Source organism: Ambystoma mexicanum, chromosome 2q (genome assembly GCF_040938575.1).
Source record: "Ambystoma mexicanum isolate Mex_15411 chromosome 2q, UKY_AmexF1_1, whole genome shotgun sequence".
Lineage (NCBI taxonomy): Eukaryota > Metazoa > Chordata > Amphibia > Caudata > Ambystomatidae > Ambystoma > Ambystoma mexicanum.
Genome location: NC_090924.1, coordinates 1160548242 through 1160692420, shown reverse-complemented (window position 1 = coordinate 1160692420; position 144179 = coordinate 1160548242). Strand labels below are relative to the sequence as shown.

General features: G+C 46.3%; 1 long non-coding RNA gene across 1 annotated transcript; it reads right to left on the bottom strand.

The window, feature by feature from the left end:
* Positions 1–39216: 39216 nt before the first annotated feature.
* On the bottom strand, positions 39217–104147 carry LOC138570017 (uncharacterized). Its single transcript, XR_011303381.1, has 3 exons — positions 103977–104147; positions 70645–70738; positions 39217–39813 (listed from the first exon to the last, which is right to left on the bottom strand). It is a non-coding gene; the product is annotated as an uncharacterized lncRNA (long non-coding RNA).
* Between the last annotated feature and the right edge of the window lie 40032 nt (positions 104148–144179).

Here is a 144179-nt window from a genome sequence, read left to right as displayed (position 1 = left end):
TTGGCAGAACAGACTCCTAGGTCAATATGTAGCTACAAGCCAATGCATATAGAGCTTTACTCCATCATCAGGGCTATGTTCAGTGAATAGCCACATTTAATACGAAGCATGAAATTACATTCAGTTTTCAATACGTACCATTGTGCGCCATGTATGTTGGTATTGTACAGAGAAAAGAAAAAATGTAATATTGCAATAAGCATGGTAAACTTCATTCAGCTCTCAGACAATATGGTTGTAAATATGGATCTCAAATAAACATATAGATAACGTAAAACATACCTTCAAATCTGAGTCTTTCCACTGTAATTTAAAAGTAATGTGTAAGTACAATTTGCGTGAATATTATGGTTACCTGTGTCACCACACATTCTCAATTACATCAAATACCTTTAGTTAACCGACTTCCCTCGTCGGAATCACTTCAAAATCTGCAGGTTTACCTGTAAAATATATTCCTGTTACTTCGCTAACTCTTCTAGTCACTCGATTATAAAAAAAAATATTGTGGTATCGTAACTCATCTAAGGTGGCTGAAAGAGGATCCACGCCTGCCATAGTGAACCATGAGAGCGTGTCTCTCAAAAACATTTTATTTGCAACCATGGCGACCTGGTTGGGCGTCGCAATGAAGCAGCGAAGTGCTGACCTGCCTACTCCTCGCGTCCCACCTTCCCATGCCAACGGGAGGACAGGACTTGGTCTCAACATTATTGTCAACGTTCCCATGGGAACCTTGCCGATCCTGAGCTTAAACTTTCCGCTGGTACAGACCAGCACCACGTAGTGAAAGCCACAACATTGGATGACAACTTTGATTCTATAAGGCTTGCGGTTACTTAAGAAGTAGTGCTTACAAAATCTAGATTGAAAGGAGCGCTAATCAGTCCCATAGTACAGGTTGAGAAATAGATCATATTGTTACACTGAATTGCTCACACTCTGAATAGACCATGTGTTTCAAATCAAATAGGAATATACTTGTATCGAAGACTGCGGATCGCGGTGTGTTACTTAATTAGGAGATAAGAATACTAAGTAGTGTGTTCATCGTAAAGACATCAGATTTCATGCATTTTTACATATACCCACATATTATAACTGTATGCTACACCTACAGCACTGTAGTTGCAAAAAGTTCATGAACCAGGTTGGTAAAAAAGTCAAAAATTGTCTCACTGTGAACTTGTAAATACTGTGTATCATAGGGAGTGTTGTAGTCATATATCTCCATCAATACATGTGCACAAAAGATCAATGGTATTGTGATGGTTAAGAAATGTATACCCTTTTGGAAATTGTCTGTCATAATCAAATAGTTACAGAGATAGTGTACAATAATACAATACATCAAAACAGTCCATCTTCATGGTAATGTAGTTACAAAAAACAGACAAAGTTTATTTCTTCTTTCAGCCCCCTTGGTGTCAATGTTCCAAGTCGGTCGATCCAAAGGGATTCCCTTTGGTCCAATCTAGGATTTGGAAGCCTATTTGTGACAGGTTGTGTTTCTTCTCTAGCCAATCCCTGGTCACCGCTGAATTTATTATTTGGTTCCTAATGCAGTAACTATGCTCGTTCAATCTTAACTTCACCATACTTCTTGAACGTCCGATATAGTAAAGACCACACAGGCACTTAATTGCGTAGATTATACTCTGTGTGTCAAATGTTGCATAATTCCGTAACTTAATGCATTCTGAGAGCATCAAGCACTACTGGGTGGTTCCACCTGGTTATTTGGTTCTTGTAGTATTAACGGATCCTTGTGTCATGGGATTGTCTATCGCCTGATAGCTCCTCTAAAAAAATGGTCAAATTCAGGACTTACGCATATAACGAAGAAGTAAAATTACTGAACGGATAGTGAGTGGTGACCGCTTCTGCCACTTTTTTCACATTTTTTAATGCATCATTTTAATCCATTATTCAAAAATATTTCTTGGGGTAGAACTCCCACAAACCCCCTTTGTTTGGCTTGGGCTGCCTTTCTATGCTCGGTCGCTCAGGCATATTTGTGGCAAATATTTACACCCTTACATTTAATAAATTCAACAGCCGCCATTGGTTCTTACTGTAGCCCTGCAGCAATGAACACAGCAGGGAGTTATTTCCCAAAGTCTGTCAAGATGTAGTCCACCTTCTAGCAGAATTGCCTTGTAGTTCTGTTTACCAATGAAGATTGCAACCCTCATGCTTGCTTTTGCTTTCTGCTCCTGAGGATAAAGAGGAGGAGAACCAGGATAACTCCAGCTGCTGATTTGTAAAACAAAAGGAGAAATGTGAGTGCAGGAAGTCTAGAATCCCTGATTTTGTATTGAAGATAGACTGTGGGTTTTCCAAGAACTGAAGTGACTGCAGACAAGGTAGGTTTTTGGGTGATTGTACTCCCGCCATCTGACCACTTTTGAGTGCCTTCTAGAAATGATTTGATCAAATGCTTTGTTCTCACAGCTGCTTATTGAATTCCCTCAGTTGTGATAGCAATTGATATTGTGAAGTTTTTGAGGTGCGCCAACTTCAGCGATAGCAGTGGAAACTGGAGTTGCCTGAATTTGGCTTCAGGTCTTTGCAGTTGCACTGGTACAGCCTGAACTGGTGTTTGGAGGATGATTTGACAGCAATTAACCACATGGATGACAGTGATCAGGCTGGCAAATCCCACAGTCGCACCACATCAAGTACCATTGAACTGGACAATGTAAGACCTATTGGGTAGCAGTTAAGACCTGCTCACAAAGTTCTCAACCCTTACTGCACTCATGGTGCAGACCGTAGAATTTGAAGACCGTTAATAGGGCTTTATTGTTGTGATGATTTTATTAGTCAGTTAGCAATGCAGTCTTTAAGGGAATACTGGCTGATGCTTGAATCCCCTTATGTCACACAGGCAAGTGTGGAGGGAACTTCATATGAAGTCTTTATCCAGTCTCTCGCTAGTTGATGTGCGGTACCCTAGGATTTAAGCGCTTGGCAAATCAGAGTGGGGTTTGTAGGTACTTCAATAAGTAAAACTCCATGGATTGTTCAAGATGTTACAACTGTAGCCCAGGCCGGTATACAAAAAGACTTTACTCATTACACTCAAAAGTGTGCATGTAGTGTCTGACAGGACATTACTCTTTGCGTGTCTAGACAAACTAAGCTTCCTTATTTGAATGGGGAAAATCAGTGCGTTCCAATACAGAGTATCCGTGAGAGTGTGACTAGCAAGGCAATCACTTTTAAAAGATGTGCAGAGGCCTGTTGGTCAATACTTATAATGGATAGATCATGTTGTTCTGTGCCAATTATATCCACAATTACATCTCTAAGGAAGATGTCTTGTTGTAGTACATTACTGTTGTAACCCATTATAGTATAGAAATCTATTACTATAAGATCTGATCTTATAGATGATTTACAGCCAAGACAGAATCCTGGCAGGATTATAAAGACTTTTTCTGTTCCCTGGAGTGCATATGTCTGGGCTTCCCTAATTGTTTTCTGGGTTACCTCCATATGTAAATGTCATGCATGGCAGGGATTAACTTTGCCTGCTTAGCCACTGACTGGCAAAGCTTGCAAATTCAGATTGCAAAGGTTTCCGAAGTGTTGTGTGAAGCCCGAACTCTGTAAAGTAACTTTTATTGTGCTCATTGGTGGATTGTATATACTCCATAATGCTAACATACCTGAAGCATATGTGATGTGACTTCTGCCATTAAGAATGGCTTCCTTTACTTTGCATTCATCCCAGGACTTGCCTTCATTGACTTCCCAATATGGGTTTAAAGGCATGTTGTTTTTGATACAAGTTGTTTGAAAATGAGTATACATTTTTAAAAAAAAACATACATGTGATGAGGAAACCTACATGCTCGGTCAAAGGTGTCATTTCCATGCACTTGCCAAGAGTCACCCCCATAATGTGTTCAAAGGGTCTGAGTCTCACCAGGAATCTTGTCATGTTAGTCTCACCATCTTGTCATGTTAGCATAAAACATTCTATCAAATACTACAGCATTTTCTATTGTATCTATGTGACATAGTTAACTATACACACCAATTAAAATAGAATCAGTTAAGAATATATCATAATCAATTCATATAATCTTAATGCAGACATATCTTTTTTAAGAGTATGGACAATTTATGCAAAGTCATTAGTGCAGTCAAAATATAATTCCATAATTATTCAATTGCACTTGCAAAATAACATGAATCTTCCATAGATACAGTATGCCATGCTCTCCAAAACCAGCGCAAATGAATAGAGCACAGAGAATATGCTCGTTTCATTCTTGCTGCTTTCAGAAATGCTCAGGTCACCTTATTCTCGAAGGTGACATGAGCATTTGAGGAGGTGCTGGGCAGTGGCCCAAAAATGCGAAATGTATGACAGGCTCTGATGTGGTTGTTGGGAGCCCATTTCCCAGTTAAAAGGTCCACTTCAGTTAAATACCAGTGAAAAAAGCATTTAATTCCTGTTTGGAGGACGAAAATACAAGGGTGACAGCTGCGGTTTGAGCGACTATTTTTTTACTGGAACAATGGTTGCAACCTTTTCCCCATGACATATTGATATATTCACCCACCATTCATTTGCAATTTATTTCTTAGCAAATGCAGAGTCTCAAGGTTTTCAGCACTATGAATTAACCAAATTGTATGCATTTGGCACATCCATGTTCTCAGTCATGCATGCACATTCGCAAGCCCTCATATGTAACTTACCATTTTCCTCAGAGTTCTTTCCGTTACCATGGCTACTCTGGATCTCCTCCGCTCACTAATGGTTTCTGTTTGGAAACATTACTAGAATAGCGTGGCTCTATTTTATACTTGAGGGGATGAAAAAAGCCACTGTAAAAACATGAAAGCCGCTCAGAATCAATTGACTACTAGCCATTATGTGGAGGTCATGTTGCCTGGAAAAGTTTAAACAATTACTGATGAGCACAAAAAAACACAATCTTCTTGGAAGTTCCCACAATGTCAACATGGACTGGATAATCCAGTTCATCTCCACGTTTGAACAGACGTAGATGCTTGTTAAGTGCAGTGCATCTCCATGTAGGCATTACAAATATCTAAGACAAAAGATACATGGTCTGACCTGTAAGGACTATTATTTCAAAAGGAATCCCGGTAGTTAGTGGTCCACAAAACCCGTGGAACTCAACTCAACTACTCTGTCTATACCCGGGAAGGCAAAACTTGTATATATATATACATATATATATAGGAGACAGAGCTCGAGAACAGGTTGTACACTGAAAACCAGAAGTAAAAAAACTAATAAATCTTTAATCTAGTACACATAGAAAATGTTAAATCACTGTACAAATAACAAGGACTAGTTCCCACATACAAAGGTTAAGAACAATCACTAAAAAACAAGGATTTTGTCAACAACCATCAAATGGTTAGGTGGTAAATAGTTCTAAAGTACATTCAACAAACAAATAACAATGTACTTCAGTTTCTGCTTAATCTGAGATAACAACAGTTATTCTAATCCTGTTCATATCCAGGACATTGTCTCGACATGTTTCAGTTCTAAGAAGGGTTACTCAGAGAACATTCATCAGGAGAGTTATTCGCAGTTACGAAAATACACTTTACGAAAATCATCAGCTGTTATCTGAATCTAACAGTGTAGTGTACACATGTAACCTGTAAAGATAGAAAGGAAAAAAGAAAGGACAGATCAGAGGCTGGATAATAGCTACAATGTATCTGTCTAGTGCCCCATTGAAGGGGGCAAAAGTGAGAACCAAAGGAGAGGTTATAATTACCTTCCGTGGTGCTTGTGGGGGCTCACACCGTAAATCAATAAGGTTGCAGTCAGCTAAACATTTGCTGAGGCACTGTAATAAATACATGTAAAACCTGGGTATGTGTTTTTCAAGGTAGCTTAAGAAAACCACAGTGTTCGAGAGATTCCCATGGGTCACGAGAAATGGAAAACAAATATTGGAGATACCTAACTCACCAGTATCGTGATTCATTGCATGTAGTCGTGGCAAAGAAATTAGGGGAGGCACTTCGGGTCACTCCTCAATAAGCGGGCTGGCTTGGGTCCCACTTCTAAATCATAAGAAATTTAAGGACTGGCTTCCACTCAGCGGTCTTTAGAAAAATTATCATATATTCTTAGCAGTGTCTAGATCAGTAGGTAACTCGTTGTGACAGTTTTTTAACATACAGATGGGTCACTGTATACAGGCTAAGCCCTCTAAAAAGTCTGAGTTATAATTATAATTCAACCACTCGGCACCCAAGACTACAAAGTCCTGATATCCTCGAAATATAGAGCGTGGGGTGATGGTATCCTTAAACCCTGTGGTGAAATGGCTTAATAAATAACACAAAAACCTGGGATTCGAAGCTTACTAAGTCCCTGGTACGTTCATTCACCCAAGGGGATCACCAGTGTGAGGCGTAATCTAGGTGCAAAGCAGCACTTATCGCTCAGCAATAAATCTGTGCCGTATCGGCTGGCGCACAGGTATATGTGCCTTGCGTTCAGTAAGCCCTCGGAAGATGGGCGGGGAGTAAACAAATCCGTCTACAGCCGGACAAGTAGGGGAAGAGACCAACGCTCACCATTACTAACCCTCAGAAATACCCTCAGAAATAACGAGTGCAGTTTAAATCATTATTGGGCATCGTGAGACTGGCACGTACCTTCAAAAAGCGGTAAATAGGTACGCGGATATCAGGCAAGCCTTTAGTACTGTGTCCGTGGCATCCAGCGATTCTAGCTAACGCACATCGACATTGGCAGGACTTAAATCCGTTGCTATAGAGACCATGTAAACCGGCGTATGATGACCCGGAAGTGAATCCGGCAGCCCAAACCCTGGAGAGACGAGCGGCCATATTGGAAGGGGCAAGTGCATGGGGGTACAGACTAACCAGAATAGTAACTAATTCTGTGGGACCGAAAGAAAATGATTCGGAAAGGCAAGGTAAATAGATTATTAAGATTATAAAGGCGACTCGCGTCTATTACATCGAAAACACACATGTACACGGCTCCATGGATATATATGACATTCAACAAAGATGATGTGTGCGGCACCTTATTCATAATGAACAGAGGTTACATATAAATGAGTAAGGACAATTGGTTGGAGTCAATCATACTCCACATTTCTCAGATTAAAGATTTATTATTTTTTTTACTTCTGGTTTTCAGTGCACAACCTGTTCTCGAGCTCTGTCTCCTATATATATATATATACCTGACCTGTAAGGAACCAAAGTTCAAGTCGTTCAGTTTCATTCATATTGGCACACAGAAACCCTTGTCCCCGTATGTAGCCCTTGCATTCAATTTCATACATGAACACATACTCACACTACACAATTACTTCACAAATTTTCTTTAAATATTAGGCATCACATCAAAAGTGATGCTGGCATATAGGCCTCTGCAAGCTTATGCATTTATTTCCTTCACAGTCGCTGGCCCATGCCACGTTCTGTGGTATAACCCTCAGCAGGCTCATGGCTTTCTCTGGGTCTGGGCATGGCCATGGTCTAGGATACAAACCTCTCAAAACTCTTAATCCTCTCACTCTGACCAGTGTCTGAAAAATCGTCACCATAAGGCTTTTGGTCTCTCTCTGTTGGGGTCTGGTTTCTGCCAGTATTTGAGATATAGCCATTTGCAGGGTCTTGATCTCCAGCTCCCATCTGGATCTAGTCTCAACCAGTGTCTGGTAGATTACCCTCAACAGATTATTTCTCAAGTGTTCTCCCTAGAATGGACCACTCACACTTACACTTCAGGTAGGACGTGAAGACCCTACTCTTCAAATGATGTCTCACCAACAATTGATAGCTCCACTTAACCCTTTCTCTACCACTTGAGTTCCCCCCCTCACCTGTATCCTCTACCCATACCAGCCCCTCTGCTACCCCAGAGTGCATCCCCTTTATATAGCAGTAGATTTTCACTTTATAAATACCATACATACACACTTTTCTGTTTTCTCCCATGGTCTCTTCCTGGCTCTCCTTCCTTCTTCCCACTCTCCACCCTCTACCTCCAAGGTGTTAGCCCTGTCTGAGACACACCCTAAAGGGACCTGTGCCTCTTAATAATGTAGATATTTACTTTCACTACTATTCTGACCTAGAAAGAGTTGTTCCTGCTTCCTTCTTGAAACATTGTCAGTGATTGGTTATTCCTAAACTCTCCCTTACCAGTGTTTCCAATAATTGTGGGGTGATTTCCATTTTAACTGAGTCCTATTCTCCTGCTCACAACTGTGCCTGTGAAAGCATAGGGTGACCAAAGACTTAGGTGGTTATGCTGCCATTTTGAAACCAGGCAGAAGCAATGGCATGTCTATGCATCAGACAGAGTGTGCCCTGAGTATGTCACTGATGTGGGGTATTTTCAGCCCAGGATACAGTAAAGTGCATCTGGCCAAAATAGGCTGAAAGGTGCAGGAATATGGAACGCAAACAGGTAGAATCAGATAAAAGGCCAGCATGTAACTTTCAACTACCAAACATGAAAATATTGCTTTCATAAAAATAAATATACTAACTAATTGTGACCTGTATTCAAGTGACAAGTCCGAAAGCCTGAGGCCTACTTCCCACTACATATGACCAATGTACTAAAGTGCAGATTTGCTAAAAACAGACAGCTGCCATGGAGAAAGCTGGCCATTTTGCAGCTGGGTGAACCATGGCCACATTACAGATGAAACTCCATTGACAGAGCAATTTGAATATATCTTTTAATATAAGGTTGAACATTGATGGCATGGTACAGCAGATGAATGTATATTATGTGATGTAAGATATGGGCACAGGCCCATGGAAAGAAAGAAATTGTGACATTTGAAAGCACTCATTTTTTATTTATGAGAAGCTGAAGTAAACCTGTGTTTAACCAAGGGAAAGCCTTTTTTCCATCAGATCACAAATATCAAACTGTCCTTCACCTCCCTATTTGAAAAACCCTTTGAAGCTCAGCAGAGCCAGGAGGGGGACGCAGCTTGGACTTGTGAAAGAGGTTTATTGGGGTGGGAGGATGACCACTGACTGAACAAATGGATTCTGAACTTTCCAAAATACTCAAAATTAAATCCAGTTTGTGGTAGGGTGCTGGGCTGACTGACCGTTTACAGGCACCAGAGAATGTCACATGAGTCAGGGGGCAGAGTTAAACCGCTCTGCTCAATGAGATAAGGAAGCACATGTTTAGGTGCTTAGCCTTGAAAGAATGTTAAATGGTTTTATTTCAGACTAGATCAACAAAAGCCAGATCGCCAGGCCTACATACAGGTTTTGGGAACAGAAAGGAAGTGAAAAGATATGCACGTAATTGAAAGGGTCTCAAAGGAATATATGTGGAATCATATTTTGCTCATAAACTGGCGCACTGTAATAGATCCCGCACGGTTCATGTCTTCGCAAAACACAGGCAAAACACCATTTGTTGGTAGGAATCCCCTCAAACATCGACCTTCTGTGCCATAGTTAAAAGCTAAAATGTGATGGTAGCTTCCCAGAAGAAGTTAAAGACTGGAGAGTCAGGCATATGGGAGCTTATTGAATCAAATACCTGTCTGTAAAATCTCATGATCGGAACATTCATTTTATCCAAAGAAAGCACAGAAATCTGCATTTGCACATGCAACCACGTGCCAAAACCAGACAACCAGAGGATCAGAGAGAAAGAAGAGTGAGACAAGATCAGACAGAAGGTAGACAGAAGGGGCAGACAAGGACAAAGGAAAAACTAACATTCCAGCAAGAAAGGTGCAACTAAAATCTAGAGGGAACCAGGAGAAGGCAGAGGCTGGGGGGGCATCCACAACCTTAGAGCAGGAGAAGGGCAGAGGCTGGAGGCCATCCATAATTGAGTCTGGTGAGGCAATCAGGTCCCTATGCTTCCTATGAGGTGACCCAGGATGCCGGATGACTTTTCCTGTGCACACACCTAGAGAGATTTAAAGTAAGTCAGTCCAACAGAACACACCATTGGTGGGGACCGGTTTGAATTAATATCTTCCCTCTATTAATGGAGTGGGCATCCAGAAGTAGATCCCTAGCATTTCCTTATTACTGAATAATGTAATTAATTCCCACATAGTCAACGGACGGTGGGGAGATCTTGGGGAAATTCGAAATCTTCAACATCTTTCCAAGTGTGAATAAGAATATAGTCATTTAAAATAATTTGGATCACTTATATCCCATGTTGCCAACCCAAAAAATACCTTAAAGGGGAGGAGGTATTATAAACATTCCCTGAACCCTTGATTCAAGCAGAGGGGTCCAAATGGTAAACTGAATCTCTGGGTCTGTGGTGTGCATAAAAGTGTCTGTAGGGTTAAGTAACTGGAGATAACCAATTTAAAAGCACACTCCCTCTACAGAGAGTGAGAAAGGACATCTAAATTGAAGGGGGAGATTTTCAGGTCAGGTTGTTGGGCATAACAGCCTCGGTTTTCTCAAGACCCCTTTTAAAAGACAGGCCAAATAAGACTTCTATGCAGTTGTACCTGATTTGGCAATAGCCCCGCCCCGTGAACAGTGTTATATATTCCAGCCATCAGACTTAATCTAAACATAAAATGATATGTGGCAAAGCTGGTGGTTTCATAATCTGTTGGTTAGAGTCTGGTATTAAAAGTTTGATGTGCTAGAACATTGCTAGAAATGAAAACTGAGCAGGAAGGTCAGAAAAAAAAGAGCCATGCGCATGGCTATTCTTTGCCCAAGAGTAAAGCGCTACATGTATTTAAGTTAAGCCACCTACAAATTACACGGGCAAATAAAATTCATTTTATAGTCTAGGGTGCTGCATAGATTATCCTTACATTAGTGGTATTCTTGTGAGGCACCCAATCATCTGTAGTATTCTTTAAACCTGTGTTTCTCTTAACGTGTGACCGGGGTGTGGGGAGGATAGAAATCAGAACTGGAAAACTGGATATGTGGCAGTGTCTTATATGTTTTGTGATATATGGTTAGAAAGACTAACTTGTAGTTTAAACCTGTTTGCAATAAGAATTAGTGTAACAAATGAAAGATTTTGTGCCACAGAGTGAAGTGGCGTGCTTAGTGATAATCTGTGTGTATATTTGGATTTTGTCCAGTTATTAAAGAACAATACATCTATCTTCCTTCTGCACATCAACCTGGTGGTTGCCTTCTATACTGTGGAGGGAATCCTTTTTATATGCGCACATTGCCTAGTCCAACAAAGAGAAAAATACTACCATATGAGATTAATAATGTATTCATTATTAAAATGATTCCATCCGATTTCTTGGAGCAGAAGTAACGTGGTACAATGTCAGCCTCTCGCCCTCTAAGATCTTTTATAACTAGATAAGTTGCAAAAAACAGTGTATTTTATCATTGATCTAGTAGCAATGCTTCTGGTGACATAACATTCATTAGTATGGTAAAAAGACCCATATTCTTATTTGATCCAATTTAACATCAAACAGACCCAAACATTCTAACCTCACTCATACAGATGACGAAATAATATTAATGCCAATACGAAAGTTACAATTGATATGCAGAAAGTTATACAACATAGCCTAGTCCATGCATATAGGAAGACATGCGGGCAACTGGGTAAAAGAATCATCGACTCTGGTGGTGGTTCAAGAGCCAACAGAGTGGGTACTAATGCAACTTGTTTTTGATCCGTTCTAAGGCATCCACTAATGCACGGCCCCACAACTGGCTGCTTTACATCAAAATCTGCAGTATCTTGCCTTTCAAAACTTTCAGACTATTCGGCAGGGTTTGGTCTCCAAATTTGTAATAGAATCAAAATCCCCCAGTAGCCGTGGAGGAAGAAGGCTTAAATGCTCTATTCAAATAAGGTTTTTAATTTCTGGGCTATCAAATGTAAAGGCCAGGTAATTGTACAGCTTTAAACTCTCCATTTTCTGCATGTTAATAGACAATGAGCACTTTTTCTCACGTGTTAAGATTATATTAATACGTTTAGAATACTCTGAGAACACTGGTAATCTTATCAGCAGACCTGGGGTGTTAAATTGAGGATCATCAGTGTGTAAAGTAGTACATAACCTACCACTCAAATATAGGTAGACAGCAGCTGTTGAGATTCGCTTTGAATCTTGACAAATAAATCAAGAAGGGCGTATGACCCAGGAAGCAAGTCTGTCAGTCTCCTTGCAAATCCTATTGGATTTCACCCCAACATCTTACTGTGGTAAGAGAACCCTTATAAATCAAATGGATCAATACCAAAAAGCTGACTATTTATTCCAATATGGACAAGATGGCCCCACCCAAACTCCCTATCCAAGAAAGCAAAAGCTTAGGATATTTGTAGTGTCTGGGGTCAGCAGGAGGCACAGGTGAGAGGCAGGAAGGACGCTCGAGTCAGTAAGTATAAAAGCAAAAGTACTTTATTTAGTTGCAGGGTATAAGGTTAGAAGGAAGACGGGACTTGCTGTGGCTCCCATCCTGAATGACCAACTGAAATTCAATGGACCCCGAGGGAACCCAGGGATCCACTACTACTCGGCATTCTATATCATTGCATTGTTATGGGTAATGCAAGCACAATGATACACAAGCCCACTGTGTATTCCTGACTCCTGTATATTTCCTGATAATGATTTTTAATTGTACACAAAGGTTCATGGTGAACTATCCTTAGCTTATTGCAGTACGCCCATACTGCAATTCTGTATAGACATTTTACATACAATTAATTTGTAATATCCGTCAGGTTATTGGGCAGAGCAGTCTGGGTTTTCTCAAGACCCCTTTTAAAAGGCAGGCAAAACAAGACTACGATGAAGTTGCACCTGATTTGGCAATAGCCCTGCCCTGCGTGAACAGTGTTATACCTTCCTGCCACTAGTATTAATCTACACATAACATGCCAAATGGAAGGCAATTTGGCTAGCTATATCATCCCTTTTAATAATCGTTAGGCATGCAATAATGTCAGCCTTTCTGGAATCTACTAAAGCCGAGGGAGATGCATTTTGTTTGGTCGATTAATTGTATATTAGCATTGGGGGCGGGGGAGGCAACCAATGAACAGGTGCAGAAAACAGGCATTATTTGCCGGTACTAGTTCCTTTTTTGGACTGACTGAAGGACACATTCGGCCACTTCCCTCCACTACACACCAAAAATACTGTATTCTGTCTTTTTTTTAAAAAAGAAAAACATTCATAATAACAAATACAGATCTTCTGTTTTCTCATTCATTGCTGCACCCGGGCTGTGCAAGACTCTTTTCTGTCTTCACAGCCCAGGAGGAGCGAGGAAGGTGAAAACATGTGTGGCGAGCTGGAGGAACCCCCCCACACACACATACCAGGGCAGCAAGACACAGGGGGCGGGACGATCAGGCCGCTACCAGATGTGGGACGAGCCTGGTTTCAATCTCATAGACACGATGCTCAATTAATTTCTTGAGCCTGAGCCGCTGCATCCCACCGCTGGTGCTTTGGTAAACCACATTGCCCAGTAGTCCAGTAACCGAAGGGAGGCAGTGTGCTTGCCTCAAGTTTACAGCACAGGACCATGTTAATTAACAGAGGCAGTAACTTTCTGGCCAGGGCAACCCAGGTACGTAATAAATCACAGGACTTCAGTGAAATCCCAGAACACCTCATGCAGGGAAGAAACGCTCCATGGACTGGAGCAACAAACCTCCTGAGATAGGAAAACTGCGGCTAGGCAATTCTAAGAGGGCACTGTATGCGTGATCACTTATAAAACCTTGCTTTTCCAATTAAAACCTAATAAATACCATTACCACATGAACCAATCCCTCACTTGAACTAATAATAACATGATGAGGTAAAAATAATACTCCCAACGAGAACAGCCAATGCCAAGCCGGGGTGTTGCTAGGTCTGGAAAAGTTCAGGGGCGAAGCTAATGTTGGGACTGGCCGGACTCGGGGCTAGCTAGCATTTTGGTTGTAGTCCCTGAGCTTCTATCTGGGGCTACAACCCAAGACCTGGGGCTATAGCCCCCTCAGCCCCACCCCCTCCCCCAGCAACGCCTCTGATGCCAAGAGAGACTACAAGGGGTCGGGGGAAAACCAGTCAGAGCCAGCTACAGAAAATACCCAACAGCTACTTCCTATAGAAGTGCCAAGAAATGCCTACTGATGCAAACTTGATACAAGGGGAGCCGGCAGGTGCGAGAAGACTGTAAGGGCTGCTGCCTAGAGCAACACAGTGCATCCCTCCGGAGGCTGAAAGGAAGGCTCTCCACTTTTCCAATCGGCCTCTCCAGAGTTGCACTAATTTTCTCCAGACAGCAGTCCTGCCAAGCTACAGGACACCTGGAGGAGGAAGGCTGGCTATAGCCTCTGTATAATCCCTGGGGCTAATTGGAAAGCCATGGTCAAATGTTTTCCACAGCAACCCCTAAGGATGATACAAAGAAAGCCACACGTTATGCGTGTCCAATTCCGGTACTGTTTAATTGTGTAGTCCATCTTTAATATTAGAGTTTCCTCTAGAGCCTACATGGCGTTTGTCTAACCTTAACCTTGAGCACGATGTTTTTACAAAGAGGTTTTAAAGCACATTCTTGCGTGCGACTTCTATCATTGGCTCGACTATCCCGCAAGTGGTGCCAGAAATGGCATGTTGCCTTGATACAATGGGACTCACCAACACCACAACGAATGCCTAGTTAGAACCCCTACATTATATCCGACAGTCAGTTTGGAAAACCTTGTGAGATAGAAAAAGGCTAAAACGCCTGGCCTGGTTCAGAGATCTCCCTACAGAAACTGTTACAATATCTATAGTGCCCAAGACTATGCGAATTTGGGACGGGAGAAAGGGCTTTATTACAACAACTTGCAACTAGATTTGCCCTCCCACTGCGGTGCTTAGCTTACTCCACCAATCAGCACTGCCGCACCCATCAGTTGAAAAATCTTAAAACCCTCCTCTCACCAAGCAGTTGAACCATTCTAAGCTGGTCCTCAATTTTTGTTCAGCCATCTAGAAAATTAATAAAGATGAAGTTGTGTCCCAACTACATTATGATGTCATCTCCCACATTAATGAAGTCCAAGGAAAAATAGTGGGGCTCATCAGAGACAGGCGATACCGGGTGCCAAAGAAAAGGAGGAAGAGTTTGAGGCATCCAACATGTCTTGCAGTGGGAGCAATATCAGGCAGTGGTGGAAACAAAAAGCCAATTTAGGGTAACCCCAGATATGTTTAGGAACAATGCAGAGTATACAGAGAACACAGGGAATTTATTTTGCAGACACTAGAGGCCTTAGACCACCAAAGGTGACCACAGAACACCTTTCAACCAACGTTTTGAAAATCCGTTGGTGTAACAGTAGAAACGGGGATAGACTAAGAATGGGGAAAGTAGAAAACATTTATAGACCTGGGCCATGCCCCTTCCAAGAAGCCAGAACCTGAAGTTGACGGCATCCAAAAGGAGAAGACTCTTACAGGAACTAAGAATTCAAGACTCCCCTGATATTGCTGTGGTCTATTGAGACATGTCGCAAGGTACTGTCCCCTAAACAGCACCGATGGGGAATGATCTGTTAATGCCCTCTTGATTAAGAATAAGTAAAACAATGTGGAATCAGATCTAATCCAAAAAATGGACAAGGCACGAAAACAGACGAAGGAAAGTATTATGGTGCAGATCCAGAGTTCCACAGCGAACAAGTATAAGCTATGAAAAGAATTTTAGCGAGGCCTTAGTCCCAGGTAGTGATGCAGAGGTCACGTGCTTTGGTGATGTCACAGGGATATTAGAACATTACATAGAACTGCGCCACACATCCGGGAGCTGGTAGGGTGGGGCCAATGCAGAAATCACACTTGGAGGGTAGTTTTAGAAGGACCTTGGGTAAGTACACCTATATTAGTAGGTAAAAGAGCAGGTAGGTCGGGCTCGGCTTTATTATGTAGGTTGAACTTTGTTAAGTAGCATTGTTAGTTGCTGCAGAAAGCAAGACAACAGCCATATTGGGGCTGGTTGGAGTTGAAATTGGACAGAATTAGGTTTTAAGCTAAAGGGTGCAGAATCCATTTAAGTGAATTTTATTTTCACAGAACGAAGGTCAGAATACAAAGAGATGTCAAACAGGGTCCAAGTAATTGTTGTAAGGGAGTATTTTCTCATGGGCGTGAAGTTGCTCTCCAGACAGCAGGTGCCTTCCCACACGATAAACTAACGGATACACAGTAATTGTGAAGGACACAGTATCATGCCAAAGGGGCTCAAATCATGGCAATAGGCGGGGAGCAACAGCCTCCCCAACCCCCCACCCACCCCATTGACCACAGGGTATTTGGATCATAAATAAAAGTGTGTGGTAGAACAAATAAATATAAGGAATTAATTTCTAGCAGCAGGGCCATGCACACATTTTTTTATGTCGCTGTTCATCGTGAGAGGATCACTAGAAAATTGGGCCCAGAGGTTTCAGATAGTTACAACACAAGCATACAGAGTGAGCAGTTGCAGGGGGAGAGGGATGAGGGGATCAAATCAGGTGAAGGAGATGGTGTGTTCCAGGGGCTGCAACATCTTTTTACTGTGTCCGATCTCCACACATACCATTGGTTGGTTGTTTTCAGTGAGATGTAACTGCCTGCGCTGTCTGCAACATAATGTTCCAATCAGCATCAAGATTTGTATCACCTTGCACTATGAAGCATGCCAGCCAATCAGTGTGTCAAATTTTGGTTTCCATAGTTCCAAATATCTGCTTTTTTTTTTCTTTCTCCGATGTGTTTTTGCTTAATAAAACTTGCATAATTCCTTGTAACTTGTACACTCCATTTTTGGCTAACTTTGTATTTATTTCTTTGCATTATCTTGGTGGATCCCACCTTTAAATTTGGAGGCCCCAGCGAGATCTCCAGTTTGCCAGCGAGGCTGGGGGCTCCCTGCTGCATACCTTGGGGGAGGGGGAGTGCAGCACAGGTCTGCAGAGAACAGATCGAGTAAACTAAACAAGGAGGTTTTGCAGATGCTGAATTTCCCTAAAATCTGCCTGATACCATGGGCCGACCGTGACCCGGATGGTGCAGGCAAATGAGAGCGGAGACTCAGCATTGAGAAGACTTGGAGGGTACCAGTGCATGAAAAGATTTGTACATGCATTTGTTGATTATTATATTGGTTAGTAAAGTGGATTGAAAGGGATCTCCACCGTTGGGGAGGAAAGACTGCGTGCACTGTGTAGTATTGTAAGAGTTTTGATTAGATATTGAAGGAAGCGCCACCTTTGGGAGGAAAGATGTTGTAATAAGTAGGATAGAATTGTGAATTATTTTGGGAACTCCTCTTAGGAGAGAAAAAGCACAGATGTAGAATATTAGTTTTGCTGGCCCAATGCATGGGGCAAGAAAATATTATTATATATAGGATTGAGCTTTGTTTTTTGTAGGGCAGGTGGTTTAGGGTTGTAGGAGTAAGGTGGATTTACTGAAGTGTTGTAGGACTGTGGTGTAGTTGTTAAAGTGGTGTGGGTATGAGGGTATGCAGTAATAAAATTGTGGCAAAAATGTTGCCTTTACAAAAAAAGTTGCATCAAAAAATGCCATGGTTTTTAAAGGTGGACCCCATTATACCATTTAAGGGGAGCAGGGTTTGCGGGGTTTCCCCCACTCCCTTTAAATGGTATAATGGGTCTGGGGGTTTCGGGGGTATCTCCTGCATCCTTTACATGTGTTGCAGTGGCAAAACCACAGCCTTTTTGCCACAATATTTTGTGTAAGCAGCCATTTTTGCCACAATTTTAACACATGGAACCAGTATGAGTGTGTTGGAGTGAGTGAGGAATGTTTTGGTTAGCATGAGAAGTGGAAAAGGTGTGTGGCGTGAGGTGTTCGTGGTGGCACTGTGAAAAAAGAACCATAAGACGGTTAAAAATGTGAGGTTTTAAAAATTGTTTTTGCGAATTGGGGGACTGTTGTAATATGATTGATGTTCGTATAGTGCTGCAGAACAGTGCTAGTGGACATGCAGCAGGGAGGGATGGGGATAATTGGTATTATAGAAACTGCCTCAGAGCACTTAAGCAGTAATTTGTCACAGTACAGCGATAAAATAATACCACAGAGTGGGTGCGGGACACGTTAGGAAACATTTTAAAATCATGGCCCAAAGAGGGCACTGTTGAACGCGAGATCATAGAGAACATTTACGCATATCTATTGGCCACATACAAAGGGAAAGACTGAAGAGTAGACAATGCATATTAGAGCTACGGAACATGTTTGAGGAAGGAGGAGGAAACTCCCATCCAAAAGACAGCTAACAGTAATGACCAGGTTACCATACCATCAGCCCCACCCCCTTATGGGATCTTTCCGGCATTGCAAGCCGCAGCAGGATACACTAACCCCTGCCATGTACCTCCAGCTGAGGGTCAAAAGGGGGTGACCAAAAAGAAGCCAGGGGCTAGTATGGCTACCTCAGCGGGTGCCTCTAGTAACAGAACTATTACCCCCGGCAGCAGCAGACACTGTTAGGAGCACACTACTTTCAGAAATAGGGGAAAGCACGCAAAGGCAGATAGCAGGCATATTGAAAGAAGCAGAGGGGGAGCTTGCGAGGGCCATGCAGAAACAGGAAGAGGGGCAGCGCACAGCGATCACTACAGACATCTGGACAACACTTTAGAACCAGTGCAGAGTGACTCTGCAGATGACGATTGTAGAGGAGGATGAATGGGAGGACACCGCAGCAGGGGGATTTGATATTTTGTGGAGATGATAGCGATAGGAAGAGAGAGAAATGAGTGCAAATGACTTAGGAAACAGCAGCCTAATATAGTAGTACCAAGTAGCGCAAAGGGGGGGGGGGGGAAACAGTACTTCACAGCTTCAGAAGCAGTTCCCCCTATTAAAGAAAGGTTGAGGGGGACCACGGTATGTACCATGGCCAAATATGGGAAAGGAAAATGTAATGAATAGCTTGTCGTCCCTCACAGCAGGGGCAGGTAAATGGATCTATGCCCTCAACAAAGAGATGGCAGATGTCACCTTGGCTATTGGTGATATGAAAAGCTTCTTTAACGGGCTGGCAGGCGGATGGAATTTGGAAAAAGGCAGGAGATGGCGGGGTAATTCAATAACTGTCGAACACATGTATGGAAAGTGTTAAGGGATATGTACCCAGACACCTCAGACATGCAGTCCATTTTAGCATGCACTATGAGCCCAGATGATGACCCCACATTATACATACAGCAGATACAGACGATGTGGAGATTGGAGACACAACAGCCATGAGATTTCTGTATCATATATTATTCAGGGTTCTCCCAGCAGACGTGCAGCCAGAATTGGGGATGGTAGTGGGAATTGAGACAACAGGATGGTCTGAGATGCAAGCACACATAGTAGACCATTGTCGAGCAAAGCAGGAGGAGAAAGATTGTAGAGCATACACTAAAGGCAGAAGCAAAACAAGTGCGAAGGAAATTAGCTAAATTCAACACGGAAGGGACAGTACTTACAAACACTGCTCCAGGGCATCCCGATATCAGCACTGTGCATGAAGGGGCAGGGAGGCACAACCGGAGTATGTATAGCAGGAAGGATATTACCCACAAGCAGGAGGCTATGTCCAGCAGGGAGGGTATTACCCATAAGTGTATAATCAGCAAGGGGCTTATGGTCCAGAAGGGCAGTATTTCCCACAAGGAAGGGGAAACTTCCAGAGAGGCAGGGTGTGATGCTGGAAATGCATCAGAGGGACAGGGCCTCCGTTTCCTTGTCCTTTACTTATTTTTATCATATGTTATGTCGTGTTTTCCATGCAGGAGTTCATGTGGGACTCCTGGCGGTGCAGCTCTCTCCTTTGGTTTTGGTGAATGGACCCATGGGATACCCTTATGGCACCCATCGGTAGGGGTACAACCCTGTGCCCCTAGTGTATATTAAATGACACATGTCGGTGGCCCACAGAGCAGGGTATGGCGTGCTGAATTGACTGGTGCCCTGAGCATCCTTCATTTTGGGATGCCCAGGCCCTGTCATTGGAATCGGTAGATTCCTGATGGAGACAAGATGCCCCCCGTGGCCTCTTGCCCTCCATCACCTGTTACCTTGATCTTCCTGAAGTCGTGGGAAGCCCTGACTATGCCCCTTCCCCGTGACTGGCTGTTGGGTGGAAGTTCCACATATGGTAGTGTGGGGAAGTGCTGACCAGACTGGCTGGAGCCTTCCCAATGACCGTATGTTGTGGGTACGCCTGTGGGTGGGACCTGGGTGAATAGTGTGTGTGACAAATACGCATTCTGTGTTGTGAATGTCTAGTATCTGGTGTTTGACACAATGACTGAGACAGCCCTGCCCAAAACTGGTATGAATGCATTGTGGAGTGTTGAATGGCTGGGTACTTTTCCCAATAAACATAACTTGTTGTGAGTGTCTGGAGAGAAGTGAATGGCCTGCATGCACTATGCACCCGATTGGCTGCCTGCATGAATGCCCTTCTGACCGATTGGTTGCCTGAGTGTGACCCAGCAGAATGAATGGGAGACCAACTAGTATATCTGGGGGCCTCTCACTGCTAGAATTCGTGTTCAGAAGCTGAAGAGTAACTGGAGTGAAACTGAAGCTTGACCTTGAAGCCCTGCTCGAAGAGAAGAATTGCTGTTGCCATTTTTCGTCAATCAGAAAGCTGCTGTGTCTCCCAGGACTGACCCAGGGAAGACCTGATAAGGTGCCCTCTTCCCCAGCTACAAGGGACCATCGTGCACCAGCTGATCTTTGCCAAAGCTCCCTGGTAGACAGACCTACGACAGGCTGCCGACCCGAGACGGGGACTGCCGCAGAATCCCAAGGAGAAGCACCCGGACTGTTGTCCGCCACTGTCGACGACTGCCATCGACGACCGGGGCCGCCGGCTCCCGTTGCCCAAGAACTTTATCAGATCCAAGGACGCTCTCGTCCACATCGCCGCCACTTTATCCCGCTGAAGGCCTGACTGTTGATGCACCGAGGTGTTTCCACCGGTGGGTATCCCACCACCCAAGGACCACAGAAACGCAGATGACTCGACACCCTTGCTGGGCCACAGTTCTTCAAATTCTTTGCGGTCCTCGTCACCGGGGTGCCCCGCATGCCTCTTCCTTGCAGGACATTTACGCTTCCCCGTCAACGAGCACCGCTAGGAACGAAGCTGCAACTTCACCGGCGTAGCTCACCCTGTTCTCCGTCAGCCGTTCGACAAACCATGACTCCTGCCTTAAAGGGAGGACACTCAAGAAGGGCTGTCGATTTCCCGATGAGGACCGCTACAGCGCCAGGTACTTTGGGGTTGCAGAACTATTAGAAAGTCTCTTGTGAACAATATATGGACTGGGCTTGTGATATATCTTTAGTCTACAGGTTGCCCAGGTGGGGGGATCTCCACACAGAACTGTGTTTAACGGTAGTGACCAGTATTCTGCCAATTATTCTAACCAACCGCTTTCCTCTTACCTCTATTGTTGGTTTCCTTTACAAACTGATTTGTGTGCCATTTAACCATATAGTTGATGCACTTTAAAGAGATCTAACAGTAATTGTGGTACCACATAGAACTGTATATTTGCCATTATAGATAACCAAGTACAAGGTGAGTTATCGTGATATTGTACATAACCTTGAATATTAATTATATAAAGACTGTTTGAACTAATACAGTGTGTGGACATTCCTTTGTGGGTGCTTGGGGACTACACTGTACTTAGGAACCAGCCCACATCACCTCCTGAGAAGCTAGGCCTTGATTGCTCGACCACGTACCAATAATAGAGAATCTTGGCTGGGGTAGTCTGTGCCTCTCCTGTACCATATAGAGAGCAGAAGTACAGACACCCCCCTCCGGTCCTTTACACAGGGTATTCGGATATGGAGGGGCAAGACCAAGGTTTGGAGGTTCATGTTTTTTGTGTGTGAAGGTGGGACACTTGGCACACCTTCACAGACCCCAAGCACTTTGTGGCCAGACACTATGCCCCACAGCCACAAATCTAGCCCCCTCCAATGCAAATACAGCAACAGATGCAACCCCCCCAGTCACAGATGCAGCCCACGCAGCCCTGTTGGTCAGTGGTTTTCTCTTTCCCACTGTGATGAGGAAGATTTCCTCAGATGCTTTCTGCATCTGCTTTTTGGTCCAAAACCCTTCGCTGGTGGTCAGTGGCTTTCTCTATCCTGCTGTGCCGTGATGAGGAAGATTTTCTCTGATGCTTTTAGCCTCTGCTTTTGGGTCCCAGAACCATCTAGCACTCTTGTTAGGTTCCCCAACCCTTCTCATGTTTGTGATAGGGTCCCTCACCATTCCCTTGTGATCAGTGGTCTTAGTTAGGTCACTGCTACTTGTTGGGATCAGATTAGGCTCCCCGCCCTGGCTCATATTCGTGGTAGGGTCCCCGACCCTTCTCTGGTAGTCAGGGAGTTTCTGTCTGCTACTGACACAAGGAAGATGGTGTTGGAGGGAAGGACAGGCACTGGCTAATTCAGGGTCACTGGGTCGAGGGAAAACGGTTTGTGCATCGCTCCCGCGTCTTCTCTGGGTCTATCGTGACTCCCCTTAGCTGATCAGGGCTTTTGGTATGTCACTGTGGACACCTCACATCAAACCACCCCTATGAGAGACTATTGGGTAGCAGTCACACGTCCCCAGCCTCATGGGAAAGGGACCCCTCTTTGGGGGAAGTGACAACACCATGTGAATAGTCACAGGGTGCAGTGTTCTAGAATGACGAATGATTGGTAGGGTTTTCTGAAGAAGTAGCAGCATACATGACAATACTTGGATTTGGGATAGTAACAGGGTTTGATATTTAGGGGAGCTATTTAGCCCCTGCTTGTAGCCTCAAACATCCTGGTTAGCTTGACACCAACAACTGCCAGGAGCTATTTTTGGCTCCCCAGGCCACGTGATGCCAAACAAACACCTATGGGAATGTAACTCTGTGCTTTTGGAACAACCCATGAATAAATATTAGGATGCATCTATAGGATATGTATTTAAAGCTTTAGGGGTAATAAAATGCAAACCTATTATTTTGTCAATTATTTATGTGGAAGCTAGATTTGGGCAACACTATGCACTAGCTCCTTGTCACCCAGTGGTAGCTCCTGTGACTGGTTAAATCTGGATACCCAGGACGAGCTTTTAGCTCCTACTTATCCAATCTTAATTTCTAACCCTGTAGTAATGTGAAGACATTGACCTGGATAGATGAAAATAAGCAATCATTACTAAAACACACACACACTCTTCTTTGTGTTTCAGATTGACAGGGAATACCATACTGGGTGAAAAGTAAGGCATACAAGAGAGTAATGGAACTCCTGAGCTGGTCCTGCAGCGCCCAAGCTGGCACCCAGATTCCATCACACTGGGGCAACTGTGCTCTCTGGTCACCCAGCATTTCACTGTACTCGTTGTGCCCCTCCCAGATCTTTTGCCAATTTCTGAGCATCCTGCTCTTCAAAATGTTGTAAAGGTTCATGTTCAACACTGCCAAGGGGGCGCTTGCATCATTTGTGAAAGTAACATGGGGACGTCGAGAGTGGCAGAGTGGGTGACATCAGGAGTGGGCACTCATTGAACGCCGCGCTGCATGCATAGAGACACAGGAGCAGGCGCAGCAGAATCCCACGAGGGTGGGGGATTGTTGTAGTAATGGGATAGGTTATATAGCGTGGAAACCAGGTGGCGATGTAAGGTGCCTTATGGGGGTGATCTGATAGGGGGGTTGGGGGGGGGGGGGGGTTTGGGGACATTTGAGCAACATGTGAATAGGAGAGAAGCCATATTCTTGCAGGCCCATGTTAAAAGGAATGGTTCGCCCAACAAAAATGTATTGCAAAAAAAGATGGGCAATAATATTTAAAAAAATGCCACATTTTTTTTTAAGTCCCTATGTAAAATTTTGAGAAAATGAATCTCAAAATTTTAAGAAGGAAGCACATGGGGGCATACATTTTGTGAAATGGATGCCCCCCTGTGCTTGCTTTTGCGGCACTAATGAAGGAAAAGCCAGCCAGCTGTAGTAAACAAAAGCTACCACTGGGTGGCTTTTTTTTCCATTGGTGCCGGGACTCGGAGAACGCAGACCGGAGACTACAGGCAGAAAAGTTGCAGCTGCATCTCGGTAAGTGCTATTTATTTTTAAAAAAAATAAGCACTAGCTCCGTGGGGAGCCCAAGAGCCCCAAATGGGAAAACAGCTGGGTCCGTGGGGACCCCAAGAGCCCCAAATGGTGCAACAGCTGGGTCTCCGGTGCTCCCCTCGGGACCCAACGTGATAGCCACGACAGCAGAAACACAACATGGTTGTGTTTAAAAAACGCTGCGGTTTTTCTTTCCAAGTTTCTCAGGCTCCTCCGAGCCGGAGGAGCCCGAGAAACCTGGAAAGAAAAACCGCAGCGTTTTCAAACACAATAACGTTGTATATATGTTTGCGGTAGCTTCAAAAGCTACCGCAAACATAAATACAACTTTTTTAAAGCTGTGGTTTTTTTTCTAAGTTTTCCGGGCTCCACCAGCCCGGAAAACGTAGAAAAAAAAACGCAGCTAGTGTTTTTTTTATTTTAAAAAACAGCACTTACCGAGATGCATCTGCAACTTTTCTGCCTGTAGTCTCCGGTCTGCGTCCTCCGAGTCCTGGCACCACAAAATGGATGCCCCCATGTGCTTCCCTTTGAGCTTCATTTTTCAAAATTTTACATAGGGACTAAGTGCCAATCGATTTTTTTTATTATTGCCTATCTTTTTTTGCAATAAGAATTTTTGGGCGAACCATTCCTTTAAGAAAGCATTTTCACACACAACTCATATTAAACAGCCTGCAGGCTTTTCGTGACAGCAGTGTGCATTTTTTAACATTCAGCAGATACAGCGTGCAGAAATGTTGCAAGGCTGGTTCCCAGGAGAACACAATCCCATTGAAGTCTCCCTAGGAGATACTTTCAAGGCCAATGAGCTAGGCACCTGGGTGCACACGAAGAATTGGCAGAAAAACAGAAATCAAATACAGCAAATTAAAATCCAGCTACAGTGTGGTTCAGTTTTTTCAGACTACATTTTGCAGCAAGGTTCGAGAAGGGAGCTGGGGGGGACAGACAAATGGGGTAGGGGGTATGAGGCACGCAACAGGAAGCCAATCAACGGAGAGAGGTTTTGGTGCAACAATGCAGTGTCCCCGCTGATGTCCATGGACACATCATTGGTCAGACTGTGTGAATGTTTCACCCCTTGCCATCTCAAGAAGCCATGTCCAATCAGTATGCAGCAGTTTATCCATTTGTATATTGGGCAAGTCCCAATGGGGGCAGGAGGGGTCCAGGTAATTGTTGTAAGGGAGCATTTTCTTATGGGCAATAAGTTGTTCTCCAGATAGCAGGTGCCACCTTCCCACATGATAAACAAGTGGATACACAGTAATCATGAAGTACACAATATGATGCACGAAGGAGCTCAAATCGTGGCAATGACAAAATATAGTACAGGGCATTTGGATCTGGAATAAGTGTGAGATCGAACAAATAAATAGAAGGAATTATTTTCTAGCAGCAAGGCCAAGCACACGTTTTTTATGCCGCTGTTCATCACGAGAAGAACTCGAAGGTTGGGCCCAGAGTTTGCACATAACACAAGGCGTACAGAGCGAGCAGTTGCAAGGGACGAGCGTATCCAATCAGCAGGGATGTGTGTTCCTTCAGCTGCAACATAGTTTTGCCCTGCCTGATCTCCCCACCAGTGTTTGTTTCAGTGAGATGCCACTGCCTGTGATGTATCCAACATAGTGGTCTAATCATCATGAAGCATGTTAACGCCTTACACTATGTTCATGTTAAAGAACATTTGCACCACGCACTATCACCACCGGAGTGGTTCCCCTGGCAGCTCGGCGGGAAAAAAAAAGGGAGTGAGGGCGAGTTAGTGGGAGAAAGCAGGAAAAGTTCAAGAGAGCTGTGATGTGCTGTTGGCGGCCTCAGCCCGGTGGGTCCGTTGGCTGGGCCTGGGGTGTTTGCGGCCGTTAGTCGTCGTGTACTGTTGTGGAAGTCTGTGTGTTTTTGGTGTGTTGTTGCAATGTACAGAAGTTTGTGCGGTTTGTTGTGCTGTAGGTTTGTGGTTGTGTTTGGTTTAGAGTTTGAGAGGTGTGTGCAGAGGGGGGAAATGGTCAGTGGCATTGGTTAGTTGGCATCTCCATCCTGAATTGAGGCGCTGGGCTGGTGTAGTCTCTCCTGATGTGCCACTGATCTGATCTGGGCCCATCTTGCATTCAATGTCCCTTTAGCAGCTGTCCTCCACCTCAAACAGCCTCCCTCACAACCCCACATGTCCTCCCTTCCTACTCCTGCAGCCAGAGCACCTGCCAATGTCCAGCATTCAGCTAGTGTGGCGATTGTCAGTATTTTGACAATTCAATTGTCACTTGGTGAGGTTGTTGGTGCGATTGGCTGGGGTAGTTGACTCAGTCTCCATGGATGTCACCTGTGTTTCAGTCCATCTGGCGTCATCCGTCCCAGTACTGCGGGAGCTTTCCTGTCAGTTCTGGGGCTATCAGTGTCCTTTCCGGTTTAGTCTCTTTTTTCTCTGTTTCGGTTTGAGTCTGCGATCTTGAAGAGCCAGGTTTTTAGTAATTTTCTGAATTTGTGGTGATCTTCGTGTTTCTTATCTCTTTTGGGATGTTGTTCCAGGTTTTTGCAGCTAAGTGGTAGAAGGAGGTGCCTCAAGTTTTTTCTTAAGGAATGGTTTTAGTTCCAGGCGGATTTCGTTGCTGGATCGGAGGGGCCTTTGGTTTGTAATTTTCTTTTGAAGGAATTCTGCTCCTTGTCCTCCGATTGCCCTGTGGTTTTGAAGGTGATGCAATGTTTAACTGGGAGCCAGTGTAGTGTTTTTAGGGCAGGAGTGATGTGGTCTCTTCTGGATAGTTTGAGGAGTAGTCTGCCTGCCGCATTTTGGATTCGTTGTAGTTTCTTCATGAGGTAGTCTGGTATTCCGAGGTAGAGACCATTTGCATAGTCGATTCTAGACATGATGAGGGCGACGATAGTGAGTGTTTTGTGCGTGAAGGAGAGGAAAGGTAGGATTCTTCTTGCCGTGTGGCGGAGGAAGAAAAATGTCTTCACTGTTGTGTTTATTTGTGGTTCTAAGGTTAGGGTGCTGTCCATCAGAACTCCCAGATTCTTTACTACCTTAGATGGTGTTGGTGCGGTTCCCATTTCCGTTGGCCATGGGATGGTGGTTTCGTTCTCTTGGTCTTTGGATATGATCATGATTTCAGTCTTTCCTGGGTTGATTTTCAGGTTGTTGGAATTCATCCAGTTGAAGGCTTCCTTCAGACAGTCAATTAGATTTCAGTGATCCGCTTCGATTTTGTAGATGATTTTCAGTGTCATTGGCATAGTTGTAGCAAGTAATGTATTTTTTGAAGATTCTGATGCCCGGAGTCTTGTAGATGTTGAAATATAGTGGTGATAGAGAGGATCCTTGTGGTACTTCACAGTCATTAACTCGTGGAGTGGATTTGAAGGGTTTAATCCATACGGTTTCTGTTCTGTCTGCTAGGAATGATTTAGTCCAGAGTAGTGCTCTGTTATGCCTAGGTCTTCTAGTCTTTTGGTCAGGGTGTCATGGCCAGCTGTGTCAAAGGCTGCGGAGAGGTCGAGTAGAATGAGGGCTGAGGTTGTGTTTGAGTCTGCGTTAGTTTTAAGGTTGTCCCAGATGGAGAGTAGTGCTGTTTCCGTTCCTCTTGCTGGTCTGATACAGACTTGAGCTTGGTCTAGCAGGTGGTGTTTTTCTATGTGCTCTTGGGTGAGTTTATATACGTAGGTTTCCAGGAGTTTTGCCGGGTAGGGAATGTTTGGTCTTTAGTTGGAGAGGTTTTCTATGTCACCACTTGTGTTTTTTAGAAGTGGCTTGATATAGGCTGATTTGAAGATCCTCGGCACAGTCCCTGTTGCTAATGATAGATTTAGAAGGTTTCTGTAGTATTCTGCTGGCGTTCCTTGTGCAAGGATTGATTTGTAGATGTCCGGGGGGGCAGGGATCCATGGGCGATCCAAATTTCTTGCTGCGTGTTGCCAGCACTGCGAATGCCTCTGCTGATATTTCAGGAAAGTTTTTGAGTTTGTGCTGTGGTTCTGTGTTAGGTCTGTTTGGTTGTATGTTGTGGTTTGTCGGATGTCATTGATTTTTTTCTTGAAATGGTCTGCCAGGTCGTTGCAAAGTTTCTTTGAGGGGGTTGGGGTGTTTTTGCAGCCTGGTGGGCTTCTCATCTCTTTAACAAGGTTAAACATTTCTTATTGTGTGTTGGTGGCATTGGGGATTCTGTCATCATAATGCCTTCTCTTCGCCTTTTGAATTTACTTCTTGTATGCGCGGATTTGTTTTTGGAACAGTGTTTATTTTGTCTGGGTTGTATTCTTTCCTCCATTCCAGTTCCATCTTTTTGTTTTCCTTTTTCATGGTGTGTAATAGTGGTGTCAGCCATTTTGCCATTGCTCTTTTTTTTTGATGGGGGTGAATGGTTTTTCTGGGGCAATCTTGTTTATTGTGTCTGCAATCCATTTGTGTAGTTGTTCCGCTAGCTCTAGTTCTGTAGTTGAGGGCTTGGTTAATTCCAGTTGTTCGAATAGGTTTCTTTCTTTGACGTGTTTCCAGTTTTTTTTTGGTGGTGGTTGTGAGTTTAGGCGGTTGGATGTGTACTTGGGTTGGCATGGGGACCATGAATGGGATGATGGGGTGGTCGCTCCACAGTATTTGTATCGGAGGTTCCGTGGTGATGAGTTGTTCATTTGCAAAACATTCATCGAGGGTGTGTCCTGCCAAATGCGGTGCCCCTTTTACTAGTTGTCATAGTTTCATGGTGGCGGGTTGTTCAGTGAGTGAGTTGTGCGAGTTGGTGCGACTGTCTTCAAACCAAATGTTGAAGTCCCCAGGATGATAAGGTGTTTGTGGTTGACGGCTAAGTTGGTGATGGCTTCTATTAAGTTGTCAACAAAGGTTGCATCATATGTTGGTGGTCTGTACACCAGGATGAATGTGATGTTGGTTTTTGGACTCGTTAGGTGTATTACCATGGTTTCGCAGTGGAGGATGTGGAGTGGTTCATCCGTTTGTAACTTCAGGTGTTCTTTGAATGCTATTGCGATGCCTCCTCCTTTTTTGTTTTTCCTGTTTATTTGAAAGCATTTGAAGTCGGTTGGAAGGCAGATTTGGAGTGTGATTTTGTAGTTGCCAGCCAGGTTTCTGTGATGAACAGAATGTCAATGCCATTGTCATCGAGTAGGTTGAAGATCTCTGTTGAGCATTTGGACATGGATCTTGCATTTATTAGATTGCAGTGGAGTTTGGACGTGTTGTTTGGTTTGGACTTTGTTGAGGTCGTCTTCTTATCGATGTTGAGGTTTCCTTCCTGGTCGATCGCTTGTTGGACTGTAGGTGTCAGCGTCTTCAAAGAGTTCCTCTAGGTTCTGTCTTGGGTTTTTGTTTTCATCGGGCTCGTCTTCCGGGAGTTGCGTTTGCCAATTTAACGTTCCTCTTGCTTTGGTGATGTAGCGTGTTATCGCATCGGTCGAGTGTTTGTTATTTTTGTTTTTCATCCTTCTTGTACGTGCTTATGTTAGGTTATTTGTTGCTGCTGCTTCTAGCGTTGGGTTGGTTTGCTGTGGTGACCAGTTGTCAGCAAGGTAAGGAGTTAAGTAGAGGGATTTTTCTCTACACTCCGTGTTGGTTCGGTTTTTGTTCCTGTCTGTGGGGGTGTGCTCTGTAGTTGTCTTTCTTTGTTGCTGTTCTGGAGTGTTTGTTCTTTCTTCTTGTCTTGTTCTTTCCCTCAGAATGGGTCGTTTGCAGAGCATTATAAGATTGATAGTAGTTTAGTCTATTTTTTGGTGATGTCCAGCTGGTTCTGCTTTGGTCAGGTTGTCTTGTGGTGTTGTAGTGCGTTTGGAGAGCTGTCTGCCACTGGTTCAGGCTCTGTCTGTAGGTGGTATTCTGGCTAATGTTGCAGACTCGTTCAGTCGCTGTCTTGAGAGGGCTTAGGGAAGGTGGCTAAGGGTTATATATGTTATCAGGGCTCTCTTAAGTGTCCGTTTCCCTGGACGCAGTTCACTGCGGTGAGCTAGCTATGTGGGTGTAACAAGGGTATCTCCTAGTTGAAGAGTGGCTTAGAGGGGTGCTGTCAATGCAGTCTAAGATCACAAAGTGCAATTGGAGACAGAATCCCAGCTAGATTTGAGAGACCTGTTTAGTGGGAGCGGGTGGACCTATCAATGCAGTCTAGCTACCATACTATGCAGTTTGAGGGCCTATCAATGCAATCTAAATATCACACAGTGCAATTGGAGACAGAACGAGAAGGCCGGATTTGTCCGATATTAAACAATGGTGAATTTTGACTAATTTGGGAGGAGGATGAGAGCTTCAGTGCGGAGTAGTCTCTTTCTTAATATGGGTTCACTCAGTGGCTCGGGTTCTAGTGTAAAGTGGTTGCTCTAATCCTAGGCCAGGGCCACTCCTACCTTACTGGTGCTTGAAGTTGATGGTTGACAGCTGGCTACTTGCTTCCCCTGCGAACACCTGCCGACCCTTCTTGGAGCCGCCTCTGTTGGTGCCGCTCTTATCCTTGGGGCCCTTAGCCGAGGGGCTGCATGGGCAGAGGGCTGCCTTGGGAAGATCAGTGATTAAGGTCGAGGGGACCAATCAAGGCGGAGGGGGAGGCAACCAGGAAGATTGTGTGCGGGTGGGTGGGGACGGTAGCAGGGTAAGCAAAGGGTCTGGGGGCCTCAAACAAGTCTAGCAGCCGGGGCGACGCCCAAATGGGCTTGGGATAAAGATGTACTCACCTGCTTGGCTCAATGAAAAGTGCTGGCAGGGAGCAGGCACAGGCGTCAGGCCTACAGGCAGGGGAGGGACAATGGACCAATCAGGGGGAGTGGGAGAGCTAGGGAAGCAGGAACTAGGAAGTCTGGGCTGGGAAAGGGACCGGAGCACACAGGCCTGGGGGGAAAGGGGGGCACAGGGAAGCAAATAGAATAGAAGCAAACAAGGAAGGATGGCAGTGAATCAGTAGGTCACGTTTTGTGCTGCCCAGCAGCGCAAGTTATCATCAAGGAGAGGTACTTCTAAATGGTGTGAAAAGTGGAAAATCCAATTGAATCGTTTGTATAGGGTTCTTTAAGGGGTTGATGATGAACAGCCAATCAACATATTAGAATTATACTAATGGTTGCAATTGTTAATTCCGTTTTAAAAAGGTGTAGTCCGGATGTGGCAATTTGAGAAAATAGTTTCCAGTTCAGTTCTACTGAGCTGTCTATTTTTTCTCCCAGCTGTTTTTGTACAATACAACTTGTATTTTTCCTTGCAACTAATACACTCCATTTTTGACTACCTTTGGGGGGCCACGCCTTAACAAAAGAAAGAAAGAGGAAGATCTTTATTGTGCCTCTATACTCCTGCCATCAGTCAGGAGGATTTCAGCTGCCAGTATGGGTAGGCTGTAGAGATGTACAGGCATAGCTGGACTCCAGTAGTAAGTATCATGCCAGTCAACCTAAGCTCTTACAGGCCACAAAGTGGACAGATGGTGTCCAAACTAGGAGCTACTGTGTGGACTGGAGAACCTATACTTCCATCAGGATTAGGGTCAAGAACCAATACTGAAACATTACTGCCACTGTGGTGCTGAAGGTACCCACAAACCTCCTGGGGACCAGTTTCCCAAAATTCAACAATTACATGAACCAGATTTCCAAGGAGAATTTAATCTGGCTGTAGGATGTGGGCCCAGTGGAGGATTGGAGAGGGCCTCACTAGAGCCCAGCCGGGCTAGATGTGTTTCCTGAGAACAGCAAACTACCACCAACACCACTGAGAACCACATTGCCCAACAGCCAAATTACTTGGGTGGGGGAAGTGTGCTTACCTCACATGTATTGCAAAGGATTTCATACATTTACCAAGGATCCCAGAGAGGGGGTCATCTGGCTTCCCAGGGTAGCCAAGCATGTTCGTTAACCGTAGGAATTCAGTTCCCAGAACAAATATGCCTTGACATAGAAAGACCAACAAATACTGCAGAGCTGCCACTCTCAAACTAGGAACACAAAGATGGTGCTGCATACTGCACTAGCTCATAAAAATGTGCATTTCCAATTAAATCCCAAAAGAAACCATTACCACATGAATCAATTGATGACTTCAACTAATAATCACATAAGGAGAAAATCAGAGCAAAGCGGGAATAACCCATCAGTGTCAGCTTTAGAAAATCCAAAGACCTCATGGGCATAATTAAGGCTGAAAAAGGTTAATTCAATGTTGTGGAACTGGAAGAAGCTGATCTGCCTGGTAACCCTCCCTTGATATAAGGGGAGGCAGCTGCCTGGAGGAAAGCAGCACACGTCTGAGGAGGCTGGATGGAAAGGTACACTGATGAGCCCTGAAGGAGGCTGACAACAAAAAGGCACAAGAGGACACCCCCCCACCCGCCTTAATCTCTGGAGGGAATTGGAAAGCCAGAGCCATAGGTTTTCCAACAGCAACCGCTAGGGAAGGACTGGAACCCAGGGCAGGAGGCTAAGTGAATTGCAGCTGCCAAATAAGAGGATATACTCATTAAAGTCAAAATCCTGGAGGGTCCTGCTGCAAGGACTGAAGCCGAGGTCCAGGAAGGACCCGTTAAACGTTCTAAAACCAACATCCAGGTGAGACTTGCAACAAAGCCTAAAACCAAGGTTCAGGAAAGACCTGTTACAAAGATGAGATTGCGGTACAGGAAGTACCTGTTACATAGCTTGAAACCAAGGTGCAGGGGGGCCTTTTGCCAAAGCCCAAATGGGCCTGTTATGAATTTCAATGTAACCCAATATCAAGAACTGTTGATTTGGATAGCTGCGAAAGGTCATTTGGAAGCAGGAAGACTAAGGGAAGTCTGCATTTTGAGTTTTCCCAGTCGTCACCTGGGACTGGGCCTGCCCAGAAGCCTCAAACCACCATGTGGTGGAACTAAGAGTGAGCACGTGTGTGATGGTCTCAGTCTGTTGCCGATCAGAAAAATCATGGCATTGGCTGTGTTCCAAAGAGAACCCCTAAACAGATTAGAAAAACCCAAGATCAGGTCCTTCTAGACCGTCTGATGATTTTCATCAAACAACCGCAGTCGAAGTAGCAAGTGCTTCTGTGAAGTTGCTTCATGAGGACAGTGACTCCAGAGGAGCCAGTTGTCCAAATATGGATAGACGTGAACTCAAAGCCTGAGAAACTAACTTGCTCGCACTACTCTCCTTCCAGAGATCTTTACGCTCCTACGGCTCTAACTCTCTGCACAGACACTTTTCTAAGCAGCAAGCTGGTGGCAGATATCTCCCCTTGGCCGGCTCCCTCCTCTGGAACAGCCTTCCCCCTTCCTCTTGAGCCAGATCTCCTCAAATTCCGGAAGCTCCTCATGACTTCCTCTTCACCTCCTCTCACTCCTGTGCAAATAACCCCCCCAGTCGCTGAGATTGTGGTCTGGGACTTTATGTGTCCTTCTGCCCCACCCAGCACTTGCCTTTGGGCACCACTAGCTTATGTTCTCACAGGCATGCACTTCTTATTGGCAGGTGATCACCCTGTACAATGCAATCTCTGCCAGGCACTTAGTTGCACACAATTTACTCCTTCACACTTCCCTCTGTGGCACTCCTAGGACCTACCCTCTCCCCTGTCCCTTCACTCTCTCCCTACATTTGCACATTCTGAATGCTCACAAGGCCTAGTAGGACCACCCCTTTCCTGTTCATCTGTTTATTCCATTTGCCTTTGTCCCATGTTCCCTCCCCTTTGCCCTGAAACTATTTCTTGATGTATAAGCGCCTTACAAATGCACAATAAATAAACGCTGTGATCAAAGCCATCATCTTCATGAAAACTATTGCACCGAGCTGAGCCCGAAAGGAAGAACTCAATACTGAAAGTGTTCACTCCCTACCAAAAAAAAACAAAAGGTATTTGCACACACACAGCCAATCGTCTCTGCAAGGGAGGATCAAATATGCAAGGGTGTGATCATATTAAATCTTTCTTGGGGAATGTACAAATTGAAGTCAGATGGGTCAAAATTAGCACTGGTTGGATTTCAGGACTGTAAAAATGCGGGTATATAAACCCACATCCCCGTTCCCCAGAAGCACTTTCTCCATGGCCCTGAACCTCAGCAGGTAGAGGGAGATCCTGTATGTTGCAAGAGAGGAATCGGCAAAAAGTGAAGACCCAAATGGGCTAATAACAGCACCCACGTATCTTTGGTGATGGTCCAGCATGCATCCAGGTGTAAGGCGATGCGCTCACCCGAGTCGTATGGAACCAATCCAAACCATCATTTGGTATTTTTGGTCAGATGAGGGAGCACTGGTGGCAGAGGCTGCCGACTGAGGCGGCGGGAGTAACAGCCTCCACATATTTGGAGCTTTCGCCTAGGGCCACTTGGGGAATAGTCCGGCTGACCCATTTTGCAATCTTTGAAACCTCAAAACCCAGAACAGGACCTACATCTGCAATCAGTTTTCTGAGGTAAAGATGACTTGGCAGCGTCTTTGTCCTAACAAAGCAGCCTGCTGCAGTTAATGTGCTTGCCTTGGTCTTTGCTAACTGATCAAGTGGAAAGATGGGGGGGGAAACTTGTCTGTACTTCTGCTCTCTATATGGTAGAGGAGAGGCACAGAGGACCCCAGCCAAGATTCTCTATTCGGTAGCTGTGGTCGAGCAATCAAGGACTAGCTTCTCAGAAGGTGATGCAGGCTGGTTCTTAAGTACAGTGTAGTCCCCAAGCCCCCACAAAGGAATGTCCACACACTGTATTGGTTAAAAGTCTTTATATAATACTTAAGGTTATGTACACTATCACAATAACTCACTTTGTGCTCAGAAAATCAACAGTGGTAAATATATACATTTCTACAGCGGTATCACAAATATTATCAGATCTCATCAGTGATCTCATCAGTGCAATCAACTATACTGTCAAAATGTCACATCAATAAAGAGGAAACCAGCAGTAGAGAGAGGAAGGAAAGCAAGATGGTTGAACAATTGGCAGAATGCTGGCCCCGTACCACTAGGCACAGTTCTGTGTGGAGATCCCCCCCCCCCCAACCTGTAAGACAAAGATATAGCACAAGCCCAGTCCATACTATGAGTCTTATTTCCTTCTACAATATTTCTACAGCCCCAATGTACCTGGAATTGTAGCGTTTGTCGATGGGAAAACGACAGCCCTTCTCAAGTGCCCTCCCTTTAAGGCAGGTGTCACGGGTCGTCAAACGTCCGACAGAGAACAGGGTGAACTACGGCAGTGAAGTGGCAGCTTCGTTCCTAGCGGTGCTCATCGACGACGGAGCGTTGGCGTCATGCAAGGAAGAGGCGTGTGGGGCACCTCGGTGATGATAGTTCTGGACCGCAAAGAGATGAAGAGCTGCCCAGCAAGGGCGTCGAGTCGTCGGCGTCTGGTCTTTAGGTGGCGGGAAACCCACTGGCGGATGCTCCACGGCACGTCGATGGTCGGGCCTTCTCCAGTGGGAAGCGATGCAGACGAGAGCTTCCTTGGATCAAATGAAGTTCTTAGGCAAATGGGAGCACGATGGCTGCGGTCGTCGACAGTGGCGGACAACAGTACGGGCGCTTCTCTTTGGGATTCCACGGCAGTCCCCATCTCTGGTCGGCAGCCTGTCGTAGGTCTGTCTACCAGGGAGCTTTGGCAAAGATCAGCTGGTGCACGATGGTCCCTCGTAGCACGGGAAGAGGGCGCCTTACCAGGTCTTCTCTGGGTCAGCCCGTGGAGACACAGCATCTTTCAGATTGGTGAAGTAGAGCAGCAGCAAGACTTCTCCTCCAGCAGGACTTCAAGGTTAAGCTTCAGTTTCACTCCAGTTACTCTTCAGCTTCTGAACACGAATTCTAGCAGTGAGAGGCCCCCAGATTTACTAGTTGGTCTCCCATTCATTCTGCCTGGTCACACTCAGGCAACAAATCAGTCAGAAGGGCATACCTGCAGGCAGCCAATCAGGTGCATAGTGCATTCAGGCCATTCACTCCTCTCCAGACACTCACAACAAGTTGTGTATTAGGACAAGTACTCAGCCATTCAACACTCCACGCTGCATTCATAACAGTTTCGGGCAGGGCTGTCTCAGTCATTGTGTCAACCAACTAGACACCCACAAACACAGAATGCATATTCGTCACACACTCCAGTCACCCAGGTCCCACCCACAACATACAGCCACTGGGAAGGCTCCAGCAAGTCTGGCCTAGACTTCACAACAACACCATATATGGAACTTCCACCCAACAGCCGGTCAGGGGGAAGGGACAGAGCCAGGGCATCCCAGGACTTTGGGAGGACAAGGTAACAGGCAATAGAAAGCAAGAGGCCACAGGGGTCATCTTGTTTCCCATCAGGAATCAACTGATTCCAATGGCAGGGCCTGGGTATCCCAAAATGGAGGATACTCAGAGCACCTATCAAATTCAGCATGGAGCTGCCACCAGCCCATACCCTGCTCTGTGGGCCACACACAGGTGCCTGAAAACATACACTAGGGGCACAGGGTTGTACCCCCACCCATAGGTGCCATAAAGGTATCCAATGGGTCTGTACACCAAACCAAAAGAGAGCTGCACCGCCAAGAGTCCCACATGAACTCCTGCACGCAAAACACGACAGAACACACAATAAAAAGCATTAAAGGACAAGGATACGGAGGCCCCTTCACTCCGATGCATTTCCACCATCACAATCATCAGTAGAACCATGAAAAAGGTATTTACCTTCAAAAGGTATAGCACCTTCTCCTGCACCTCTTTTGTAAATTTGGTTGTATGCAACCACACCTGCCGAGGTAACATCAACGCCCCGCAGTATCCACGTGATGTGCAGCAGATTCTAAGTCCTGAGCTAAGACACTGGCATCTGACAAGCCTTAAATCAATAAGTCTGTTATGAGGAAGAACTCGTTTGAACTCCACCAGTCCCCCCCCCGCCCCATAGTTTTACATTAGCCGCTGCCATCACCACCTCAGAATTTGCCTGTCGAAGCTGGAGGGCAGAGTTTGCAAAGACTGTCTTCCCTATCGCCTCCAAGGTGGAAGCTTCCTTCAAGATCACCTGTGCCACAGAGGAAGAGGTAGCTGAGGACTTGAAGTGCAGTGTAGCTGCTGCCACAACATTTGAAGACAGACGAGGACAGGTGGATAGGGGACAATATTCAGATGCTATTTTTTATTTACGTTTTGGCCTGTGTGGAGCTTCAGCCTCAAACAGCAGGCTTCTACAAACATGTATTTTTGAAGAAAAAGATCAGAGCACTCTTAAGGTAAGATCCCCTGACAGCACTGCAGTTTTCTGCAAAGGGGGTTCCAGAGTTGGAATGTCCAAGAACGCCATAAGACCCAAGAACGCCATCATGAAAGGCTTTGACTGAAGATGGAGGATTGTCTTTGTCAAGCCCATCTGGCGTCACCATTTTGGTGACATCGTCTTTAGGTGGTGAAGAGCAGGAGATGCAGGCTCCTTAAACTGAAGGACCAGCTCCAGTGGAGGAAGTGGCTGAGCTTCCGGGGGAGACTCTTGAGGCTTGGGAGCAATTCCCCTGAAGAGGTCTTTAAAGTATGCACTCATCGGATCAGAGTGCATTCGGTTTTGGAAATGGCAAACACACACTTCCTCTGGAGATGGTCTTGGCCATGGTGACGGTGCTGGTCTATTAAGCAGGATATGACGCTACTACTCTGTTGAGACTGGTTACCAAGAAGGACCTCACAAGTATGGATCTACATAGTGTAGTGGAGCTGATGTAGGAGGCGATAGTCGGTTGAAATGGAGTCCTCCGAGTATACAGCAAGTCTGTATGAAAAGGATTGGACTTGAGCCCACAGATTGAGGCGGCAATAAATTGTCCTTACGTCGCCATTAGGGCTGCAGGCAAAATGGAGGACAGAGGTGGCGCTGGCTGAGCCACACTGAGTCCTTCTGAGGTGATCTGCATCAGAGGGAGGTTTGTCAGAGGTCGTGGTTGTTGTGTCCGCTTTGAATGGAGCTCCAAGCGAATGTTTTAGCCCTTTTTGAGGCATACTCAGCAGAGCCTGTGGATAGACTTTGATAGTTTATCCTGTGTGCTCCTTCAGGCTGGCCTGTACACTATTTTGACCCTTTGAGAGGAACCTGGGTGGGGCTAAGGCACACTGGCCTTGAACACAAAAAACAAACAAAAAACCCTTTCTTTTGAGGCCATTAAAAAGTGCTCTAGTCCCGTCCCGACAGAAAATCCTACAAGTATGGAGGAAAGGTGACAGGCGGTAGGAGTATGAAAAATTACAGGTCTTGCATAATCTCAAATTATAAATAATTGGTAGTAAACTGCAGTACTTCCATCAGCTAAGTGTCAAAGCAAACTTTCCCCATTGTTTAATTACTCTCATCTCATCTGCAGAAAGCTAGACCTAATATAACGGGAATATGAATGTTTTGCATCTGGCACATCCCCTTTTCAGCCAGTCTCTTCTCCAGAACACTGACACCCCTCCCCTCGACTCCCCCACCCAGCCCCCCCCCTAGCTAATCACTAGGTTACAATTAAACTGAACTGGCTTCCATCGATTCGATTGTGTTCCTTAAAGTTATTTGCTTGGTGCATGTGCATTGTTGCCATGATTTCACTGGTCCCCAGTTTCAAACGCAAACCTTTCTAACTAAAGACCCACCACCAGCTACTTACCATACTCTGCCTGTGCCTAGGGTGGCAGAGCATTCCCTGTTGTTGCCCCTAAGAACTGGAATAATTGTGCTTTACATAATTAGTTGCACTGTTCAGAAAACATCTCCAAACCATTCTGTTGTCTTTCATGGAACCTGTTCCATTTAATCAATATTCAGCTTCAAGGAAGCACTGTGGTGCAAGTGTGCTTTACAATTCTCCTAACATAGTTTTAACAGGGAACAATCAAATTTACACTGAAAAGGCTAAAAGTCATGCAAGATGGTATATAAACTATACCCACAGCTAGATGCGGATCACTTCTAATACTTGAAGCCAGATAAAAAGCAATACAGAAAAAGGATTTCACATATTTGATTTTCTTTCAATACAGGTAGCTGATCAGTTAGTTGCTGTACAATTTTGTTTAAAATATAGATCAGCCACATTTTTAGCTTTTTGTACAAGTTACAAAAGTCTTAATACACACAAAAAGTCCTCAATTAAATTTATTACCAAGACAAATCCAGAACCCAGCAATGAACATTAAGTTATGAATGTATGAGAAATCGTGGGTTATATACTTCACTTGTAGACATTTACATTTGACAAAAACAAATGTTTGCTTAACTGGCATTCTACCATCAAAATTGTTTAATTTACATTGTGAAACATATGCACAAAAACATGTTAACCAATGCAACTTGAATAACTACTGCACATTTTTTCTCTGCCACATCAACTGAAATAATGTTCAATAAACTTCCAAATGTGAACATTGCATGGGATTAACAGTTCAGACTTTGATCACAACTTAGAATTCTTTTACAATAAAGAATTAAAGTGCCAATAAATTCAGGTGGGCAAGTAGTCCTCTCTGCACATTTAGAGTTGCTCAGGCACACCAATAGGTTTGCATTACAAGAGTCTTTGAGACACACAGCAGGGGGCTCTCCATGTTCGATCTACATTTTCCCAATACAGCTTGGCAAATGTGTGCCAGTCACCATTCCAAATGTTTCTCCTCTGTAGTCTGCCACATCAGTTAGGAGGTTTCCATTTTGTATCCGTGTTTTTCTAATTCAGCTCTGAAGTGGGGGGGGGGGGGGGAAGGACATACATATTATAAAATGAGCATGTAATACTAACACAAGTCTTATATGCACAGGCTTGTTCAACCATTGCTATTCTAGTTAAGTAGACAACTGGCTCCAGTTACTATGTAACAAGATCCAACTTAATCCTTCCTGACGAAGCATCCACAAATAAACGCTTAATAATCCCGATTTACCGTATAAAGGTGTATTGTTTATGGTGTTTTTGAAGCGTTTGTCTTGAAGTACAATCAAAAGCACATTTTATCCCTCAAAAGTTACAAAACATGTTTTTGCTCACGAATGTGCAGCAGTTTCAGGCCCTACTGCATCCTTATTATCAATAGCAAAATGTTCAAAGTGCATTTAAAATTCTATCGAATATTAGGATGATTTTCATAGCAGGAGACTCAAATCGGGGAACAAAAGCGTGTTTTGCCATTACTCCGATTACTGTTGAAACTTCTGCTTGCCAATCTAAGCAACGTGAATTTTGCTGCTTCTTAAAAGTGGACAAGTGAATACATGCAGTGATCTCTTCCACATTCCTTAACATAATGGCACTTTCCAGTATGGAGTAGTTACAATGGCCAATAGCTGCAGTATATTTCTTTTCAAACAATGTTTGAACGCAGAGTAATTTGGCTCATGGGTACGAGGATCAACCACTGCCACCCCATTATACCATTACGTTAGTAACGCCTGCTCTGTAGTATCCGGTTAACCATAGAGTCACTTTTATATTTAAATGTAGTACCCGTCGGTGGGTGGGGGATGGGGGGGTTTAAGAATCACCAGACTCCCTGCCAATCAGGAGGCTCAGAACAGGGGCTTTGCGCCACATGGTAAAACCCCAGCTCCAAGCCTCCTCGGAGTTGGAGCCCACCATCATCCCCTGCCGGGTCCAAGATAAGTGGCCCCTGCGTTCCTCCGGGTCCCCTCCCCCACACCTTTTTTCCACATATTTAGACGCCCCCCCCCCACGTACCTCCAAATCCCTCGCTGGCACTGGGGCACTAGTGTTCCCAGTACATCCTAGACACAGCAATGGCCACAATGGAAAGGGAGAAGAGACGCCTGTAGTTGCCTTCTCCCTGATCCATGGCAGCCATCTGGTTTTGTAGTTTCTCAACTTTAATAAAAAACAAAACACTATTAGTAACCCCCGTGCAACGTGCCAGGGTACTAATAGCAATATAACCCTTGCAAGATTACTGGTCAGGTAATCCCACCAGGCTAATGTTAAAGCCCCCACTTAATTCTGGCTTCTAACTGATTTGCTCAGGTTATATTGCTTGAAACAAAGCGATTACAGTAGTACTACAAAAAAAAAAAAAATATATATATAATACAAGCATCAGAAATAAAAGCATCAGAAATAAGATTACGGTGAGTAATGTAACCGCTTAGTTTCACATGCGGTGCATAGGACGACATCTAGTGGAAGCTGCAGAGTATTACAGTTTTTCGAAACTCGAAAATAGGCGTCGACACAGGGCGTGCCAGTGATACTATCCCTAGTGTGACGTCCGCTGTACCCATGATCCCTCACGCATCTAGGACGCTCAGATTGTATTTTTTCTGACATGAGGTAGCATGAGTAGCGCGAGTACAGATTATCCAAGCAGATAGAAAGATAAGACTACAAGCATCCATGCGCCTTCTCTGAGAGGGCAGGGGGGTGGGTTCGCATGTGAATCTAAGCAGATACAAGCATCAGAAATACGATTACGGTGAGTAATGTATCCCTTCTGAGGCTTGTGGATTCTGCTTAGATCACATGCTGTGCATAGATTAGCGAGCAGTGTTAGAAGGAGGTGGGATGTGAGAAGGGTCCTGAGCAAATAAATGTCTAAGAACCGCTTGTCCCACTTGAGTATCTGTCTTGGAATGAGTGTCAATACAGTAGTGCTGAGTAAATGTGTGAATAGAGCTCCAAGTAGCTGCTTTGCAAATGGTGTCAAGGGGTACATTTGCAATGAAAGCCAGAGTGGCCCCAATGCCTCTTGTGGAGTGGGCTCTTGGCGTGAAAGGCAGAGTTTTTTCAGAAAGGGAGTAACACAGCTGGATACAATTTATAATCCACTTAGAGATGGCACCTTTAGAGACGCGATCTCCCTCTCTGCCTGTAGCTACGGAGACAAACAGTTGGTCTGTTTTCCTTGGCGGCCTGGTCTTGTCTACATAGTATAGGACCGCCCTACGCACATCTAGGGTGTGTAGTTTCACCTCAGCAGAGCTTTGGGGTTCTTGGAAGAAATGGACTGGTTAACGTGGAATTTAGAAATAAACTTGGGTGAAAACCTGTGTTCGTAAAACCAGCTTATCTTTATGAACAGTAAAGAAAGGATCCTGCACTGACAGAGCCTGAATTTCACTGACCCTTCTTATCGATGTAATGGCCACGAAGAAGGCAGTTTTAGGTGTTTGAGACTGCTTTTATGCATGGGCTCGAATGGGGGCCCATGAGTTTAGCCAGCACCACATTAAGGTCCCATCCTGGTGGTGGGTTGAAATTGGAGGGTAGAGTCTCTTTACCCCTTCCATGAAGGCTTTACCACTGGTACTTTCAACCACGATACCGTGTTATGGGAGGTGGTGTATGGTGACAGAGCTGCCAGGTGTACCTTTAGTGAATTAAATACCAACCCTGCGTCCAGCAGGTGGCACATGTAGGTGACAATAGTGGAAGGAGTGCAATCAACTGGGTTGAATTGCTTATTCTGGCACCAGATAACAAATCTTTTCCATTTGACAAAATAACAGTGCCTAGTGTTGGGCTTCCTAGATTCCATTAGGATGTCCATGCACCTTTGTGGTAAGTTGAGGTGTCCAAACTATGACTTCAGGAGCCATGCTGCCAAGTTCATTGAGCTGGGTTGAGGATGCACTGTTTGATCTTGGTGCTGGGATAGTAGGTTGTACCAGTACGGGAGTCTGATTGGTTCGCACCTTGCTAGCCTGTGCAGGTGTGGGAACCACGGTTGTCTCGCCCACATGGGAGCAACTGGGATGAGCGTCATCGATTCCCTGTGCATCTTGTTGACCACCATCCTCATCAGAGGAGTTGGTGGAAAAGCGTAAGCAAACATCCGGACCAGTTCGTCCATAGGACGTTCCCCTTGGAGCCTGGCTGGGGAAACCTGGATGTGAAGTCTGGGCATTGTCTGTTTTCGCTTGTGGCAAATAGGTCTATAGTGGGGGAAACTCCACTGTGAGAAGAGGTCTTCTACAACTTCTCTGTGTAGAGACCACTTGTGTTCTCTTGGGAGAGGATCTCTGCTCAAGGCGTCTGCTAGAGAATTGAGATCCCCTGGAACAGGTTGAGATGACAGGTAAATGTTCCGTCTGAGTGCCCATATGCAAATTTTTTGGCCAAGCTTGGACAGATTTGGCGAACAAGTCCCTCCCTACTTGTTTAGGTAGAACATCGCTGTTGTGCCGTCTGTTAAGATCTGCACTGACAGGTTTAACAGGTGAGGCTCGAACGCTCAAAGCGCTCTGAATACTGCCAGAAGCTCTAGCAGATTGATATGATTCTTGGCCACTGTGTGAGACCAGAGACCCTGAGCTGTGTGGTGAAGGAGGTGTGCTCACCATCCTGACAGGGATGCATCTATAGTGACTACGGCCTGTACTTCTGGATCGTAAAAGGGTTTCCCTCCGACTGGTTCTCTTGTCCACCTGTGTTGGCGAGACCACTGTTTCACCAACCATTCTTGCATGGGACGCAGACGCGCGTGGGGGACCAGGTAAATACATGACGCCATCATGCCTAGCAAACGCATCGCTTTGCGCACCGTTATCTGGCGACCGGGCTGATATTGAGGAATCTGCAGTAGTATATTCCGAATTCTTTCCTCTGATGGAAAGGCCAACCCCTCTTGAGTGTTTAGTACAGCTCCCAGAACTGTTTGGAGGTGCTTGGCACCAGGCTTGATTTTTTTCTCGTTTATGGAGAAACCCAATTCGAAGAGGAGGTTGATCGTACTTTGAATGTTTGAACTGGAAATTGTTGGGGTCTCCCCTGTGATGAGCCGGTCATCCAGGTAAGGGTACAATGGGATTGCCTCCCTGCGTAGGTGTGCTGCCACCACCGCCAGAACCTTGGTGAATACCCTTGGAGCCGAGACTATACCGAAGGGCAGCACCTTGAAGCGCAAGAATCTTCTGTGAGCTGGGAACATGGAAATATGAAAAAAGGCATCTTTCATGTCCAATGTTGCCATGTAATCCCCTTTTTTAGGAGGGGGGGATTACCTCTTGGAGAGTAGTCATGCAAAGCTTTTGGGGCTTGACATACGTTTGCAGGGTATAAGTCTAAGACTGGGCACATTGTTGGATTTTTTTTGGCACAAGGAAGTAAGTTGAATAAATACCCTTGTTTACCTGTTTGCCCGGGACGAGTTCAATCGCGTCCTTTTCTAGAAGATTGATGATCTCCTCGAGGAGGATCTTCTGGTGGTCCAAGGAATGTAGTTTGTCGTGGGAGGTGGTTTCGGGGACGGTCGAGCAGTTCTATGCAGTATCCTGCAGACACTGTGGACAGCACCCATCTGTCTGATGTGATCCCTTCCCAAACTTGGGTGAAGTTGGTAATGCGTCACTTTTTTGCGGGACGTCACCGTTTGTTCTGCTGGGGCTGCCTCTTCCCTTACCACGGCCCCTCTCGTTTCCCTTGTCATAACTTTGGGTAGACTGCTGGTTGTTGCCCCATGATATACCCTGCCCCTGAGAATAGTTGGAGCCCCTTTGTGAATTTTGGCCGCGTGGGCGACGAAAATTGCCATTCCCTCTTTGATTAGGGGGCTTGTTGGTCAACTGTCCCAGAGATTTCAGAATCTCATACTCGTCTTTGCCATTTTTTAATGCGTCCTCTACCGCCTTGCCAAACAGTAGATTAGGCTCCACCTGCATGTCGATTAAGGATGCTTGTGTCTCGGGTTTAAACCCTGACTGTCTTAACCAAGCATGCCCTCTTAAGGATGCAACCGGACACGGCTCTCCCCTCTGATGCAACCTGTGCCAGCTGGCCCTTTAAAGGTTCCGGTGCGGAGTCTATAAGTGCAGCAACTTGCTCCCACTGGTGGCAGTTGTAACTAGCCAGCAGAGTGGTGGAGTTGGCAATCCTTGCCTGGTAGGCGGAAGTTGAGGCTACCTACCTTCCTTCCTTCCTTCCCAACCCGTAGATCTATCTTGCTCTCTTTGTCAGGGGGAGCCTCAGACGAAGATAGAGGCGTTCCCGTCCTCTTCCGGGTATTAGTCACTACCAGGGAGTCTGGTTTCAGTTGGCCCTTTATGTAAAGCGGGTCTGATTGGGCTGCCCTGAACAATTTTTCGATTCTGGGGTTTACCGCCCTGGTGAGGTTAGGATCGATAAGGGAAGGATCAATTCTCCTTTGTATGGCCTTGAGAATAGGGATGGCCTGAGCAATGGCTCCCTTTTCCCCTACTAGTTCCTCGGCAAAGTACCTCTCCTCCTGTGGTCCCTGGGTGTCTATGCATAAGTGTTCAGCCGCTCGAGACAAAACCTTTAGGAGAGGTTGGTTGTTGACTGGAGTCTCGGTAACCTGAGGTTCTTTGCCTACTGGGGAGTCTACTCTGTAGACTTCTGGGTCATCTTCCTCTTGGCCCTCGTCACCCCCATAGTAGTCCACCATAGTTTAGTCGTCCAACATTACCAATTCTCGATCCTCATCTTGTAGTGGATCCTGACTATACCGAGTGTATGGCTGTACGTAGAAAGGGTCATAAGACTGACCTTGCGTTGGTGCCTCAACTTGAGGTTTCTTACCAAGGGGTAGCGGGTCCCTAGACCCTGAGGGAGTAGCCCTGTCAGGGGTATAGGAGAGGAAGTGATCTGGGTTCTTGGCATAGAGGTCCGCTAGGGATGACATTCTAGACATAACCCTGTCCATATCCTCACCGGACCATTCTTTGGAGCTGGGGATTACCCTTTCCTGGGAGTGTTTCCCTGCTATGACCTGACTGGACCTATGGGCTTGTGCGGGGATCTTGGTTAGCTGTTAATCAGAAGACCTAACACTGTTTTAATGTACCAGAGGAGTAGAAGAAGGCTGAGAAGGTGTCTTCTGCTGCTTTCCCCCATCCCCAGAAGTGGAAGAGTGCTTCCCTGGTGTTTTCACTTTCTCAGGGGTTTTCGATGTCTGGTGTCGAGATTCGGGTGTAGTGTCCCTTTCCTTAGAGTGAGGACGTTGGGAAACGGGAACCATCATCGAACGGTCTGCTGACGCAGACTCCTGGAGTGCGGCCTGGGGATGGAGGTTGGCCTAGTCTTCCGACGATCGTACCTCCATTACTTTGGTGAGTGAGGCACTCTTGGCAACAGTGGATGGTTGCATGGTGTCATGCGGCGATCTTGACCGAGAACGCCCAGAGGACACCGATTCAGTGGACCGTTCTTTGCATGCCTCTTTCCAAAAACTTGACACACGCGTTGAGTCTCGGTTGGACTTCGAGTGTTTGGTGGAAGTGGTGTGGGTAGCACTCACGTCACCGGGTGTGCTCCCCATAACTGCCCTGCAGGACAACCTTCCGAGGTCGGGGACTTGCGCTTGGCTGTCTTTCGACGCCACGTTGCCTTCACCGTCCTATAGTATGGCGTCGCTGCCACCATTGAAGGTACCCTCCGCTTCCATGGCCTCTCGTTGCCTGGCGTGGTGGGCCCAACGTTTGGTCGAACGGTTCTTTAGAGTCTTAGCCTTGAACCAGCTACACGCTCTGCAGTTCGCCTCGGGGTGGTCCCTTGGCAAGCAGAGGTTACAGGTGGCGTGTCTGTCAACCCAAGGGTACTTGCAGTTGTACTTGGGGCAAAATTGGAAAGGGGTACTCTCCACTCCATACGCACCCTGTGGCAGCGGGCTAGTCTGTGTAGGAATATATATATAAATATATGTGAGTGTAGAGTATGTACCACCCCCCACTCTCCCTCCTTGTAGGGCCGAGGCCAGAGGCCTTTCCGAGGCCCAAAGACTGTTGTGCACCTCTGGACGGTTGTTTTGTTCTCCGGTGTCGAGTTTCGATGTACAGTGACTCGACGTGGGGATGGGAGAACCGGGGAAATATTATACTATTTGCAAAATTACGGCTAAAAGCCAGGGAACTCCGCAGAATGCTTCCGACCAGTATGGCAGAAAAAAACAATCCGAGGGTCCGAGACGCGTGAGGGATCATGGGTATAGTGGACGTCACACTAGGGATAGTATTACCGGCATGCCCTGTGTTGATGCCCATTTTCAAGTTTCGAAAACAAACTGTAATACTCTGCAGCTTCCACTAGATGTCGGCCTATGCACAGCATGTGATCCAAGCAGATTCCACAAGCCTCAGATATATATATATATACACACACACACACATACATATACATACACATACACACACACACAACTCTGTGGGCTGCCTTACCCCACTAATCCAAGACCTGCAACATCACTGTGCATTGCTGGCAGCAGAAACATCATAATGGCTGCCGGAAAGCATGCGGCTCGCCAGAAATCACCAGAAAGTGCGCAGTGAAAACCTGAAAAATAAGGCCACCATCTACTTTTGCCTATGTCAGTGATAACACAGGAGACCACTGACAAAACCCATCATTTGGCTGCTCACAGAGCAAAATCATTGCCAAAGAAACTGAGCTGGTTTCAAAAATCCGTTTTTATTTGGTGTCAAATTTGCAGAAATCATGGCTTACAAACCACCCAAAAAGATCCAAACTCCTTGTTGGGTGGTCAACATCATTCTATGCAAGAATCTACATAAATATAAGGTCCACATAAGTGTATCTCTATCTGAACAAAGTATACTTTTGAGGATTGCTTGCTGGAAGAAATATGTCAAAAATAGGTGTAATACCGTTACTCACCTCTACCAGAAGCCGGCGTTTTAAAACCATTTAGTTAAAGTTGAACATGGAACTCAAACTATGCCAAAGAAAGACTTGCTATCAGAAGCCTAATTGGATACAATTTAAAACCATATTCTGAAAAGGCTTGAAGCAAGAAATTGTTTAATGTAGGTGTTAAAAATGTAAGAAAATACAATTTTTAGACATTGGGTTAAGAGTTATATTTTCCCACACTGTGTTCCAACGAATTCCACACCTTCTCCCTGGACAAAGGAGACACTCCCCCCCCCCCTCCCCCTGCCCTTGGCTAAGAGATTGACAGGCTGGTGTCAAAAGGAACTGGGAGTGGCACCCTGGCCTGTTGCTCTCAGTGCAGACCAAGGAATCCTTGGGCTGAATAGAAAATGCTAATTCGGGTGTGACTGACAAACTGCACTGCTGGCAGGAAAGAAAGACAAGTGACCTCAGAGTCAGCCCAGACCTTGGAGGCGGAGACAAACCATTGTGTGGATTCAGAAAGCACAGCAAATATATGTTTTAAAAAAATGCTTACAATAAATTGCTCTGAACTGACAAAAATGTGAAACTTTGAGATTGTTAAAATGAAAAATTCGCTCAGTTTAAAACTAAGCTGGAATCCGTGCGATGTTCTGAGACTGAACCCCGGAATTTATTCATATGGTAGCTACTGTGTTTATGCTATGAACATCAAAAATTACAGAAATGTGCCCAGATGGGGTGTGCATGCATGTCTAAAAATTGGTGCAGAACTATTATTGAGAAACCCACCAAAAGCGCAAAACAGTTGTCATTTCTGAACCAAGGCTCTTAGGAAGATGAGTCAACTCTCAGGTAATCCGTCATGTAATTTATGTTGTATTAACAAGTTGTGTATATTGTAAATATGTGTTTTATGATAAATAAGATATACTGTACAGAGAAAAGGGGAGGGTCTTTCCCCCTAAACCATAAACATGACACATGACGACACAGGATGACACTCTGCTCCTTTCTCCAATCAGGGGACAGGGAATCCTCTGACCTATCAGATCTTTAGAGGGTTGGGCAAAGAGAATCAGGCTCCCCACCGACTTTGGAAATACATAAATAGGGACTGCTGAGGACAGATAGGACACACTTTTCCACTACTCAACTGATTTCTTGGCAAAGCACCCTGCAATAAGATCCAGACAACTCCAGAACCAAACTCTAGAACCAACTCTACAACTTTGAAGCAAAGAGGCCTAACCCAAAAGCTGAACCCTTCTCAGCAGGCCTTCAGAATTTTTTGCAACCTGATTCTAACCCCTAAAACTTCCACAGGGCCTAACCAAACAATCCAACAGCCTGACTGAGCTGTTCTGCTTCTAGCCAAGAACCCTGTGCTAGAACCCAGATCCAGACCCAGAGAGCAGAGCTGTATCCAGATCCAGTCCAAGAGGCTGCGCAGATCCTAGTGCCATGCGGAGAGCAGAACCCAGAGTGCCCGAGACCTGTCCGGTGGCAAGAGAATCCCAGCCAAACCTTTGACCAGATGTTTGACGGGGCCCACTCCATTCCAAAGCCATAGGAGTGAGTATCCAGTCTAGAACTGTACAAAACCAATCTCTTAGTTTAAAGTAATTCTATTCCAACCATTTCAACCCATCCAGAACTGCATTATAGAACCTCTTTTGTCTATCCTAAATTCTCCTCTCCTCCACATAATTCTTGAGAGATTGTAGCGATGATCTATGCGCTGATATTTTTTCAAGTGTCTTGACGCACAACAAACGGAGCACAAGGCGCCCGCCCCGTTTCTGGTGGCTGTCCCGTTGGGTATCTTGAAGTTTCAGAGCCCTTAGTATAAATCCATATTGATTCCTAATCTGTAAAGCGCACTCTAAATCTTGACTGTTTCTGAAAAATCTACCTTCACAAAAACCTCTTTGGAACCGCACGCCCTGGAACCGAAATTTAACTGTCATTTTGAATCTAAGATCCTAAGCTTTCTAACGACATTCCAATTCCTTCCAGTTTTGCTGTAAGCGCATTTCCCGCATGCGGAAAAATTGCTGCGAATTGCAATTTAGCTCAATTTCATCACGTCAGAATAGCTGTTTCTTATTTGCAACTGCTGAGTTTCGTTTTCAATCTGATAATCATTCCTGAATCATTGCTAGTGTTGACCTGAACCAAACCAAAGTGATTCACTTATCCTGAATCTCATTTAGCGAATTACATTTTTAGCATTTTTCCTTTTCATTGCCAATCACATTCAAAAGCATTTTTGCCTGTTTTAAATCATACCAGAAGTCATGAGGATTGCCAGTGTAGATAGTTTGCAATAATGTTCCAGCTCCTATGCAGTAAGTAAAGAAATTCCTGGGAGGAAGCCCACTCAAAGAAAAAGTGGGATATGCATAAAATAATCTAGCACACAATACTAGGTTTGGGGGCCTTTAGCTGCCATAAGTGTCATGTGTTGAATGAACACATTTGCCATGGTTAAGGTAAAACAGCATGGCTCTGTACAATTATAAAATTATGAAGAAATGCTTTGCAGATTCAACCGCCTTATGAAGAAAAAAAGGAGTAGGCTCATTTCCTAAGATCCTCTGGAACTACCTTTGGTAAGAAAGATGGATGTGGCCTAGAGACCACTACCTTTGTGAAACACAAGGGAAATATCTTCTGAAGAAAGGGCTTACAGTTCCCCAACGAAACAAGTTGTGGTCACAGGCTCTAACATGCTATTTTCCATGAAGTTTCAAGTCAACAGAGGCCATTTGTTCTAACGATTTGTGTTCCAAGGATGACCAAAAAAAGCATTCAATATCCACAACAAAGGATGTGAAGACCTGATGTGTGAGTGTGAGAGAGAGAGAGAGAGAGAGAGAGAGAGAGAGAGAGAGAGAGAGAATAGGAATCAGCCATCAAAATGTCTTCATCAATGGACTGAAATGATAAAAAGTGGAGAAACGTGGCTGTAACATATTTACAAGATAGAATCTTGAAAGCAGATAATTTCAAGATTACAAAATAAAGGGCAGTGTAATAGATCCAGGTTGTTTCAATACCTGGGAACATAACTTTGATCATTTAATGCTATAGTGTCAAAGAGGGTAGGATTTCACGACTGCCTCAATATTTTTGGCAGATAATCTGGAAATAGGATAGTTATTCAGGAACAATTGAGGAGGAATGCAGAACCACTCCTTGCTGTGAGAATAGGTTTTGGTCTCTGAGGAATCTATGATCTTTTGGGTCACCAGGAAGCTATTGGTATCACTGTGCGCTACAACTTATTTAGCAAGCAGTGGGTGAGGTGGAATAGCCTACAAGCATTGCCAGTGGAGGTGAAAAAGGCACCCCTTCTTCACTGAGCAAGTCTGCCACCCACAGGAAGCATAAAGGGACATCGAGAGCTTTCCTTTATTGCAAGCAGGCCCCTTGGAGAACATTCTTGAAAAATTGTGTGGGGGATGTTAAGGGTATATGAGAGGAATCTCTAGGGATCCACCCGAAATGCGAAGACCCTACAGGAAAATCTGATGCCAAATTGTGCATTCCCATATTTGAAGCTACAGAACGCATGATGAAAATGCAGAAGTGTTTGCACCCAGGTTCCAGCAATCTTTGATGGAAGGCAGTAGTAAAATTACCTTTAGCTCTGGAACATTGCTGTGTGCCGATAAGAATGCACACCATGAAATGTGAGCAGGTTAAGAGTTTCAAGGTGGCTCCCCACCAGTAATGCGATGGGCTTGAACCACAGTTTGACGGCGGGAAATGCAGGAATCCTGCAAGTCTTGGTTCTCTGATGCTGCAAGTCCCTCTGTGGGGTCTCAGGGATGAGTGCAACCCTTGTTCTCAGGATTTCAACGAAAGGGAGGCTGGTGCACACGTCCAAGGGTCTTTCGCAACAATGAGGTCTTGGGCAACAGTGTGACTGGCATAGATTTATAGCACACCGAAGATCTGCGGGCATCTGGGTGTGACAAATACACAGTCAGACAAACCTAAAACACAGGACAATCAAGCAGCTAGTGGGCCTAGCAGAGAAGAGCAATCTATTACTTGAAAAGCAAAGATTCCATAGCTCTGCAGACGGCTTAAGTGTCTTCCAACCTGATTGACAGTGGGAGTGCATTCTACAACTTTGCAGCACTAACTAAAAACGATCTGCCTAGGCCATTTGATCATTTAAAACCTGGACATTTGATCTGCCCCAAGTTAGAAGAGCGCAGTGATCTTTTCGGTAAATAGCAGGAGATTATGGACTTTAGATAAGACGGTGCTGTCCCAAAAAGACATACAATTGTACCGGTTTTAAAAAGGTAATGCTTTCCCGCACTGGCAGCCAGTGAAGATCTCTCCTGTGGATGGAGGTGTGCGCTCTTTGAATTTTCTTAATGCGCACAGCATTATTTTTGTTGTCTGCCATTTCTTCAGACAAACTGTTGGCACCAATTAGAACATTAGAATAGTCAAGCTTCAATAAGAGCGACAGTTCTTTTCATGAACAAAAAGGCTGAACATTGTTAAGGCTGAGGTAGTACCGAGTTCCTGCCGATTTGGTTAACACAAGCTTCTGCACTCATGGAGGATTCCAGCAGAATACCCATAGTTTTTATCCTGCACTGTACTGGAATAGTGCAGTTCTTGATGTTAAAATCTTTGTAGTCGGGCCTAATTTAGGATAGGCCTGCCGGGAACCGATAAGAAATTCTATTTTACTGCCACTGAGGCACATCCAGCTCCTAGTCATTCAAGACTCAATAAGATTGAGGTACCGAGAAAATTGATGGAGTCAAGTGCGTGATCACTGCTGACCTCGAGGACCAACTGTATCATCGGCGTAATTCATAAAAATACGCTAGAGTCCGTAGGAAGCGAGTAGAGTGGTCTTAAATACAAGTTTAGTACTGGGGCAAACTGGCTCCCTGTTGCACGCCGCACTTGATTGGAGCTAAGGAAGAGAAAGCATTGCCCCTATGGATCCTGGATACCAGAATCCATTGGACAAAAAACAATTGAATCCATTTGACGGCTCCTCTTGAGCAGTGTTCAAGTGATTGGAGGAGGCGATCATGATAGGAGAAGGTCGAAGGCTTCAGATAAATTGAGTAAGACCAGCACTCTAGCTATTCCACTGTCCAGGATATTCAACATATGGGTTTGAACGTCAAAAATGCCGTCTCACTGCTGTGTGCTGGCCTAAAACCAGATTGCTGCATATGGAGAACGCCAATGGATTCCACAAAGCTTTGGAGTTGCGAAGTGACAAACTTAGAGAATTGTTAAGAGGAAATTACAATTAGTAATTGCCCTCAGGTTACTTGGATCTTTAGGGTCTAATTCAGGCTTTTTAAGTGGGGGGTTACCGTGACCACCTTCATTAGTTGGGGGACAAGACTATCCTGAAAAGAGGAGTTGACTAAACGTGTAAGGAACGGAACTAAATGTTTGTGTTCCAGAATTATTCTGAGGTGAGGATGTTTTCGGAGCAGGAGGCAGGTCGCATAGTTGACAACACAGTCCTCATGTCAGAGGTAGCAAAGTAAATTTGATATGGTCATGTGAAGTAGACAGCCCAGGGGTTCTGTGGGGGAGAGGGTGTCGACAAGGCAAGCGTTTCTTTAATTTTGTCCGTAGCCTTTGTTATTTTGGCTTCAAGACAACAGTGCGCAGATGTAGGCTGAACTGACATGGACAAGGCCTTGGGCTTCTCTGATGATTTCAAAGGGTTTGCCAGTACAATTTGAGGCCTTCTTGATTTGGTCATTGAAAACCTTTTTCTTGATGTCCACAATATTATTTTTCCACAGCTTTCCAGGTGTTCTTTCGGCCAATGGGCACTTTAGACAACGGTCTTCTTTTGCCTTCTTCTGAGCTCAAGTTGGGGTGAGAACCAATTTTGGTGCCCGGTCTCAACCCTGAACGACTTTGGCCGTAGCAAGGCTATTCTGTCCAGCGGATCCAGGAAAGCGGTAGAGAAAGAGTTCACCAAGGCTCCTACTGAGTCTGTTTGTGTGAGCGCTAAGAGATGTTAAGCTGGCTAACATGTCTGATGGAAGGACCTTGTTAAAATTCCCACACATTTTTTGAGGTTATTTGTGACTTTCAGATGGGGACCCTGTAGCTGAATATGTAAATCAATGGTAGAACGATCGGACCAAAAGCATGGAGTAGTGCAGTCAATATAGTTCTTAAGATTTCGGGACACTACCTAATCAAGTACATTGTTTTCAGTAGTAGACATCGCTATTTTTCATTTTTTTTTATTGTGCATTTGTAAGGCACTAATACAACAAGTACATTTGTTTCAAAAGCACACACAGGGCCACACGGAGGGAACATGGGAGTGAAATGCAAATTATAATGATAAAAGATAGACCAAGTCGTACTAGGCCTTGTAAGGATTCAGAGAGGGAGATAAGGTACTAGGGGTACCACAGGGAAGTGCTAGCAAGTAAGCAGCCGTTAAGTGACTTGGTGAGTGGTCAACTGCCAATAAAGTGAGTGCAGGCCTGTGATAGCGCATGTTAAGATGGATTTCTGAATTCTGACTACATGGGCGGAGGCTCAGAAGGCCAGCCTAGTTTCTTGGAACAGGGTAACCTTCAGGACAAGCCACACCAATCAAGTTAGCATTGGCGGTGGTCAGGAATAGGTCTCAGGAGGGGTGAGCATGATTGAAGGCCACACAGTAAACGACACCACAAACTATGCTCAGTCAGGTGTATATATCAAAAACATATCTACATTTATTAAAGGCTTTTTAAATCAAACACAAGATGAAACTTCAGCAATATTAACAATGTTAACACAACCTTATACTAGTGAAGATATAAATAACTATATCCTAAAGCAATAGTAAGCAAGTATGGATATGCAACAGAAGAGGGTCAGACAACCAAATATACTTTAGGCAGTTCAGGAATCACAACCCTAACTAAAAGGCAGTCCAATCCCTACGAAGTGTGGAACCTTGTGCTCAAAAGTATGTTTAGCGCGGCAGCGCTCCATCGTGCAGTAAAGTACAACACTGGTCTCTTCAAGGGGCTGTAGTGTCTCAGGAAGGGGGGTGAGGCGATGAAGAATAGAGTTCCACTATTCAAGGAGGGTCTCCACAAGAGGGCAGAGCAATTTCCAGGAATCGGACGGTAGCTCAGGCTATCCTAACTACGATGAGTAGTCACTGGGGGACAAATGTGCGTAAAAGTCTATGGATGCGACTAGAGACCAACGGTAAGTGGTGCAAGTACTCACTGACCCTGGACACAGTCTGGACCAAACTTCACCAGTCTAGTCCAGTTCACTTGTGCATCTCTCCGGCTTTCAGGGGCTGTGTTCTGGGATTTCAGTCCGTGGCGGGACAGGGACCTTTTCTCCCCTTCTGGGGAAGGGATACTGCAGCTCGCCTTAGGGCACACAGGGGGGGGGGGGGCACAGTAGCAAGGCACCCACAAAGCTAATCACCACAGCAGTGCAAAATGGGCACTGTGTAGGTTCGGGTTCGGGCAGACTCACCTAGTTCCCGACCTAGGAATGGTAGGTGTACGAAAGTCAGCAGGAGAGTGCCTTCTACCAGGAGCTTATGGTTCCCAAAGTCTCCAGTAAAGACTTGAGACGGAGCCGATTGTAGAGAAAAGATCCTGCACGAGCTGGTCAGTTCACTGGGCGGTCCAGGAACACTTCCGAAGGGGCTAGTTTGCAGGTTAAGCAGGCGGTGCCGAGAGTAGTTGGTCACACAAGCCAGCGGGGGCCTGCATGACCAAATAAGGAATTTCGCAAGTTGGCTCAACCTGGGGAAGGCTAAGGGACAAAATGGCCAAAGACCAGAAATAAGGATTTCGTGGCATTGCCATTTTAGGCACTGGCCACCGTCCTGGGCCAAATGGAGTAACTGTGGTTTGGACCACTTAAGAGTCAAAATGCTTTGAAAAGGAACTGCTGCCACCAGCTCCATCCTGGGCACACATGTACATTCACCAAAAATCTTTAAAAATGAAAGACGACAGTGCACTGTACTGAAGGTACATTTTGCACTGATAAAAAGTTACCAAGAAATGGCAACAAAGTGAAAGACTAATGGAAACCGTCTTCCAGTACGGACAGTCTGAAGGGCATATCAGATTCCCCTTAATGAGATGAGCAAAAGCCCAGGCTGGACTCACTGGTAAAAGTCAGGCTAGGATGGTCAGACAAAACCAAAAGTTGGGGGTGGCGGGTTCAAAACTGGAGGGAAAATTACACATGAATGGAAATCTTTCTTAACAGCGCTGTCCAGTAGGTGCCAAGGTAAGTGCTGGGAGCGGGCAGAGCCTGAATGCAATTGTGTGAAGGCGGCCAGGGCACCGGTGGACACAAGGGCCCTGATCACCAATCTCAGCAACAGTGGGATTGAACAGAAGAAGGAGGGAGAGAAGGTGAAAAAGAAGGTCTTGAAGAGCTTCTGGAATTTGAGGAGATCTGGCCCAAGAGGAAGGGGGAGGCTGTTACATAGGAGGGAGCCAGCCGAGGAAAGAGATTGGCTAACCAGCTCGCCGTTTAGTGAAGTACTTAACACATAAATTGGTGCCGGAGGAACGTAAAGATCTGGGAGTGTATTTACGGAGAGTCAGTTGTAGAACGCGTGGTTCCCGGCCGCAGAAAGCCTTATGGATGCTGCAGAAGGATTTGAAGTTGATCTTTGCAGCAACCAGTAGCGAGATTTAGTTACGTTATGTTGCATTTATATAGCGCCTTATATACCATTGGTATGACCTGAAGGCGCTGGTAGGTTGAAAGCCTTTGGGAACCGACGTTCAGGTAAGTAGAGAGAGTAGGGAGAGTCAACGGCGCGTGTGCGCACCAGGTATGTGTGCAGCTGGTGTGGTATTCGTGAAAAAGCTGCTTCTTAGCGGTAGGTGTGATGGTTGAGATCAGGGGTATGTGTTTGTTCTGGCAGGATTTATCTAGACCGACCGTGGCTGCGTTAGGCCCGAGGGGAACGCCTGGCTGGGGGGTGTGTAAACAGCAGTGTTTACTTAGTATGATGGGGAGTGAGCGGGAGATGTTAGTATGAGAAGAGTTATACCGAATGGTGTCATAGTATCACTGTGTTCTAGTTGAGTGGTGGTGTAGAAGAGAGTAAGCGTGGTGTGCGATTATGGTGTGTTACATGCTCTTTCAAACGTTTCCTGCATTCCAAACCATACTATATACGTCTATGCAGTTCTATGCGCTCCAGTCTTTTCTATGTACTTTTATTCATTCCATGCGTCTCCGTCTGTGCTACACTCCGGTCCGCTCGACGCACTCATGCACTTCAGACCGCCCCACGCGCTCCTGCCTGCCCCATGCATGCACTCACGCGTTCCCGGCACTCACCCGCTTCCCGCACCCATCAGCTCCCCGCACTCACCAGCTCCCTTGCACTCACCAGCTCTCGTCACTTCTCCATTCTATGCACTCAGCCGTTCTATGTACTCATCGGCTCAATTCACTCATGCTTTCCACGCATTCAACTCATCCGCTCCCCCACTCATTCCCTCACTCATACTCTTTCCACTCTACACGCTTCCCCCCACTCTACACACTCCCCCCACCCCCCACTCTACACGCTCCCGTGGTCTACACTACACGCTCCCGTGGTCTACACTCTCCCTCACTTTACACGCCCATACGTTCTGTACATTCATCAGATCTACGTTCGCTTCTCTGTAATTATGCACACATCCGTCATACATGCTCGTCCCCTCTTCACACCCAATTACTCCAGACGCTCATCTGCTTAGCATGTTCATCCATTCTATACCTTCATCCGATCTACATACTCGTTCAATTTACACACTCATTTGATCTATGTAGTCATCTGTTCTTCCACTCATGCATTCTTCCATTTAGTGCATTCAACTGTTTATCGTCAACCACTCTGCACAGTCAACGCTTAGCAAGTTCATAAATTCTATACATTTATCCGATGTACATACTCATTCAATACACACTTATTCCGTCTATATAGTCATCAGTTCTTCCGCGCATGCATTCTTTCACTCAGTGCATTCGTCTGTTCAACACGCTTCATCTAGTCTAACTATTTCATCAACACCATTCATTTCGTTCCCTCTTCGTGCATCAAGTGCCTTTCAGTAGTTTACATCTCATTACAGTTTCCCTGCGATTTATTCTCATTATTCGCTTCACTATTTTGATCTACATTACTCGTTTAATTATGTTTGTCGTTCTAGTTTATATTCGGGTTCATTAGCTGTCAATTTCTCACCTCAGGTAGTTTGTTGGGTTGGTGTCGTTGGGATGCCGATTGTCTGTTTGGGTCAGTTTGTTTAATGGTTGGCTTTTAGGGGGAAGAGCCAGGTTTTCAGCAGTTTGCGGAAAGCTCCTCAGTTTGGCGGATGTGGGATAGGAGTGAGTTCCACAGGGTGGGGGCCAAGGCTGAGAATGCTGATCCGCCTAATCTGACTGTTTGTCTTAGGAATGACTAGGAGGCTGGCTGAGCTTGATCTTAGGTGCGAGGGGGGTGATAGGATTTTAGTTTGTCTTGAAGATATTGAGGTCCGGTTTTATGCAGTGCTCGATGAGATGCATAAGGTTTTGAAAGTCACCCTTCGGGCTACTGGAAGCCAGTGCAGCGTCTTAAGGGCTGGGGAGATGTGGTCTCTTGGGCCGAGCACAAGTAGCAATTTGGTTGCCGTGTTTTGTGCCCTTTGGAGTTCATTCAGTTGGTATGCGTGGATTCCGAGGTATAGGGGGTTTGCATAGTCTTGACATAACGATTGATTGGACCGTGGAGTGTGTTAGGAAAGGAGAGATGAGGAAAGATGCTCCTTAGGGTTTTAATGTGGTAGTGGAAGGAATTTGAGACGTTGTTGACTTGGCACGAGAGTGTTAGGTCCGAGTCAAGGATGCACCCAAGATTTTTCACCGAGTTGCAGGGGTTCGGCGAGCTGCCCATGGCGGATGGCCAGGGTAGTGGTTGCGGAAGAAGCTCGGAGTTGCCACATACCATGATTTCCGTTTGAGGGGTTTAACAAGAGGTGGCTTTGGGTCATCCAGAGTTCTATGTCGAGGAGGCAGGAGGCCAGGTCAGGTCGGGAGTTGGGATTGGAGTTCATTCATTTTAGAATTCGTTGAGTGTAGTCGGCGTGGTTGTAACACAGGATGTTGTGTGAGCGAACTATTGGAGGGAGGGTGATCAAGTACAGATTGAACAGGAGGGGAGATAGGCATGCTCCTTGTGGGACTCCCGTGTCGACTGGTCGGGCTTGGGAGGTATAGGTGGAGAGTATTGTTATTTGGTACCTATCTTTGAGGAATGAAGCTATCCATTTAAGAGCGGTGCCGTGAATTCCTAGGGAGTGGAGGCGATCTAGGAGGATTGAGTGATTGATTGTGTCAAAGGCGGCAGATAGGTCAAGAAGGATTAGTGCAGCGCATCCCGCGGAGTCTGCCGTCTTTTTAAGGTCATCCCAGATTGAGGTTAGGGTGGTTTCGGTTCCATGACTGGTTCTGAAACCCGATTGTGCAGGGTCTAGGAGATTGTTGGCTTCGACAAAGGATTTGAACGTTGGTTGTATAGCGGTCGCGGCTGGTGGGCTAACTGCTGTTTGGGGGGGTGGGGGGGGGGGGGGGGAGAGTGTTGCCTGGTGGATGTAAGAGAGCCAGTTTGGTGGCTAGAGTATTTGTTCTTTCGAGGGCTGTGGTGTACAAATGGAGGGAGAGAAAGTCGCACAGTGATTGTGAGGGGGTTGGGACGGTTGTGGAGCAAGTCGGTTAGGTGAATTCAGAGATGATTTTGTGGAGTTCCTTGCTTGGGTTTTTGCAGTTTAGTATTCGGGAGTTGTAGTGGGCTTTTTTAGCTTTCCGGATTTCGGCCTTGTACTGATGGAGGTGTCGGGCCAAGGTGGCCCCGTTCTCCTTGGTTTTTTTCTTTCTGCCATTTGCGTTCTAGGTATTTATATAGTTGTTTAGTGGTCTTCAGCTCAGGAGTGAACCATCTGGGGAAAAGGCCAAGATGCGGTCGCTGGGCTTGAGGCCAAGGATAAATCTTGCAGCCCTATTCTGGATTAGCTGGAGGGGTCATAGATAAGAAGAGCGTAGATTAAGGCAGAGGCTATTTCAGTAGTCTAGCCTAGAGAGAACCAGAGTTCTAGAGACATTGGGCCTCATTACGAGTTTGGAGGTAGCCATGCAGTCATTACCGGCATGGCTACCTCCAAACTCGGGTCCGTGTCCTGCAAAAGGGGACTTACCGGGCCATTCCGACCTTGGAGGGCCCTGTAATTCCCTTTCGCAGGACCCGGTATGTCCCCATTCGAGCCCCAATAGGGCTCAATGGGAATGGGGAGGATGCCAACAACGGACCCGTTGTTAGCATCCCGGTCTGCTAAGGGTCCCGCCCAGCATGTCTGGTCAAGCGTACAGAGCGGGACCCGCTGCATGACTCGTAATGTGGCGGCCCGGAATGAATCATGCCAGTCCCTTACCGGCACCTTTCATTCCATGGCCGCCATGGTCGTAATGAGGCCCATTGAGTTTCAGAGGGGGGGGGGGGGGGGGGGGTAAGTAAAGGAAGGACTGTTTTGAGGAGGTGGAGTACAAAGTGGCCCTCCCTGGCATGGTCCTGAATGTGAGGGAGGAAGGACAGAGCGGGGTCGAACAGGACTCCAAGGTTTCTGGCTTCAGATGAAGAAGCCCATAGAGAATAGAGGATGGCCAGAGTGAGGGGAAGAAAGAGCGAGCAGGATTCCCAATGCAAAGGATATCAGTATTGCTGGCATTGAGGCAGAAATCACTGGAAGCACACCCGGACTGGATGGCAGATAGGCAGTCAGGAATGATGGAGGAAGGCAGTCAGGAATGAAGTAAAGAGATGATTAGGGGGAAGTTCAGAGTTGCGTGTCCTCACCATAACACTGAAAGTTAGGGGAGAAGGTGAAAATTAGGTGTGCAATCGGCGCAAGATATACTAAAGACCCAGGAAGAAAGGGTGGAGCCCAGGTGGACGCCACAGGTGGAGATAGAGAGGAGAAAGTCCAAAATAACCTGGGATGGACGGTCATTGAGGATGAAGGTCAGCCAGTCCAGTGCCTGCTCCGAGATACCTAGGGATTGGGTAGCTGTTTTATGAGGAGGAGCAGTGGACCGTGTCAAATGCAGAGGAGAGATCAAGTAGTATGAAAACAGCGGGAGAGTTAGAATCAAGAGATGCAAGCAGTTCTTCAGGGATGTTCAAGAAGAGCAGTTTCCGTGTCTCTGGATGCTCGGAATCCAGATTGATGGTCGTGTAGGCAACCAACAAGTTCAGTCTACTGGGTTAGTTGAAGGCAGACCAGCTTCACCAAGTGTTTCAAGGAAGGGTGGGATTGAGATGAGGAGGTAGTTAGCCAGACAAGACTGATCTGCAGAAGTATTTTTTTTTTTCTTCAGGAGTCAGGCGCACAAGGAGTGCTTGACGGAAGAAGGGAATGATCCAGTAGCAAAAGAGTGGTTGCAGAAATCAACAAGTGCAGGGCCAAGACAGCCAATCCAATATTGTCCTTAATGGTTCTCAAGGAACAGGGGAGACCCGTTTGGAAGAGACCTTCATGGAGCGGACAACTCTGGTGACCTCATCAGGTGTGAGAGAAGGAGGAGAGACCGAGGGCCAGGGGGTTTGGAGGCGAGAGGCCATTGGGGGGGGGGGGGGGGGGGGCAGAAAGAAGCAAGGCTGGTCAGGATGCCCTGGGTTTTTTGCAGTGAAGTATTTGGCAATGTGTTACAGAGGGCCTGGGAGGGAAGAGGGGAGGTGGAGACTGCAGAAGGGTTGGCTAGTTCCTCGCAGATTTTAGAGAGTTCAGCCGTGATGTTGGATGCGACTGGCCAGTTTGTCAAGAGCGTGAGCTCGAGGTCGGCCACTTCCATTCCACAGATCCGCACTTGCGTGTCAGAGCTGTACGTTGATAGTCGTACCAGGTGTTACGCTTGGAGGCATGTTTCAGGCGGATCCTCATGACTGGGGCAAGAGTGTGAAGAGTGTTAGTAATGGCAAGATGGAGGCTGCTGAGGTGGAGCGTGCAGTGGGGGCGAGGAACGGTGATGAAGGTCAATGTGTAGGCAGCAGTTGACACTCGTTTCATTGGACGGATGTTCAAGAACAGGATTGGCAGGGCTGGGGAAGATGCAGTCAGATGGCAGAGAGGACCCAGGTGAGAGGAGAGAATGGCGTGATCAGGAGAGTGGGTTGATAAGTGGGGAGGAGAGCAAAAGATCAGTGTGGATGAAGGTATTGAGAGTGTGTCCAGCCAAGTGGGTGGATGTTGAGATCACCCAAGAGAAGGAATAGAGGTGGTTGTGAGGAGAGTGGAGAAATCGGCCCATTCAGAAAGGGGCAGGGTGGTAAAGCCAGGCGGCCTCTATCGTGGCAATGGTCTGAGGGGAAGTGGGAGAGATGACCAGCTTGCAGAGCAGGCTCTCGAAGGAAGAGTAAGGCTGGGTGGGTATGAGGGAAGAAGGGACCAACTCAGGGAAGATCAGAGCAACCCCACCACCAGCATGTTTAGGGTGAGGAGTGGAGATGGTCGTATAGCCATCAGGGAGAAGGGAGTCAAAAGCTTTGACTGAGCTGGCATTGAACCACGTCTCGTTAAGAGTGAGGATATCAAGGTCAAGGTCTTCAAGAAGGAGGCAGATGGCGGCCAAGTGCTTGATGGCAGAACTGGCATATGGGAAGATGCAAGGTTTTCCGAGGAGAGGTAGAGGGGTGTGGTACATCAGTCAGAGGAGGGGGGCAGACAGGTAGAAAGAGTAACAGGTGTAGGAAGGAAGTTGATGGACGACAAGTGCTGGTAGTGCCATTGTGATATACATTAAGCCTTCTCCAGAGTTGCAAATAAATCGATCTCTGGTAAGTCCCATTGTGCGAAAACATTGGCAACAATGACTCTGTGTAATCGCCATTCGTACCCCTTGGGCAACAGAAAGTCTCTGCTGAGTGCGTCTGCCAGAAGATTGAGTTCCCCTGGAGCATGTTGTGATACCAGGAACATGTGTTTGAGAGTCCAATTCCAAATGTTCTGAGACAGTTTGGCCAGCCCCGGAGAATGAGTTCCCCCTGGTTTGTTCAGCTAGTACATGGCCGTGGTGCTGTCGGTGAGGATTAGGATCGTCTTTCCCTGCAGTTGTGTTTCAAACGCTTTCAGTGCTTTGAACACTGCCAGCAGTTCCAGCAGATTTGTGTGGTTGGACGCCATGTCTGACGACCAAACTCTGCTATTCGCTGAAGCAAGTGGGCTCCCCACCCTGTAAGGGAGGCGTCTGTAGTGGAGTGACTTCCACTGCGGGAGTGGTGAAGGATTTCCCTTTCAAGAGGTTTTCTCTCGAACACCACCGCAGTAGCAAGAGAAGTAGGGCCGGCGAGATCAATACCGAATCCTACCACTGTCCGTTGGCCTGAGACCACTGGCTGCTTAGCCACTCTTGCATTGGGAACATGCGCTGGCACGCATGGGGAACTAAGTAGATACATGACGCCATCATGCCTAGCAGACACATAGCCTTGCGTACCGTTACCTTTCGACTGGCTACATACTGAGGGATCTGAAATAACATGTTTTCAACCCTCTTGGAGGGGAAGACGAGGCCGTCCTTTGTTCGAATTAGAGCCAAAGGAATTGTTTGACTTGACTGGGGTCTAAACTGGATTTTCTCTCGTTGGAGAAACCCAGACTGAATAACAGATCTATCGTCATTTGAGTATTTGACAGACATGTCTGGTAAGAGTCCCCTGTTATGAGCCAGTCGTTGAGGCAAGGATATACTGGAATGGATTGCCTCCGCAGGTGTGCTGCTGCTACTGCTAGTACCTTTGTAAATACCCTTGGTACAGATGCTATGCCGAAGGGTAGTACCTTGAACTGATATTTGTTCTGTATCATAAATCTGAGGTATTTTCTGTGCGCTGGCAACATCGAAATATGAAAGTATGCATCTTTCATGTCCAGAGTTGCCATGTAATCCCCGTGTGAGCAGGGGGAATTACTTCCTGCAAGGTGACCATGCAGAACTTTTGTGGTTTTACAAATTTGTTTGCTTGGCGCAGATCTAGAACAGGACGCATGGTTAGATCCTTTTTTGGGTACAAGGAAGTACACTGAATAAATACCTTCTTTTACCTGTGATAGGGTTACGATCTCTATGGCTCCATTTCGTTACAGTATCTCGACTTCTTGCAGAAGTATGCAAAGATGTTCTGGCGTTAGTTTTCGTTGTCGTGGAGGTCTGAATTTTGGGGACCGGTTGAACTCTAAACAGTACCCCATGGGCAATGGTTTTTAGCACCCACTGGTCTGTGGTTATTCCCTCCCATGCCTGAAGGAATAATGTAAGCCGGCCCCCGACCGGGGAGGCATGGGAGGGGACCCGAATCCTCAGGTCATTTGGAACCTGAGGCTGGGGAACCTCTAGGGTTAGGGTTCCTGCCCCTTCCTTTGCCACGGTGCTGTCCCCTTTGGGGGTATAGGGTAGTGTAAGTGTTGGTTCCCTGTGGAGAGTTCCAGTTTTTTTTCCCCTCAAGAGTATTGTTGGTGACGGAAGCGTTGGCCACGAAATAACCGGTTTCCAAAACCTCGCCTTATGGAGGGTCTGAGTGATTTGGTCCAGACTCTTCAGGGTGTCATGTTCCTTTTTGACATCTCTAGAGCCTCGTCGACTGCCTTCCCAAACAAGTTGGATTCCTCCACAGGTTTGTTTATAAGCGATGTCTGCGTCTCAGGTTTAAATCCTGAGTTACAAAGCCATGTATGTCTTGAGGAGCATGCCCTGAGCCAGGGCTCAACTGGCCGTCTCGGCAGAATCCAAGGTGTTCTTTAAAATGGTCTGGTTAACTTGCCTACCCTCAGAGACGGTGGTGAGGAAGACGGGTACATAGAGGTTCTAGAGCCTCTGGTAGGCACTCTTGCATTAATGAGCATTGCACATCAGCTAACTGGCGAATAAAGTGGTATTGGGAATACGTGTAGAGCATGCCGCTGCTGTGGTAACCCTCTTCCCAAGAGCGTAAAGTCTTTTCCCATCTTCGTTAGGGGGTGCCTCGCCAGTTGACTAGGAGACCCCTGCTCTTTTTCTTGTGGTAGTGACTACCAAAGAATCTGGTGTGGTATGACCCCTAATATATAGAGGATCCGACAGAGAAGGGCGAAGGTTTTTCAATTCATGGGTTTACACCTCTTGTGAGAGCAGGTGTTGCCAAGAAGGGGGCCAGGCGTTTCTTAATCGAATTAAGGAGAGGGATAACCTGGCCGGCTGGAGGCTTCTCCTCAAGTATATCCTCAACAAAATCGGCTTCAGGGGCTGCCTCTTCAGTGGCAATTTTAAAGTGTTCAGCTGCCTTGCGTAACATTACATTAAACGTCAGATGATCATCAATTGGAGAGGGGTTTCTTGTAGGGGTGGTTTAAGGGGAGTCCAAAGCCAGAACATCTATATCTGGATCTTGTGGATCTGGCGACTGCCATGGTTGAGGGTCACCCATATCTGGGCCCCCCCCCAGCCCTCAATGGACTCACGTTCAATGGGCTCACGTTCTTCCTCGTTAGAAAAAGGATTTCCCCCTACAGTAACTGGTGGAACGTCCTCTTCAGTAAGGTCATAATTATATATGTCCTCTTCTAAAGAGGGGTCAAAAAGACTTGGGAATTTAGCTTTAAGGTTAATAGGGCTTTCATCCCTTGGCCTTCTTGGTGTAGGGTGTTTTGAACGCGACACAAACCTGTCCAGCCTTTCCATACAGTCTTCAAACTTTTTTCTAGTCCAGACTGATGACTTAGAATGGTCTAGAGGTGGAAAGGTGTCTCTAGCACGGTCTTCCGTTGAAAAAGTGACTACCACTCTTTCGTCGAAAACTGTAGAGATTTTTGCCTTAACGTTGAAGAAAGTCTTTCTCCTTCAGAGAATTCCTCTGGCGGGACCGATGAAGGTGGGGTATCCCTAGGTCTTTCTCTCAACCTATGAACGCTCTGCTTAGATCTCAGCGGATCCTTGGGCCTCTCGGAAACTGAAGAGTCCCTAACCTGCTGTCTTTGAGAATCGGCAGACATGATTCTTGGCAGGCTGTCTGCGACGTCTTCCGCTGACGGGAGGAGCGTAGCAGCCGACAAGTGTAAGGGAGTCTTTGTCAGCGGACCCAAAGTTTTCTATCAGCCACCTTTTCCGGTAACACCGTAATCTTCAGCGGTGTTAAGGCCTTGTCTTGAGCAGTCCTTGGCGAAGCCGAAACCTTATCGTCTCCGTATGCCTTCTTGTGATGCGTGTCGGCGGGAGTATGTATTTTTGGGGTAGCACCCTTTGTCTTGGATTGCCCAGTCGCTAGGCGCAATTGCGGCTGTGTGGAGGGCTGCCGATCCTGGCGGTCGGCGGGTATCAGCGGAGGTACTGGTGTACCCCTAAGCGCCAAAGTCTTCTTCGACGTAGTCGAAGTAAGGCTGTGTGTTTAGTGGCACGCACGTGTCCGTCTTTGTCGCCGGGGTACAACTTCCCCATAGCAGAGCTTACGCCGTGCTTATTGGGGCCGGTGACAGACTATGCGGAATGCAAGCATTCTGTCGAAAGGTCAACAACCTCCAGTTCGGATGTCCGATGGTCACTCTCGCTGTCGTCACATTCGGTGGTAGAGGCAGTGGGAGACCTTCCTCTTTGTGATCTTTGTGATCGAGGGGCAAGCACTGGTTACACCGTCTGTGCTTATCCTTCCATGGGAATTTGCTCTTACAAATGGAGTCCTCTCCATAGCGGAGGGCACACAGAGTGACTAAGACCTAACGGGAAAGAAGAAGTAAAGGGAAAGGCATATTCCGTTTGAAAAGAATGTCCACCCCGACCCCACTCTCCCTACTGTATAGAGCGACGAAAGGCCCAGCCATGTGGTCGGCAACGCCAACACCGTCCGCCGAAGTGCTCGCAGGTCTTTGGCGGAGACTGGAACAGCCATCACGATAAGGGCCAGAAGGGGTGATCTTAACTAATTTATAGAATTATTCGACCAAAGGTCAGGTGAACAATAGCAATGTTCTTTACAAACACTGCATAAGGGCGACAAGTTATCTGGGCATAAAAAAACAATCTGAGGGACCGACGGGTGAGGGATCTTGGATAAACTACACTTCATGTTGGGATAGTTGTACAGGCAGGCCCATGTCGACCTCCCCTTTCGTTTCTCGAAAGACAAGATGCAATACTCCGCGGTTACCACTGAATGTCGGACTATGCACAGCGTGTGATTCGAAGCAGATTAATATCAGAAAAATACATATATCAAAAAAGCCCCTTAATGACGGACCAAAATGATGATCTTCCCAGGGATCTGGTGTAGCGCGAGATGGCCGCCAGGTATGCCATGATGAATGCGTGGGCCAGACCAGCTTTGGCCAGGCAAAGCAAGTATGGAAGAAGCTGTGGGGTCGTGATCCTCAGGAGGTCTAATCTTCTGCGACCGGCACCACGTAGAGAAACGCTTCCACTTGTGGTTGCAGCACTTGGTGTCGACGACGCCCTGGTTTTGGAGAGTACCTCCCTGCAGTCTGCTGGCAGTGCATACCCTCCAAACTGTAAAGCTGCAGGAGCCATGCCTTCAGGTTCAGGGAACCTGGGCTGTGATGAAGGATTGCGCTTTTCTCCCTGGTGAGCAGATCCGAAGTACCGGTAACTTGAATGGAGGAGTCACTGACAGGCTGAGTAGGTCCGGATACCAAATATGCCTCAGCCACGCCAGGGCGATTAGCCTCCTCTTGTCCCGACACATGTATCAGGAGAGTAAATGGGGGGAGGGGGAGGGGAGAGATGGCGAAAGAAGCGTACAGAAACAAACCTTCCCACAGGAAAGGGGGCGGGGGGAGGAAGCGTACAGAAACAACCACAGGAAGGAGAAGACATCTCCCCATGCTCCTCGGCTGGTGGAATAATGCTGGCAAGCATCTGACATTTTGAGTTTATCGCCGTGGCAAAAAGGTTGCTTGGGGGTCTGCCCCATTTGGCGAACAGACAGTCCACCTGATCTTAACAAAGTTCCCACTCGTGGCAGGAGCGCAGTTCCCTGCCGAGGGAGTCAGCGATTGTGTTCTTGATGCCTACTATGTGAAACAGGACGAGGATCATCCCCCGTTTGATTGATTGCCCAATACCACAAACCCTGAGCTTCCTTGCAGAACGCTGAGCACCAAGTGCCCCCTTGTTTCCAGATGTAGAACATGGTGGTGTTGTCCATGATGATCCTCACCACTTTTGCCTCTCCGACGTAGCTCCAGGATGATTATGTGCAAACCCTTCTCCGGAAGCCACAGACCTTGTGTGTAGTCTGATGTGCTCAGGCACTAGTTGGAACACCCGGGAGGCCCTAGAGTTCGAGTGGAATGATCCTACGTCTGGTGGAGAGCCTCAATGAGGAGCGTCTAGCTGCAGTGATTCATTGTCCGCCGGTACAAAGTCCTCAGCGTCAGTTCACGTGGGTGCATTCGTACCAGTGTCCGTATGTGTATCCGTGTCCACTGGGAGTTGGGTCCCAACATGGTAGAGAAGGCTGATGCGGTGGCGTCGAGTGACGCTTACTATTCTTACGTGGAGGCGGGTAAGGGGCCTGCGATACAACAGATGCCCGTGTTGGAGTCAATATTTGCTCGATCACTATGGTGTGATGAGGTGACAGAATGTCCATGGACATGTCCCTCAGCAGGGGAGTGAATGAAGTGCTAGGCCCTGCACTGCCTTCCTTCATAGACTGTATGGATGGACGCTTGATCGTCGTCCATGGAGATGTCCATTGGCTGATTGTATGGAACCTTGGAGGGCTGCTTCGGGGCATCCTCGGCCTCCCATGTTTTCCCTCCGGAGGGCTGTGTACCGGGATATTACATAGTGCCTTTACCACCCCCCTAGGGGTGCCTGCAGCCTTCACTGCTGCCTCGCTGGCCATGTTGTACCTGGGAGGCAGGGATACTCTGCGCTGTAGGGACCACGCTCGCTGGGTCAGTACCTCCTGCCGTAGCAGTCTTCACAGAAGTTGACGAAGCAGATGACTGGGTCCTTGGCTGAGCCTGCAGCAAGGCCTTCTCCTCAGATGTGTCTCGTAACTTGACTGGTGTGGAGGACTTCCTCTTTGAGGAGGAACTCGTTGGCAGACTGGCTGAGCTGGTGAACGGCGATAGCGATCACAGTCTATCTGACCGGAGACTCACATCAGCGGCGGACCTGGCCTTGTGGTTCTTGGCCTTGTCTTGGACCCCCACGGATAGGGCGCCCTCAAAGGACTCCAACCTCTTCTTGGAGGGAGACCGCTCCTCGGAACGACCAGTCCTGGGTGAGGCATGACCCCGCTCAGAGAAGGGGTGAGGGGCCTTGCTCGACTTGAACCATGCGGCCAGCCTGCTATACCGGTCTTTCTTCGTCTTCTTTGAGATGCCTATGCATATCTCGCACCCATCCGTTGTGGTGCATGGCGCAGGCAGTACAGACACTTTTGAGGCTTGTCCTCCATTAAGACGTTCCTTGACCTGCATTGGGCGCAGAGTCTGAAGGGGGTTCTTCCCTCCTTTTTGCCTCTGTCATGGTCAGAGGACGGAAAGTAGGCCCAGGTCGCCCTTCCAGAAACTTTGACTAACAACGGCCCTTGGGGGCATGCAACTTCACCAACAACAGTCCCCGCTGCCGGCCAATGTAGGAACAAAAGTATAACTTTTCCACGAAAAAGTACAATATACCTCGGAGATCGACTCAAGGACTGCCAACACAGAAGCGTGCAGTAAGAGTCTGAAAATGGCTGTGAGAGGCGGGGCTTAGGGAGAGGACCGTCATTGGATGGGGGCAGTATTATCCAGAGGACAGTGATTGGTTAAGAGGAGAAATACAGTTTTAAAGTGAAAGTGAAACTTTTTTCTTTTACTGAGGATTCCGAGCCCAACAACGGGGAATACTCACAAGTATGTGAATCCATGCAAGACCCCATGCTGGAGAATTTAATGCTATCAATTACCACACATTTTCCTGGCGTCTCTGCATGGCATGCTATAGCGCTTCTATCAGTTTCCCACTAAACAGTTTTCTTGTATAGAAGTAATGATATTTTAACAAGCGTCTTCAAATAGCTTCCGATTTCCCGCATTTAATCTTCTCTTCATCTTGTCACCCTGTCACAAGCTTTATCTGCAAGTCTAAAAAAGCAAACATGGCGTTCTTGTTATCAAACCATGCTGCTTATGAACAGGAGGTGTGTCCCTGTGCAACACTAGAACAAAAGGGTGTTTTTAGAAACACAGCAAGATTCTCAAAGATCCATGTCAAAAATCCCTTTAGGAAAATTTTGGAATAGTTAAGAGACTTCGACTCGAACATGATATCACATAGTCCATTTCACCCATATTGAGATGGAGGATTCTCCTTGTAATACATCATACGTCTGCCATCACATTGAAGTACAAGTTGATCAGACCCATAAAGGCCCAACAATCCCAAAATTTCAATTTAGATTGTGGCCCAGTTGGACATTCCTGCCAACAGGGTTTTCAAGAATTATCCTGATAATGCACATTTGTTCATTTTCTGCTGGCACGCGGCCAGCCAGAAACATTTTGTGTCTGAAAAATTCGGTGAACCATCTTGCCTTTAGAAAAGCATTGAAAACTTACCTGTTTTAGGATTGTCAGGTATACTGATTTCACTCCTCCCAGCTCCATGATGCTTTAGGGCGAACAAGCGCTTAACAAATATATATAAAATTTTTGATTGAACCAATTCTGGTGTGATCAGAGGTCAGCCTCTGCGGTCCCCCATAAGGGAGTAAAAACAGATTGATCTGCTTATAAAGCTTAGAACAGGGAGTAAAATTTGCACTTGCCACTAGCAGCTTGCAACTTACCCCTTGGTTAAGATTACTGTTTTAAAGAACCAAAGACACAAAACAAAAACAGTTATACAGCAAGTACACACATGCAGTCGTAGAACGTTACCTCAACTGGTTGCAGAAATCGTCCTCTACATTATCATCATCCCAATTATCTTCCCAAACATGTGTGTCTTCATCCTCATCTAAACCAGCCCAGTCTAGAAAAAATAATAAAAAGGACTTGACAATTAAATTCAATACCTCCAGTGTACAGGTATTTTTAGGTTTGAACTCAATCTTTTTCAAAACAAAATAAAAAAAAAAATCAGACATATTACTCAAAAATGGTACAACATGGCAATGGTTGAGATTGTTGTAATCATCAGTCTATCACAGATTTGTAATACATTATGCTTACGTGAGATACAGAACAATTTAATGACCAGGACGTCTGGCAAACGAGGAGCATACATTTTTTTCAAAAACTGATTAGCAGTTAGTCAATTAAAATGTTCTTGATTAGCAAACAACCCCATTTAGATAGCAATTTTGTATTAATATGTATAATTTTACCTGAAGTTATTTGTACCCAAGACAAGTAGCCACCATATAGCAGTTGTGTACCGCTGAAGACAGACATTAGTGAGATGAGTCAGGCCCAGCAAATTCTTTAAAATTGCACTTGACACACGACCCATGCCAATGGATGGCACATTTAAATGCACTTTCTGTAAAATGGTGCATGTCTCCAGAAAACCACTTTGTTTGGCACACTATAGCCACCCAGAGACCAGCCATGGATAGTGAAACTAAATGTTAAATAAAAGTTTCAACTATCCGCTGCAAATGGAACACGCCCTTCATGAAATCTACTCGACTATGCGAGTGGACAAAAAGACTTTGCTAGCCCTGGACGAGTGCCTGTAAATGTTTAGCTGCATGAATGACAAATGAATAGATAGGTTAACAAAGGCTCCAAAAACAGTTCATCCAGCTCTCTCCCACAGGTGCTAATATATAATGAAATCATAATCACAAAGCAAGCTCTAGAGGCCAACTACAGTGTATGGTATTGCTGTAGATCTGTAGCTATACAGACTATATGTAACCAATGATCACTGTTTTGCGTAAGCATCCAACGAGATTTGTTTATTCATTATGTAAGAGACTGTTGAGTAGGTCAGTTTTTTGCTAATTTCCCCTTCCTAGTGAGTCCCCCAGCACCCTTTGGTTGGACTTCTGGACCTTTTTCTTTCCCGTCAATTTGTTCTTATGGGCTCTGACTTTTGTAACTCCTTTTCTATGGAGTCTGCTTTACTCCAGATCTCTTTAACGCATGTGTGTTTAACAGCACCCTATGTGATGTGTTGACGGGGACGATTTGGTTTTTCCTTTGAGATTATTTCACCATCCTTACAAACGACTGTTCTTAAGGCAGGGGCAACTAGACGCCGCCTCCTCACTCGAGCCGCGCACAGCCGATCAGCTGTTGCTGATGCAGTTCCCTCGACGCGGGACCTGCAATCCCCTGTAGCTCCCATCTAGGCCACATACCACGACCCATCCACCCCAGCATTCGACACCAGGAGCCGTCGGCGTGGTCCCAGAACCCTAAGATGGCCGCCGCAGTACGGAGCCTTCTTTTGTTTATTTTGGTTGCCTAGCAACCTTCCGTGCTCCCTGCTCATAGGCAGCTACGTGAGCCGGAGGCGGAAGCCGGCCCACCTCGCCTAAGGCACTCCGAGCCCAAGGCACACTTCCTGTCTGCACCTGTCCGCGCCGGCAGCACGGCGCGTGACTCTGCTCCGCTATCCAACTTCTCGCAACACACCTCGCCCCCATCGGAGTCGGATCTATCCACACCTGAGGCTCCACGAAAATCAGCCACCCACCACACTTCAGCCAAACATCGTCCGGCAGACGCAAACCGGCATCTGCTCACTTGCCACTTGACTGGACCCCTGATCGCCGAGGCAGCACAAAGGATAATTAAAGGTACTCTAAGGTGCACCCGCTTACCAGACTTACACCCCAGCCGCGCCATGTGCTTCACCTGTAACAGCTCTTAACGCATACCATATTCCCGCTAACTGTGTTATTATCCACTGTTCCGCATATACTGGTATTTTAACCTGCATGCATACCTAGTAACTGTATGCTTCTTCCATTGGTTCAGCCTCCACTAACTACGGTCCAACGTTAACTCTGCACTTCCAATGACCCGCTGCTCTCAGTGCGCTAACACGCAGATACCTAACTGTGCTTTGACCCTAGGTAATTTGCTTAGTGTGTTGTTGCATAGCTGACCTAGTTGCAGACTACGCTGTTCTATCCTGGTCCCTCCAACTCCCCATCTGTGATATTAGCATTCGCCTGTATTCTAACCATATATTTGAACTTCGAATCGAGGTATGCCCTGTCTGCATATGCTCTCAGGGTCCTAATAACCACTGACTGTGTTGTGCCCTAAGGTCGCTCCTAGACCTCACTGTAATGTGTTGCACCTCCTGGTCGCTCATCTGAGCTCTTGCCTCCCGCTGCTCGCCAGCCACATTGACATTCCCTGGTACCCTAGGTTGCTCCCTAGCTTTCCCAGAACCCAACCGTTCCTGCCCTCCTGGACCACCCCACCTAACCTGACTGTGCCAGTAGCGTACCGCAGTTTAAAATCATGCTTCTAGCGTCTTCAAAGCCTGCCACTACCACATTAGTACTGAGCCTCCTTACTATCATGACTCCTGCACCCTCTGCCACGTGCCCACCCAAAGACAGAAACATGAGACTAAGGGCTAGACTATCCCAGCTACATGAACCTTCATCCTATCACACGTTTAGGGGCTATACCAACCAAACCAACCTAACCAACAAACGATCTCAACACCCCAAGCCCGCTCCACTGACACCAGGCGCCTTACCCACCAAGCAGCCACTGTCACAAGCCACAACCTCAACCAAAAAAATACAACCCGCTACCACCTTACCAACTAGCACCCTGCCACTAACTGCCGCCCTCATTAATGCCAGATCAATGGTTGCCCACGCTACCGAGATCTCAAACACTCTAACAAACGAGAACCTAGATGTACTATGCATTACTGAAACCTGGCTCCATGAGGCTGCTGGCCCCGCCATTATGCTAGCAATACCAGACGGCTACCAACTGCTAAGAGCTGACAGACCCAACACTAAAGGAGGTGGCCTTGCCATTATCCACAAAGCCAACCTGCCTATCTGTCTAGCCACTACCACGCCACTCCAGTCTTGTGAACTCCTCACTGCCAAACTCCAACTTTCATGCAACCGCACTCTTACCATCCATGTGATCTACAGACCACCTGGACCATTAGGCACCTTCGAGGACGAACTAACCAGCATCCTAACGAATAATACAAAAGACCATACGCAAATCCTATTAGGAGATTTCAACCTTGGTTTTAACGATTGCAACGACAAACATGCCACATCTGTCGCTGCATTACTGCATGACTACGGACTAACGCAAAATGTCACCACCCCCACCCACTCCAAAGGCAGAACTCTTGACTGGGTTGCGGACCTGAACTGCAACACTAGCATCACTAATATAACCCCGCAAATATGGACAGACCACCATCTAATTTCATTCTCCGCCGCACTTGACCTTAACCACCCTAAACCTATAGTAATGGCCCCGCCACACCCCACTAGAAGTAAAAAAGAAATTTCAGCAGAACTACTCCTTCCACATCTCCTCCCCACCCTCAATAACAGACAACATTACAGACCCGACCTTACTTGTGGAAACCTATAATAATACCATGACCATGTCATTAGATCTGATTGCCCCCACCAAAATCCGTAAAGGCAAACAGCTCTCCCACCTGAATAACTGGTTCACACCCCAACTGAAAGACCTCAGAACTCAAAAAAGAAAACTGCAATCTATATGGCGACATTCGCCCTCTGAGGAGAACAAAATCAAATTAGCCACCATTGCCAAACAATATAAAAAGGAAATCATTAGTACAAAAAAACCCACTTACAATGACAGGATAACCAAAGCCAAATCGAATACTAAGGAATTATTCTCCATCCTGCGGGAAATGGAATCGCCCATACCACAAACAGACAATATCCCCAAAAATAAACTCTGGTGCACTAACATACAAAACGCCCTAGCAGGAAAAATCAGCTCTCTCCAAACTAAAATTGCAATTAAAAAAGCCGCCTTGCTAGTGCCACCTGAGCCCACCCCCAAGGCACAGCCCGCCCCTAACCAGGCCGCTAACACTCCACACCCCTTCAGCTTCAAACAAATAACCATACTAGAGACAGAAAAAATCATACTCTCCCTAAAACCATCCAATTGTAAAGGCGATAGCTGCCCTCCTCAAATTATAAAAGATGCAGCGAGAGACCTAGCTCCCTTCATCTCAAAACTGATCAACACCTCCTTCAAGACTAACCTAGTGCCCAATAACCTTAAACAGTCCTGGGTCCTACCCCTGCTAAAAAAACAAACTCTCGACCCTTCCATCCCGACAAACTATAGACCCATCACCACCGTCCCATTTCTACTTAAAATCATCGACAGGGCAGCCTACCTGCAAATCCAGGACTACCTTGAATCCAATAACTTACTTGGCTCACGACAATCTGGCTTCCGACCCCTCCACGGCACTGAAACAGCCCTGATTGACCTCAAGACTCAAATTGACGAGTTGAAGGACAATGGAAAATCAGCTATGCTACTCCTCCTTGACCTATCGGCAGCCTTCGACCTGGTAGATCATACAGTTTTATGCAATCACCTCGGCTCTGCTGCCCATTTCTCAAGCGATGCCATAACCTGGGTTCAATCCTTCCTTGCTAACCGGACTATGAGAGTCTTCTCCCCCCTTGCAGCTGCTGATCCCATACAAGTCTCCTGCGGTGTCCCCCAGGGATCATGTGTGTCTCCTACTATGTATAACATCTTTACCAAACCCTTGTTTGACAAGTTGGATAGACTGGGTGTCATCTACACTAACTATGCAGATGACACTCAGATCCTCATCCCCCTTTCGGGCAACTTCTTGGAAGACTCAGCTTTGGTAAATAAGATATACCTCCTCATTCAGGCATGGATGGCATCCCACGGCCTCTGTCTGAATGACGACAAAACAGAGATTCTGATCCTCGGCACAGAGACAGCAATTAAAAAACTAGACCCCAACTACGCCTCATTTAACATTGACAACAATGTCATCAAAGTGATGCCCGCAGTCAAAACCCTTGGGGTCTATCTGGACTCAGCACTCACCTTCAAGCAACAAACTAATTCCCTAGCCTCCTCCACTGCCTATACTTGTAAACTGATCCGAGCATGTAGACCATTCCTAACGGAGGCCAGCTGTATTACCCTAGCTAATGCACTTATCATATCTAGATTGGACTATTGCAATGCCCTATATGCTGGATCTAACAAGTATATCCTCAACAAACTCCAAACTCTCCAAAATAACGCTCTTAGAGTAGCATTAAACTTACCCAACAGAGCCCATGTCTCCACCGCCAGAAGGAACATCCACTGGCTCAAAATTAATGACAGGATCACCCTCAAAACTATCTCACTCACATCCAAATGCCTCAACAATATAGCTCCCCCTACCTAGTTAACAGAATCAACAAAAGAACCTCTAATCGCCCCACAAAAATATCTAACGCCTTCACCCTGCTGGTGCCCAGATATAAAAAAAGCACAGCTGGCGGCGCCAGCTTTCCAGTCACAGCGGCCCAAACTTGGAACAAACTCCCCCTAGAACTCAGAAAGGACCAACCTTACCCAAGTCTCAGACGCAAGGCACTCTTATGGCTACGATCTAACGACATCTAAGGTGATCCCCCTCCGCAACATTTCCATTCGCCTGAGAGACACCCTCTTGACTATGCCCTGCTAACTTGTCCCTAGGTACCCCTACCCCCACCCCCACTGCCAGTACCCAGCTACAAACTGCGGCTGACCACCACTCAGCTCCTTCTTGCTTCCGACACTTGACAATCAACCGCACTAGTTCTCTCTTACTGCACACCTCACTGAACTGTACCACCTTCCACTCTCTTTCTGTTTCCAACATCTGGCATTAACTGTCCAACACATGCAATCTACAATGTTTCTGAATCTGCTCCTACCGCTTACTTCTGTGTTTGTCACTGTAACCAAGTTCTCAAGTATTCTTGTAATGTTTGCGCCCGGCTACCTGCGGGTTTGGTTTTGCGCTATATTAAATAAACAAACAAACAAGGATAAAAGGGAAACTTAGTTTTAGGAAGGATACAATGTTATGAGCGATTAGCAGACACCACCTTAAGTGGAGTGCTAAGAGGCTACCTAGTATACCCCTTCGCTATGCTTCCGCGACTTTCTAATGCCAGGGACAACCCTACAGTTATGGCCTGTGGTAGTGGACTTGTTCTACTAACTATTGTAGTATTGTTTTACCACAGGCCATCTACAGTCTCGGTTGTGCACAATAGGGTAACCCATGTTCTAGCATTGTGGCTTCTTTCGTTTTTCACAATTTGTCATGTTGTTGTCTGTTAGACCTTCCACCATTCCATCCCGAGATGTGTGCATTTTGCCTTTGGCGGGTACCCTTGGGTGTCCCCTGCCTAGGCTACAGTGTCTGCGAAGACAGGAAGCAGGGGAGGAGTTAACACCCCTGTCCTTTGTCAGAGTGCCTGAATGGAACCAGTTGCTCCTCAGGGGCTGGAGGGTCTGAATATAAGGCGAGGTTCCTGAGGTTGTCATCAAGTCGACCACTGGAACAGAAAATCCGAGGCTGAAGAAGACCAGAGACATCAGCAGACCCTTCAAGTAACCGTGTAGCGACCACTGCAGTCCTGACCCAGAAGACCTCCAAAGAGGACTCCTTCCTGGCGGATGGAACCAACCAGTCCCAAGACTAACTACAAATCGATCCATCTCCTGAAGTGCTGCGACCTTCGAGGACTGCAAACCAAGAATACCAGGAGACCTCTGACCCATATGCAGTGCAACATCTTGGCGCAGACTAATCTGCCCTGAACTTTGTGAGCTCCAGTTGAACCTCCGGAGGCACAATCCTACTCATTCAAGTCCCCTCGACAGTGCAGGACTGAAGAACCGATGAAGATCGACCAGGCGACAACTGTCCCTTGTTGGAGCTGATAAAAAAGGTGGCAAAACTGCAGATTGGTGCAAGACTGAAGAAATCTAGGCTGAGGGACGTTTCTCACGACTGCTGCTGTAAGTCCCTCCTTTCGTCACCAGACTGAGGAATCAGGAGACCGGGTCCATCGCTGCTGCACAGGAAATAATTCAGCTGCATTTATTTATTGTAACTGAAGTTACTGTGGGGCTAAAGGTAGAACTTACCTTAAGCCGTAGAGTTGCATCAGTGTGATTGGAGTGTGTTACAAGTTGTCTGGTGTCCACCCATACCTCTGGCACATGCTTGACAGCTTGTGTCCTATCAGGGAGTCCTTTGCAGAGTCCCTATCTTGCTATGCATTTTTATTCTAGTGACTAAAGTATCCCGAGAAACGTGGCCTTTCCTGCTGCTAGATTAGACTTTTTATTCTACTCCTACACAGACTTGACTAGTTTGGGATTGGACTTTCAAAGCGTTTGAAGCCTTGAAAAGTGTTACTAGAACGTATACTGCTGTGTGAATAACCATCATTTTCCTTCCTGCATACTTATCATTTATCTGCAATCTATACGCCTTTGAAAAGTATTGTAAATAATTCCTATGTGTTTGGTTAGTCAAATTACTTACTTGTCTTGTGGATATAAAATATATATATTTACTGAGCTCAGTGTACTTACCTACAGTGCATGTCCTCTTCACAAGATAACCATGGCTGCTTTGCCAGTCTACCAAGATTATTTGGTTAGTACAGACTTATACTAAGAGCCCTGGCAGGGGGAGCGGGGTTGAAGAGGATGGCAGCCTACAACCGTGTGGAGGCTCGGAGTGGGGATGGCCTAGTTTCATTGGCTGAGGGGGCTGCTACACCCCCCGCTGGGAACAATGGCAAGGAATCCCAGCCGACGGATTCCCAGTCGGGTAAAGCCCCGGCGAGGGCAAATCATAATGTTTGTTACATTCTGATTGACCCTCGCCGGGTATAAATAAGAAAATCACAACTTCTTAGTAATCAGTTATTATGTCACAATGCCTGCTGCTTGAGCCAGCAGAGAGAATTCCAGCTGTCACTGCAGCAATAACGCGTGAAAAGCTTTTCAAATTAATTGCTTTTAAAAAAGCAAAAAAGGGAAACGTTTTCTGTGTCACTTTACAGCCATTAATTGAGAAGGAGCTATTTATGGTTTAATTTGTGCACTGCTAATTTGTGCATTGCTAGAGTTTAACACATTTATGCAAGAATCCGCACATTACTAAACTTTGCTTTTGAACTATGTTTCTACTACAAATTAGGAGCTGCATGTATGCTTTTTAAAATGCAAACAGATTCTATATTGAGTAGATGCAGTTCAACAGATAAATCACTTTTACTCCCTAAAAATTAGCAAATACTCCCAAAAAACAAAAACAAAGACATATCCATGGACCTGTGAGGGTGCAATATTTTACATGTTTGGACCAGTAGTACACGGAACACCACAGGAAGAAACTTCCATGTTAACTGCCCGATTGTAAGAAGTCAACATGTATCTTTATGTGCATGAAAAACAAGGTTCAAAGACATGAATATTACTAAACATTTCTGTTTTTCAGTTAAAACATTTTTACTTGCGTATAAAATACTATCATTGGGAATCATTTTACTCCCAACTTTAGACAATAGGGAGTAAGTAATACTCCAACTTCCAATTCTTATCTGGAGCACCGATTATATGGCTCAGCAAATGGAAAAGGTCTTAAGAGACTAGGTATTAAAAAGGGAATGACAGTGTGTGGCCATGTAGTATAAGGAATAAAATATTGCCTACCATACATAAAAAGGCTATTGCAAGTCACTTTGGGGTTCCTGGACCTTATAAAGGAACTCAGTCTTAGGCCTTGTTCCTCTATTTTGTCACAAAACACCTTGTTGATTTGCAATATCCATATAACATACGGCAGAGGGCACTTTATCCCATATATCATCCTGATTACCTGTGGTTTGCAGTTATTTGAACAAGAGACATTCTTGGCACTTAAGTGGACTGGAGGCGGGTCTCCCTCCCTTCCTCCACCCCCCTCCCCGAAACCCACCCCGCTTTGAACTTGCAGTGAAGAGAGAAAAGAGGATGAGAGAGCCTCAAGGGCAAGAGGATTGCAGGGCGAGCTGTGCTTTCATTGAACAGGGTGACTTAAGTAGCTGGTTTTGCTGCAGTAGTGCCAATTTAATTAGCAAATCTACAGAATTGCACAGAAAATTGCTAAGCAACACTGCTTATTTTATGCCTCGATGATAGTACATCAAACATGGCAAACGTAACTTCCACATGCAGTGCAAATTAACATTTTGTCGATTATATGACCCTTAATACCTTAAATGTATTTTAGAATCTTCCTAATTTGCATTTAAACAAATTCTGGCGTGTATTTGTAGTTAGTCTATGGACTCTAAAGAGTTTATACAGCAAAATAGGTATGTCTTCTAATCCGCAAGCTGTCTAAGAATCAATACCCAGAAATTGAAAGCCATGCATGTTGACACCTTTAGGTTAAGAATCATCACTGTTATGAAAGAAGTTAATTATACAATTCCCTTTCACTTCGTTTAGCACAAATGGACACTCAATGAGCTAGTAGTCAATGAAATATGTGTGAAGAGCCTTAGAAGCTATTGAATTTAAGTTAACCACCAGCTCTAACCTTAACAGCTCAGTTGGGGGGTTCCTTGTTACAACCCCATCTCTCTCTCTATTAAACAGCTTTACTAAACCCATGTTAGACTGAAACCTTCAGCTTTTTTTGTATAGCATACTTCAATAGGCAGAATTAAACCCCCACATACCTTCAGACTCTAAAAAGATGCGAAAATTAGCAAACATGGCCAACATATAGAAAAATGATTTCCTACACACGTCCACCAATTGAGCACACAAGTTGGGAAAAAACAACAAAAAAGATCAAAGTTCAAATGCTTTTGGTTAGGCAGGCTTGCTTGGGTGGGCCAGGGAGCATATTTTGCATTGTGGTGGGCATCAATTACTCTTGTTGTTGAAAAAAATCAGATTATTTTTATATTTGCGAACATGGCGCTTGGGAAACCATCCCTAGTACATCAACAAATTAAACTTGCATAACTAGGGTCCCCTATCCCACCCTTCTCCCATTATCCCATCCTCCTACCTAGCCCCACATAACCAAAAACAAAAAGGGTGAAAGTGTTGCTGCATTGTATATCCAGACTGTGCTCAGAGTATAAAGTAAATATTCTTAAAGCAGAATTTCGCCATGTATATCAAACAGATTGAGGGCTCTTAATCGTTGTGGACATGTGAAGGCCCTGTAGTCAGCGGCCAGGAACTTAATAGGCTTCCCTTATTTCTTTACACATATGCTCCTATTTTCCAGCAGATCTGCGGATAACTTCTCCATAGCTAATGTATTACACAGCTTAACCCATCACAGTTGAATATCGGGAGTCTGCTTTCTCCATTTTGAGGCAATTATTCTCAGGACGATAGCTCATGGACAACATGCTCGCCTTGGAAGCAAGAGGACACAGAGCAACACAGGTTCGATCCTCGGGTACAAGGTTAGAAACCTCTGGGTATTAAGGGCGTGTTATAAGTAAACTTCATATTGTTGTGGAAATCCCCTTCCTTGCGGCTAGAGGAAAAACGACTTGAGGACAGAAAGAAAAGGTTATCACATGCTAACATCTTTGTTTAAGAGAAGTCTGGAATTAACAAAAAAGGTACCTGAAGCTAGATGCATGAGATATTTCCACTGTAATCTTCAGTTGCAAGGTTCCGTTCACTGGTAAGCAAGTTCTTAAGTACATAAACACATAGTAACAGATACACCGAAAGATCATTCACTCGAGTTACGCACTACTTATTCAACACTCCTTATTCCAGCCAGAGGAACAAATATTTGACTGGCATAAACGACCCTTGCGTCGAAAGGAAAGAAAATCAGGGTCAACTGCCTGTGAGATACATCTCAATACCTTCTACTAAAATGGGTTTATCACCTAACATTCCCACCATATGTGCATAAATATTCCCTTAACAGGCCTGCATATGCCCGGACCGTCGTGGTCCTTGCTTTTTGTATTTTGTGTAGGCAGCTGGGGGCCGCAGGCCGTGCCTGCAGCCCTGTTCGCCTTCCTTGCCTGCCTCCCTCCCTCCCTCCCTCACGCCTCCCCTGATAGGTCAGCCCACCTGGTCATAAGTGACCCTCCCATGGCAGCCTTATGCCTGGCAGGCCCCGAGGCAAAGGGCGGCTCCAGAAAGTGTCAGCAGGGGGAGCCATCAACCAGCAGCAACGAACAAGGTAGGAGAGCCCAGGGTGGGGAGAATAGCAATCGCTCTGCTCCGGAAGCCCTGCCCTGCCAAACAATTCTATATACTCTGGGACAGTAACTGGATTAAGAGATTGGGCCTCCAAGTTAGTACTGTACTTTACATACCACGCCACACCCCCCAACAAGCGCTTAGGCTTTAGTACAAAAATGCATTGTTAGGTGTAGGCCTGTCTCCCACTATGCGTGACTCTCAAATCTAGCTGTGCCAGGTTGGTACCCAAATTGCATTGCTAGGCTCCAGCATTGCTGGGTGTAGGCCTCTCTCCCACTATACAGGTCTCCTGCCCCACTTCAAATTGCATTGTCTGGTATTCAGATTGCATTGTTGGCTGTGGGCCTCTCTCCCGCTGTACGGGTCTCAAGTCTAGCTGAGCCCCATCTCAAACTTCACTGTCTGGTGTTCAAATTTGCAGGACCCTATTTCAAATTGCATTGTCTGGTACTCAAATCGCACTGCTGGCGGTGGGCCACTCTTTCCGTGTACAGGACTCTCAAATCTAGCTATATCCTATTCCAAGTTGCATTGTTGGCTGTGAGCTTCTCTGCCACTGTGCAGAACTCTGATCCAGCTGTGTCCACATTGGCAACCTACCCTAGAGATTAGCACTCATTGACCTAATTCACATCCAGAAACCTCCATTACAGAATAATCACTGTACTTGCTAGCCTCTGCCCTCTAGGGTACTGTGAATGCTAGCTGACGCCCCCCAGGACAGTGCTGCGATTGTTGTCCTCTCCCCCAGGATAATACTGTCATTGGTCACCAGACTGAGCACTAAGGACTGAGATTGACACACACTGACCAATTGACATCTAGAGAGCACCACGGTGGAGTGATACAGAGATTACTGGCCGATTATTGTGCAGTGATACTGTGATTATAGGCTCGCGCCTCATGAGATGACAGTGATTGTCAGTTACGCCCATTAGGACAACTCTGTAGTTACTAGCTATACCTTAACACCAAATCGCTTGTTCACTACAGTGAACCTCTTCCAGGGAGACCCACATTAAGGACAGCCACTGGAATTCACCAACGATATAACCCTAGCAAAGTTCCCTACCTCACTTGAGAAAGCGCCTGAACCAGTCAGCGATATCAGCTGACAAGACCACCAACAGACAGAGCCCAAACTTGTACCAGACAATTCCCTACACCCAGTACAACACCACAAGACAGCCGGACCGAAGCAAAAAAACTTGGCATCAAAAAATAAAAAATAAATAAAGGCCAACATAAACTCCCAAGCTTAAAATGCTGAGCAAACGACTTGGACGGAAGGAAAGACAAAGATCAGAAAGAACAAACAACTGAATACCACCGAAGACTCACAAATGCAGAACACACTCCCACAGCTGGAACGATAACTGAACCATCAGAGAAGAGAGAAATCCCTCTACCAAACTCCATACCTCGCAATTAACTAGTCACAAGAACGAACCAACGCGACGCCTGAAACAACAACAACAGCACACAAACAAACCACCACTCAGAAGAACGGACAACACTAAAACGTAATTGACGCAATAACACCTTACATCACCAAAACAAGAGGAACTTCCACTCGACATCCACAACATTTTGAAGAACCTCCCGATGAAAACAAAAACCCAAAACTGAACCTAGAAGAACTTTGATGACACAGACGCACCTGTACCAACACCTCAACTAGCGATCCACCGGGAAGGAAACAAGACAACGCCGACAATTAAGCCCAAACTAAACTACACCTTTCACTGCAATCTAATAAACGCAAGATCCATGTCAAAACATTCAGAGATCTTTGACCTTTGTGGCAACGGCATTGACATCCTATTCATCACAGAAACATGGCTGGACCCTTTCTTATTTATGTTCTGCATACAAGGTCAATATGATCCCAAATTCACAGCTCCACTGGCTCCTATACTGATCAGTTTTTCCTGGGTGCTGGGGAGAAAAAGAACCGACTCTGGTATCATTAAGTCATCAAACGATATAGAAGAAGTTCCTATAATAGGAACTCCCGTCCCCTGCACACCATTCAATAGTGGAAATATGACTTTCCAAACAAAACTTAGTTTTCAATACTTTAATCGAAGTCCCTCCCCTTCTGCAAGCACCAAGCGAAACTTTTGGATAAAAGTTACCAAGGTACAGTTTTGAACTTATGGGAGGTAGCAACATTACATAAGTGCATTGATCCAGTAAATTATTAACACCAATTTCACATTATCCACTGACTGCCATTAATGAACTGGTGACAACAAGAATAGGGGACGTTTCCATGATTTCACAGCGGTCATAGTTGTAACAAAACAATAAGAAAAAACTTGGGACATAATTGTCAAAAGAAATGTTTAATTTTGTAATGTTGTAATGAAGAAGTGTTGAAAATATTTGGTGCTATATCATTTAGAAATGATTTGTTGCTCCTGAAGAAGAGGGAAATCTCTTGAAACGCGTTGAGCTAATTAGTAAACATATTGTTTTTGAATTCTCTAAGTGTTACGTTGAACTGTTACACTGAATTTACTTACTCAGTGAAAAGAACTCATGTAAACATTTTTAATTATTTTGTGAAACACTGAAAATCACCAAGAGACAATTTGAATATTTTGATTGAATGTCTCCAATTGGTTTTTGTGAATTCTGACTGCAGCGAAAAAAAACTTTGATATCCAGATAGAGTTTGGAAAGTCATCTTTCCACTATTGAATGGAGTGCAGGGGACGGGAGTTCCCATTACCGATAGGAACTTTGTTTCTCCGAAAACTACAAAATAACACTCCAAAGCTGCCTCACAACCAACTTCAAATGCCTTAAGGTAAAAAAAAAAAAAAATAATAAAAAAAAAAAATTAAAAAAAGAGGCAGCCTCGCAATAGCATTCAAAGGACACTTGAAAAATCACAAAAAGAAACTGGAAAACTGTTAAAGCAAGCGACCTAATGGAACTGGAGATGGCCAAACAGATCTGGCTGACCTAGACGGGAAAGCGCAGCTACTCCACAAATGGATCGCTGATACAATTGGAATCGCCCCGGAAAAACCATTTAACCCCTAAAAAAAGGGGCAATGGCAAAATGGTTCACCCCTCAAAGCACCATGAAAAAGGACAACAAGATGGAATTGGACTGGAGGAAAGAATACAACCAAGACAAGAAAATAACTGTTCCAGAAACAAATCTGTGCATACAAGAAGGAAATACAAAAGGCGAAGAGAAGGCTTATGACAGCATCACCAATCCCACCAACACAAAAAGAAATGTTGATCATTAAAGAAATGAGAAACCCACCTGGTTGCGACAACACTCCCCCCTGAGAGAAACTATGCTACAACTTGACAGACCATTTGAAGAACAAAATCAACGACAGCCGGCAAAAATCATACAAAACAGACCAACCAACCATTACACTCAACCAACCGGACCCAACGAAGAGCCACAACACAAACTCCAAAGCTTTCTGAAATATCAGAGGCATTAGTCTTGCTGGTAAAACACAGCAAGAAAGATGGATGACCCATGGATCCCTGCCCCCCTGACATCTACAAATCAATCCTCGCACAAGGAACGCCATCAGAATACTACAGAAACCTCCCAAGTCTCACTCGCAACAGGAACTGTACCAAGGTCGTTCAAATCCGCATAGATCAAACCGCTTTTTAAAAAAAACAAACAAGTGGAAACATGGAAGACCTCTCCAACTACAGACCGATTTCAAACAGTCCCGACCCGCCAAAACTCCTAGATACTTACGAATACAAATTAACCCAAGAACATGCAGAAAAGCACCACCTGCTAGACCAAGCACAAGTCATTTTCAGACCCGCAAGTGGACTACTATCCATCTGGGACAAACTAAGAACAAACAGCTCTGATTCTGCTCGACCTCTCCGCAGCCTTCGACATAGTTAGCCAGGACACCCTAACCAAAAGACTGGAAGACATAGGCATAACTGACATGGCACTACTCTGGATTAAATCATTTCTAGAAGACAGAACATAAACTGTATGGATAAAACCCTTCAAATATACCCCAGAGTTAATGACTGAAGTACCACAGGGGTCCTCACTATCACCACTATACTTCCAACATCTACCAGACTCCAGTAATCAGAATCTTCAAAAAATACAAAATTACATGCTACAACTATGCAGACGACACTCGAATCATCTACAAAATCGAAGACACTCAAGCCGATCACTCAACCCCAATTGAGTGTCTAAAAGAAGGCTTCAACTGGATGAACGCCAACAACTTGAAAATCAACCCAAGAAATACAGAAATTATTGTATCCAAAAACCAAGGGACCAACACCTAAATTCGATGGCCGACGGAAATGGGAACCACGCCAACGCCATCTAAGGTAGTCAAAAATCTGGGAGTCCTGATGGACAACACCCTAACCTTAGGACCACAAATGTAATCAAAAAATGTTTCTTCCTCCTACACACAACAAGAAGAAAACCCAAAACACTCACAATCGGCGCCCTCAACATGTCAAAGAATCGACTGCGCAAATAGCCTCCATCTCGGGATGCCAGAATACCTCCTGAAGAAACTACAATGCATCCAAAATGCAGCAGCCGGACTCCTCCTCAAACTATCTAGAAGAGACCGCATCACTCCAGCACTAAAAAATACTGCATTGGCTGCCAGTCAAACATCACATCACCTGTGCATAATCCAACTTCTGGCTAGTAACGTTGGACGTATCAAGCCCCTACACCAGCATCCTTCATGAAAAGGGCTTACAAACTACGGAACACTACTTGAAAACAAGATCAATATCATTTTTAGAACAAAACCAAATGCTCCTAGAGATGCTAGATTTTACACTAGGAAACAACATTTTTTCTTTCAATATGGAGATATTTCTTTCAATATGGAGATATTTAAACAAATCCAAGGCACAGCAATGGGGGCAAAATACACCCCATCTTATGCTAACCTATATATGGGGCACCTTGAGACAGAACATGCCTGGACCCGTCAGTTTTTCAATATAACCAACCAGGTTGCATACTGGGGCAGGTACATTGATGATATTATTATGATTTGGAATGGCACAGAAAACCAATTGAAGCATTATCATGAATATTTGAATTCCAACAACTACAATTTAAAGCTCGCAATACAATACAGCCAAAGCAGCATCAACTTTTTGGATCTTAATCTCTTTATAGAAAATAACAAAATCCATACCTCTCTACATAAAGGAAACAGCAGTTAATAGCATTTTACATGCTATCAGTAATCACCCACACCATATAACCAAAAATATACCATATGGCGAACTGCTAAGGATTAAACGGAATTGCACAAAAGCTCAAGACTTTGAAAAACATGCAAAAGAAAGCATAAGAAAATTCCATAACAGAGGCTACAACCACAATCACTTAATGAAAAGCTATCTAAAAACCAATCTTAGAACAAGAGCAGATCTCCTAAAGAACAAACCGCAGAGACCACAAACAGAAGAAACAATAAGATTCATCACAACATATAACAGCAAGAACAAAACTCTCAACATTCTCAAAAAGAATTGGAACATACTACAAACTGACAAAGATCTGGAAGTACTATTAGATTCACAACCAAGCATTAACTTTCGCAGAGCCAAAAACTTCAAAAATATACTAAGTCCATCGCATTTTGTATTAGAGAAGAAGAGTAACATCACATCACAACAGATGTGGCTCAAAAATCCAAAGATAGGATGCTACAAATGTGGATCCTTCAATCAATGCCAATTCTCAGACAATGAAAGGACATCAATTACATTGCACAATGGACAGATCAAGAAAATACAACAGTTCATCAACTGCAATAGCAAATTATTAGTCTATGCAATTCAATGCATCTGTACAAAATTGTACATTGGAAGTACCAAACGTATGCTCAGAATTAGAATTAGAGAACACATAAGATCAATACGCAACGAAGTACCTCAAACTCCATTGGCTTAGCATTTCCAAATTAACCATTTACTAACCGACATTGGAAAGCTCAAATACTTGGTATTGAAAAAATTGAATCCCCACCTAGGAGGTGGCAACATAGAAAAAATGTTAAGAAAAAAAGAAGCATTTTGGATTTGTCATCTTGACACGTCATACAGGACTGAACAAAGATCAGGAAATGCACCATTTTCTATAAAATGAAAAATCTTCAAATAAAGCCATTGGGCAAGTATACCACCCATATAATAAACAAAATAGAGTGGAAAAAACAAGACACGGACAGGTCTGGCATAAGTAAGATGTTTTTTACTCAAACCGATTCAAGAAAATGTCTGGAAAAGAACACACAATACATGTAGATAAAAACAACAACACATAACATAATTTGCCACATGGGAAAAAGAGATCTATTTACTGCAATGAAAATACGACTCCTACAACCCAAATACAAAATTATGCGAATCAAGATAATAATACAACTATTAGTCTGATACAGATCGAGTCTGAAAGAATATTTATGGAAACGAAGAAAATAAAACAAAAAGGAGAAAAAACTACAGTTAAAACAAGGGAAAACATCATTCCAAACCAAAATGGCAACCGTCATCGGAGCGCAAAGCAGGGAACGTCAGATGAAAACAAACATTATCACGCGATTAAAACTCGGAGTAGCACGTAACACAGTAAACGCCATCGCAGACAAATAAATACATCACGTGATTGCAGTTCGTTAACAGAAGAAGGAAGAAGGAAGAATAATACGGACGGGCGCTCAGCGGGGAATCACAGCGAACATGGAGAAATAACGGCAAGGTGATTAAGATGCTAAATTTCAAGCAAAATTGCGAGCAATTAGTGTTAACATTAGTGAATCTAGACTTAGAAACAGACGCGAACTCTGTCACAATGAGGGCACTAGCAATGACTGTTTGCCTTTTCCATACAGGCAATCTACAAAATAGTCTGGTCGCAAATGAAGGATCATGCAACCAACCATGTACAGAGGTAAGCTGTTGGCATATTACCTGCTGCCTTCCAGCCCCTCCACGCTCTTCCACCCACGTGCCAGCAATCCGGTGTGTAAAAAGCTTACTGGCTTTATTAGATCTGCAACTCTACCTCAGATATGCTTGCTACTAATATCCCGTGACTCGAGTGCATTTCAATCCTGATCCCAGTGCCTAAACACGGGATAACTGCCTTAAGATGGCCACCGCCTCAAGTGCACCTTGTGCCTGACCCGATCCACATTGGATGCCTGACTTCCCTGCCTGTACCTACCTGCCGATTGGTCCCCTGCGCCTACCTAAACCAATCACGGTCGCCGGCAGGCGAGAGCCGGCCTTTCGAAGCAAGGCCATTGAAAAAAGGCTCCCTGCTGACGGAGCCGACCAAGCGTGCCGTGGTCTGCGCCAGGTCCTTAAGCCCAGTAACCTGCCTCCCACATGGACTTCCTTCAGGTATTACTAATGCTGCACCACAAGACATTATTGTTTTGGTTTTAGCGCCCATGCACTCCCATTATGGCCAGTCGCCACCTACATCCGCGAGCTACCATACTTGTTTATTATGCTATGTGAACTGCATACCTCAGCTAGGCTATAGACACCCTACTGCTACCTTATTGCCTGCTTCCAATGCACTAGCCTGTCCCTCTGCACATCATGTCACCAGCATACTGAGTTGCTAAACTGTACATGTACCCTAACTGACCTCTGAACCTAACAAAGTGTACTTTTGTAGCAACGTTGGCCTGTTCTAGCAAACTTGCATTTAGGTTGCCTGTCTTAGTAAACTTGCTTTTAGGTTGCCCGTCTTAGTAAACCTGCATCTAGATTGCCTATTTTAGTAAACTTGCATTTAGGTTGCCTGTACATGCCCAACAGTTAGACAGGGCCTACCTATCCTCACCTGCACCTTCAAAGCTGCATTTAGGTGGCCAGTACTCCAAGCTAACTTCACCAGTTTACTATGCATCTACCACTATTCTACACAGTTCTACTCAGAATAATCCTCTATCTGACCACCCCCCATAACTTGAACTTATCCCAGCCACAACCTAAGACTCCGCGCCAGACTCCCAAGAATATATGTCCCGCTATCTAAGGCCCAACCGGCTTCTAATCACAATAGGCACACCTTGCATACCACTAACACTCCACCACACATAGATAACATCGGCCAACACCGATTACAACTAAAAAGAACAGCCGGATTTTTAGAAAATCCACCCCCCCACCCCCAAATGCCAACACAAAACCCAGCCGTCCACTACCCCCAACCACCCTGCCTGGAATAAAAGGCACCCTAATAAACGGCCGCTCTATGGTAGCCCATGCCACCGAAATAGCAGACATCATCCAAAATGAGAACTTAGATCTCCTGGCCATCACGGAATCCTGGCTTCATCCAGCAGCAGGTCCAGCCATCATGCTAGCCATCCCAGATAATTACACTCTTATACGCATAGACCGCACCACGTCTAGAGGTGGTGGCCTTGCTATAATTGTCAAAAATCACCTAGCCCTAAGACTCTCCCCACCCCAAAAGACCAACTCCTGTGAATCCCTCACAGCTAAACTTACCATTGCCAACAACCAAACTATTATCATCCACCTGTCATACCGTCCACCAGGCCCCCTAGGTTCCTTTGAGGAAGACCTTGCGAACCTGCTGACAATCTAAAAAAATTCTATCCAATGTCTCATCCTAGGCGACTTCAACCTTGGATTCAATGACCCACGTGACCCCAATGCCTTACAAATGAACAGCACCCTTGAGGAACTAGGATTTACCCAAAAGATTGCAGATCCCACACATCAAAAGGAAGGACCCTCGATTGGATTGCCCAACATAACTGCCCTATTACCATCACTTCTATAATGCCTTTGCCATGGTCCGACCACCACATGGTATCCTTCACCCTAAAAGCCACCACATCCATTAACAATAGCATCGTAGCCCCCACCGTACCTACTAGAAATTAAAAAAATATCACCCCTGAAAATCTTATCCCCCTTATTCTCCCCACGTTAAACTCTCTCAGATCAGTCTGACCCTGCCTCCATGGTAGAAAAGTACAATGAAGTGATGCTCGCCTCTCTGGACGCCATCGCACCACTGAAAATTAGGAAGAGCAAACCCCGCCAACACCTAAACACCTGGTTCACACCCTTACTAAAAAGACATCAGACAAAAGAAACGCCAAAGTGAAAAAACCTGGAGATCGGACCCCTCTGACATCAATAAAAATAATCTGAAGAAACTAGCTACCCTCTACAAAAGAAATCATCCTTGCGAAACAAATATCCTACAACACCCGTATCACTCAAGCCAAATCCAACACCAAAGAATTGTTCGCCATCCTAAAAGAAGTAGAATCGCCTATCCAAGTTCCCGACTCTTGCCTCAAGGATAAAGACTGGTGCACAGGCATACAAAATGCCCTTGCCAATAAAATAACAATGCTTCAGGCAAAGATCCACAACAAAAAAGCCTCTATAACTATCCCAAATACTGCCAACACAGGCACCCCCTCCAAGGCTACCAGGAATTCATTACCAACTCTGAAATCCACTCCTCCTCCATCCGCACTCGACATCCCTCCCTTTCACTTTCGCAAAGTTTCCACTAAAGATGTCGAGAATGTCATCCTCACTCTCAAACCTTCCAACTGCCAAGGCGACCCATGTCCAGCCCAAATCATAAAAGACGCTGCCTGTGAACTCTCACCCTTCATCATCAAACTTATAAACGCCTCTTTCACATCAGGTACCATTCCTCAAGAAGCAAATCTTGGACCCCTCCATCCCAACTAATTATCGCCCCATAACCACTGTGCCGTTCCTACTGAAAATCCTGGACAAAGTAGCTTACCTACAGATTCAGCACCACCTGGAACTAAACCACCTCCTAGCATGGTACTGAGACTACACTCCTAGACCTTAAGGCACAAATAGACACACTAAGAGATAAAGGCACAACTTCACTCCTACTACTCCTCAACCTATCTGCCCCATTCGATCTGGTAGACCATGCAATACTTTGCAATCATCTGGTCACGGCAGCCTGCTTCTCCCATGAAGCAGTCGCAAGGATCCAGTCCTTCTTAGATAACAGGACAATGCAAGTCTTCTCTCCTCTAGCAGCTGCAGACCCTGCACCCATCTCATGCGGCGTACCCCAAGGATCATGTGGATCCCCCCACCCTCTACAATATCTAGATGGTCTAGGTATCACCTACACGAACTATGCAGATGATACACAGATCCTCATCCCGCTGACGGGAGATTATGACAAGGATGTGGCCTTTGTGAATAGAGCCTACCTCATCATCCAGGCATGGATGGCCTCCCACGGTCTATGCCTGAATGATGACAAATCTGAACTCCTCATCCTAGGCACTTCCTCCAACATCAAATAGGCCCCAACTATGACACCTTCATAATTGACAATATCATCATTACTGTGGCCAAAGTAGTTAAAACCCTCGGCTTCTACATAGACTCCATGCTCACCTTTGGTAAACAAGTGAATGCCATGGCCTCAGCCACCTCCTACACCTGCAAGCTAAGTAGAGCAGCCAAGCCCTTCCTCCCACCCAATAACTGCGTTATCCTTGCAAGGGCACTAATCCTATTGAAACTAGACTACTGCAACCCCTCTACATAGGCAGTAACAAATACATCACTGCTAAAATACAGACTTCAAAATAATGCCCTGAGAGCCGCCCTAAACTTCCCTAAAAACACCCATATATCGGACCTCAGGAGATCAACTAACTGGCTCAGCACAAACGACAAAATCCTCCTCAAAACAGCATCCCTCACACACACACAAACGTCTCAGCCCCGCAATACCTTATAGACAGATTCTCCAGACAAACAGCCTCTCGCCCCCTTAGAAAAGCTAACTCCAACCTTTTGCTAGTACCCAGATTCAAACTCACCAAATCTGGTGGGAGTAGCTTCGCTGTTAAAGCAGCACAATATTGGAACTCCCTTCCCCCTGCTCTAAGGGAAGATCTCCCCTACCGGCAATTCAGATCCAACCTGATTCAATGGCTAAAAGATCATGATGTCTAACCTCACCCTTCTGACATCTGGATCTCATATGTATTCTGTATATTTGCTCTGCCTACTTATGCCATGCCTGCATTCTTGAAAACTTACTGTATATACTTCTGTGATTCTTTGACAATACATAGCTACAGCACTGTAACCGCAGCTGTACCACAATGTTTAATTTGTATCCTGCAACCTAAGTTGAACAACCCTCTTTTTGCCCTCGCACCCGAATACCCTTGGGTCTGGTGCGCAATAGAAATAAATAAACATACATCATTTAAATGAACAATATAATTCAAGAAATTGAAAGAAACAACAAGGTACCATTCTATATAAACTAATAAGCAAAGCTGCTACAAACAGTTTACAAATGCAAAAACATTCAACACATTGTCCCGTTATGTCTCTTAGCAAAATACGTATAGAAACTTTTGTCAAATGCAAGTAAGAAAATAATGACTTGTGTATATTAGAAGGCAATTACTCTTTCAATTACATTAACCAAAAATGTTTGCAAACATAGATAGCAACAACTCAAACCGAGATGTGGGTTTCTTTTCCAGGTAACTTGTAATAACGACAAATTGGAACACCCATCTCTGTGATTCCTAACAGAATATAATCAGCATATGAATCTGAAATGGAAGAATTCTAGCAACATTTCATATAATTAAACTAGAAATAAGCAACTTTTTTGAAGGCAACAATTGAGAAATTAACACAAAATGCCGATACCAAACGAGGCAATTGTGTAGTGAAACTGAATGCAAGGAACCTCCTGAAGAACCGTCAGATCAGTAGACGGGGAAACACGTGTCGAAGAACCAAATAAGAAAAAGAAGAATTTCACTGACTAACAAAAAATAGAGGACTGAAACAAGGAAAGGAGAAACAACAAAAACCAATAGGAGGAACTATACAAACCTAAGAGGAACCAAAAAATAAAAAAGAGAAGAATTTCACAGAGAAAGCAGAGGACTTAAACAATTGAGATAATCCACAAACCAACTGGGGGGAAAAAAAAAAAAACACATAGAAGACAGTGAATGTTTTGTGGACAGAATGATTTACAACAGGCAATCATTAACATATAGACAAACTGCAAGACAAATATTGCAGTGACCGACTTATATGTATGCTAAATAAAAAGGCGCCATTTCAATCAATGCAGTATTGGTTTTTGTTTTGTTATTTTCTAACTCTTGGACAGCCTAAGGGTTACTGTATTTTGAATTAGAGCAGCCAGATTGTTACTATATAAAAATCATTGATACTTTTTATAACCACCGGAACATATACTAACAATATTGGGCGCCAGTAGCTCCCTAAAGGCTGACATATATTTTAATTCCCAGATATAAAAAAAAAAAAAAAAAATGATATTGCACTTCATAGGAGCCAAGCTCGAATAGTAAAGACGACATCTGGCACCAATGTTACAGCCAATTAAAAACCTCACCTATGGCTCGAAAAGTCTTTTAGCCCACTTGCAGAATCGAGTAGATTTTATGAACGGCGAGTAGCACAAGAGATGTTTGAAACTTTTATTTAACATTTACTTTGTTTGCAATAAATGGCAAATAAGTTTCACTGTGCATGGCTGGCCTCTGGGTGGCAGCAGTGTGCCAAGCATTAAATGGGTTGTAGTGACATGCACCATTTTACAGAAAACACATGTTAAATGTGTTGCCCTCCGTTGCTATGGGTCAAGTGCTTTTGCCTTAGGTTGAATAGTGTCAGGAAGCGTGGGGTCAGTGGGGGGTACTAGGGTTATGGGAGCCACCTTATGTAGATGTCACCTTTGCCCTCATTGCAGATGTGCTTGGTGTTGTACTGTGCTGAAGCCAGGGAAAGACAGAACCAGGAAGAAACTACACTTCCCAGCACGCTTGGCCTCAAACTACAGCCCCGGCAGTCCAGGAACTAAATTCAGGCACACGGAGCCTGCAAAAGCGCAGGCCGACGCCCAAACCAACGCCCAAGTGTATGCGCATGCACGCAGAACTCCTGCGCATGCGCGGACAAAGCGAATTCGATCGCGCTCGGCTTTTCTCCCGAACGGACGCATCTCAGAGGATCTCCGGGCAGAACACTGCACGCGGGCCAGACCTCGCCTGCAGAAAACTCTTGCGGCCCCGCGAGATAAAAGCTACGTTATTCCTAACTTGTTTGGCAATCGGAACGGCAGCCCTTGAGAGGGAGGGATCCCGGTAACCCCGCAAAGACAATCCAGGGAGAGAGATCAAAGGGAGACCCAGAACCGGGGGGAATCCATTGCCGCAGCCCAGAGCGGAACACTAACAGCATGTGACATCGCATGTCTAGCATGTGCTTATACTAACTAGCGAAACTGAACCTGGAAGGCGCAGTCTAGAAAAACACACTGTTTCCTTTTCGGCAGGCACCGGCGCCGCTTCTTGCGGCGGAAAGGTGCGAACTTCCTCTTTGTGAAATGGACACAAACAGCCTGGGCTAAGTGCTATTTTATATTTATCTTTGGGTTACGTTGAAAAGGCAGAGCAGCGGCTCATTTTGGGGGAGAAAACATATTGCTTATCTGTTGTGATTCTTTCATGTTAAAGAAGAATGGAGTGGGGGGACTAGCTTTTAGGTGACAAGGGGCAAACTCAGTGCTAAACCATAACTGAGTGCAGCACCTCTGGTTTGCCATGAAGAGGCAAGGGGCAAAAGCAATGCTTTAGTGTGACTGAGTGTCAAGCCTCATGTGAGAGTGCGAGTGTATGTGAACCAAAACTAAACGTTCGCTGGAAAGTAACCAAGAGAAGCTCACAGGACAGGAGCTCAGGAGCATGTTTTCCCTTTAATTCCCCCTCCCTATCCACCATCAAGATTCTTAATCCTCTATCCGGTTTACCCAACTCCCCGAAACCCATCCAATCCAAGGACCCTAACCCTCTTTCCCCAAGGGGGTCACGGCGGCCTGTGTTTTGCCCTAAGCCAGGCGCCAGGACCGCCGAGGGGAGGCAGGTGTTCGTGCTCCTTCTGCGCTGGAGGAGTAAAACGGAACCTGACGGTAGCGCAAACCCACGTATTGTAAAGCGCCCAAGCAGCACGAATACGCCGTTATGGAGGAAATAGCCCATGCCCTTCTCGAGTTGAAAGCAGAGTTAGCTGCTACCAGGCAGGATTACGCCACATTGACTACCCGGGTTCAAGAACTAGCAGCCCGGGGGAGCCCACTTACAGATGGGGGTCCGACTCCAGTTCAAGTAAGCACTAAACCCCCAATGCCTTTAGCTCCCCGTAAAGGTATGGTGGGGATCCACAAAAATACTCAGTGTTCCTGACTCAATGCCAGTTGCATTTCTTCACCAAACTCACAGTATTCCGCTCAGACCAATCACGTACTACGTTTGTCATCTCCTATCTAACGGGGGACGCCGCAGCTTGGGCTACCCCTTTAGTCCAGAAAGATGAAGAGGTTCTATACGATTGAGGGACTATCCAAGAGGAGTTCGGAAAGATATTTAATTGAAGAGGAGCCTCTCTAGTGAGGGATCGGGAATTACCCTTCGACGGGGCAACAAGGATCTTACCACTTATGTTACCGCTTTTAACCGTCTGGTGGCTGAAGCATACTGGCCATGTGAAAAGAAAACAGCCCTCTTTTACCAGGGTCTCAGGGAAGACCTGAAAGACCTCATAGCTCAGGTTGATCCGCAACCGAACACCTGCACTCAAATGATTGACTTGGCCTTGCGCTTGGATCACCGTCAGAGTGAAAGGAGACAAGACAGAAGTTAGAAAGTAAGCCAGGCCCATAGAGGTTAGATTATCAAAAAAAACACGGTTACCACGGGAAAAGGAGACAAGACCCCAGAATCAGAACCCATGCAGATAGGTACAATTCGGGGGCCCATTACCAAGGAAGAAAGGGAGAAACGTCGGAGAGAGAAGTTTTGTATGTACTGTGGTAAATCCGGACATTTTGTGAAAGAGTGTGAAGCCAAGCCAAAAGGAACCCCTTCACAGGGAAACGCTGGAGCTCGCCAGTGAGAGGGACGGATCTGGCAAGCCAAAACCCCTGTAACGCCCCGAGACATATGCTAGCCAACGTCACACATATCCTAGAGACGCACATCACTGTGACCGGGATCTTACGTACACGTCAAGAAAACCCTCCAATAACCCTGATGGTTGACTCTGGAGCTACGGGAAACTTTGTGGACAAACAATATGCACAGAAATTAGGTTTACCCGTGAGTTCCAAGAAAAATCGTGAAGCATTATGTTCTGTGGATGGATCACTGTTAAATCTGGTCCGGTGACGCAACAAACAGAAGAGCTGGTGTTGGACGTTCAGGGGCACACGGAATGTATGCAGTTTGATGTCATAGCAGCCCCCCAGTTTGGGCTGATACTTGGCCTCCCGTGGCTCGCTCTCCATAATCCCGTCAACACCTGGACATGTGGCACAGTACAATTCTCCTCCAGTTTTTGTCAGAACAATTGTATCAAAGAAAAAGGGCACACAATTCGAGTCTTGGGAGCCTCGCAAGCAGGAAATCTGGAAGGCTTGCCCTCGGAGTACCAAGAATTTCAACATGTTTTTAGTAAATTTTAGCAGAAACCTTACCCCCTCAGTCTTTTGACTGTAGAATAGACCTTGAACCTGGAGCTGCGCTACCGTGTAGCAGGATCTATGCGCTGATGGAAAAGGAAAAACATCTGAAGGAGTACATAGATACTAATCTTCAAAATGGGTTAATTCGCCACTTCATCTCGCCAGTCTCGTCGCCATTGTTTTTCATACCCAAAAAGACTGGAGAACTTAGAACATGTATCGACTATCGTGCCACAAACTGCATCACCATTAAGAATCGATACCCTTTACCCCTCATACCAGTATTATTGGACCAAGTTCGAGGAGCTACTATTTACACCAACCTAGATCTAAAGGGGGCCTACCACCTGGTGCGGGTGCGTGAAGGAGACGAATGGAAGACAGCTTTTAGAACAAAATTTGGATTGTACGAATACCAAGTCATGCCATTCGGTCTCTGTAATGCACCCGCCGCCTTTCAACACTTCCTAGATGAGGTTCTCTGTGGTTTTTTGGACACCTTCGTCGTTGTTTATATTGAGGACATCTTGATTTAATCCAAGAACATGGAGGAGCACATACGTCAAGCAAGATCTGTCCTGCAGCGGTTAAGAGAGCAACATCTGTATGGTAAATTAGAAAATTGCTCATTCCACTGCACAACGGTAGAGTTCTTGGATTTATTTTGTCCCTGGAAGGAGTCAAGATGGACATGCATAAAGTTCAAGCCATTCTAGATTGGCCAGCTCCGAGAAGCATTAAAGAAGTGCAATCTGTGTTAGGGTTGAACTTCTATAGAAGATTTATACAAGGGTTTGCCCAGAAGGTGCTAGCTATAACTCGGCTCCTTAGAAAAGGAACACCCTTTGTGTGGAGTGCGGAAGCAGAAGAAAGCTTCAAGTGTTTAAAGGAGGCGTTCACCTCAGCACCAGTTCTCCTACATCCAGACCCCAGTCAACCTTTCCTGGTGGAAACAGATGCTTCCAGTTACGTGCTGGGGGCCATCCTTTCTCAACGGGATCGGTCGGGCCAACTACATCCGGTAGCATATTACTCTAGGAAATTGAATCCAGCAGAACAAAATGACACCATCGCGGACCGCGAGTTGCTCGCCATCAAAGCAGCCTTTGCTGAATGGAGGCTCTACCTTCTAGGAGCACGACACACGGTCACAGTACTGACCGATCACCAAAATCTTCAATTTCTAAAGTCAGCACGCGCTCTCACCCCACGTCAACTGCGATGGGCCATGTACTTTGCAGACTTCGATTTCGTAGTCACATATCGCCCAGGTTTAGAAAAGCCGATATATTATCCAGATACCCAGAGCCATTGATCACTAGCAACACAGAAAAAGTCCCTATTGTGTCTCCGACAAAAATCATAGGTAGTACAACCAACAAAACAAATCAGAGAAGGCATGACAGCACAGGAATTGCTACACTGGGAAGACCCGCAGAAGAAACGTCAGGTACTTGATGGGTTGCCGTATCAAGGAACTACAGTGTACATACCTACAAATGACCTACGTAAGAAGATACTCGAGTGGTGCCATGATTCACCACTGGCCGGACATCCAGGAGTGAACAAAACCCGAGACTTAATCCAGAGACATGGTTGGTGGCCAAACCTCCACCAAGAGGTCCAGGAGTATGTTAAAAATTGTAAAACATGTGCTTGAAGCAAGGCAGACCACCAAATGGGCCTTCTTAAACCTCTACCCACCCCGACGCAACCCTGGAATATGATCTCGGTAGACTTTATCGTGGAATTACCTCCGGACCAGGGGTATACCATGATATTGGTGGTTATTGTGTCATGACCCGGCGAAATTGCCCCTTCTGGACCTCATGGTCATTGTCACGAAGGGCTTGTACTCCTTGTCCCTCCCAACATGGCCGTACTAAGCTCCGTGCTACGCACTAGCTTTCACGTCGTGGCACGTACTACTATAAATTGGTCACGCCCCTGCGGGTCCGCGCGTCTCAACGCTATCTTCGGTAGTGACCCGACGTGCGTTTACTCTCTCATTGGTTTCCTTTGATCCTCTTACTTCCTTCCTTGCCTTTTATCCTGTTCCTGGATTCCCCCCCTACTTACTCATTCATCGCTATCCTGTATACCCTGGAACCACGAACTTCCCGGAACTTGAACGCGTCCTGCAACCCGACGAGGCTCGGGCGAGCCTATTCAAGACCCGAACCATCCACAGGAAGAGTCCTGCGGCCGAACAAGGGAGATCCCGATCACAGGTGAGACGGGGGGAGATTTACGACATATTGACTCTTTCTCTAAGTTGGCTCATTTTATCCCAATTAAGGGAATACTGACCGCAAAGTAATTTACGGATCTTTTTCTGCAACACGTAGTCCGTCTACATGGTATACCACAACACATAGTCTCAGACCGAGGCTCCCAATTCACCTTCAGGTTTCGGCGCCTATTCTGTAGAAAGATAGGCATTGAGCTGCAAATGTCCAGTAGTTATCATCCCGAAACCGACGGACAAATTGAGAGACTGAACGAAACTCTTGAACAGTATCTACGCTGTTTTACTCATAGCACCAAAAGGTATTTGGGTGGAAACTCTCTAGTTGGCAGAGCTAGCATATAATAATTCCAAACATGTTTCCACCGGCTACTCCCCCTTCTACATGACGTACGGTTATGACCCACATGTCCAGCCCACAGTGACTCACCTACCTGATGTCTTACCATCCGTCCAAGGTAGATTAGAACTGTTAACACAAACTGGGAACAAGCACATCAAACCTGGGTATCCGCAAAATACTCCAGTAAAAGATACGCAGACAAGAAGCGCCGGCCCAGTCCGAACTATAAAGCAGGTGATAAAGTGTGGTTGTCAACCAGACACTTACAAATGCCTGGGTCTCAGAAACGGAAACCACGATTCTTGGGACCATTTCAGATAACACGAGTTATAAATCCTGTGGCCATGCAACTCCACTTGCCTCAGAATATGAAAGTTCACCCGGTATTCCACGTAGCTCTCTTGAAACCAGCGGCTCCCCACATTCGAATGAAAAGACCACCACCAATCATAGTAAAGGGGTACCCTGAATACGAAGTTCGAGCAATATTGAATTCACGAGGGAGGGGGGGGGGGGGTCAGCTCCATTACCTAATTGATTGGGTGGGCTTCGGTCCAGAAGACCGATCATGGGAACCAGCCAGTAACATACATGCTCCTCGGCTCTTGCGCCCATTTCACCAGAACTATACCACCAAACCCGGCCCTTCAGGGAGGGGGTGTACGAGCCACCTTATGTAGATGTCACCTTTGCCCTCATTGCAGATGTGCTTGGTGTTGTACTGTGCTGAAGCCAGCGAAAGACAGAACCAGGAAGAAACTACACTTCCCAGCATGCTTGGCCTCAAAACTACAGCCCCGGCAGTCCATGAACTAAATTCAGGCACACGGAGCCTGCAAAAGCGAAGGCCGACGCCCAAACCAACACCCAAGCGTATGCGCGCCGGAACTCCTGCGCATGCGCGGACAACGCAAATTCGTTCGCGCTCAGCTTTTCTCCCGAACGGACGCATCTCAGAGGATCTCCGGGCAGAACACTACACGCGGGGCCAGACCTCGCCTGCAGAAAACTCTTGCGGCCCCGCGAGATAAAAGCTAAGTTCTTCTTGTTATTCCTAACTTGTTTGGCAATCGGAACGGCAGCCCTTGAGAGGGAGGGATCCCAGTAATCCCGCAAAGACAATCCAGGGAGGGAGATCAAAGGGAATCCACTGCCACAGCCCAGAGCGGAACACTAACAGCATGTGACATCGCATGTCTAGCATGTGCTAATAGTAACTAGCGAAACTGAACCTGGAAGGCGCAGTCTAGAAAAACACACTAATTGTTTCCTTTTCGGCAGGCACCGGCGCTGCTTCTTGCGGCGGAAAGGTCCGACAACTGTGCGAACTTCCTCTTCGTGAAATGGACACGAACAGCCTGAGCTAAGTGCTATTTTATATTTATGTTTCGGTTACGTTGAAAAGGCAGAGCAGCAGCTCATTTTGGGGGAGAAAACATATTGCTTATATGTTGTGATTCTTTCATGTTAAAGAAAAATTGAGTGGGGGGGACTAGCTTTTAGGTGACAAGGGGCAAACTCAGTGCTAAACCATAACTGAGTGCAGCGCCTCTGGTTTGCCATGAAGAGGCAAGGGGCAAAAGCAATGCTTCAGTGCGATTGAGTGTCAAGCCTCATGTGAGAGTGAGAGTGCATGTGAACCAAAACTAAATGTTCGCTGGAAATTAACCAAGAGAAGCTCACAGGACGGGAGCTCAGGAGCATGTTTTCCCTTTAATCCCCCCTCCCTATCCACCATCAAGATTCCTAAACCTCTATCCGGTTTACCCAACTCCCCGAAACCCATCCAATCCAAGGACCCTAACCCTCTTTCCCCAAGGGGGTCACGGCGGCCTGTGTTTTGCCCTAAACCAGGCGCCGGGACCGCCGAGGGGAGGCAGGTGTTTGTGCTGCTTCCGCGCTGGAGGAGTAAAACGGAATCTGACAAATAGGTAAAATAAGATACCAGACCTGCAGGTCTAGCTGAGGTTTAAATAATTTGCAAGGCCTGACTCCTCTCACTGTTGTCTTATTTCAATAGTACGCACAACTGCTGTATTGTTGCTCATTTCAAATGGGTCTGTTTGCTAATCAAAAACATTTTGATTAGCAAATTCTGCTAATCAATTTTTGAAAACGAATGCACGCCTGGCTCCGCATCTTCTCCTTAACGTTCTCTCATGGCATGTCCCGACAGGGGCACACAACAGGATGCCCCAGAAAGCTGGAGGAAACACTTTGTTGGTGCAAGATGCTTTACGCTCCATGACTATGGAACCCAAATGTGGAAACGAAGAAAAAAAATTGAGCGACGCTGTACATAGCCGAGAATGTCAGCACACAGGGAGCTACTTATCCAAATGCGAGTCCAAAACCAGCACATCACCCCCCGGTTCCTTCGGGACGTGAAACGGTAAGAAAGTAGGACGGTACACAGGAGACATCCACCGGCCTTCACTCTCACAGTCTGCTTTACTCCAGCTGACATTCATGGAACTTAAGGGGAACTCACACCACAACATTCCACAGGCATACATTCCACCAGGTATTCCCTCAAGCAAGCATTCATGCAGGACCAAAGCAGGGAACACAAGACAACACATTGGAAGCCAATGGGTGGGGTAATAACTAGTACTTTAAGTGGGGTAAGAAAAAGGGGGAGGGTCGACTTATTTGGGGGCAGGGATTCCATGGTGGGCATTGCCTGAAGAGTGCACAAACCATAGTAAAGCGTGCAGATATATAAATGTATGTAAGCATTTATATATTTGTATGCATACCTTACTATGGTTGTATACTTTTCAAGCCTTTTATACACAGACATATGTAACATATGTCTATGTTCTGCAGATTAGATCACGGAGGCCCCCCCTACCCCCCGGGTTTATCAAGGGTCAGTGGCCTGGGGAGGTGAAACAAAGAGACGATAACTTACTCGTGTGACCCCTTGTGACCCCTCATGCAAGGGGTCACAAGAGGAAGTTACAGTTCCCGACAGACGCACCTGACAGCCACAGCGTTGCTGAAACTGCAACTTACAGTTTCAGCGTTACTGTGGCTGGCTGGCACTTGTGTCAGTCACACAGCTGTCTAACTTTAAAATGGCAGGCAGATCTCTCATCGCAGCTACATCTGTGGTGGGATAATGTGACCCACCATGGCATGTTGGTACCAGGGGGCGCCAGCTCTGCCCCCCTTTTAGGAGATTGCCAAGGCCCACCCCCTGCTGGCCCCAGCCCACTTAAAGCACTGGAAATAATCAACCACCACGCACAAGCTCAGTGTCCATCCTAACATGTCATCTCCCTCCTACCTGTACTCAAATGCATAATTTCAGCTTAAAAGGTGGTGCTTAAGCGCCACCTAAAAACAAAGTAGAAAGGGGTAGACTTTAAACAAGCCATGGGTCTTTCACGAGATTAACATTACAATAGATTCTTCATTCAGTGAGAACGAAGAGTCTCTGATGAAAAAGTCTTCAAGCTATTCATTTGATGCCAAGAGACATAGGCTTTTGACATTAATACAGGTCTTTGCGGACTGTGTTAGTAACACGTTTGCGATATGCCGTTGTAATTTGGGAAAAATCAATTTGACGATAATGATTTACTGGCAGTGCGTTAAAGTGAAACGTAACTGACCAAGGAAAGCAAAATGCAGCTCGGTTCCAAGGCCAGACAGTACAGAATGCGAAGCCCCATCATGCCCTCAACCCAGATACTCATAGATGGGCAACTTCCACTTCTTAAAAAGGTCCACTAATTACAAATACCTCTGCGACAATGTAATCGTTTTACCTTCGGCTGGAAACTCCTCGAACTCATCGTCCTCCTCCAGCAGCCCCAAGTCTACGGTCTGCTTCTTGTCCGACATATTTACCAGTAGTCTCTCCTCCTCACGTTGTTTCGCTTGTCACTGCACCATAGAGATGAAAAAAACAGGCGGCTAGAACTGACGCGGCGCGACGCGCCGGAAGACAAGAGAGGGCTACACTCTAGGATCGCCGCCAGATCGCGCTCTGTCCCGAAGCATTGTGGGAATAGGGCGGAATGATTTCATTGGAGGTCTTTTCCATTTCCCAGTAGTGCAGCCTGAGTCTGTAGTCGGTAAATTACGGCGCGTGGAGAAGCGGGGAGGTACGGGTGTCTTGCCTTCAGTTTAGAAATGACGCCACGGTGTTTATCGGACATTTACAAAATCATCGTTGTGGTTTAGTTTAACGTCTTCAAATGTGAAATAAAAATCGGTGGAAGAACGGTTTTGGAGGTCTACGACGTTTCACATCCTGCAGTATTGTATCAGTGTAGTTATCCAAGCATACAATAAATATATAAGGTATCGAAACCAATGATTGGATTTGATTTTGTTATTCATAATTTACTCCATTATAAGCAATAGCCTAGGGGATAAGCACACTTCCCTCTGATTGTGCAACATGGGCCTTCTTGGGACAGTATACATACGGCTAGCACATACCCAGGGCTAATACTTCCGTAACAATTCAGGCCTAAATTAACGGATCGCTGTCCCTCTTACTCGTCCCAGTACTTACCTTTGAGGTCTCTTAACTCCCAGGAACTTTTTTTCTTCTTTTTAAGTATGAATACCTCTTACTAACCCATAATTCTCAGTTCGCAATGTCCTGTCCAGCTAGGAACCAACATCTTCCCGGTGTGGGGCTTTGGTTAGCAATATAGCAGGGCCACCCTGATTCCTCCTTCAACAGGTTGGCAGAGTTTTCTACGGTAGGCTCTTTCCCTATGGCGCTGGTGTCCATAGCTCCGAGGGGCCTGCCGAATGCCAATGGCAGGCCCTCAACCCCCACACATAGTGGGCCTGTGTGGTGCTCACACAGAGAGCACCCAGGGGCGCTTGCCGGACGAACATGGCAGGTGACCCCCAACAATGGCGACGAGGACGAGTCCACGGGCCCCCCCCATGCTGCCAGTGAGTGGTGGGGGGGGAAGAGGAACGTCCGACCCCATCGCGGTCCGGTGTGGCCTGCGCCTCACCGCCGTGGTGTAGGCCCGGGCCTCCCCGCGATGAGGCATTCACCCCGCGGCGTTCTGCCGCAAAGAGGATGATGGAGGAGGAGCGGCGATTCGTTGCAGTGGTGGAAGTGCAGGGGAGCCATTGCGTGCTGCGCCCCGGCCGCAGCCCTCAGTAATGGGGGTGCTCGTGCGGCCAGGATCGGAGCATGGCGGCACCCCTGCGATGTATGCTTCTCCTGCGACGTTCGTTGCTGCAGGAAGAGAGGATGTGCACCACCCGCCGGGGGTGGGTCACGCTGCGCATTATCCCCAGCACCCCTGCCGTGGGGAGGGTGATTGTGTGTGTGCCCCCCCGGGAAAAGCAATGAGCGGTGTCCACCGCGAAAGGAGGGGCCGATGGCGAACCCCTGCGGCGTCCGCTGTGCGGGGCCGCTGTGTTGCGCCTGTGGACCCGGCGCGCCTGCCGTTGCAGGGGGGAACATGCCGGCCCCCCCCGTGGTCATCCCGCCCCAGCGACTGCGGATGCTGCTCCAGTCGGAAGTAAGCGGCAGCGGCCGCAACAGTGCAGAGCAAGAAAAAAAAAAACATGAAATGCTCCGGTGCGGAGCGCCGAGGCAGTGGTACTGCGGCGGCTGTATGTGCCTGGACAGCGGCACTCACCACGCCTTGAAGGCAGCACCTGCCGCCCGAAATATGAAGAGGGGTGTGCGCCCTCCCAAGGAGAAACACAGCTGTGGCAACGGCGCATCCCTGAGGGAGAGCTGGCGAGCATCCGCTGCCACGGAAAAAAAAAAAAAAAAATGAGGAAAGAGGTGAGGCGGCTGCCCCTTCATGTAGAGGGACGGGGACAGCCTGTAACACCCTGGGACATCCGCCGCCGTGGGAGGAGGTGGCGGTGGTGCCGATGCGGCTGCGGCAGTGTCCTGACCTCCCGCCGGGAGGTGAGACGTGTTGCCCCGGGCCGCGGCCCTCTGCAAGGAGGGTGCTCGTGCGGCCCGGGGAGGATCTAGCCCACGTCCTGTCCCGCGGCGCTATGCAGGAAAATAAAGGGAAAAAAAAACAACGTCCAGTGGGAGAAATAGACTGGCCCCCAGCCGAAGCAGTGAGACTGGAGTGCCCGCCTCCACAAATGTCAGGGCGGCCGAGTGCCGCCGTGGAGCACCACCTCGGCCAGCCTGCCGCGAGATGCCCTGGGGGTAAGTGCCCGCCCCCAACTATCCCGGGTGATGGGCAACGGGAGGACCCAGCTTGCGCTTGCACCGGTGCAGGAGGCGAGCTCCGACAACCGGGCTGCAACCTGCACCGCAGGGAGCTCAAGAGGACCCCAGGCCTGGAGGCGGTGACTCGCAGAAGCGCTCTGGCGCCGGATCCTGGGAAAATAAAAGGGCCCTTTTAATCAGCCCAGCCCAGCAGAGCCGACAAGGGAGTACTCCATGCCTCCATACAAGAGGTGCTGAACAAGAAACTTGTGGCTGCACATTCCACTCTCAGCGCCACAGCATCAGCATCGCCCTGTCACGTGTGTCCCACTACCATGGGCGTGCGCGCTCCTGCCTGAAGAAGTCACCTGGGGCACAATAGGGAGCAACTGGTTGATCGAGTGCGGCAGTGCGCAACACGAGCCGCACAGTGTTGAACAGGGGACTTACACCTTATGCTCATCAGAACCCTCAGCTGCAACATTTCTGCATCCAAAGCCATGTGCACTGTACACCTGAATAGCAGTGCAATGGGGGAAACAGGAAACCCTAACATGGAAGACACCTGCCGGCCCCGCAAGTGGCCTCGACACCCTGCCACAAAGGTCCCCTATCGGACCATCTGAGGACCAAGGAGTTGGTGGCCCTGCCTGCCTGCCAACATCACCCGGCGTGCCATCAGGTCAAAGGACCAGGCCAAAGTAGGTTTGGGGGAGGTATCTACCGGCCCCCTGAGCCCAACCACCATGGGGTCTGACCAACAAACACGGGTGACCCTGCCACTCCCATGAAGAAGCGGTGCACTGGGCAGGTCGGGATGAGTCCATTCAATGCAGAGGAATGGGAGTGATCACATATGCCATGTCGACACTGGCCGCAGGGCAGAATTGACCCACCAGCACCACAGCATTGCTCCAAGCACAGTGAACCTGAGCGTGCTGCACTCTGCACATCATGTACCTCATCGCTAGTGCAGTGCCCAGAGGGCTGCACGGAATGGACGGATGACTCTGTGCACCAATGACCGCCCTGAGCAAGTGAAGAATGGCATCGACCCAGCACCAACCATGGCCTCCCCATGGCCAACGTGGGACTCTCACCGCACGCCCGCACGGGTCGCAGTCATGAGTACCAGGATATCCAGCATTCTGGGTACCGCAGGACTGAACAAAGTGTGGGGCCCCAACTCTGAGGAGGGGGCACTAGGTGCTGTCAGATGGTCCAGGAGGGTGGCTCTCACCACCCACCGGCGACGCCAGTCCACCCCAGCGTTGCCAGCCAGACAAGGACGGGTGCACTGCAACAGCAAAAAAGGAAAAATGGCAGGCCAACCAGCAGAGAGGTGGTTGTCTCCCGGCCTGGTGCCAGCAGAACACGAGCCACCCTGTCTGCCACACTGGTGGCCCCCAACTGCGGGTCACCAAGGACACCCTGCATGCCACGCCATCGAAGGACCAGGCTAAGCGCGGTTTTGGGGGAGGGGAGATACCTGCAGGACCCCCGAGTTCGGAATACGTGTGTCTGACCAGCGAACCAGGCAGCTCTCGACCACAACCCCAGGAGTCAGTACATCAGGCTAGAAGTGGGTTACAGCTCAGAATGAGTCCTTGTGCGCCCTCTTGCGCTCCGGATGGGGGAGACCTCCGGACTGGGGAACATCGCCGGAGAGGGGGCAAGTGATGTCCTGTCACCCCCGTGCCCGGTTAACAGCATTGTGCCCCACCAACAGCACGTGGAGAAGCGTGGACGCCCGGTGACCGGTGTCCCTAGGCTCTGAACAGCAGGTAACTATGCCGATGTGGCCCCTGGCACCCGCCAGGTGCGGCTCTGCCGGCCATGAACTGTACCTTCGCTGGACCTGGACCCGGGAAGTGACTCCTGAACAGACGCTGATAGAAGACGAACTGGTATCCTGCGGCCCTGCAATTGCTTAAAGAGGACTCTAATCCTGTGTGTTTGCTGCTGTGAACCTGCATAGTAGTCACATGCTTAAAGTGGTCTCAGTAAAGAACAATAAGGTGAAGCGGTGGCCCCGCAGTTGTGAGGTGTGCGTAGAGCCAGCCACCGACCTTGGCGTTTTGTCAGTAGTTGCAGTTCCGAACCCCAGGTGAATAAAGGGTCTTGTAAAATGTGGGAGAGCTGCCTACATTCCACCGGCAGCTCACTCACCGCGACTGTCACCCGCGGAGTATGATTATAATTGGTTAGTGTGTGTTAGACTTGCAACTATTTTGAGTTAGCGAGGTATGTGTTAGCGTTACATTTTAGTATTTGGTTATCCCGCAAGGTCTGAAGTGAGAAGTAGTGTGTCGTTCTGTAACAGGCGGGACACATGTAGATTTTAGCCACGTTTGTTTGTTTGTTATGAAAAAGGAGGAGTGTGATGGGTGACGCTCCCATGTGCATGGCCCCTTTAAGGGGATGTGTCCCTCCCACGTGTATTGCCCCTTTAAAATGGGCCATGACTGTGTCATGGCCCAAGCTAATAAAAGGAGCTCCTGCAGGCATGTGAGACAGAGCGGCTGCAGACTCCCAAAGAGGAACGACTGAGTCCGTGTCTCATTATTGATGTAGGCCGCAGGCCTACACGTGGAGGCCCAGGCCTGCCCGCCCGGTTACCGTGGGACCCGTACGCCAGGATGGTGGCTGAGGTCCACACGGTCATGGGCCTGGCAGGCTGTGCCCCACCCCTATGGTGCTGGTGTCCATAGCGCCGAGGGGCCTGCCGGATGCCAATGGCAGGCCCCCAACCCCAACACATAGTGGGCCTGTGTGGTGCTCACAGAGAGAGCACCCAGGGGCGCCTGCCGGACGAACATGGCAGGCGACCCCCAACAGTGGGTGGCATCACTGGACGGGGCCTCTTTCCGACACAGCCTGGTAGCTTGGTTGGCAGCATTGAGATGTGTCATAGGTGGATCTACATTAAATAACTACAGCCGAAAAGAACAAGGCTGAATACTACAAAGCTGATATGTTTGCATTTTTTAAATTTCGAATGTTTTTACAATTGTCCCCTGCTTTCAATGTAATGTAAGCGGGGGACACCACCGAAGCCCATAATGTCGAACTTGGCGAGCGGGGGACAACCCTGCTCCCCTTGTTCGGCATTATGGGATTCGTAGTTTTATAATATACCGAATAGGCACAAAATGTGCATTCAGCTTTTTTTTTCCCAGTCTTTTCTGCTAATACAGCCATAGGTTATAGCATAACAGTTTACAGCATCTCCAGTGGACTCTCTTTCTGTGCACCGACGCTGCCCAGAGTATGGTTGACCGCGTAAATGTGATTGACTGCGTTGACAGCTGCCGTAGCATAATGGAGATGCGGAACCCGGTTATGGTTACCAGGTCGCTGCATACCCAGTGAAACACTCCCTTCCGTCGTGCACTGTTTTATGAATTTGTGTTTGCAGGAAATTGTTCCTCCCCGGCTGGTGCCTGATTCGTGGAGAGACATGAGAACGCCTTGAGCTCACTGCAGACTCTTCTAGCCCTGGACAATAATCCCATAAGAAAAGGAAACAAGTTGGAACTTAAAACCTTCCCTCTCTCTATATAAAATTAAGGACATTGTGAAACTTGGTATCTGGGAACCTGAAGTAAGACAGCAGAGAAAGATGTCCCCTTCTGGCTCCACCTCATCTTCATGACAAAATTATATAGAATCTTTCCTACCGAAAGCGGACGAAATTGAAGACATGTTGGCAAGCCTAGGAGGGGGTTCCTGCATGGCATCAGAAGAAGCAATTGTATGCGGTCCAGTGGACAGTACATCAAATGTGGCCCTAGCAAAGGATCATGTGGGTGCTCATCTGGCCCTTTAGCCAATGCAATAAACAATTGGGTACTCCCCTATTTTTGTTCAGGGGTGGGGTGGGTCGAATCTGTACTATGGGGAGAGTCATACAGTGAAAACACAATAAAGACAGATCGGCTACCCCTCTCTAGAGGTCCCTTTGGTACAACTGGCAGGAGGATCAGAATCTACTAAGTTAGTTGGTAGATTAAACAGACTTTGACACTTCTCTATATCAACAACATTTTTTTCAAACAATTCTTTTTATTTAATTATTTTTTTAAAATAATGTAAAAAACATCTCATCGTTTAGGCAATATTCAACATTCACCACTTTCATACAACAGTTTCACTTCTCTAATGTGGTAACTTTGTTTTGCTTTTCTTGGATAACACAACAGTCATTTAGTTATGTAACAGAGAATAGGGAAAACACATTTTAGGTTCCCTAATAGGTCGACATATGTTTCAGCCCTTCTTGCGTGTACTGTTCCCTCTCAAGGGCTGTCACTCAGTGTGATTATTGGGCCATCTTCAGGACAAAACAATATAATCGGGAAACTCAATTCCATTCCCCAGTGGTAGATCTTCTGATCTGTTGTCCACACAATAGTATTCGGGACGTCTGAGAACACACTCTGATTTGTGTTGTTTGTGACTTCAAGTGCCTTTTGTGAAGTATAGTAACACTACTGCTTGTTTCTGTGTTGACTGTTCGCCGCCTGGATTTTAATGGTTAGCAAAAGGTGTATTAGAGGGACACGCTCCTCAATGCAATGCCACTCCGTTTCTCAGCGGTTCTTTCTTCTTTGTATTCACGCCGTCTATCCCGTTGTGTACACACAACGGCATAGACGGCGGCTTTTGCTAACCATTAAAATCCAGGCGGCGAACAGTAAACATGGAAACAAGAAGTAGTGTTACTATACGTCACAAAAGGCACTTGAGGTTACAAATAGATTCCGATCCTCCTGTCAGTTGTACCTTTAGCCAATGCCCATGGATGCTATACTGCCAAAGTCCTGGAAGGCTTTCAAGGCCATGAGAGTGGTTATGACTTTATAGCCATGCTGGCTGATATGCAAAAGCTGGTAAAACTTCTCCTGAGTTGTCCTATGACAGTGTCTATGGGGGCTAGCATCTCAACAAGGCAGTACATTAATTTGAGAGATTGACGGAAGGATCTCAAGAATCTGCTGCCTTGGAGATCCCCTTTGAGGGAAATAAGCTGTTATTTAGAGGAGACGTTCATAAGGTTTTCCATGCTGACAAAATACGTTAAGGAAAGGTTCTCAGTCGAGATCTAGACATATGACCTCCGGGGTCAAGACCCTGACACTTGCCTCAGGAGGCAGTCCTAGTCCCTTTCACAATATTCAGAGATATTGACCAAGTCTAAGGTAGTCTAAATCATCCTGAAAACACAAGCCCTGACAACTACTGAAGGCCAACCGGCAGAAGACGCCAGCACTTTTTACAATCTGGCAGGATTGGTGACGGCCTTTCAGCTATTTCAGTTGAAAGAGGCCTCAGGTTTCTGGGGGCACCCGGCATCTGCCCCAATGTTGGCAGTCAGCAGTCTTATGACACAGCAATCTTTACCTTTTATTCGGGGCTCTGCAGTGTGCATATTACAAGCTGCATTTGTTTAAGCCCTTCAGGGCGTCACCTCGTGCCTCTTTGCTACATTTTTACTATACAGTAGCCCTTTCTGACAAAGAAGGACTAATCACAAGACAGCCTGGGAGCTGAACAAATAAGCGCCCTTTTTCAGGTGACGTGTAGGTGCTCATATTCATGAAAATATACACCTACGCTAGCAGAAACACCCCATTTTCCACAATTTGCACCTTCCACAGGGTTTTGTGGTGGTTCACCCTGATCTCACAGAGGTTAGCCCGGCAAGGGCAACTTTGGGCTGGGGGTTAAAAAAATCTGAAAAAGCCCTGCTTTGCCCCCATGACCACCAGCGTCGCAGTCCCACATAGTTAAGCCCAGGCAAGGGCAACTGTTGAGTCCAAGGATTAAAAACATTTTTTTAAATCAAAAATTCCCTGCCCCGCCCCAAGGGCCACCAGCACTCCAAACATGCCCCAGTCCCACACAGTTAAGCAAAGACGAGTATCTGTGGGCTAAGACCGGGCAAGTGCAACTGCGCCGCCAAGAACCCCATGGAGCCCCTGCCTGTAGAGAGCCACTACACCCAGAGAAACCCTACCCACAGAGAGCCCCTGTCCTCAAAGAGCCCCCCCCCAAGAGAACTTCTGTCCTCAGGACCCAATGAAAGGTCTTGACGCCAAATACCTAATTACAAGCCTCATTGTGCTCCTGGCACCAGCATCCACGTACTGCAACCTACAACCTGTCTGGCTTATCCCCAAATCCCAGTCCAGTGAACAAAATGCACAGCTCTGGAGTCGACCACCACTTCACAACTCCCTATCAGACCAAAGTACCACTCTTTCTGCCCGACAACACCGGGACAACACCAGGACCATGCTGCAGCAATGTTATACCAAGTTCATAGACAAGCGGAAGGTCCTGATGGAGGGTGTCACAAAAGACGCTGCCCGCCTTGTGGGTCGAGGACGATTCAAGGTACCAGCACGTCAGCGCAATAAGATGTAGAAGGCCATCTTGGTCAATGTAATTTATGTTACATCAACACTCCACAGGCTGGGCCAGATCCAGAATAGGTTGCAGGGTAAGCATGACTGCATGCTGGTCACAACACAGCAGGGAGTGCCTGGCCACAGGAGAAGAATCACAACCACCACCCCTGGACCTGCGATCATGGGAGGAGCCAGCGCTGGGTAGCATCAATGTCATCGCTCTTGAGGGAATTGGAGGAATAGAGACTGGGGTAGAGGGTGAGTGAACAGCATGCATGGTATGTAAAAATGCTACAGCACTTGGGTGAAGTGAGTGTAATACCCATCGATTATCCAGAACAACCACACATGTCCGCAAGTACCCTCTCTTTGTACATCAATAGGGGCACCTGACAGAAGGACAAAGGCACACCCAAGATATTTACACATGAGGAGTTTAGCGAGATGGTGACTGCATGGGACAGAACATATGCATGTGCATGCTTGACCACACTCCCAAATACAAGCACATCCAGCTGTGAAACAGTGGTAAAGTCTCCCCCAAATTACCAGCAGGCTAGGTGTAACTACATGCACACGTAGTTGATCCTAGGTCCACATGCCCCATGATTCTTGATAGAAGGCACATGCAAGTGCAGCGACAAGGCCAGCACCTGTGCAATCAGATGGCATAGGACCAATGTGCGTTCTGTCACATGACACACAGGCACTGACACCAAAAATGGATGGCCACCAGACGCAACACATCTGCATACACTGGTCCATGCTACTTGCATGTGAGTACACCAGTATAGCTAATAGAACATGACGGATCATGTGCTGTACCCAGTCATGTAACACAGTCACATTGCCCCACATACCACACCCAATCCAATGACCCCAGCATGCACTGCAGGATGTGAATAGAGAGAAAGACCTTGCAGCCATACCATGGCAACACTAACCAGCATTATACTCCACAAACACATGAGGAGACAGCATGATGACAGAGCTGAAGAGGGTGGAGGGGGAAAGAGGAGATTGGAGGTGTAGGGGAGTCTGCCACCATTTTCCTGCATCCGTGCCTGCGTAAACACATAGGAGACAAGACAAAGGAAATGGACATTAGAGACCACATACCCCAAAAGCACTCCAGAGTATGCAAATGTGAAATTGGGTATTACCAGCATGTGATCGTAACAGCTGTAACATAACCCACCCCACTTCTGCAATCCCTCAACCATAGGCAAATGGAACAGCTTGGAATGCCAGGGTATGGACAACTTGTAGAGTCATTGAGCAGATACAGGAATCTTATGCATATCTCCACTCATGCAGCATATTGCACGTACAAATGTGGTGCAACAATCGGCAAGGGCAGGGTGTCGGGGACATGATTGTGCACTGTTATGTTGCACATGGGCAACTCACACCGTTTGACAGGCCTGTCACTTTAATCCAGCAAATGGCCTCTTAGGGCAGTGATTTCCAAACTCTTTATGCTGAGCCCCTAATTTAATAAAAATATTTTTTCCGAGCCCCCAACCCCATTGAACCAAAATAGTGTTGCTGGCGCCCATGGCAGATTTGCTCAAATTTACTATTGAAAGCAGTCACTGTACGCCATTTTTGAAGAGCCTTGCACCCTTTCTGGACATCTTCCCAGGCTCCCAAGTGGGACAGGCACCACAGTTTGAAGACCACTGTCCTAGCTGTACATTTTGAATGGGGCCTGACGTAAGAGACATGCATAAAAGTAATGAGTATGACTTGTATGCATGTTTCTCATGTCACACCCCATTTTCAAGCATATGTTTGGTGGAGAGAAGGGGTGAAATGCAAATTGGTCTTTCCCCCGTACAAATATTCCCAGCATTTGCGCCTGCATCGATTTTCATGTCGGTGCAACTGCTGGGCATCCCTATGGAGTCCACCTGCATTTTGCACCAGCAAAAAGCAGCCAAACTCCATAGGGATCCATTGTAAACATGGCAGTTGGTGTTTACTTAATTTGCAGCTAGAGTGCAAAAGAGGATGGAATAAGGCGCCGTAAAAGCTTGTATGCTGCCTTTTGCCACCCCTTTAGGCACTCCTCTCTGCAAATGAGGAAATATCGGCAAGTCTGCATGTAACGGGTTCCCGCAGCAGAATTACATGAAGACTGGAAAATGAGCCCTGTGTAGGCAGCATGTTTGATGTACCTGTGTATTGACCATATTGTAACATGTTCCTGCAACACTGACATTGTCGTCTCATTCACAGGGGAAGGAGATGACACAGAGGATGAGGAGGAGGATGTGGATGGCGCTGACACAATGGAGTGGGCAAGCCAACCCGGCCAACATCAGAGTGTGAAAAGTGAGGCTCCACAGGACACCTTGTCACTACCACCTGACACCATTGAGCCTGTGCCCTCAACCAGGGAACAGATCAAGCATGCCCAGGGGGACTAGGACACTGCCATCACTTCCACCACCATAGACATTGTCACCATGGCCCCATCTGACATGCCGCTTCTGAGGCTTGGGTGAGGACACCCAGGGGTGGTGGGGAAAATCACTGCCCCTCCTGTGGAGCGATCTCTCCCAAGGCTGGGTAGGGAGAGTGCTGTACATTTTCCAGGCACTTCAGAAAATCTGCTAACTGGAGTCCATTCATCGAGCATTTGTGGCCCACATCATGTTCCAATGGCACCTGCCCCTCTGGCTGCTTGTCTGTTGGGAGACATCATCCAGAGACTGACAGCCATAGAGGCAGCCCAGGCACGGGTAGAGGCTAGTGGGAAGGAAAGGCCTGTCTGTCACTTGAGCCAATGTTGGAGGATCTCATACCATCTCATACCTCTCTTTAAAATCTGAAAGGAGCTTGCCAACCCTGCTGCAGTCTCTACCTCTCCTGTCCCCTCCCAGGCCCTCTGCTCTGCGCTGGCCTCTCACTTCATCTCTAAAACTCAGGACATCCTGTCCTCACTCTCCTCCTATCACCTCCCTCCCTCTCTTCCTGGCTCTTCCTCTGGCCCTTCTACAGCCACCCCTCCTCCCTCCTTCTCTGCCTTTCCCCTTTTTTCTGCTGACGAGGTTTCCAGACAAGTCCGATCTATGAAAGTCTCGTCTAAACAGTTTCACCCCTGTTCCTCCAAAACTATCAAGGACCACATTGACTCCCTGGCTCCTGCTCTGGCTGACTTTTGCAACCACTCCTTCGCCTCTGGAGTCTTCCCATCCCCCCTTAAGCACTCCCTTGTGCACCCTCTTCTTAATAAACCCTCTTCTGACCCCTCCTGCCCGGCTAACTATCGCCCAATCTCCATCACTCCCTTCCTGGGCAAGCTCCTGGAGAAACTGGCCATCTCCCAGCTTAACCTCCATGCTGAATCTGTTGGCAGTCTTCATGACCAACAATCTGGCTTCAGAGCTGCCAGAAGCACGGAAACTTCTCTCCTGAACATCCATGAGGACCTACTCTTGAACCTTGACTCCAACACTCCGTGTGTTCTCATTCTGCTCGATCTCTCTTCTGCCTTTGACACTGTCAACCATGCCATCCTGCTCAACCATCTCCGTGATAACCTGGGTATCACTGGTCAGGCTCTGGTGTGGCTGACCTCTTTCCTCTCCAATCGACCCTCCCAGGTCCAGCTGGGGTCCTTCCTCTCTGACATCTTTTTCTCCACCTGTGGTGTCCCCCAGGGATCAAATCTCTCCCCCTGGCTGTTCAAACAATACATGGCACTCCTTGCCCACCGCATCGCCGCTGTCTGCCCCAACTTTCAGTGCTATGCGGACGATACCCAGCTCATTTTCAGGCTACCCTCGGCCTCCTCCTCTCCTTCCCTCATCTCTGACTGTCTGTCTGCTATCCAGGAATGGTGTGCCGCCAATGACCTCTGCCTTAATGCCAGTAAGACTGAGATTCTACTCATCAGCACACCCACTCCCTCCTTCCCTGCAGCTCTCTGGCCGGCCTCTCTTGGCCCTCTTCCTGCTCCTACCTGCACGGCAAAAAACCTCGGGGTTATCTTCGACTCCACACTCTCCTTCTCTCCTCATATATCTGACGTCTCTAAGAAGTCACACTACCAGCTGCACCTCCTCAGAGGTATTCTTCCCTTCCTCTCCTTCCCCCAGAAGCTCACTGTCTCACGAGCCCTGGTTCTCTCAAAGCTGGACTACTGTAAAAGCCTCTATCTTAATCTGCCTGCCTCCACTCTCCGCCCTCGGCAACTCATCCAGAACAGAACTGCAAGACTTGTCCTTGGCCTCAAGCCCAGGGACTGTATCTCTCCAGGACTGAAGTCTCTACACTGGATCCCAGTGGCTGCGAGGATAAATTTCAAAACCCTCTGCATTGTCTAGAAGGCCTTCTGGGGCCTGGGGCGCTAAATACCTTCAACTCTCTCTTCCTAAATATCTTCCTTCCCGAGCCCTTCACTCATCCGTCTCCAACTCCCTCAGGGTCAGCCGCTTCTCGAAGCAATGAGCTGGGGGTAGATCTCTCTCCGCGGCAGGGGCCTCCCTCTGGAACAGCCTTCCTGCCTCCCCGAAACTTGAGGAGAACCATCTACGGTTCCGGAAGCACCTCAAAACCTTCCTCTTTGCTTCTGCTTTCTCTCTCCCTCTCCCCTGCTAATTCTTCGCTGAATCTGCACCGAATCTGCAACTGGGCCACTCTCACCGACCTCGGTCCTGAGCCCAGCCACTCTCCACTTGCACTGCCTCCCTGGCAACCCCTGCACTGCGGGAATGTCTCTGTATCCCTACTGCCCCCGTTCCCAGCACTTGTCTGCACTTACCTTGCACTTGCCACCAGCTGGCCCTTATTTATTTTATTCTACTTACCTTGTACTGCACTTCCCCCTGCCCTCCCCTTGCACTTTCTCCCTTCCCCCTACCCCTGCACTTGCGCGATCTGAATGACACCTGGCCTAGTAGGATCGTTGTCTGTCTTCCTCTGTTCCCCCCTCCCTGCCTCGTCGTGCCTTGAAACACTTGAAACCCTTGTGTATAGGCACGTTACAAATGCCATATCATATCATATCATACCATGAGCTGGTGGCTGCCAACAATCTGCGGGAAGAGCAGCTGGGGGAGGCACTGACAGCCAGGTGAGAACCCAGGGAGGATGCTCGGCTTGCCAGGGAGCATATGGCTACCTGGCATCAGAGGGCTCGGCTGGGGCATCAGAGGACTCGGCTGGGGCCAGGGAGGATGCTCGGCTTGCCAGGGAACAGGCGAATAAGCTGGCATCATAGAGCTTGGCTGGGGCCAGGGAGACTGCTCAGCTTTAATGGGAGCAGGTGGTTCAGCTCGTAAATAAGTGGTCACCTGGGGCCACAGAGGATACTCAACTGGGGCCAGGGAGGATGCTAAGCTTGCCAGGGAGCAGGAGGCTGAGCTGGCAATTGAGTGCTCGGCTGGGGCCAGGGAAGAAGCCCAATTGGCCCGAGAGCAGGCCTCCAAACACAGCCAGACTACTTTCAATGCTGCCAGTGCCTCATCAGCAGCAGTGCGCCATTTGGCTCGCTGTATGGGTTCCCTCTCCCGCCAGATGATAGAGGCCAGCCTGCAGTATGGATGTTTCTCATGTCACACCCCATTTTGAAGCGTATGTTTGGCAGAGGAGGTGCGAAATGCAACTTGTCTTTCCCCCACCCTTTCTCTCCACCATACACCTACTCCCAGCGTTTGCGCCTGCATGGGCTTTCATGCCCGTGCAACTGCTGGGGATCCCTATGAAGTCTGCTGGCATTTTGTATCAGCAAAAAGCAGCCGGACTCCATAGGGATCCATTGTAAACACTACCTGCCATGCACACACGGGTAACATGCACAGTCCCATACTGTCATCATGGACTTGCTGGCCCACCAGGAGCACTCCTTACTCTGATGCACGAATATGTGGGCAGTGATTCAACTACCTCTTCACCCCTTTCCATCTCGGACCCATCCTCAGCTCAGAAGTCACATGCAAAGCCTACCCCTACTCGGCACCTGTGCTCTCGGCAGGTTCCCCAGCCACCTGCTCCTACCAGACAGGGTCCACAAGCAAGCGGCCACTGTGGGGTAAGCGACACACACCCACGTTTGCTGCCTTTTTCCTCTTTCAATTTGGAACTGTGTTTGTGTTGTTTATGGTTCCCATCTTCTGTTTCTCTGGTTGCATTTTTTATTAATGGACCTGACCTACACACCTCATCCATGGACTTTTCCTGGGACTTTGTTTTTTGGATTTTGTACTTTTTTTTTAAGTGCCTTGGAATTTATGTTAGACATTCTTTTACTGCGTGGCACAGGAAGCCTCTTATTCTTCCCCAATTCTAATGTCTTGTCCAATCAATATTATGGGTTGCAAAAGTGTTACATGTCTTTGAGTGATGCTTTTTTGCAAGGGTGAGGTGGTGGGAGAGTGGTATATGCCATTATTTGCATGGATACACCCACTTCTACCGTAAGAGGTTTTGCACTAGTTCATCACGCAGCACGAGCCCATCAATATTGTCCTGCTGCTGCCTATGTCCTCGTGGCTGTCTCTGGTTATCATTTCACTCGTCATTAACATGCAGCACATGGCGATGGTCTTGCACACCTTTACTGGGCGGTACATGATTGAACCACCAGATCGGTGCAAGCAGTGGAAGTGGTTCTTTAATGGCCCTTTCAATGATGTTGCGGGTGTGGGCATTGTTGTAACGCTGCTCCTGCTGATTGCCTGGATTGCGTAATGGCATCATCAGCCGAGGGAAGATGGGGTATCCAACATCACCTGGCGAGGGTCATGGATAGATGACAATCTAGTGCATTCAAGGGCTCATTGAGTGTTTTAGTGGTTGCCATGCTTGTCATGGTCAATCCACTCATGCAGCAGTGGCAGACAGATGACAGACAGGCCTTTGGCGATGGACAGGGGTGGCTTGCTATGTTTCCCAGTGAGTGTTGTGCTCAAGATACAATTCACATGTTTTCTACCATGTGGGTCTACAGTATACGATGTCTAGTGTGCACATGTGGGACATTTTTGCACATCGATAACACAGTACGATATGGCGTGGTGGAAGCGGAACAGTGCAGTCAGTGGAGTGCGTTTGGTTGTTCCGCATAATTAGTCAGCGGGGACTTGTTACGCTTAGACATACACGTAGGAGGGTTCCCACCACCAAATTGTGGCCATTTGCACGGCAGAGAGCAAACGTGCAGGACAAAAGGCAGCGTACAAGGGTGTGTGCCACCTTTTGCCCTCAACATTTGTACTCCACTCTGCAAAATGAGTAAAGCGTGCATTGCAGGCTGCATTTACAATGGATCCCTGTGTGGTACTGTTAATTTTAGATGGTGCATAAAGCCTGCTTACGCCACAGGGATCCACAGCATTTGCACCAGCATAAAAACCATGTCGGTCGCAAATGCTGGGAGTATTTGTATGGCAGAGAGGAAGAGAGCAGCGAGATCGCAAGTTGTGTTACTCCCTCCTTCCCACCATACAAATGCAGGAAAATGGAGTGTGACTTTATGAATATGTATAAGAGCCTTACGCAAGGCTTGTATGCATGTTTCTTACATTACACCCCTCAAAAGAATGTGCCCCAGTGAGTGCACAGGGGGCCTTAACTTTCCCCCTGAGCTGGGAGTGATAAGGAACTCATGGTGGCAACAGTAAAGACAGACACAAGTGATCACAGTTCAAGGGTGTTTATTAAACTGTAAAAATGGGTTGGAAAAACGCCTAATATAAACCTAAATCTAAGATGGGAGCAAGCTACGACCATCAAATAATAATAAGGCCGTCCTAATGGCGTCTTGGCAAATAGAAAGGCCTAAACTAAAAATAAAATGATTGCCAATCCTTACAACTAAATACAAAGAGTGTGGGATAGGATTCACAAGAAAGAAAGAAGTGTTCATAAATGATAAGTCAGGATGTGATAGCCGGGAGTCTTCCTTTCCCATGTTTTCAGCACGGACAAGCTGGGACTTCGCAGCACAGCATCCCACACTCAAGCTTTTCCCAGCACAAGCTTACAGTTCCATTCTCAGGTATCAGGACCATCAACGTTTAAATCTCTTGCTTCTGAGGGCCTGATATATTAAAAATAACCAATAAAAGGTCCTTTCTGATTGCTGTTAGAGGGATGATGTTTCTCCCCTGGGTCCCCCTCTTACGGCCTCAGACCGCTCTTGAATGTTAGCCTCCCTCCACCGGGTTCACTATGGCTTTCCCCAATCAACTTCACTTGTGGCATTCACAAATCTAAATGTCCTTTTCAACAGTTCACTGTGGAAATCCCTCTGCCGGGCTCACTCTTGTCAACACACTATTCACTGGGACTTCAGGCTTCACCGCCCCCTTTCATCGGCATCCCTCCATCGGGTTTACTCTTGCCAACTTTGCTGATCACACAATTCGTTTAACATTTTATCGGTGCAGGATTCACTTCCCTTAGCTTTACAATCATCTGTCGGTCAAAGACATTCGACTGTACAGAGGATTTTACTAGACCACTGTATGACCACTTTGATCCCCTTCTTGTGCCGTTCCCAAGGCCTTCTGGTAACAGTAGTTTCAACAATAGGGTCAATGTTCAGAGTTTCTTGAGTGAACACCCAAGTGGTGCCTGACTGCTCTGTCGCTGGTTTTCCCCTTTCACATTAACAGTTCTTTGTACTTTCTTCAATTAGCCACTTGCTACTTTTGTTCAAGACATTTCGGTTTCCTATCGGCTCTACCCTCTACTCACCGGCTGTGATGAACCGCTTGGCTTTTTTTCTTCTTTGAGTAATGGTCGGTACCACGGAGGCAAGCATCTCTCCCGGCTTGGTTATCAGCGCAGGAGGGCCCCGTGTACCATTGACATCTGCTGCATCACCCGCTGGCTATTGTTTGCAGTCTTATGATTCTTTCCTGCTGATGATTCCCGGACCTGGGTTTCAAAGGACAAGGTTGCTTCTCTCCTTGTCACCCCCTCGGTTCTCGCCTCCTTTTCCCTACTCTTGAACTGGTGTGATGGGTTAGCTTTCTCGTTATCCGGTCTGCCTGGCTTGTATTGTGCTCTCGTGCTCCACCTTTTATCCCTGTGGGGAAGGAAAGGGCTGTCAGGTGTGTGTGATTCTGGTCAATTACCTGACTTTGCCTGACTCTTGCATTGGGACATGTCAGGTAAATGGCTTTGGTGTTTGTCTGTCGTCTTTCGTGGTGTGCAAAGGTGTTTGTGTCTGAAAAGGGGGGTATACAGTTTTTGAGGATCCTACGTGGTAGGCTGGGGAAAAAGTGTTATAAGAAGGGGGATACTGCAGATCACCCGTAGGTGTCCCACTTCCACTCCCAGAGGACCCCCCCATCCAGGTGATCCTACCTCACTGAGCCACCCCCAGGAACTGGATCCAATAGTGATGGCCATGTCCTGGCCACCTGGCTGACAGATCCCCGGGGATTAGTAAGTGAGACACCTTCAGGTTTCTCACAGCTTGGTCAGGTGTCGCTATGTGGAGGCAGTGGTTTGCCATCTGGTGTTGCCATATGCTAAGGGGGGCGTTGGTCATCACAGGGTTGTGGGTGTTACAGGGGATTGCTATACATTGCCCCTATGTTTTGATAATTACACGTTTGGCAGTGCAGCCCAGGTGGTTGCGTGTTGGCACCTGCAGTCAGCCCCCACACGCTGTGAACAGCCTATGGGCCGGTCCTGTCCAGCTGACATTGTGTGGTTTGCTCATGTTTCATGCAGTGAAAAGTGTGTTTAGATGCACTGGTTTGGTGGTGTGCTGTCTTGTATAAGCTCAACAGTGATGTAGGTCCCCCATGATGCATGATAGGTTATTTTGTGGCATAATAACGGAGTGGTGTGTGGACCCTAGAAATCAAGCCCAGATGTGTGTGAAGCACATGTCTGCATTACAGATCATTTGCTCATTGATTGAATGCTGCACGCGTCTTTTGATGTAGACATGCGTTTGTACTTTGGGTAGTATGAGGTCCATGTGCCTGCAGTTCAAGGCGCCAACCACATTTGAAAAGCCTGAAATGGCATAAAAGCTCACCTTGATGTGGTTGAGCACTGTAGGTTCTGTGGGGAAGGCACTGCTTTGGCTTCCTCCGTCGCATCATGTCAGATGTGACCTGTAAGAGGATTCAGGAGAAGCAGGTCTGGGTGATGCCATGCACCAGGCCAACAGTGTTCTGCAAACTGCTTGTGGTGCGGAAATGTAGAAAAGTAATAGCTTCAACAGGAGGGGCCGGGGTGGAGGTGACTGTGCCCCTGTCTAGCTCTGTATACTGCTCATTTTCTGCCAGGAGCCCGAAGATGGTAGGCAGTGAGGACCTGTTGGTTCTGTGAGGTTGGGGTTAAAACCCCTGGCCCTATACACCCTCGAAGGTCAGATGTTTGGGCTCTCCTACCCTTTCCCTTGTCTTGGCACTGCTGCTGTGCTGACGCCTGCCCTGCAGACTGATGGGCTGCCGGGCTGGGGGTGATGGGCTGGGGCCTGCTCTGCAAGCTGATGGGCTGGGGGGTAATGGGCTGCCTGGGCCGGGGCCTGCCCTGCAGGCTGATGATGGCCCACCTGTGCGAGTGTGATCATTCACCTTAGCTGAATGACTTTCACACCAATTATAAATCTTGATCCATGGTGCTTTCAAAAGTAAGCCTGCTATTTTCTGTGCTTTTTATGCAGTCCTCACCCCCTAATTGGTGGCTGTTGTGAGGGTTGCATGCCTTTTTTGGATGATTGTTGACTGCTGTGAGCATGGTCTGTTTTACCTTTGTGATTTGCATTTGCTAATGTTATAGGTATTTGTACCGTGCACCGTCACCACAGGAATCGTCCCCAGGCGCTCTGGTGTATCTGAAAAGGAGATTGTGTAGAAAATGGGGAGTGGGGCGTTAGGGTGTAGTGGGAATAGGAAAGTGAGAGTTGTGATGTCCTATTGGCAGCTTCAGTTCGGTTTGCACCATTCGCTGAGCTTAAGAGCGGTTTTCGTGTCTGCAATTCCCTTGTGCTGTGGTGCCGGGTTATGTGTTGTTAGTCTGTTGTTGCAATGTGGTGAAGTGATTACGTATTGCTATGCTGAGAGGTGGTTGTGTGAGTTTCTGTTTGAGAAGTGTATGCAGAAAAAGGAGAATTGAGTTAGCAGGGTTTCCCCTGTGTCTTTGTGTTTCTGTACTCAACATCTATGATTATCCTTTTGTGTTTTGTATTGTAGTTTGTCTGCCTAGTTGGCAAGCCTGTTGAGGAGTGGCAGTTGTCCTCTGTGTTACGTGGTATGTGTATTTGGCTTATGCAGGTGTATTCCCTCACCCTGGGGTTATGGATGTTGAGGTTAGAAGATTCTGGTCCCTCCCTGCCCATCCCATGTGGGGATCTTACCCACCTAGGTTTCTTCTGTGGGTTAGCAGTATGTGGACATGTGGATATGGGTGGTCGTAAGTGTACGAGTAAAAGGTAGTGCAATTTTGGAATAGCATTGCCAAAAGCGAAAGATCATGAATTTAATGTGTAAACCATGGTGTTATTTTTTATCTGCATGGGTGTTACGCCTATGTTTCATGGCATAAAGTCAGAGGGCATTTGGGTCCATGACCAGCATATGGCGGAGCGTAAAATCATGGCATAAATGGTTTATGCCATTGATTTACGCCATGATTTTACTCTCCACTTTCATCGAATTTCAGCTCCATAGTGTTTCTCCCTGATGGCTGGCTGTCTCATCATAATCAATGGCTATTAACCCCTTTGTCTCCATTATAATATATGCACCCCACAGGTGGCTCAGACTTTTGTTCTCCGATCTAAGCTAGGGGAATCATCAGCCGTTGTGTTGAAATGAGCCCACAGAACCTCTTCAGCCAGCCCTGCAATCTGCAAAAGGTGGTCTGCAAACACTTCAGATTGTTCAGAGGGGATACCAAATAGTTGCCTCCATATGCCATCAAATATGACCAGAATACCTGTTCAAAGAAACCCAAGAGGAGAGCCAGATACAGCGTCATCTTGGAATGGCTGGTCAGGAAGTCGATTGTGATGGTTCCCTGGAATCAGCAAGCTCTTGGTTTCTACTTTCTGGTGTTTCTGGTCCCAAAGCCCTCAGTGAAATTCAGTTTGATCCTAGATCTAAGAGCCCTTAACATGTATGTGAAGTGGTAGAGATCCAAGATAGAAACTCTTCAGAAAATGATCCCTCTGGTAGGGAATGGGCACTGGCTGGTTTTGCTGGATTTACAGGATGCCTACTATCTTGTGGCCATTAAAGCCTGTCTAAGTGAGCTTTGACAGATTGCTGCTGTGTGTGTTTGCACAACATTAGTGGCTCCATTACTGGCTCTCCTCCATCTACAATAGATCCAGATATTTCCATAATTAACTATTAGTTAGTCACAGCAGACCAAAGGGAGAAAGTACAATCTCTCCTCCGGCAGGTTTGCAGAGCCCTCCATGATTGGAGAGTCCTGATAAATTGTCATAAGTCAGTCTTCTGGTTCCCTCCCAAAATTTGATTTTTACACCGGTTAATTCTGCACCAGATGTGGGGTTTAAAGGTACCCCCAAGACAAAAGGAAACTGCATTCAGCTGTCTGGGCTCTAAAAAGGCAGAAATCCTATCCTGGAATTTGAAAGCACACTTTTTGACATGGCAAACTGAAAGGCCAGCATGCAAATTTCAACACTGCCAACTACACCAACAGTGTTGTCAAAAACAGGAAGATTAAAATTAAGTGTACCAGGTGTGTGAACAACAAGGCGGAAAAGAAATGAGGCCTACCTTTCATTGCAACTCATTTTGTAGAATGGAAAAATGTAGACAATTGCATTTAGGATTAAAAGGAACTGTTTACCAGTGAAACCACATTGCCACCACATTAGGTGTAATCTAAAGTATAATTTAAAGTTGGACATCGATGGCATGATGCGAGATGTTAAAGCAGGCCCATGTGTGAAGGAATTACAACATTCAAAAATACCAGTTTTCTGGTGCATGAAAAATATCTGTGCTAGCCCAAAATGACATGGTTTCAAGATCACATCTTACCTTAGGGCTGGCAAAAGACACTTGGTGGCGTGAGCAACCTCCTGCCCCCTGGGCAGCCACCACGACCCTGGGTCAGGGACAGGAGTGCAGGCTCTGCACAGAGGATGTAGAGACAAGTCAATGTGGAAAAACCCACACCGCTAAAAAACCCACATGTAATGGAGTGGACAACTGACTGGATCCTCTTATTGGAAAGCTGGAATACTTAAATATGGCTCCACGTGACAGGGTTTTTCCGCAAGGTAGAATGGCAACAACGAAAAAAGGCTAGGAGGTGTAGACAAGGAGGTGGATAAGAAGGCTCCAGGAGGTAATGATTCAGGTTGGCAGGAAGGCAAAGATGAGCAGGCAAGGGCTGACAGGCAAAGGAAGTGGAGCAATGCAAGGAGGAGCGCCAGTTAATGCAGAACTGGAATAGCAGTAAGGGAGACAGAATGGAGGAAGGCAGCACCGAGGGAACAAGGAAGCAAGGAGAGCAGAAAAATAACAGCATCCGAGCAATGAGAAAATCCATTATTGCGATGCAAGGCTTAACTCGAGTTAGAGGCATAAAAAGGCAGCCGGCGGATTCCGGGATGCAGGGCACATGACGTCACTGCATTACTCAATGTGCCCATGCGACGTGACCCTGCGTGACAGAAGGGGAAGGGACAATGCTGCTAGCCTGGGTCTGCAGCGTTGATTCATAACACATTGTCTCATGAAATTAGAAGGCCCAGGCACTTCCCACTTTCCCCCTATCCTTTTCAGAACAGGGAATGTCTTTGAAGCTCACAGTGCCAAGAAAATGGTCAGGGTTTGTGCCGGACTAAAGGATTGATGAGGACAACAGATAGCCCCCGTTAAAACAAAAGGCAGCACTTAATGGGTTAAATTCCGAAATATACTTGAAAATAAAATCCCAATTTGTGGTGTAAGGAAGGCATGGTATCAAACAGTAAGACCGACACAAGTGATCACAGTTCAAGGGTATTTATTGAACGCAATTGGGGTTGAAAAGCGCCTATCTAATCCTAAATCTAAAGATGGGAGCAAACTACGACCATCAAATAATAATACATAATTAATAAATAAATAAATAATAAAGCAGTCCTAGTCGGGTCTGTCAAAATAAAAGGGCCTATACTAATAAACCTATTGCCAATCCTTACTTCTAAATACAAATAATGGGGGAAACAATGTTATGCAAAAGAAAAGTGTTCAAGAAATAATATGTGATGATATTCAAGCTGTTGGCCTCCCTTCCCCACGTTTTTAGCACGGGACAAGGCGGCACACTCAAGCTTAGCACAATTTCTGGCTTCTCTAGCATGAGGGTGCATTTCAAAATGTCAACATCATGACGTTCTGTGCCAAAGTCTCTTTGCCATTCAAAGTCTCTTATTTCAGAGGGCCTGATGTAACACAACAAACATCAAAGTTGCTTTCTTAGGTTTTCACATGTACACATTCTCGGGTGATTTTCTATTCACCGGGTGCCCCTCCGCGGGACTCAGACCCACTTTAACACAAAGCTTTCAATTGATCTCTCTCTGCCGGGCTCATCCAACTTTATCTACTTTCCCATTAACCTCTTTACTGTATCAACATCGAAGACTTTCGATTATGTGTGGGATTTTGCATGACCCGTCGCAGGACCACTTCGATTCACAATTATTTACAACTCTTTCACTTTTTCCACCTCTCAGCTGGATACCTTACAGCGACCTTCGATTAAGCACACATACGGTGCTGGACCACTATGTCAAAGGTATTGTATTTTGGTTTCAAAGTTCAATATCACATCGGCAGTTCAACTTTACTTGCATTGTTTATCACACGTGTTTCAAACAATGTTTATTCCAGTGCTTGCCATACAATGTTGCCACTTGCAACCCAGGCTTCAACACAGACCGGTCTTGTATCGGTCTCACCAACTCACCAGCTGTGTTGATGTCACTGACGCTGCTTTGTTCTTGGAGCCAAGCACAGTACCACGGCGGCTGTCTTTTTTCCCCCACCTTGACTATTGACACGGGAGGGCTCCAGGTACCTCCGACACACAATGCAGGATTCTTCAGCCTGGTTCCATGGTCTTACACTTTCTATTCTCGAGGTTTCAGGAAAGTAACGGTTCCTTGTCGAAAGGGTCAAGGGAACGTCCCTTCTTACGACCTCCTTCTGTCTTTCCGTCATTAAACTGCCATCTTGTGACTGCTGTGTCTCTGTGTGCCTTTCCTCGCTCAGAGTGTGCTCTCGTGCTCCGCCTTTTATCCATGTGGGAAAGCTTAATGGAAGTTACGTTTGTGTGATGGCCAGTAATTGCCTGACCTTGCCTGACCATATTATTGGGACATGTCAGGTATACGGTTCGGGTGTTAGTCCGTTTTCTCTCAAAGCAGGATGCCCGTGAGAAAGTGATTGTGTTGTAAAGGGGGGGGGGGGAGTTCATAAATAACCTACATGGTAGGATTGGGTAAAGGTGTTACAGGAAAGGGGATACAACATCTCACCATCCGGTTTCCCACTCCCCGAAGACCCCTCACCCAGGTGATCCTCCCATACTCGTCCACCCCCAGGAACTGAATCCAAAAGTGATGGCCGTTTCCTGGCCACTTGGATGACAGATCCCCAGGCACTAGTGGGTGAGATACTTTCTGGTTTCTCACAGTGGTTTCTCCTCAGAGGTAATGATGGCAGACCTGTCCCAGAGGGATTTCCCATGAGCATGGGGTTGTGCTCTTAAAGATAAGCAAAAGATGATCCATCAGCTCTGAGAGAAAAACTGTCAATTACTTTTATTGCAACAACTGTGTCAAAAAAGGAAGCAGATGGCCAAATCACACGAGAAGTTTGTTGTACTATTCTGTGGCTATATTATGCATGTCAGTTTATTGCCATAGGTTACAATGAGGATCATACCTTTTCCATTATGTCAGGAACCATACATCTAACAATGGTCCAAATATCATTAATAAGCCCATGATAGACTGTTCCTCTAATAATGCAACCATGGGAACAAAAGTTATAAGCTAAAATGGGATGATAGCTTCCCAGGAAATGCCACGAAGCATAGATTTTGGCAGATAGTAGCTTAGTGAATTAATTTACTGTATGCAAAACTTTGGTGACACTTGCATGTAGCATTTCTGAGTCATTCACAAAAAACTGTAATTCAAACCTGCAAACTCGTGCCAACAAGGGACTAATTTTTTAAGTCTGGCATGATCAGACAAAGCCAAAAATATATATTGTAGAATGCTTATTTGTAAATTAAAGGTTTTTGCCACTGCATATTTTAAACTATGAAAATGCTATCCCAGATGGGTGGAGTCATAGATTCATGGGGATGATACCTAGTAACTAATGGAACCAATGATTGCAATTGGGGAAGACAATAGATTCCCAATCCAAATCACTAACTAATGAGCTGGTACCTGATAATTTAGTTAATTTGGGGAGTGGTTAAAGATTTATAAGGTGATGCACAATGGGGATCAGGAAGAGCTGTCTGACATGATCTGAGTAGGACTATTGCAGAACCATGATTGCCTGCGAGGTGTTTGAAGGCATCACGAAGCAAGAAACAGACAACAGACGTAAAGTTCAAACAAAAGATATGTATTAACTTAAATGTCAGGATTGTAGAAGGCCTAATGTGCCCTATGCTAAGGTGGGATTTCTCTACCTGAACGAAACTTATGAGAGTCTGAGTCAAAGAGTTCAATTTAAAAGTATTTTTGTGTCCAAAACCTATGCTTGCCCTCACAACTAAAGCTAAACAGTGTGCAGGGATGTCAATAATCAAAGTAATGGTGATCCACACAAAGTTCTGACCTTCTTCCATCTCCCCTTCCCCAAGTTGAAGAACGTTCCACAAAGATCTTAGAATTACCTTTCTCACTTTCAAGGTAATACAGTTCCATACAATCCTTAGGGTTACCTTCCCCATGCTCCAAGCAAAACAGTTCAAAAGAAAAGGGTCTTCATGCTTCATTCTCAAGACAATACCTGTAGTTCCACAAGTCTCCGGGTTCCCTTCCCCAAGACTTTAGCTCAGCTACTTGTACTTGTTTCAGTCTTTCAAAATGTTTCACACAACTGAAGGTCAGCTGGACCCTCTTCCTGTATTGCCTCACCAGTTTATTTGCAGTGCTTCTCCTTGGTTTATTTCACAATGTCTTTGGTTCTCACAGTTCCAGGCTCACTAGCTTAGGCGCAGTTGTCAGACCACACAGTCCACCAATCACAGGTTGTGCAACCAGGATCCCTAGGCTTCTCAGCCAACATAGGTTCTTCTAGATCTGTGCCTGTGTATAAAGTCATGTTCCTTTAGTTTCTCTTTAATGGCCTCTTGGCTTTATGTGCAGTATTTACACTCCTTTGGCTTCTCCTGGTTAGCCTCTTGGCTCTGTCATAACGTGTCACACACCTCTTGTCAGTCTTTGACCGTCCCGCACTGCATTTACTCATAACGTTCACTTTGTGGTGGTCTTGCTCATGTCCCACCTTTCTATGGCACTCTTTCACACTTGTGCTTTATCCTATTTGTTGTTTTCATATGGACACTTTCTCATTGGCTGGCCTCTGTTATTTGCTTTGCCCATAAAGTTTTACTCTATTGAATATTTAATAAGCATAATTGCACTGTTTCATTCATTTTGGTATTCAACAGATATTCAATAAGCTTAATTTCAAGTTTCCATGCAGTTTGGTATTCAATATGCATTTGATATGCTTAATACTTAAGTTTCCCTTCAGTTTGATTTTCAATATGAATTTGATATGCTTAATTTCAAGTTTCTATTCAGTTTGGTCTTCAATATGCATTAAATATGCTTAATTTCAAGTTTCCATTCAGTTAGGTAATTTGAGACCCATTCGCAGCCAGCTAGGAACGCCCCGACTGTTGAGTGCCTCTCTCCGACACTCACGGGTCCTCGGTATTGTTCCTCAGTAGCTCTGACTGCTTCTTTCCTGCTTCATAGGTCAGTGGGCCAGCTCCTGCGAGCCCCGCTCACACACCAGGACTTGTCTTGCCCACGATGGTAGCTCTACTGCCTCTGTGTGGACGTGGGGTCGCGTCCTGCTTTCTCCTACACTTTTGCAGCTCCGGCTGCTGGTTCCTCGATGCAGAGGCTCCCAATCCTGTGAAAGCCCAATGGCCCAACTCGCCTTGGGCTTTACAGGCTTTCTGGGCTGATGGCCGGCGTACTGGCACATCCACAGGTCCCACCACAGCTGCCTACTTTGAGAACGGGTCCCCTGCTGGTTTTCTCCCCATAGACCACCCTGTTTCTCCCTGTGGGTGGTGTTCTCTGGCTCTCTCTTTATACACCTTCAACCACCTAACAAGTTGCATATGTGGATCCTCTATGATTAAGGAGACATGCCTGACTCGCACCATACTCTGCAGGCATGTTCCTCGTCCCAGTACCAGAATGGTAAAATTAAGGTGTAGTGGTCATTACTCTCAGTCTCCTCTTCCTCGTCCCATTTCCAGAGTGGTAAAATGAAGGTGTAGTGTTCCTTACTCTCAGTCGCCTCTTCCTCGTCCCAGTACTTTCAAAGGTTAAATGAGGGGAGAGGTCTTGCAGTAGCCTATACAGGTCAGGTGAGGGGTAGTTTGGTCATCTATAGAGAAATGGGGATGCCATGTCTCATCTGTGGGCAATGTGAGAAACCTGAGGGTGTCTCCCTAGTTAGTCCCTGGGCATCTGTAATCCAGGTGGTCAGGGCATGGCCATAGTTGTTTGATCTAGTTCCTGGGGGTGGACCAGTGAGGGAGGATCACCTGGATGGGGGGAACATGGGGATGGGGGTGGGACACCAGTGGGTGAGATGCGGTATCTCCCTTCTTTCAACACCTTTTTCCCATCCTACCATGTGGGATATTCCAGAATACTAACCCCCCCCTTTTCCGACATGAACACTTTCGCAGAGCACGAAAGACAACGGACTAACACCGGGGACGTTTATCTGACATGTCCCAATACAAGGGTCAGGCAATTAAGCAGAATCACACGCACCTGACGGTCCTTTCCCTTCCACACAGGGATAAAAGTGGAACACAAGAGCACACGACGAGCAAGACAGACCGTATGGTGTAAGAGCTAACTCAGCACAGCAGTTGATGAGGAAGAGAAAGTCGGCGCATACCGAGGGGGTGACAAGGAGAGAAGCAACCTTGCCCTTTCCGAACAAGGCCAGTGAAACCTCTGCAGAAGGAATCATAAAACCAAGAACAATAGCCAGCGTGTATTGCAGCAGATGCCAATGGTACACAAGACTCTCCTCTGCTGATTAACAAGCCAGGGAGAGACGCTTATCTTGGTGGTACCAACCTTGACTCCAAAGAGAAAGAAAGCCAAGCAGTTCATCACAGCCGGTGAGTCGAGAGGAGAGAAACCAAACTTTGTTGAACAAAAGGTAGCAAACAGCTAAATTAAACTGTGAAAGGCTTAAAGAGCGGTTGATGAAAAAAGGAGAAAACCAGCGACAGAGGAGTCCGGCACCACGTGGGTGCTCACGCAGGAAACTCTGGGTGATTACTCAATGGTAGAAACTGCCGTAACCAGAAGGCCTTGGGAAAAGGCAAAAAGAGGTTAAAGTGGTCATACAGGGGTCTTGTAAAATCACCTGTACAGTCGAAAGTCTTTGACCGACATGATTGTGAAGAAAAGGGAAATTAATCTCGTTTGGTGAAATTAGCGCATGAACAGTGTGTTGAAAAAGGTTGGCAAGAGTGAACCTGGCAGAGGGATGCTAACAAGAAGGGGTGAAGCCTGAAGTCCCATGAACATTGTGTTGACAGGAGTGAACCCAGCCGAGGCATGGCCACAGTGAATTGTTTGAAAAGACATTAAGATTCGTGAATTCAAGAAGTATAGTAGGACCAGGGGAAGTGGATTGTCCCCTTTGGCATTGGGATCCATGCCCGGCAAAGAGAGATCCCAAAACAAAGGCCTGAGCCCAATTGAGGGAAACCCACAGGTCTGGGCCCAAGAGAGGGAGATCCAGGGGGTGGAAAGCTTTCACCCCAATGTACATTTGGAAAGGAACTTTTTGTTTGTTTTGTTGAATACATCAGGCCCTTGAAGGCAAGAGAATTTTATTGAAAAGAGACTTAACCATCGAATAACCTGATAGCTGGTATGGTGCGGTCAGCTTGTGCTTGGAAAGCTCGAGTGTGTGCTGTGCTCAGGAGATCCACCTTGTATCGTGCTCAAAACGTGGGGAAGGGAGACCCCTGGCAATCACATCCTGACTTATTATTTGTGAACTCTTCTTTCTTTCTTGAAAACCCTATCCCACACTGTTTTTCTTTGCCTCCATTTGTGAATCACACACAAGAAATTCTTGGGCCTTTTTCTGGTCTGGTGGTCTCTGTGATTTTCCTGTCCCCCTTATAGAAGTCTGGCAGGGACAGTATTTCACAAGGGGTTTCGTAAACCAGGAGTACCACCAACTCACCCCTCTTAACCTGCATCGGATCAAATTACAGATTTAAGAGGGCCAATTTTAATTCTTCTGTGTTAGCAAAAAGAGGCAATACTTTTAATCTCCTCTTCTGTCTTGTGTTACCAAGGGGCATGAGGTACATGACAGAGCGGAGTGGTATCTCTGCCCTAACTGCTAGGGAAATGATCACTTTACCCCTACTAGGGATTTGACAGGTATGAGGGAAGAAAAGATGGTACATATTGCTTTCCACATTTTCCCTAATGGGAAGGTTGGCTTGTTTGGTTAAGAAAAAAACTGGATTCCTACTTTTTGTATTGGGGTGTTTTTAGTGGGCTCCCATGATCTTTTCATAGACTTCACCCCATTGATAGAAAAAGGGGCAGGAATATATTGTCTTTCTTCAAGGTGAAGGGTCTTGAAATTATCCTTTGGAGAGCTGTAGTTCCTCTGCTCTCGCCCTAACACTCTTGGTGAGGTATTGGGTTTTAAGATCGGTCTCTCTCGTTATATATGTGGGTTCCCCAACTCGCTTCAATTGGGACGCATCCCACTCTAACACCATATGCGAGGAAGGCATGGTATCAACAGTATACATAGATACAAAAGATGCAAGTTTTCAAAACCTTTATTTTGTAATGTCAAAGGGTTGGGAAAATTCCTAACTGGCTCTAACTATACAATGCTAATAGTCTCTACCATTAAACAAAAGAAAACAAGTCCAAGTCATTCCAGTCAAATAAATAGTCTGTGTTTTAAACCTACCCTTGCCCTCACTCTTAAATAACAAATGTAAAAAGGGAATATGCTTCAAAAGAAAATAGTGTTTCAAATGGAAAGTCAGAATGGTTTCTATAAGCAGGTGATAACTCCCTTAGCCATGTTCAAGACACAGGGTCTCAAAAGCTAGGAAAAGGATAGGTGGATGGCACATTTCCACTCAGGACGTCGATTTCATTGGATGACAATACATGGTCACTCAGATTAAAGATGGGGATCACTATGTTTGTTGTGGTCGTGGCACCCAGTTGCGTGTGCGCATCGGGTGTTGGCCTTGGTAGCGTACTAGTACTATGCATACTGTACTCAAAACCTACCTAGACGACAGGACATCAATGGACCCTCCGACTGCTTTCCTGCTCGAGTGCACTCGTTTAGCCTTAATGGAAAACTCTTTTATCTTCAAACAAACCTTCTATCAACAGTGCCATGGGACCAGCATGGGCGCCACCTTCGCCCCGGATGTAGCAAACTTATTCATGGACAATTTCAAAAGAACTCTATCTATGATGAACACAACATCTTCAAAAATTCGATTGGCTGCTGGTTACGTTATATCGACAACGTTTTCATGATCTAGAAAGGAACGGAAAATGACCTACACACTTTCCTGAAATGGTTAAACTCCCAAAATGCCTGTATCCAATTTACCATCGATTACAACAAAAACCAGATTCCTTTTTTAGATCTAGAAATATCTAAGAATCAAGACAAATCCTTGAATACTACATTGTATCGCAAACCCACCTCTAAAAATACATTGCTAGAGTATTCCAGTTTTCACCCCTCGGGCCTTAAAACCAACTTGCCCTTCGGCCAATTTCTACGCATTAGACGGAATTGTTCCACTTCAAGTGAATACGAATTGAAAAGCAAAGAACTAGCAACGAGACTTAAGGAACGAGGATACCCTAGCAACATTATCCGCCAGGCAAGAAGAAGAGTGAAACATACCAACTGAGAGACTTGCCTCACCCCAACCGTCAGAAACCAATCAAGGGACAAAATGACTTGTGTAACCACTTTTACCCCCATGAGTAACTCTATAAAAAAGGTGATTTTAAAACACTGGGATAAGCTACACACAGATTGCTTCAAACCAGAAAACCACGATTTGCATTCAAACGCAATCAGAATCTCAAAGACCTTCTTGTACACACATATACAGATATACAGAGGCTGATGCCACCAGCAACACTCAAACCACACTATGGCATTTACCCCCGGTGAAAGGCCATTTCAAATGCGGAAACTGTTCTGTCTGCAGCCTAACAGCAAACATCAAGACCATCGACCTTAAAGGAAACCCGTGGACATTCAACTCCTTTACTAATTGCAAAACCAAATGGTGTGTCTACATCATAAAGTGCCCATGCGAGTTGATATACATAGGCAAATCAAAAAGAGAAATCAGACTACGCATATGTGAACATCGGTCGTGCATACGTAATCAGGTCGAAGATAAACCTCTAGTGGCACATTTCAAGAAAATGAAACACACTCACAACGATTTTTTCTGGGCAGTATTACAAACGGTCCGTAACCCTTTCCACGGTGGCGATAGAGATCTTGCCCTCCGCAAACTCGAACAAAAGTGGATTTATCGATTGGGCTCTGTGAAACATGGCCTCAACATCTCGATCGAATGGAACCTCTTTTTCAATAAATAGTTCCTACTTTGCTGAACCTGAGACCACACAACAATAACACCAGCTCCTGTGTTTCCACCCTTAACCACTCCAGCATTGACTAGTGCCACGGTACACCCCTTGGTACCTTTGTAACATCATCAAAGGTTTCAAAATGTAAATTCTTTAATGGGTCACACTGATGACCCGTATGTCACATATGTACAACTATAATATATGACACACCACCTATATGCAAGCACCATCAACACCTGTTTGCTAGAGATACAGATATTGCACTGTGTTTGCCATTTATTGTACCCGAGTGTTGTACTCAAATGATATACCTAGATTACCACTCCAGCATTGACTAGTGCTACGGCACACCTCAGGATTCTCTCCGCCTTTTGTTTGGTACCATTGTAAACATCATCAAAGGTTTCAAAATGTACAATTCTTAATGGGTCACACTGATGCCCCGTATGTCCCATATGTACAACTAAAATGAATGACACACCACCTACATGCAAGCACCATTAACACCTGTTTGCTAGAGATACAGGTATTGCATTGTGTTGGCCATCTACTGTACCCGGGTGTTGTACTCAAATGATATACCTGAATTAACACAAATTGAAACACCAATGACCCACCTTGGTTTGTTCCCCCATGCAGTATAAACGTAGCTCCACTGCAAGGAAGGTACAAAAAATGTCGTATATACCAAAATTGTCATATATTCAAATGTGTTTCATATTCGCTTCCATTAGCATGCATTAGCACAATTGTAATTGACGTGCCTTTTTTTCCGTGGCTTTTTCTACGCCACTATGTTTTAACCTATTCAGTAACAACAAACAGGCACCTAGCCTGGACATCCTAGAGACATTAGCCTTTTGCATTACACGACTGGCCCACAGCACAGACACTACTCTCCGGTGCATGCGCAGCTATATAGATCTCGTTTTATACCGAGGCTTGGCCACTACGCCTGCGCACAGATTCAGACTGACACAGCTCCAATTGTTTGACTCGAGGTAAGCACACGGCCGCATCCTTGCATCCTGAGTTTCATTATCCGTCCAACGCTGACATTGTGCGATCGTCCTCCGTGACCTAATATATTTTACAATCCTGCCGGCACTTGCTCTCCTGCTCATAATTATAACGTACCTCTGTCACTGCACGCAATCCTGGTAACCACGCCGATCCAGTCAATGGTTTTTAAATGCTGCCTACACTCTATCCCTTGTCCATACCTGCTATGCACACACAAGACAGCCGCTCACCGCATGCTGTATGTTTTTTGACTACAATCCACCTTAACCACGCCATTTATTGATTAATCTTACCTAGCAGACGAAATCATACGGGCTCTACACTAGGTTGTGTTTCGACTAATAGCACAGCCTTCAAAAAGTTTGGGCATTTATTACGTACTTATGTCTCACTATGTACTCCCGTTCCCAATAGTTATTCACTGATTCCTCTCTATTTGTAGACCTGAGCGTCAAACTTATGCAGATCCGCCCCAGCCGCATCACAAGCAGCTGTACCACTCACAGACTAAAGCTAGAGCGTCGACCAATTTGCTGCCTTGGTAGGTCATAGTTCCTTGCAACCCCCCCTTTTTTTTTTATTTACCAATTCTGGACAAATTCACCATTTTAAACATAGTGTTCCATCTCACTGTAGGATGACGCCATTTTTCAACCATCCAGTTTGACCACCGACGCACACGTCCTGAAGACAGTTCGGTATCCACCTTGCAGCGCTGTTCTATGTCTACCAGCCCTGCGCCTCGCCAATCAATTACCGAACCAGAAACACACATCTAAGTGTCGACACTGTTTGATGTATTGTGACTTTGAACAATATGCATAATAGATTGTCACCAACTTAGAAATGTTCACTGTATAATGGCGATACACTGAATTAATTGTAACCACATTTTACTAACTCACCACCGTGCAGAGTATGCATGCACTTTTATATGTATCTGTGTTGTGCCACGGCACATAAGAATTCCTTCAGACAAAACTTTCTCTTTTGTTAAAAATAAATGTTGATCATTTTTTTCATGTACCCCATGGTGAATCTCGTTTGTGTAGAACTATCAATGTAGTATTTCTTTTGCAAGGCCCTGCCGACCCCCTATCAAGCAACTGGCTAGGGAAGCCATTTGACTCTACCCTCTCTACTATTGTGTAACTATTTCTACACTCAAGAGTCAGGCCCCCGAAAAAAGAGGGTTTTTTCGCCCATATATATATATTTTCGGGCCATAGTGAACCTGACTGAGGGAGGCTAACATTAATCAAGTATCGGAGCACAGTTGAGGGGGATCCAGGGCTGAAGAATCATCACCCAATGTACAAGATTATGGAAAGGAACTTTTGATTTGTTATTTGACACATCAGGCCCTCGGAGACAAGAGACTTTGTATGAAAGAGACTTGGCCACAGAATGTCCTGATATCACTGAAAATAACTGTAACCTTGTGCTGGAGAAGCCCAGTGTCTGTTGTGCTCAGGAGTCCTGCCTTGTCCAGTGCAAAAAACGTGAGGAATGGAATACCAGCTATACCATCCTGATTTATCATTTTGTGAACACTTCTTTCTTTTCTGATGAACATTATCCCACATTATTTTGTAACTTAGCGGTACGGATTGGCAATCGTTTTTTTTTTAGTATAGGTACTTTGTATTTTACAAGATGCCACTAGGAATGCTATTATTATTTGATGGTTCTAGCTTGCTCCCATCTTAAATTTAGGTTTAGATTATGTGTTTTTCTCACCCATTTACACAGTTTAATAAACACCCTTGAACTGTGATCACTTGTGTCTGTCTTTACTGTTGCCACCATGAGTTCCTTACATATGGTGTCAGGGTGGGATGTGACTCAATTGAAACTAATTGGGGAACCCTACAATTTCAAAATCTTAGTCAGAGTGCTTCTAACCCTTCTGTTGCCACCAAGGAATCAATAGGATTTGATATCTGTAGCAATATGGAAGCTATTATACCCCTGGGAAAAGAGGAATGATTCCTACAGACTTGGTTTTAATACTCCCTCTGGGGTGTTACATAAGATTGGCCCCAAAAATCTGGTCTACCGTAGAAGTTTGGTATGGACGTTTTAGCAGGCATCATCAATCCCGACTTCTGGGGAGATGTAAAGTTTCTCTTACAGAATCATGGTGAGATCCCCTTTGAAGTACGTCATGGAGATCAAATTTCTCAAGGAATTTTGGAAAGGGCTCTATTTCCTCACTTTAAAGAAAGTGAACCAGTCAAAACAGAAAGAGGTACCTTAGGCTTTGGGGAAGCTGATAAGCCTTTTAACATCGGAAAAAGGGAGGGAGAAGAGCCAACCATCTATCCTGACCTATCATTCGCCCAGCAAAATGATTCAGCTCTTGCTGAAGCTTTTTGACTAGCTATTCCATGAGGAGAAGGTATAGAGAAAGGAAGCTCCTTTTTCTTCTTAAAACAAGCGTTACCTTATAGAAGAGAGACATCTATGGAAGGCTTAGTAAAGACACAGTTGGTAATACCCAAGAGCCACCGAAAGGTTGTATTGGAGATTGCGCATTCCCATCTTACCGCGGGGCACTTTGGACAATCTAAAACCCAGGCACACATTAGTGGGAAGTTTTAATGGCCAGGTACTCACGCCGATATAAAGACCTTTATCCAGACGTGCAAAATATGTCAAAAGACCAACATGCACATGCCATTACCTACCCTTCTTAATCCGTTGCGGATCATGGAAGTCCTTTTTCAAGAATCGGGATGGAATGATTGGACCTTTAGAAAATTCCAGACTAGGCAACAAATATATCCTTGTTATTGTGGACTATGCAACCCGATATCCCAAAGCATTCCCACTGCGAAATAATACCACACAGCAAATCCTTAAACACCTCCTACCATAATTTTCCTGAGTCGGCTTTCCCAAGGAAATACTAACCAACCAAGGTTCAAATTTTATGAGTAAGCTTATGGCAGAAGTCAAAGAGCTACTCCATATTACCATCTTGTGAACGTCTGTGTACCATCCCCAAACTGACAACTTGGTAGAAAGATTCAATAAAACTCTGAAGTTAATTCTACAAATATAGATAAGGATGGGAAACACTGGGACTGAATGGTCCCTTGGACACTATTTCCAGTACGACACCCCCTCAGGCCTCCATAGGTTTCTCTCCTTTGGAACTGCTCTATGGTAGAGAGCCTAGAGATGTCCTGGACATGCTCTGGGAAACCTCAGAATTACAAGAAGAGGCACCCATTCCCAGGTCGCAAACCACCACCAGAATGCAAGAACATATGAAATTGGTTCGAGGTCTAGTCTGTACTCATATGAAAAAGGCCCAGAGCAAACAAAAATCCACTAACAACACGAATGTGAGCATATGATAATTCTCCATAAGACAGAAAGTACTGGTCCTCCCCAATCGTGTTGGTCACTAAACCTGACCTTTCCTGGAGATTCTGTATAGATTTCCATCAAGTTAATAACATTTCTGACTTCGATTCCTATCCTATGCCATGCATCGATGACCTAAATGATAAACTCGGAGCAGCCACCTTTCTATCCACCCTAGACTTAACCAAAGGATAGTGGCAAGTTCCAATATATGGGCCAGATAAGGAAGAGACTGTGTTTTCAATGCCACCAAGACTGATTAAATTCAAAGTCCTCCCTTTTGGCTTACACAGCGTGCCAGCCACTTTCCTACGCCTCATGGATATAATCCGACAAAGCTTTTCAGATTTCTGTGGAGCTTATATTGACAATGTCGTCATTTATAGTAAGACCTTGGAGGAGTATCTCTTCCATCTTTATACGTCATGAAAGTCCTCAGAGCGGCTGGCCTAACTGCTAATCCAGCTAAATGCAGACTAGCCCAATCAGCTATAAAATACCTTGGCTTCTTTGTAGGGAATCGGAATGTGCAGTCTCAACATGAGAAGGTGAAATCCGTCCTAGATACACCAACACTCAAGATCAAAAGCGATCTTAGAGCCTTTCTTGGGTTAATAGGATATTACCGTAGGTTTATCCCCAACCTTTCAGACAAACCAGCAAGGCTGACGGATAAACTCAAGAATGCCGAACCCCAGAAACTTCATTGGAATGACGTGGATGATATATGTTATAACACCTTAAAACAGACTGTGTGCAAATCTTGAAGGTGATGGACTTCTCCAAAGAGTTTATATTACAGATGGATGCCTCCGTTACAGGGCTAGGTACAGGGCTAGGAGCTGTTCTGTCCCAAGTTTGCGACCGATAAGAACACCCCATCTTATTTTCAAGTCGCAAGCTTTTCCCATGTGAAAATAATTACTCTGTGTTGGAACTAGAGGCCCTGGCCATCAAGTGGGCCATTATCCATCTTAGATACTACCTATTATGAAGAAAGTTCACACTTGTTACAGACCACTCGCCCCTAGTTTGGATTAGCCAATGCAAGGATTTCAACCCTCGAGTCATGGTTTCCAGAACTGCAACCCTACTGCTTCACTGTGGAACACCGAAAAAGAAAAGATCAGGGGAAAGCAGACTTCCTTTCCTGGTTCCCCTGTGAAACAGCTGCACCTACATTGCATGGAGGAAGGGTATGTGGGAAACCTGAATGTGTCTCGTCCCTGGAGATCTGTCATCCAGGTGGCCAGGACATGGCCATCGCTTTTGGATCCAGTTCCTGGGGGTTGACTAGTGGGGGAGGATCACCTGGATGGGGGGTCTTTGTGGAGTGGAAGTTAGACACCAATGGGTGAGACACGGTACCCCCGTCCTTATAACACCATTTCCCCATCCTACCCCGTAGGATATTTAAGAGCTCTACCCCCCCCTTTCCGATATGAACACTTTCTTACACCTTAAAAGACAATGGACTAACAACAGAGCCGTTTACCTGACATGTCCCAACACAAAACTACACCCACCAGTTACCCTTTCTTTCCCCACAGGGATAAAGGGAGGAGCATGTGAGCACACTTTGAGCAAGGAAAAACACATGAGGAAGCAGCTATTCCAGGACAGCAGTTCAAAAAGAGGAGAAAGGCAGCGAGACATGAGAGGACGACAAGGAGGGAAGTGCCCCTGCCCTTTTCGACCCAGCCCCGCGAAGCCTCCGTGAAAGGAATCATAAAACCGGGAACTACAGCTGACGTGTGGTGTAGCAGATGTCAACGGTGCACAGGGCCTTGACTCCAGAGACAAGAAACACCAAGGAGTTCAGCACAGCCAGTGAGTCGAAGGGAGAACCAATAGTAAACCAGACTGTGTTGAGAGAAGGTTGCAAACAGCAACATGATATGAATTGAAAGAACCTGTGAACAAAGAACTTGTGTGTTACTGTGTTACTGAACTTTTAAGAACGCCCAGGGAAAGACCAGCTGCAGAGTGGTCCGGCAACATGTGGGTGGTCATTCGAAAGATTCTGGCTGGTCCCCTTTTGTTGAAACTACAGATACCAGGAGGCTCTACGAGAGCCTGACGCAAGAGGTCAAAGTGGTCATACAAGGGTCGAGTAAAACCCTTTGACACGTAGTCAAGAGGAAAGCTAAGGGAAGTGAATTCTGCATTTTGATAAAACAAAGTGAACTGTTTATCTGGCCATAGTGAACCCAACTCAGGGAGGTGTAAGGAACTCATGGTGGCAACAGTAAAGACAGACACAAGTGATCACAGTTCAAGGGTGTTTATGAAACTGTATAGGTAGGTTGGAAAAATGCCTAATCTAAACCTAAATCTAAGATGGGAGCAAGCTTCGACCATCATACAATAATAAGGCAGCCAAACAATAATAAGGCAGCTGAGTGGCGTCTTGTCAAAATAAAAGGGTCTATGCTAAAAAATAACTATTGCCAATCCTTACGCTAAATACAAAAAGAAGTGTGGGATAATGTTCTTAAGAAAGAAGGAAGTATTCACGAACAATGATAAGTCAGGATGTGGTAGTAGGGGTCTCCTTTCCCCACATTTTCAGCATGGGACAAGGTAGGATTTTGGAGCACAGCACACGCTCGAGCTTTCCCACCACGAGCCAACAGTTCCACTCTCAGCAATCAGGGTCTTCAGTGGTTAAGTCTCTTCTCTATCAAAACGTCACTTGCCACTGTGGGCCTGATGTATTCAAAATAATAAACAAAAGTTCCTTTTCTGCTTGCACGTTGGGTGATGCCTTTCACCCTTGAATCCCCCTCTTCCGGGCACAGATCCCTAGAAAGTTCTTTAATTTCATTTTGAACCGTTCACTGTGGGAATCCCTCGGCTGGGTTCACTTTTGTTAACACACTGTATATGGGGAATTTGGACTTAGCCACCTCTTTATCGGTATCTCTCTTTTGGGTTCACTCTTGCTAATCTTGTCAATCGTGCCTTTTCCATTCAACTCTTATGATGCAGGGTTCACTTCACTTAGCATCTCAATCATCTATCGGTCAAACACTTTCGACTGTACAGAGAATTTTACAAGACACCTGCATGACCACCTTGACCCTTTTCTTGCCTTTCCCAAGGCCTACTGGTAGTTTCAACAATCGGGTAATCACCCAGAGTTTTCCGGAGTGAGAACCAACATGGTGCCTGACTCCTATGTTCCTGGTTTTCCCTCTTTTAGCATCAAATAGCTCTTTATGCTTTCACAGTTCATTTAGCCGCTTGCTACTTTTCGTTCAACACAGTTTAGTTTCTTATCGACTCTCCCCTCAACTCACTGGCTGTGACGAACCGCTTGGCTTTCTTCCTCTTTGGAGTCAAGGTTGGTACCATGGAGAAAAGCGTCTCTCCCCGGCTTGGTTATCAGCGGAGGAGGGTTTCATGTAATGCTGACATCTGTTGTTGTTGGATATATAGCTCGGGAGGGGTTCATTCAAAGTTATCTATCTCTTTCGGTAACCAGACAGGTTAATACATTGGCATGGGTGGCTGATGGGTTATCTTTCCACTCTTTCAAAAGATTTACGTGATATAAATGAATTTTGCGTTTTCTGTCCACTTGGGTTACTTTGTAAGTACAGGTTCCCGTTCGCTCTACAATTTAATAAGGTCTGTGCCACTTGGAGACAAGTTTGTTTTCTGACGTGGGTAATAGACTAGTACTTTCTGTCCTATGGAGAAAGTTCACTTTTTTGTCATAAGTGGCTTTTTGTTGGCTCTGGGCCTTTTCCATATGTGTACAAACCAAGTCTTGGACCAATTTCATGTGTTCTCGCATTCTCGTGGCGGTTTGGGAGATGGGAATGGGAGCCTTCTCTTGTTCTGCCCAGGTCTCCAGGAGCATGTCCAGGACAACTCTGGGCTCTCTGCCATAGAGCAGGTTGACGGAAGAGAACTCAGTGGAGGCCTGAGGTTTTTCTCTCACTGCAAATAGTGCCCATGGGATCATTCAATCCCAGTCTTTGCCATCCTTGCCTACCAATTTTCATAAAATCAGTTTCATGATCTTATTGAATCTTTCTACTTGGCCATCGGTTTGGAGATGGTACACAGAAGTTAGTTGGTAATGTGGAGTAGCTCTTTGACTTCGGCCATA